This window comes from Malania oleifera, chromosome 8, assembly GCF_029873635.1.
Source record: "Malania oleifera isolate guangnan ecotype guangnan chromosome 8, ASM2987363v1, whole genome shotgun sequence".
In the NCBI taxonomy this organism is placed as follows: Eukaryota; Viridiplantae; Streptophyta; class Magnoliopsida; order Santalales; family Ximeniaceae; genus Malania; species Malania oleifera.
The window spans coordinates 100218576-100362754 of record NC_080424.1 but is presented as its reverse complement, the minus strand read 5'-3'; the positions used below and the strand labels follow the sequence as shown (position 1 = coordinate 100362754).

General features: G+C 36.3%; 2 protein-coding genes and 1 long non-coding RNA gene across 4 annotated transcripts; all 3 read right to left on the bottom strand.

Annotated features, from left to right (window-relative positions):
* Nucleotides 1–52369: 52369 nt before the first annotated feature.
* LOC131162906 (aldehyde oxidase GLOX-like) lies at nt 52370–54469 on the bottom strand. The gene has a single exon (XM_058119521.1). It carries the CDS (start codon nt 54401–54403, stop codon nt 52655–52657), a length of 1749 nt encoding a protein of 582 aa, XP_057975504.1. The 5' UTR covers nt 54404–54469; the 3' UTR covers nt 52370–52654.
* A 3210-nt stretch (nt 54470–57679) lies between these two features.
* LOC131162009 (uncharacterized) lies at nt 57680–59067 on the bottom strand. The gene is made up of 3 exons (XR_009138669.1): nt 58889–59067; nt 58747–58808; nt 57680–57904 (listed from the first exon to the last, which is right to left on the bottom strand). It is a non-coding gene; the product is annotated as an uncharacterized LOC131162009 (long non-coding RNA).
* A 4640-nt stretch (nt 59068–63707) lies between these two features.
* Nucleotides 63708–108283, bottom strand: LOC131162360 (protein DECREASED SIZE EXCLUSION LIMIT 1). 2 transcript variants are annotated; one of them, XM_058118739.1, is made up of 15 exons: nt 108155–108265; nt 107888–108016; nt 102221–102338; nt 102061–102123; nt 101865–101936; nt 101680–101736; nt 100647–100852; nt 78298–78356; nt 78103–78196; nt 71605–71671; nt 70661–70743; nt 70482–70573; nt 69313–69419; nt 67789–67852; nt 63708–64042 (listed from the first exon to the last, which is right to left on the bottom strand). In XM_058118739.1, exons 3-15 carry the CDS (start codon nt 102322–102324, stop codon nt 63944–63946), a joined length of 1167 nt encoding a protein of 388 aa, XP_057974722.1. In that variant the 5' UTR covers nt 102325–102338; nt 107888–108016; nt 108155–108265; the 3' UTR covers nt 63708–63943. The 2 variants fall into 2 exon arrangements, with proteins under 2 accessions (XP_057974722.1, XP_057974723.1); XM_058118740.1 differs by lacking the exon at nt 67789–67852 and having other exon boundaries at nt 107888–108283.
* Nucleotides 108284–144179: the final 35896 nt, after the last annotated feature.

Below are 144179 nucleotides of genomic sequence, written 5' to 3'. Positions count from 1 at the left end.
GTGTGATCTAACTATGTGTGGAATAACGTCAAGTCATCCAAATCAATCCCTTGGTAACTTCAGTACTTGTGTTTGAATCCTTTGCTATATCTTGTGAACCCTTGCTAGTATATTAAAATCCATCTTTGAATAACCCATTTGATCCATAGATTGCAATATTGGTACTTGCTAGTTAAAATCAATTGTATGAATATTAGTTTGCTAACATAAACTTTTATTCTTGAATCTTTGAAGTAACAACTTTTCAACATATAACTTGATTCCTTTGTGAAAGAACCAATTAAGACTTAATTGTTGGACAAGTCATACACCTTTTCAAAATCCTTGAACATGTGAAATAAAACATGATTTATTGTATTTATGTTCGGATAATTAAATTCTTAAGTTAATGTGTTTAAGTGTATGTGCTTGTGTGAGGGTTGAACCGTAGGACATAGGTCGACCATTCCCGTCCTACATCATCACTAGTCTCGGTCTCCACGTTAACTGACTTCTTCAATTCTGGGCTCGCTTCCACTGATTTTTCTTTGACCTCATCTATCTTAATTGTAATTCCAGGTGTCAGGACAACTGTTAGTCTGTCGATGAGTATCTCAGGTTGGGAAACTTCTTTTCGACTTCTTGACGTAATAATGGTCTCCGCTATCTCAAGAGAAACATTATGTATTTGTTGCTATTGGTGTTGGTATTCTTGAGGATTAGGCTGAGGTTTTACTGAAAATTTTCCTTTTTCTAAGATATTCAACTATGTGCTCATCTTATTAATGGTGTCTCGTAATTCATTTATGGTATGAGTATTAATCTGCATAAAATGATGAAAAGCATCATCAAGAGACTTCTTCGGTGGAGCAGGTGCTACATTAGATTGAAATCCTAAAGGTGCATAACTTTGAGAGATCTGTTGTGGCTGATACTGATGCTGAAAGGCAGCCTGATGATATAACGGCTGATAAGGGGGTGCATAGGACTGGGAAGGTTGATTCCAAAGTTGCTCTGTACTATTCTCCCTTTTCATCTCCATAGCCACTCTTCTGGTGAGTTCAGCCACACGTGCCTCAACAAAAAGATCATTTTTCAGTTCATACCACTCTCCACCATGTATTGCTCTCAATGGTTAAGCTGCCATTGGTCTTCTGTCAATCCTAGTGTTCTACTGTTGAGCATAGTTAGTTAAATAATCCAGAAAATCCAATGCCTCATTAGGCTCCTTATTGAAGAAATATCCTAAACACATAGTATGAACGAACTGTTTCAATTTAGGAGTCAACGCAGTGTAGAAATAGTTGACGAGGCGCCATGATTCAAATCCATGGTGGGGACACATGTTAACCAGATCTCTAAATCTCTCCCATCTTTCATGAAATGTCTCATCAACTCCTTACATGAATCGACTGATTTGTTCTTACAAAAATTGAGTTCTCTGTAAGGGAAAAAATTTATGCAGAAATTGTTTTGCACCCAACTAGAGATAGAATTAGGCCTAAGAGAATTTAACCACGTCTTAGCCTTGTCTTTCAATGAAAAAAGAAATAGACGCAATCTAATTGCTTGATTAGTATCAGCTCCATCTATGAATGTAACACATCTATGCTCAAAATCAGTTAAATGCTAATACGAATTTTCACATTCCATCCCATAAAATTGAGGTATCATAAATATCATTCCAGGATTAATGTTAAAGTTTTTGTGCATTCTAAGGAAATATGATGCAAGATGGTTGTGTGGTTCGTGTGGGCTGCAAAAAATCTATAAGCGTGCGTGGTGGAGGTGCAACCATATTTTCTTCAAAACTCATTTTTTTCCTTTTGTTTTTTTTTTTTTTTTATTTTTCATGAGAAAAATTAAAATAACAGGAAAAATACTAGTTTGAAACTAAAACTGACATTCCTCGATAACGACGCCAAAAACTTGACTCACTCGAAAAATGAGTAGTTCGGAAGTTATCCCAAGTATAGGAGTTCAGTCGTGTAATAATTAGCCCAAGGGTCAGATCATTTCCTCAGGGAATGCAATCTAATTGCAAATTTCATTTAATTCCAATAGAAAATAAGAAATTAAGATTTACTGAACACAGTTCAGATTCAGGTTTTTTGGGATGTTTGAGATTCCTTTTTTTGAAGAATTAAAAGAATATGAAAATTAAACTATGAATCCTAATCACGCACTGAAATAACGACTAAATTAACAATGAGAAACGATCCTAGTTTTGTCACGCCCCGAACCCGCAGATGGGTCCCATGTGTGAATATAGTAACCAAACCTATCTCTGTATCAATTCAAACAAATATGATACAATTTAATAAGAGGGTCCGACCCCGTGAGGTACACAGATGCCCTATACACATACACATATACATCCATACTCATCAGTTACACAGCGGAAAATGCTTCATTTATCTATATAACATACCATGCTAGAGTCTGTACAAAGCTAGGATATACATAGTAAGCTATACAATCCCATAAATACTATACACACTCCGGGTGTCTACAAAAACCATCACGACAACCCGGTAACAAAATATCGTACCTAATCAGGTACTAATAGCTGCTAATGACACCCCCGCTTCTGATTGCTAGGATACTAAATACGGCTACCTGATGGACCTGAAAACATTGTATGTACATTCGGGGTGAGACACCTCTCAGTAAGGAAGAAAGCATGTTATGTCAGTGTGTGGCATACCAGTGTTATTTTACGCAAAACATAACACTATACAATACAATACAGTTCGAAAATATTTCCATACAGTTCTAGTATTTTCACAAATTCATTCCAGTACATACGATACTCAAAACATACAGTCAGTGTCGTCACACTAATACGCAACTATGCTATGAAACTCGAAGCCTCACATCGATTACATTACCAATATGATGTAGCTCACACTAGTACTCAACTACTCCATGAATCTGAAGTTTCACATCGATTACATTGCCAACACGCAACTACTCCATGAATTTGAACTTCATAGTGATTACATTGCCAATACAGTGTAGCTCACACCCCTCAGTGACCAGCTGGGATATGTAGTGATATTTCACATGCTCAGATATAGAGCCAGACACTCTCGCCTACGGTTTTCACGCTGGTACATGGCGTAGTGTACGGTAATTAGCCGCTAGATAACTATTTCGGCGTACAGTAATTAGCCGCCACTAGCCGATTTCACAAAATCTAGAATCATTTTGGAGCTCACACTCCTCTACATGTCAGCATACGGTAATTAGCCATCACATAACTATTTTACAAAATACCTGGAACAATTATATACAACCATACATACCACACTTATTTGGTTTACGAAAAATCATATCGTTTTCCAATTCAAGTATACAGTTTATATAAATATGGATAACAGTAATTTCAATACTACAGTTTAAACAAAACAAACGGTTTTCCAAACAAAGCAGAGATGATACCCGAAATCCCCAAATTTTTTTGAAAATTGTAACCCGAAAATCTCGTATTCTACCCGATAAATTTTTCCAAATAAGTTACCAAAACATATATACGATCATAGCCTACAAGCTTACGGATCCCGATTTCAAAAATAAACTGACATAAATTGAGTCCCCTTACCTTAACTTGAATTCCAACTACGAACTCTATGGTCCCCAAAACTACGAACCGAGACTCCAAAAACTACAAATCACAGTACAAAACGTGCTTACAATTCGTACTACTACAGATATGCTAAATTAGAAACGAAAATCGAGCCTTACCTCGATTTTAGCCCGAAACCCGAAATCGCTCGAAACGAAATTCCGATCCGCTAGAAATGTAGAGAATCCTTCCCTGATCCTCGTAGTAATGTTAGGTTTATGAATCTGGCGACGAACGACGAAGAAATCAAGAGTGAGAGAGAGAGAGAGCTTCGAATTCTAGAGAGAGAGGGAGAGAAAATCAAGCTAACTTAACTTGGAAGCAACCCTTTTGGATATTTATAGCCTTTTGACTCGGGTGAATTTGCCGACGAATTGGCGTCCTCGTTGACGAGTTTGCCATTACCTTCGTCGACAAGACGATGACCTCGTCGGCGAGCCGAGGTTCTAGATTTTTCCAAAATCCCTCGAGATCTCCTCGTCGATGAGACATTGAATTTTATCACCGAGAATAGAAGGGACTTCGTCGACGAACTTTGGCTTCGTCGACGAAGCTTGCCCAAATTACCACTTTACCCTTTTTTCAAATATTAAATCCACATACTACGGTTCGGGTTCTTACAAGTTTAATCAATCATACAAGAATTAAATCCCACGTTCAAACTTCAGAAAAAAAAAAAACTTAAAGAAGATAACTTGACTACGTAGTTTAAGCATGCAATTCTAACAACCTCAATCAAACACAAACTCAAACAAAGACTAAAATTTAAAGCAATCAAAAACGCAAACCAAAATTAACTCTTTAAGAACTTAAGCAATAAACTAAAACACGATAAAAATTTAGACTTTAATAAACTAAACTTAAATTAAATAGAACCCAAAAAAATTTAATTCCTAAAGAAGATTTTTTTTTCCTTTTTTTTTTTTAAGAGATCAAATCGAACTTTAACGAAAAAATCACCCAAGCAAAAATTAACTCTAATGATAATATTGATTAAGAAGAGAAAGAAAATAAATAAACTTTAATAATAATACCCAAACAAGATTTAAAAATTAAAACTTTAAGTGAATTTCTACTGAAAATTAACAATACTCAATTAACTAATTAAAAGAAAGAATACAAAAAAGAGAGAGAAAAAAAGAAGTGTGGCTGTCCGTGTGAGATTGTAGCAACAGGAGACAAAACCACAAAGGGTTCTTGGGTTGGCCTCCTTTAGCAACACAGCAACGGCAACACAGTAGTGGGGAAGGGCTTCTCGGGTTAGGAAGAGCAGCACACAGCAAGGAGGCTTCTCGGCAAGGTGGTTCTTGGGCAGCAGCACGGCTGGTTCTCGGGGTTGTAGCAGCAGACACACAACAAAGCTTCTTGGACAGCACCTTGGAGCAGCAGCACAGAAGTGCAATGGCAGAGAGGGAGAGAGCAAACTGACGGAGAGGAAGAGAAAGGAAGAAAGGAGAGGGAGATAAAGAAGAACCTAAGAGTTGAGAGAGAAGAGAGGAGAGAATAAGGAGGTTGAGAGGGAGAGAGAAGAGAGGAGAGGGAAGAGGGAGTTGAGGAGAGAAAAGGAAAGAGAGGTGTTGAAAACAGAGGGAACCAAGAGGGAGAGTTAGAGAGAAGAGAAGAGCATGGCTAGAGAAGGGAAGAGAGACAAATAAGAGAGCTAGAGTTAGGCGTTCGAGAGTGAAATATTAAAGAATAAGATTTCCCCCAAGAGAACCCTACCCAGCAACGCAAGACACACTTGCATGGCCGGGTCACATCAAGACCCGACCCACTTTATTTTATTTTATTTTATTTTTTTGTTTCTTCTTTTTGTTTCTTTTTTTTTTTTTGTTTCCTAAGCCTATTAGTCATCATGACCCCCTTTTGTTTATGTGGCTGATTTCACTAACTTCTCAATCCTAAAGTCTAAAGAGGAGTTGTTGGGGTTTGTTTTGTTTGATACTCATTTTTCATTGACCTGCCAAACCTGTTTGAGCTTCACACCTTTCCTTTTAAATGGACAATCAAATTTAATGTGTCCTTTATTTTTACATAATACGTAGGTGGTGTGAGCATATGGACCGGAGGAGGTACTAGCATAGAATTTTGACGCTTTAACAGAATACCCCATGTATAGGTTCTTTCTTCTCCTATTTTCAATTCCATTGTAACCTATACCTTCTTTGTCTAAGGTCATCTTTTGAGAACCTAAGAGCTTATCAAAATTTTCTTTTCCCTTAGTAAATGTGTGGATGATCTTAGCTTGATCCTCTATCTTTATTTCTAGGTCTTGAATTTTTAAGTTCTTTAAGCCTTTGTAAATAGCTTGTAATTTTACCAATTCGTCAATCATTTTGTTTGCTTTTCATTCAAGTTCAGAAATTTTAAGATCTTTTGCATTATCACTTGAAATCTTGGATCTTAACTCTTTCAGCTCTTCTGCCATCATATCATTCTTGTTTTCTAATTTCATGACTTTGAAATCCTTTTCCTTTTCAACACTGATTTTTGATTCTAAATCTTTCAGTGCCTCATTCTTGGTTACTAATCTCTTAATTTCTAATTCCTTTTTAGTCTTTTCTTTTTCGCAAGAAGTATGAGACTCACGAAACTCTTCTAGCTATTTTGCTAAGTCTTTATTTTCACTTTCCAACATTATTTTCTTTTTGGACATCTTTGTTAACATTTTATAAGCCTTGGCAAATTCCTTTTGTAATTCCTCATAGGATGGCATGTTATCATTATCAAATTCATCATAAGAAAGAATGTCATTCTCATTTTTAGAATCACTAGAATAATAAGAAGATGATGAGAAGGATGATTGTACCTCAAGGTCATCATGTGCCATTAGACACAGATTGATAATCTCGCCATCATTGGATTTAGATTCTGAATTACTTGTGCTGTGCGTATCCCAACCGACTTTTAGCGTCTTCTTCTTTTTCTTGGAGGCTTTCATTAGTTTGCGAAACTCAGGCTTGATGTGTCCAACCTCTCTGCAGTTGTAGCATGTTGGTGGATCTTCCTTCTTTTTCTTTATGCTTGACTCTCCTCTTTTTGATTTTGAGTCCCAGAATTTCCTGTTGAACTTCTTATTCTTTTTCAAGAGCTTCCCAAACTTCTTTGTTAGCAAGGCCATGTCGTCATCTGATTTTGAATCACTTCCCTCACTGGAGCAGTGAGATGATGCCTTAAGCGCTGTGACTTTCTTTGCTTTGCTTTTCTCATTCTTCCTCTCATTTATTACAAGCTCATAGGTGATGAGCGATCCAATGAGTTCGTCAACAGATATATCCTTGAGATTTCTCCCTTCTGCTATTGCAGTAGCTTTAACTTCCCAAACTGGAGGTAGTCCCCTGAGTATTTTCCTGATCAACTCATAAGTAGGGTAAGTCTTTCCAAGTGCATTTAAAGAATTTGTGATGTGTGTGAATCTAGTGTACATGGATTGAATAGATTCATCAGCAGTCATCTTAAATGCTTCATATTCACTGGTGAGCATGTTTATCCTACTATCTTTTACTTCCTTAGTGCCTTCATATGCAACTTCTAATTTATCCTAAATTTCTTTAGCATAGTTACATGTCATTACCCTACTAAATTCATTTACATCTAATGCACAAAAAAGCAAGTTCATCGCAGTAACATTTATTTGCACTGATTTCCAGTCCTCTTCAGTATATTCATCTTCAATTTTAGGAATATTTACCTTATCAATTACTTTCATGGGAACATGATTTCCCTTAATGACTATTTTCCATAGCTTCTAATCTACATTTAATAGGTATATGCTCATCCTACATTTCCAATAGGTGTAATTTACACCACAGAAAATTGGTGGTCTAGTAGATAAGTGTCCCTCACCGAATAGAGTTACACTGATTTGTGCCATGTGATCTTTTTAAAAATGAACTATTAAGTTTACGTAAACCCGCTCTGATACCAAGGTTGATTTAGGTGTAATCCCAAGAGGGGGGAGGGGGTGAATTGGGTATTTTAAAATTCTTTGAAACTATTTACCACTTAATCCCTATTTGTATATTTAACAAATCAATTGCAGGGATTTAAAACTGAATTAAATTTATTTTATCAATGAGTTCTTTCTACCCAATTAAGTGCGTGTAGAGTTATTCAACATACACATGCAATACGATTAATGAAATGTAGTACGGAAAGTAAAGAGATAAGGGAAGAGAGAATGCAAACACGATTTTATGAGGTTCAGCCAAACCGGCTTACGTCCTCACCTTGAGCAACCCACTCAAGGATTCCACTATAATCCCTGCTCCTTAAATTGGGACGGAACTTCTCTTACATCCGCTGCTTATAAGAGGTATAACTTCCTCCTAATCCGCTGCTTACAAGAGATACAACTCTCTCCTCAAACCCACTTCACAACCTGAACCGTGATTACAATCAAATTTGTAAAACACTCAAAGTTGCTTCTAACAAAACTAGTGAGTACAATTGAAATTCCTAATACATAATCATTTGATGAAACTTGAAGCTCAGAATGTATGTAAAGATATAATCGTTATATGCAAAAATATGATTCACTAAATTTCTCTTTTATCAAATCTTCCAAAATATTTGTACGAGTAATAGTTTTGAAGACAAGATGCTTAAATATCAAATATAATCTTGTTAAAAAGTTTGCCTTGAATATTGTAAAGATCTAAATCAATAAGCTTTCTCCCAAATTTTCAACCACAATATGATCTTTGTAATATGCAAAATAATATATGTATATATATGATGTGATTGCCAAAGATCAAAAACTAACCTAGGATTTTTTAGAAAATATCCTTCAAATATATATATATATAGTTATGAACGTCTAATCAAATGGTTTTAAAGTATCCAAAATATCAAGTCTTTAACTAAGGACACACTTGAATGATAACCATTTAATCAATGACCAAAGAAAAACTTTCTCAATTAATGAACTTGTCAAAAACAATCTTTATATGTATATGAACACTCAAGATCAATCTCTCTAATGATATTCAATAATGAATGATGATACGAGAAACTCTTGAAAATAATAAATCAATTTACCAAACCTCAATACCAAGTTGAAATCAAGAAGTGTAAATAAATTCCCTTTGTTTTTCTGAGTTGATTTGCCGAAGCTTGATGAGTATGAGCTGGTGTGCAGGCAATCGTATAGCAATATGTTCAAGTTTCTCAAGTCTCTTTCAAAAAAATGTTCTCTTCTCTTCTCATTGATCTTAGCTTACGCACTAGGGTTTAGATGTTCAATATATAGGTATCTTGCCCTTAGAATAGATCTTAATCATTGGATCAAAAAAATATCTCGTGAGTTCTCTTATTAAAAATTAGATTTTAAAGTTTTCTCGCAAGTTTAGACGACTGAGGTCAAAGGCTCAGACGACTGAAGTTCCTTAGAGTTTCAAAAAATTAACCTGGACACAGGGTCAGATGACTGAGGTTAAAGGCTCAGATGACTGAAGTGTCGGGTTCAGACGACTGAAGTCTGAGTTCAGTCTTCTGAGGTGCTTCTGCCAAGTTCTGTGTTTCACCATTAATTCTTCAGATGATTGAACTTAATCTTCGGTATTTTGAAGAAATTCTTCAGATGACTGAGGTTAACTTCGGTCTTCTGAAGTTGTAACTTCAGGCGACTGACCGTTGACTTTGGTCTAGCGAAGTTCCCAATTCCTGAATTTTTTCTTTTTAGTTCAAAAATTTGTCTTACTTTCTTTCTTGGCTCTTTTATTAAAATATTTTTTGGGGTTTAAAAATATTTTTAAGTCCATGAGTGTCCCCTAATGATGTTCATGAGATGCATGAGTCCTAAGGTCATTCTAGATTATATTTGAGCCTCAAATTAAATCATATGAAAATGTAAATACATTGGCTCTAAGTACCCATTCCCATGACGTTCTTGAACTTGTTGCTTGCATCTTCATTCTTGTACTCTTTGAGTTCCATGGATTTGCCAAGTTGTGTATACTTTACTCTTCATGGCTTCCATGACTTGTTATCCTTCCGTGCATGTTTAATATAGTTCATGTTCACAATCTCAATGCATAGATCAAATACCAAGTGATTTTTCATTATCAAAACAAGATTGGACTCATAGAGTTAACATGGAGCAATATGAAAAGAGAGATTGCCCAGTTCATGGAATAGTGTTTGATGTGCTAGTAAGTAAAAACAGAGCATTAGAGGCCAGTGGGACCACTGCAACCACTTTGTATTCCTTAGTGGAAGTAGGCGCATATCTTTATGAACTTCATATCGGAGTTGCCTTCAGCAGTGTATGGACAAAATGCTATATGGGTAATAGTAGATCGTCTAGCTAAGACCGCGCACTTTGTTCCTATTAAAGTCAATTATTCCATGAATAAGTTGACAGGGCTTTACATGTAGGAAATAGTCCGACTTCATGGTGTCCTGATTTTCATTGTTTTAGATCTAGATCCATGGGTTACCTCTCAGTTCTAGAAGAGTTTGTAGGAAGCATTGGAATCTCAACTCACTTTCAGTATTGCATTTCACCCACATATGAATGGACAATCAAGAGGACCATTTATATTCTAGAGGATATGCTGTGAGTGTGTGTGCTGAATTTTGGGGATGGTTGGATTCGATATCTACCATTAGTTGAGTTTGCTTATAATAACTGTTATCAGCCCTGTATCAGGATGGCACCATATGAAACATTGTATGGTCGAAGGTGTCGATCTCCGTTGTATTGGGATGAGGTAGGTGAGCGGAAGATGTTGGGGCTGGAACTTGTTCAGCAATCCTTTGAGAAGGTCAAGCTCATCAGGGATGGAATTAAAATAGCACAGAGTCTGCAGAAAAGCTATTGGGATATGCGCTGGTGAGAGTTGAAGTTTGAGATAGGTCATGTGATATTTTTTAGGATTGTTCTGATGAAAGGGGTAATGAGATTTGGAAAGAGGGATAAGCTAAGCCCTAGATACATCGGGCCATTTGAGATTCTTGAAAGAATTGGCTTAGTTGCCTACCGAGTGGCATTACCCCCAGTTTTGTCTAGGGTTCATGATGTTTTTCACGTGTCGGTATTGTGGAAGTACGTCCTAGATCCTTCACATGTGATAAGTTATGAATTCTTGGAAGTCGGAGATACCCTATCCTATGAGGAGGTACCAATTCAGATTTTGGATCAGAAAATACAGGAACTGCGTACAAAGGAAATATCGTTAGTGAAGGTACTTTGGCGTAATCATGTGGTGGAAGAAGTTTCATGGTAATTAGAGATGGAAATACATCAAAATTACCCACAACTTTTCATAGAGGCTCAACGCTAGACAGGTTAGTATGATAGCACATGTAAATGTTTGGTTTTGTATACAAGTTGGGTAAAGTAGGTTTGTTTAGTTTTATCAGTTTGTTTACGGTTTTAGTATATGGATGGTCTTTGGGAGAGTTTTATATGGGTATTGTAATCTCCCAAGACATTGTGTGTAACCATGGTATTCCTCCACCATAAGTGAGTGTATTTAATAAACTTGGGACATGGTCACTATGTGCGTGACTACCGACTCTTCTGTAGAACTAGATCGTTATTTAAGGAAAAAGTTCATAGGGCGTGACTAGTAATAGTTAGCAAATTTCGAAGACGAAATTTTTATAAGGGGGGAGATTGTAGGGACTTGAACTCGGAAAATAAAAGAAAATAAATAAAAGAAAAGAGAAATAAGGAAAAAAGAATAGAAAAAGAGGAAATCGGTTTGGCAGGACCCCAAAGCATCGATAGTTTCACTGAGCTAGGAAAAAAAATTGTCGAAGGCTGCAAACAATCGAGAGCATTGAATTGCCAAATTATCGACGGTTTCAGGAACCCCAAGAAAACCGTCGACGATTTTCCTCTGGGCAAGCTTACTTAAGTAGTAAGCAATGTATTTTATTTCATAACTTAACATTTCCCTCTCTCTCTAAATTAGGTTTTTGAGACTCTCTCTCACTACTCTCACTCTCTCACATGGCTCTCTCTCTCTCTTTAAGATCACCTAGAGTCCTTCATCATTCCCCGATCATCTCTCTCTCTCTCTCTCTCTCTCTCTCTCTCTCTCTCTCTCTCTCTCTCTCTCTCTCTCTCGGCTTGCCGGTTCACTTTTGTCGGTGGGATTGAAAGCTAGGGTTTCCCATTTTTCAAATGTAATCGACTTATTTTCAGGAACAGGTAAGGGGATTAAGTTATGTCAGGTTTTTATTAAAATTGAACTGATTAAACTACATTATATGTATGTATATTCATGATTTCAGTTGGTGTTTCGAAATCCAATCGTATAAAACTGAGTTTGTAAATATGGAATTTTTATACGGTAATTTGTGAAGGATTTTGAACGGTTGAATTTGTAGGTTTTGTTATCATACACGTAAATTGGGAAACAAAACGGGTGAGAGGTGATCATCTACATTTTTATAAAACCTATAACTATGCATATATATGTTAAGTAAATTGAACCATGGAGATGATCATGTCCTAGTTTTCATCAAAGAAAACTAAGTCTGTTAAGAAATGTGTTCCGGTTGTTTATCTGATTATGTTTTAATACTAAAATCATGTGGCATGAGAATAATCTATATGGTTTATTTTATAACTGAACCTGATTATGGTTGCGAGAATATATCGTGAAATTGAGATCTATACTGCTTTATGGAAAATATGGGGTTATGATATGACAGCTGTATACCAGGAGTTTTATATAATGATTGAATACTATGTTGTGATATGACAGGTTTTGTACTGAGTAATGAAAATGAGATTTATATTATAGTTTTTATTACTTAAATTACATGATCCTTGAGGACCGATTATATTGAGAGCACGGTACCGTTGCTAATGAGTTGTTTGGTCAGGTGTAACCACACTGTAGTGGAAGTGTAGGGGGTCTTAGCCGGTTGACTTGTGAAGTGTTGTAGTACCTTCCCTGGAGTTCGAACTAGGAAGTGGTAAGGTAATCGGACCTGCAGCTGAGCTTGCAGATGCCCGCAGACTTACTTGCAGAGGGTTATTTTGACTTTGTGTCGGTTGATCACCTAGGTTAAGTCCAGCCTTTGCACCGCACAACCCGTCATGGGGGTTAATCATGTCGTTTGTCCCAGGGGGTGTTTTCTACGCATATATATGAATTTATGTAAATAGTGTTATCTATTAATCGAACTAGTTTATACTATGGGAATGAATGTGTATTTCCAACTATAGAGGTGTGAGTACAATTCTGCAAATGCTATTTTTGATTAAATGGAGAAATGGATATTTACTAATTTTACTAAAACTCATGTTGGCCACACCCTGATATTAACTTAATTCGTCTTATTAAGAGATGTCTCGCCTCAATGATCATTTGACTTTTCAGGAAACACCAGGGATCAAGCTTAACAAGTTAAGGGGTGGGGTTTGGTTATTTTAATTGTAGTAAGTGGCTTGTATGGACTGAGTTAGTTTTCTTTCATTGTGCTGGTTTGTAATATGGGTATTTGAAGACTTTTATGTATGATGGTAGTCTAGAACTCTAGTAATGTATTTGAGGATGTTTGAATTATTTTTACAGCTTTTATATGATGATTATGGTATTAGAGAATGCAGATATTACTAAAGTAGCACCCTGGGCCCCACTTCCGGGTTCGGGGCGTTACATTACCACTCTTACATGGGGGAAAGAGACCCTAAACTTGGAAGAGGTGATAAGTACTTTGTTGGGGTTTCAATGAAAATTCACACGGAGAAAGACTTGTGGTGAAAGGTAACATTGATCATGGGAAAGGAAAATTTAGAAATGGATCGAGTCAAAAATCCCAAACTCAATTCAAGAAAAAAAGGATATACGGTGTTACAATTGCAATAAAAAGGGGCACATTAAATTAGAGTGTCCGGATTGGAAAAAAGGAAATACTGAAAGCATGAAGGAACTTCAAAATCAGCAAATGTAGTTCAAGAAGAAAATTTATTTTGCAGTAATGGTGATGTACTTTCAGTTTCATAGGGATTGGATCGCTTCACGGACTCATGGATCCTAGACTCGAGATAATCTTACCATATGACTCCAAATAAGGAGTGGTTCAACACTTATAGGTTGCTAAATTCAGGTTTAGTTCTTATGGGCAATGATGTCTTTTGTAAAATCATTGGCATTGGAAGTGTTAGAATTAAAATGTTTGATGGTGCTGTAAGAATCTTGAATTATCCTTTACTGTAAAATTCTAGCTTTAGTTTAATAAAATTTTCAAATGCTTGGGCCTTTGATATCTGAGACCCAAGTAGTGTTGTTTTATCCTAATAATTTGGAATCATTTTTCCTTTTTTTTTTTTTCCTTTTTTTTTTTCTTGAAAGTTCATTAGGTCTGGTTCGACTAGGTTGCACAACAAGTAACATCAAATATTTCTCATTTTGTCACGCCTCGAACCCGCAGGTGGGTCCCAAGTGTGAGTTTAAGTAACCTAACCTGTCTTTGTATCAATTTAAACATACATGGTACAATACAAATAAGAGGGTCCGACCCCGTGGGGTACACGGTTGCCCTATATACATACTCATACCAATCCATACTCATCAGATACGCAGTGGAATACGATTTTTTATACATAAACAAGGTCATACCAGAGTCTATACAAACTATGACATACATTCCCATATTTACAACACGTACCCCAGGTGTCTACAAACTATCCTGACAACCTGGATACCAAAACTCATCCCTAAAAGGTACTAGTAGTAGCTACAACACCCCTTACTTCCGGACGCTAGGATGCTACTTACCACTACCTGAAGGACCTGAAAAACATTGTACGTACATTCGGGGTGAGACACCTCTCAGTAAGGAAGAAAATAGTTTATATCAGTGTGTGGCATACCAATGTCATTTTACATACTTCATAACACTATACTTACGATACAGTTTGAAACAATTCGTACATTTTCATACAATTCCATACAGTTCCAGTATTTTTAGAAAACCATTCCAGTTCATACGATACCTAAAACATACATACATACATACATACATACGGTCAGTGTCGTCACACTAGTTCGCAACTACACAAGGTCACCTCGTCTCACAGTGATTACATTGCTACACACGCAACTACGCTGCGACGATCAAGGCCCAATAATGATTACATTGCTCCACACGCAACTACACAAGGTTACCTAGTCTCACAACGATTACATTACTACACGCGCAACTACGAAGTGACGACTCAGGCCCAATAGTGAATCCATTGCTACATATGCAACTACACAAGGTCACCTAGTCTCACCACGATTACATTGCCACATGCAAAACTACGCTGCGACAACTCAGGCCCACAATGAATCCATTGCTTCATACGATGTAGCATATAGCTCACACCACTTCAGTAACCAACCGGAATTAGACTGGTGATATTTCACACCCTCGGATATAGAGCTGGACACTCTTGCCTACGGTAGTTAATCGATCCACGGCACAGCGTACGGTAATTAGCCGCCACATAGTTGTTTCGGCGTATGGTAATTAGCCGCCCCTAGCTGATTTCACAAAACCTGGAATTATTTTGGAACTCACGTCCATTTCAGCATACGGTAATTAGCCGCCACATAACTGTTTTACAAATACCTGGAACAAATACATACAACCATACATACCACACCTATTTGGTTTACGGCAAATCATATCATTTACAATTTCAAATATACAGTTTATGCAAATATGGATTACGATCACCTCAATAATATAGTTTCAACACAACCAACAGATTTCCAAACAAAATAGAGATGATACCCGAAATCTCCAATTTTCCCGAAAAACTGTAACCCAAAAATCCCGCATTTTACCCGATAGATTTCCCCAAATAAGTTACCAAAACATACATACGATCGCAGCCTACAAGCTTACCGATCCTGATTTCAAAAATGAACTGATATAAACAGAATCCCCTTACCTTAACCCAAAATCCAATTACGAACTCTACGGTCCTCAAAACTACGAACCGAGACTCCTAAACCTACAAACCACGGTACAATACATACTTACAATCCATACTTCTACACATGTACTGAATCAGAAACAAAAACCGAGCCTTACCTCGATTTTAGCCCGAAACTCGAAAACGCTCGAAACGAGATTCTAATCCGTAGAAGTTGTAGAGAATCCTTCCACGATCCTCGTGGTAACTTCTGTTTCCCGATTCTAGCAATGATCAGTGAAGAAATCTAGAGAGAAGGAGTAGGGAGAGGTTTAGAGAGAGAGAGAGAGAGCGATATATATATATATATATATATATATATAATTGAGATTTCTTAATGGTGAAATAATGAGAATTTCCTTTTATAGCCCTTTGACCCAGCCAATTTCGTCAACGAAATGGTACCTTCGTCGACGAATCTTTCACTGAATTTGTCGACGAATCGATGGCCTCGTCGATGAATCCTGATATTTCCCGATTTTTGAAACTCCTCAGCTTCTCCTTGTCAACGAGGCTCTGAATTTCATTGACGAGAAGAACAAAGGCTTCGTCGACGAACCTGCTCTTTTACCAAAATGTCCCTCTCTTTATATATATAAACCCATTATCACGGTTTGGGTTCTTATACATTTCATATTCTTTTCCATTTTTTTTAGGAACATTTGAAACTTGAAAAATATTAAAAAAAAAAAAAAAAGAAATGAAAATATGAAAGAATCTATATTTTCATGTTTGATTGTCAAGAAAAATTAGAAAGAAAATAAAAATATATCAACTCTTTGGATAAAATTTTAATTTTGCATATCATTAATACTTAGTTCTTCTTAATTTTAAGTCATATTAAAATAAATTTGAAACTTGAAAAATGTTAAGGAAAGGAAAAGAAAATACTTATATGTTTGATTATTAAGGAAAGTTAGAAAGAAAATGAAATACATAACAAAACAATAAAAAAAAATTTACTTTCACACGTAATTAATATTTATTTATTCAAAAATTTTAATTTTTAATAATATTTCATATGGAGAGAAAATATAGTGGAAAATGAATTTTTTTTCTTATTTTTCTTTTCTTTCTTTTTCCGAAACAAATCCTAGTTCCAAATATAGCCTTAAAGCTTGTTTGGATTAAAAATTTTATTTGGGGAAAGGAAAAACGAGAAAAAAGAAGAAGAAGAAGAAGAAGAAAAATCATTTTTCATTGATTTTTTATATATATTTTTTTCTTTTCACTTTCCTTAATAACTAAACGGGTCAAAGTGGATTACTTTATATTTTTATTTTCTTTTTCTTATATTTTTTAAATTTCAACGAGGCCTTTGTTTCCGAACTTGGGATGTTAAACTCTAAGGTCACACTTGGTTCGCGAAATGTCCATTCTTATGAATAAATTAGTTGTTTCAAATAAAATTATTTATCAAAAAATCAGGTCTTTCATATTTGTTGTCTTTAAAAATGGAGGCAAATGAATATTTTTAGTGAGATACATTTCTTAATTTACCAAACAAAAAAAACTCCTTATTCTAAAACTTTAAAACCAACAAACATAAACATTTGTGTGTACATTCATATTTTTTAATTTGACATTGTGAGTTAAAAAAATAGATCTTTTTGAGAGGACCACACTAGTCCTCTCTCTCGTTTAATGAAATCATTTGAAAGTCTAAATTTCATTTGGCTCTCACATAGTAGGACTTACATGTAGTTCGACAAATTCAATTATTTGGAGTGATTTCATAAAGTGAGAAAAGCTAGCAGAAAGCGGAACATATTAGGTACATTGAATGCATAGGGGAAAGAAAAAATTGTTCTTGGAAAGTAGGGGTGAGCATCCAGTTGGTACCGTTAATTTGGTTAATTAAAAAAAATTAACTGAAAATTTTCAATTAATGAATCTTGTTAATCGATTTAAAAAGAAATTCATATTAACCGAATCCAAAATCGACCAAACCGAAATTTGATTAAATCGGTTAACAGATTTTAACTGAAATTATTAATTTATACTTTTTTTCAGTTAATTCGGTTAACCAAACGTATTAAACTCAAAAACTGAATCGAAAATTAAAAATCGAATTCAATAAAAATAAAAACCAAACTGAATCAACCGATTTTACTTGATTAATTCAAGAGGATTAGTGGGGTCCTCTCATTAGGCCCTCCCATTCAATAAGCAATTCATACACTGGACCCATAAAATTAAATGTAGATCCTATCATGTAGGGTTCATTATTTTGATTGTTTTTTTATTGAATGGAAAAATCTTATGGAAAGACCACACTATCCTTCAGGGGAATCTATTTTTTTTTTTTTTTTCATATGTATGTATTAAATTTAACGTAATTTTACTATATGTAACAAAATTATATTTAATTAATTAAAATATATATGTACGTAATTAAATCATATTAAATTTAGTATATAAACTTAGCATATTTAATAATTTATCAATTAATAGAAAAAAACAATGAATACTACTGATCGGGAACATATAAAGTATTAATTGATTGGTTGAAAACGTGTAATAATTTAATAATTTTAAAAATACAAGAAAACCAAAAAAAAAAAAAACACACGCATCCGATCACCCCAAGAACTGGTTAGACCACGTCAAAAAACATGTCACGTGCTGTCAAAATTAATTATTATTATTATTATTATTATTATTATTATTATTATTATTTATTTTTTTTTTTTTTGTGAAAAAAAACATGTCACGTACCTGTCATGGATATGAATGGATTACCATATGGCTTGGCCTGACTAGCCTTTTTCACGTTGCTGGACCACCCATATATATTACACTACGTCCTCTTATAAGGTCCCCACTGTCTAATAAAATTACTTTTAGGTGTAACCCATTAAAATAAGTGTTCATAGGACGATAAGACTTAAGGAGAGAATCATATTGTTCCTTTTTATGTATTTAATTTTTCTCATAATATTGTGGATTTGTAATATTCACATAATAAGATCAATATAATCTCCCTATTACGTTTTTTCCATTTCATAAAAATATTTTTTTTCCAGCAGTGTAAACCCTACATTGATGTAATCAATAAATTTCCATTGGTGACAAAAGAGGGAAGGCCCTGTTTGGATACCCTCCAATTTCTGTGCTTCTTAGTTCTTATTTATTGAAGATGACAAAAACGGAGTCTGGGAACCCCAAACATCCCCACTAGCCAATATATATATATATATGTCAAGGGAGTCTAGCTAGCTGGATCACCCGTGAACCCTTGCATATATATGCATGCATGATCCTCATACGTATCACCCCGTGACACGCATTAACCACAATTGCAACCCTTGCAAGTATTGCCAAATGTAATTTAAGCGCTCTTCACATGCACATGAAGATCCACATGTGCTAGCTGTGTATTTTTGTCTTCAGCTGCTAATTTGGCCTATTTTTACACGCGTCATTAATGAACGCTCTCTACTGAAACCTGCAAATCTCTATCCCAAAGAAAAAAAATAAATTAAGGAGAGAAAATAAGAGAATTCTTATTCTTGGGTAGTAAAAATTAAGAATCCAATTTTTAATTACTTAATTCTTGTATGAATTTTACAAGCTCTTAATGATTAAATGTGCCAATTATATATGAATTTTATTAATTAGCCTTTTGAAAAATGATGTCCCAAAAGCATTCCGGGCATAGATAGACCTTAGATTAAATTCCATACTTGGATATTGATGGGTGGAGGGGACTTACTCAATTATTAGTTGTGATTGAACTCAATGAGGAATTGCACTCACTTGGAGACAACTCTTTCAATTTCAATAAAATCTAAAAATTACATAGAAGAATTCAAAATACAAAATCTCTGTACTCTCACTGGTTAATGTCCCTCTCTACATCACATATTACATTACACACACACACACACACATCTATTTATAGTAAGGTTAGAACAATATAATCAACAATGGTGGCTGAAGTTGGTGAGATTTTGGAGAGGTTGCTACCGACTCCAGCCCAAATTCAACAGAGGTGGGTTGCCGACCATCTCTAGTCAAGTTTAATTTTCAACATCCCCCCTTAAACTTGACTCTCTTGGTTTTGTCATTCCGAGCATTGTCTTCAGTCTTGCAAAAATATCATCCCTGAGTAGCTTCGTAAAAATGTCAGCAATCTGATCATACATTCTGTAAAATATCAGTTCCACTTCTTTCTTCTTGACATGCTCCCTGATAAAATGATACCAAGTATCAATATGTTTACTTCTTTCATGGTAAACTAGATTCTTCGTAAGTGCAATCGCTGATCGATTGTTGATGTACAATTCTGTGGGGTTCTTTTGAAGAAATTACAGATATTTCAGTACATTCCTGATCCATATACCATAACAAACAGTTGAGTTGGCAGCAACATACTCAGCTTCACATGATGACAGTGTTACAATGGATTGCTTCTTTAATGACCATGTAAACGTTGTATCTCCCATGAAGAATGTGAATCTAGTCGATCGTGCTTTTTCTTTCATCAAGATCTCTTCCCTAATCGCTATCCGAATAGCCGATAAGTTATCAATCCCCTCTTAATGAATAGAACATACCATCGGTGATAGTACCCTAGACATAACAGAGTAACCTCTTCACTGCATTCAAATGGGACCGGTCAGGAGTCTCCATGTACTTGCTAACATGTCCAACTCCATAGAGTATGTCTGGTCTGGTGCATGTCAAATACCTCAAGCTTCCAACCAAACTTTTGAAATATGTGGGGTCAACATTTCCATACTCATTTTTTCTTAACTCCAATCCCGTTTCAACCGGAGTTGTCACAGGATTGCATTTGTCCTTCCTAAACTTCTTCAGTACTTCTTTTGCATGGTGGCTCTGGGAGATGAAGATTCCCATGTTAGCTTGTACTTAAGTCAATTTTCTACCAAGGCTTGGCGCACTATAGTAGGATTCATCATACTTGCTAAGATACGTGAAAGTAAGTCGACATCATCCCTTTTCGCTCTATGTGAATCATTCCCACCCTCAGTCTCAGGATATTGGCATTCTCGCTTTGCATGACTTCTATGCCAAGAAAATGAGCCAGGTGGGCAATATCCGTCATTTCAAATTATTTGACCATGCTCCTTTTGAAAGTGGCAAACATCACTGGATTGCTACCGGTGAAAATTAGATCATCAACATATAGGCAGGCAATCAACATGCTTCCATCTGTCTCCATCTTCATGTATAGCACATGCTCATGGGGACACTTCTCAAATCCATTCTTCTGGAAATAGTCATCAATCCTTATATTCCACGCTTGAGATGCCTGGTTTAAAGCATAAAGTTCTTTCTTCAGTTTGTACACTCTATCTTCTTATCCCTTCTTCACATATCCAAGTGGTTGATCGATATAGTACTCTTCTTTTAGAAAACCGTTCAGAAATGTTGATTTCACGTCCAGCTGGTAAATCTTCCATCCATTTTGTATTGATAGTGAAATAAGTAATCTGATGGTTTTAAGCTTGGAAACCGAGGCAAAGATTTCTCCATAATCAATCCCTTCTTTTTGCTTGTAGCCCTTAGCGACAAGTCTTTCTTTGTTTCTCTGAACTTCTCCTTGAGTGTCCTTCTTGGTCTTGTAGATCCATTTCACACCAATAGTTTTGCGGCCCTTCGGGAGATTTGTCAACTCCCAAGTCTTGTTCTTCTCTATGGATTGATTCTCCTCATCCATCACTTTTCTCCATTTGTCTTCTTCGTTAGCCTCCTCAAAGCTAACTGGGTCATTGGTCAACAATAGACAATATAGTGTAACATACTCTTCTATTAGTTTTGTAGTTTCATACAGATCAGCTAGATTACGAGCTCCTCTAGGCCTCACATATGAGATTTCTCGCTCAATTGGTGATGGAGATTCATTCCTTTGTGGTGAACCATGTGGAGGTGTCTGCAGCTCGGGAACTTGTGACTTGATAGCCACTTCTCTTTTCTGTGTGGGTTCTTCTCCTTCAAGCGTCAATTCCACATCTTTGGAAGATTCAACCTAGTCCCGGGTTGAGTTGTGAGCCATTTGCATCAATGACTCTCCACTTGCATGTTCAGTTTCGGTAAGGTTAGCCTCCTCGCTAACCTTTTCTTGTTGTCACCCCAACACTCGTTGTTAGCCTAACAAGGCCTTCACCTCTTGTTTTGATGATAACAAATGAAGAAAAGGTTAATGACATTATGTGTTCAAGTAATGATGTTTTCAGGAATCTGAAAAAGCCAAACTCAACAAAAGCTTCAAAAGATCACCAACAAGCTTAAAGGTGTATGTTGTGTCATGAAGTGATCAAACCGAGAAGTACAAAGACATCTGAAGATAAAATGAACCTAAAGCTTCAAGATGATCATGAAGTTTCAAAGAACAAGAAATGTTCATAATGTTAGGAAATCTTCATTTAAGTACTTCAAAGTTTAAAAATGTCATTGTGAATGAAATGAAGCTCATTAGGAGATAAAGATGGACTTAGAGACTTTATTTTAAAACCCCAGAAAATGTTTTTCAAAAGTAAGAAAGCAAAGAAACCAAATATCTTTGAAAAAGAAAGAAGGAAAGTGATTTTGTACTGTCCAGGCGACTGAGGTTAAAACCTCAGGCAACCGAAGATTTTTGTTGAAGAAAATCAAATAGGCAGTGTATCTTCAGACGCCTGACCCTGTGTCTTCAGGCCCCTGAACCTACTTCAGGCTACTGAGGTTGCACTTCAGGCAACCAAAGTACGGCAGTGGGCAGATTTTTCAAACTTCTCATTTTCAAATCTAATTGACTTGCGCCCTAATATTTTTGGAAACTTTGGGGGCACTCCAAGTAAACTTGGGGAGCACAAATGAAAGTTTTTTTGAAGCCTATATATACATGGTTTATGAGAATCAAAACACACCAAGCATTGAAAAATCTTTCAAGATCTCTTTCACTCAAAGCTTCTTGCTATTTGTTTTAAAGCTTTGAATTGCTGCGAAATTTCTAAGAAATCTCTAAGCTTTTACAAATTTTCTAAAGTATATGATTTAAGTTCTTGATCCTCATCAAAGAAAAGTAAACCGGTGATATTTATATTGAGCTTCTTACTTCATTCTTTTGATATTTTGAATTTGAAGTATATTAGTTTCTAAAGTGTACTAATCAATTCTTTGTATGAGCATTATTTGTATGCATCTATTTGATTTGTATCTTGTAGATTGACGATTCCAAGGGTTGTTTGGATCGTTGGCTAAGCAAGGGGATATTGCTTAGAGAGGTGGGCTCTAGCCTAAAGGAGTGACCGAATGAGGGGACATCATTTGAAGAGGCGGGTTCTAGCCTAGTGAAGGAGTGTTTGAGCGTGGGGTATCACTTGTAAAGGTTTTGTTCCACCCATCAACAGAATAGGTTTAGTGAATCCTTTGGTGGTTTGCCAAAGGCGATGACGTAGGCTAGGTATAAGAAGAACCTCGTAAAAACCTCTGTCTCACTCTCTCTTTCTCTATTCTTTATTTTCAGTACATATTTAAATTGCATGGATGGTTTAAATTTAAAAATCATATAAACTACGTATATTTGGAAATCAAGTAAACCTTAAAGTTTGATTTTGATTTGGGTTGCGAAAACCGAAAGGGAGTACGTTGGTTGAACCATTCTTTGCGGAAACCATAAAGGAGTACTTGGCTAAACATCCCAAAGATAAATTAACTTAAGAGTTTATTTGAATTTTGAAGTTTGGAAAGAGTAATTGGATTTTATATTGAATATCATAATGAAGAAGAAATTTCATATATATATATGGCTTTGTTCAAAACTCGCATTCACCACAGGGCTGAAAACATCAAAAGCTGAAAGTTACATATATTATATTGATTGTGATTGGATGGTATAAGATTTGTTCTATATTCCAAGAGTATTAAATCTTGAATGATTTCATCAATCTAATAGTGTTGTAGTGAACTTATATTTGGTAAATAAAGTGTGGTTGAAGATTGAATGTTTAATTGTGTTTAATTGTGTTGTTGATTGATTGTTCAAAAGAAATCAAGTTCTTGTTTGATTGACAAAATAAATAAAACAGTCAAAGAATTAGTTAAATATTAAAAGAAGTTTAGGACTTTGAAAAGAACTAAGAAGAAAATTTTAAAAGTCAATTCACCCTCCCTCTTAGGAAGCTATTCCTAATCTCACTCGTTACAAGTGTCTGTACTTGCGGCAGCTGTAGCACTGAACGTTTCTTTTGTCTACGTTCGGGCGGTTATTGTACTCTCCTCTTCTTCCTTGTCCTATACCTCGTAAGACATAATTCTGTTGATTGCGTCCTCCTCTAGTGGGACCTCTTTTGCCTCTGTCGCTTTCTCTGGATTCAAAATTTCCAAAATTTCTTCCATGAGATCCTTGGCTTTGTCCTCTTCCTCGCTGTGAAGTCCCCCATTTGTCGTATCTATCTATAGTGAAGGACAATTTCGTTTGGAGGGCTTGCTACAGTGCTTTATCTTCACTCCTTCTGTTGACTTCTTGCTCATGGGCTTGGAGTGAGCCCACAAGTTCTTTTACAGACATGGTTTCTAGATCTTTTGTTTCTTCCATGGTCACATACTACAAGAAAATTGGTTTTTAGTGACGGAAGTATTAGTGACGAATTGAATTTCGTCACTAATAGTGCACTTTTAGTAAAGAATTTCAATTCGTCACTAATACTTCCGTCACTAAAACTCAGTTTCCCCACAAACCATCGTGGGAAACTACTTTTCGCGTGTAAACTATTCTAAAAAAATATTAGCGATGGTTCACGGGGTATTAGTGACGATTTCAATGCGTCACTAAAAGTCTCTTATTAGTGACGGTTAATAAACTGTCACTAATAGTATTGTACAATATAAATAGCTAGTATTAGTGACAGTTTGACAAATTTGTCACTAATAATAGGGTATTAGTGACGGTTCAAGAATTCGTCGCTAATAGTTTTTTTATTTAAAAATATAGAAATAATTTAGTTAAGAATATTAGTGACGGTTTGGCAAATTCGTCCCTAATAATAGAGTATTAATGACGATTCAAGGATTCGTCACTAATAGTTTTTTTATTTAAAAAATATAGAAATAATTTAGTTAAGAGTATTTGTAGTAACCTTAAAAAAAAAAAAAAAAAAAAGAGTAAGATTAATTATTAATTAATTATTATTAAATAAAATAAATAAATAAAAGAAATAGTGTGGAAAAAATTGAAATAAAGATATATATTAAGTTATATATGAATATATATATATAAAGTTATTATATAATATAAATTAAAGTAGATATATAAGTAAAGATATTAACTAAAGCTTCTTCAAGAATCTTTCCATATACAAATTCAATTTGGAATTGAAACCTGCATTTCCCAGTACTCTATCTCCGTCTCTCGCTCCATCTCTCTCCTCCGTTTCTCCTTCCCTCTCTCCTCAAATTTTTGGCAAATATTCGGTCGATTGAAAATCGAAAAATACCACTGAACTCCATTCTCCGAGAATTTGCCTGAGGTAAGGCAAATTCTCACTCTTACCTTAAATTTTCTCAAATCTGAAGTCAAATTAACGATCGGGAACCACCACAAGATTCCTAGAACAATTCTCTACAAATCTAGCAGAGCAAAATTTTGGTTTGGAGTTCCGAGGCATAACTCCAAAATCAGGGTAAGGTTGTATTTTTGGGTTTTAATGATTATTTGAGGGAAATAGGTTAAGGAATATTATTAGGAAGTGTTATGGGATTGAGATGATTGGTTTGGAGTTTATGGATACAGGGGATTTTGCACGGACACCGTAGGAGTGGTGTAGGGTCCTTATAGGTTTATTTTCGAGGGTCAGGTAAGGGGGAATAAAATTATATTAATATTTTATTAACATGAATTGGTTATTTACGAGCATATGAAACCTAATATTTATCTATATGATTTTCATAACAGCCTAAGTACTGGAAAATGATGATTTTGTTTAAGGTTTATATTTGAGATAATTGCATATGATATTAAAATCGTGTGACATGAGAATAATTTTTCCTAAAAAATTGAATATGAATTACTGTAGTATTTGGGCTTACATATGGGGATGTTTGTAATAATTACGACATGATGAATGAATTGCTATGTTTGAATTCCTGTGTGGAAATGCATTGTGATATTGGATTCCTGTATGGAAATGCATTGATGCGTTTGTTTAAATTACCTGGTGTGGTCATTTGTTTGCATCGCGATATAACGTTGGCATAAGGAGGTTGTTATATTGCCTAATCATAAATCACAATGTGGAAAAATCTTGCAATTTCAGTATCGACACTTGCTTATACAATTCTCTCCTCAGACCTCTTTGAAACTGTTGTACCTTTTTCGTCTCATCTGGAATAATGTACAAAGCGAAACGAGACAATTCAATAAGCCTCGCCTCGTACTGCTGCACTGTCTGTTATCCCTATTCAGATTCAGGAACTTCTCTATCTTAACTTCCCTAGATGAGGCTGGAAAATATCTATCGAAAAATATTTCTATAGGCACTTTCCTCTGCTGCTCTAGGAGCTTCATTGCCGTCCACCATCTCTAGGCCTCTCCAGTCAATTTATACGTAGCGAACAGCACCCTCTGCTCCTCAGTACACTGCAGCACTGCAAATACTTTTTCAATCTCCTGCATGCAGTTTTTAGTGACTTCAGGATCAGTTCCTCCTGAGAAAGCCGGATGATTCATCTTAATAAACATCTCAATCAAACTGTCATGGCGTACAAACGAATCACCCTTCTCTCTAGAGTTCCTGGAAATTTCAGCCATGACCTGTTGTGCCACGCTGTGCAGTACTGCATCTAAATCACTACCCGCAACGCCTGAGGGCCCAGCACCCTCATTACCACTGGCATGGGCACAACTACCTCCAGGGTCCATCCTGAAAAGACAATAAACTTAACTTAGGGCCCTATCACCATAACATATCATCTAACTAGTTTATTATATCCTTAACTAATTCATCATCCCTGATCTTAATTCAAGGTTCAATCCTACAACCTGGATACCCAACCCGACAATAGTTTACCATGACTTTCCTGAAATTGCCACCCCAAGAAAGACACAAAAACCATCATGGAAGTCCTGCATCCAGACTACAAATCAAATCTCAAATTCTCTTATCCTATACTCTGGTATTATCACTGCTGCATTCTAGAGTCTACAGAACCTAGAATCCTAAGCTCTGATACCAAACTGTAACGACCTACTTAACTTACTACATAATTAATCATGTTAAATACCCTGATACCATCAACTAACAATATGATAAAGTCAACCCAAAATTCGTGGGTAACGGGAATACACCTGTCATACACAACGGAAACCTAAGCAGCAGTAAATATAAATTTCATTTGTCAAACCAAGATACAATATATCAGAGTTACCACATACCATCATAGTACTGGATATATATTCATACAATCCCCAAAATCATCAAAAGATATATCTAGGATCTAAAATCAAAAACCTACTAACCCTAGTTCAAAACTTACTCTCCTAGCGGGTAGTAAAAATTGTCTCAACGGCGGGCTTGGTCCGCCAGTCTTTCTAGGTTCCCTGAAATGGTTTAAGCTGAGGGTGAGACACCTCTTAGTAAGGGAAATTAACTAAATACAGTTGTGTGACAACATGAATATTTGTGTGCTATAATAATTACATAATACATATCACATACTTAAAAAACTGATAATATCATAACTGACTAAACATATCATTTCGTAAATATACTAAATCATACTGCATTTCACTATTCATAAAATCATCTTATATAACTAGTAATTCTGAAATTTACTCAGGATGAATAACTAACTAATGTCATGTATTACCCCCCATGACGGGTTGTGCAGCCCAAAGGCGAAACCCGACAATTGTTGGCTGACCACTACCAAGTCAAAAATGTTTATAAGTACAATGGGCCTGCCACACCCTGGTCCGGACTGTCAGGTAGACGTCTACAACTCTATATTGAAAATTACATCGACTATCCATCTCCTACCCCCTCTACTAGCAGGGGTGATTAGCACAAGTCTGAACTGAACTCAACTGTATAGCTACGGTACCGTACTTCTGAAACTGATCTGAACTATCATCCAGGTTCTGATAACATAATACATGATAATATACTTTTTAATGTAAATAGATTGATAACATTTTCTGATTTCTGTAATAACATAAATAATTACTGCCTCGCACCGAATATATTCATAACTGCGGCCTTGTGCCGAAAACATGCATAATTCACAGCCTTGCGCCGAAAACATGCATAATCCACGGCCTTGCGCTGGCAATCACTCACGGCCTTGCGCCGAACATAACATACATACTGGTATGAGTAAATGTATTATTTATCATGTATTCTGAAATCATAATGTACTGCATTATCCTGTTATTCCTAAAAATCATTGAAACGTGCTTTAATTGTAAAATTGACTTAACATAATACGATATGCGTAAAATAATATTCATGTCATACAATGCTAAATAAAATCATACATTCTGTTCTGAAATCATATTTCCTGACATTTCATATTAAAATATACATTCCTGTATAACAGTAGTATTTTCCCAAATATACATTTTCTTAATAATACCCATATATGCTAATAAATAATAATAATTTTCATGAAAAATTACTATTTTCTGACTACTGAAAAGCCTCTCTAATGTCTAGTCCTACACCCGCAGGGTTCCCCGTTCAACACTCTGAAAACAACATCTACCTAAACAAAACTTTAGTATTTCTTCGAGTACTACATTTCTTGCAACTGTAAGAAAGTCAAATATTGAATAAAAAACCTTACCTTGAATTTGGGATGAAGTTCAAGTCAGCCCCACCAGCGATCCACTCCAACAGACTTGAAGAGAACTTCCCTAGGAGTGTCATGGTGGCCTCAGATAGTCGAACCGATGAGAATACGGCCCGAAATCTTAGAGAGAAGGGGGAAGGGATGAACAGGAGAGAGAGAGAGAGAGAGAGAGAGAGAGAGAGAGTTTATGCGCATAATTCTACTAAAAAATTTGAGTTCAGGCTATTTAGACACTTGCACTAGTCGACGAGCCACGTCACTTCGTCGACGAGGCCATGAAGGAAGTTCGTCGACGAATGGCTATTCCTCATTGAAGAAATTCAAAGTTGAAAAATAGTCTCTCGGTATCTTCTCATCAATGAAACACGTGTCCCTGTCGACGATTCCCTCAAGCGTGTTCGTCGACGAGCATGTTGCATTCATCGACGAGACCTCTATTACATTTCAAATTCAATTCCTTGTCTCTTCTCCTCCTATTATTAAATTACGATAATTATTCAAATCTCTACAAGACCAGTATGGGAACAGCCAATCTAACTTACAGACTGAAGAGGTTGTTACTGATTTAACTCTGGTGAGCCGACCAAGGTTAAGTTCAGCCTACGGGCCGCACAACCCGTCATGGGGGGGGGGGGGAAGCATAATAGTGATTATCCATCTGGTAGTGAGTTCTAAATGCATAATTGTTAATTTAACCAATGTATAACCTGAGAACAACATATGTGAATATCTGTGAATACTGAGTATAGACAGGAGATGGGAAATGTGAAATGAGTTTATGTTATGTGAAATACTGAGAAAAGTGAGAACTGAGAACATGAAAAGATGAGTATTACAGAGATATCAGATTCAGAGTAAAGAATAAATATATTATATATTGTAGTATTATATTTATTTGGGGCGAGGTAAACTTTTCACTCGAGAGCTTGCTCAGAAAGGCGAGTGCCCTGATAGGTATCAGATGTAGCCATATTGGGCTGCATAACATATTAGGGTAGAGGGAATCTATTTGTATGGCGGGTAATCTTCCCTATTTTCGGGAACCTTCTCTGATAAATAATTGTGTGAATACAAGACAAACTATCCACCTGAGGGCTTACTGAGTAAGGTAAGTGCCCTGATGAGTATCAGTTATAGCCATACCTGATTGCATAAGGTATCAAAGCAGATAGGTGTTACTTGTATGAGCGGGTAATCACCCCAATCCTTGAGAAACTCTCTTTAATAAAATGTGCTGCATGTGTGTGAGTAGGGACAAAGAATGATTTCATAAGTGTGTATTAATTTGTAAATAATGATTGTAATTTGTACACAAATCTCATGATAACCACACACTGGTATTAATCTATTCTGTCTTACTGAGATGTGTCCCACCCGATATAAATTTTATTTTTTTCAGGACCTCCGCGTGATCAAGCTTTGTGAGCTTGGGGCTAGTGTTGTGTTTTTTAGAGAAAGAGAGAGAGGGTATAGAATTTTGATGTATATTTATGGGTTTTGTTTAAGTTTTTCTGACTTGTATATTTGTGAATACTGGATGTTGGAGAATACTTATTTTGGGATATATATATACATACATACATATATATATATATATATATATATAGAACTTTAGTATGTTATAAAGGATATTAGTTTATTTTTTCGCTGCGTAATTGATGTTAGAGTACCAAATACAGGTAAATGAAACACGTGGCACCCGAGCCCCACTTGGCGGGTTCGAAGTGTCACAACCTAATAGGGCCCTCATTTGAATAGACTAGTTGTCGCAATTCTTCTTTGTCAACTTTGGAATAACCGCTTGTACAGTACCGTTAGCCATCAGATTTAATATATAAAAAAACAGAGTGATGGGGATAGATTTTGTCAAATCTGATACCACCAATGTGTTCAGAAGGTTGAAAAACTTGAGGAACCGATTTTGGGTTGCAAAGAATCGGTTTAAAAATCACTGAACTGGCTAAAAAAATTATGGACCGGTTTAACTAGGACGGTATGACTTAACGGAGATTAATGGCGTCAGTGATTACGGTTACACCACGTGGCGGAATTTGGGCATGTCGAGTGTCGGCGACTGGACACGGGTCGGTCAGTCGGATCGGGTCATGCTCGTGGGTCTGGATCCGAGTTGCTGGGCTAGGTTACGAATCAGGTTTTTGGGTCGGATCATGTTAGTCAGGCGAAGACGATGCGTGAAGGCGCGTGTGGAGCGTGAGGTCATCGGTCAGCTCTTTCACTAGCGCGTGAGGCATGTGTGGACAATGCTGTTTCATTTGTCAACGCGTGTGAGCGCGTGTAAAGACGCTTGGACTCCATTTGAGATGCGGTTTTCACCATTGACTCGTCTCAATGTGAATTGCACAATGGTATACTCAATGTTGGATTTTGAGCAACTTCAAATCTAGGAAAAAATTCGAATTTCCCCTATATCCGCCTCTGTTTGGCCAATTTCAGTGAACCTGGACGCTCTAATGCCACTGATGGGTGGAGGAGACTCACTCAATCACTGGTTGTGATTGAACTCAGTGAGGAATTGCACTAACTTTCAAACAACTCTTTCAATTTCAATAAAATTTGAAAATTACAAAGGAGAATTCAAAATACAAAATCTTTATACTCTCACTAGTTAATGTCCCTCTCTACACCACACATTACATTACACACACACATATCTATTTATAGTAAGGTTAGAACAATATAATCAACAATGTTGGCTGAAGTTGGTGAGATTTTGGTGAGGTTGCTGCCGAGTTCGGCCCAAATTCAATAAAGGTAGGCTACCGGCCATCTCTAGTCAAGTTTAATTTTCAACATACATGGGACCTAATAGGAACTTGTGTGTGTTTGAAATACTTTCAAAACACAATTTTTGAAAGGATTTAGTATTTTTCCATCATATAGTGTGCTAGTTTGTCATATGGGCTTCATGTAAGTTTCATTAGGAATCAGTCTATCATGTGTTTTGGCCAATATCTTATATTATAAATTATATATAATGTGTTTCTTTGAAGACATTTTAGTGGATGACGACTTTTTCATATTTGAGAGCTCATATTTTAATTCTTTAGAAGGCATGAAAGGGTACATAAAGAAGATGAGTTACTTTCATCCTATAATATAACCTAGCCTCAATACAAGCCTTTAATCTTTTCATTAAAAAAAAAAAGTGCAGACAAACTTAAAAGCGGGCGAAAGGCTTGAGCTAGCTCTTTATCTGTGAAACCTTCTTTAAAAGAAACATATTAGTGAAGTGTTGAGTCTATGCATAGGGTGATTGTACTATTGTTATATATGCACACACATACTTACAAGGCATCGTGTTTGTGTCCGACATATATTTGTATACCATTTTGTTTAGATCCGTACAAATTTAAATTCTAAATTCATATTTTCAAATACAATTTAATAAAATTTTACTAACAATATAGCGAATATTTTACATAAATAAAGTGACGATAACTATAGAAAATGCAGAACACTTTCATTGATGTGAAGATATCTTATATATAGGACTTGTACAAAATATGGTTGTTACAAATTCAATAGTATTTAAATACCAAATCGATCCAAAGATCCTAAACTATCAGATACAAACAAATATTCGAGTAATACAACTGAAAAATCTCAGGTCTTTGCAGGCTATCGGATATCAATTAATCTTGAGCTGCACAAGTTCTCGATAATTCAGCAACCAACAGAATCGTCAACAATTTGTTGAAATCGCCTACAGTTTTTTTTTCCTCAAAATCTTTTTGTTTGAAGTCGTCGATGGATATATAGAAACCATCGATAATTGAGTGGAAAAACTATACAATTTCTTTTATAGTAACATCCGGTGAAACTAGGTAAATTGTTTTTTTATTGCTTACTTTATTTTTCTTTAAATTTGTTGCATTTGTGCACATAGCGTTAGTTCATAATGCATCATGTACGTAGGTGTTAATTGTTTCATGCATACATAATTAATGTTGAACATAAATGTCCCCCAATTCCAAGGCATCCAGTACGTCCTATCTATTCAATTCTAATAATATATATATTTGAAAAATGTGAATTAAATTCTTATAATTAATGAATTGAATTAAGTTTCCAGGCCAGGGCGGTCCAGTAGTGTACCAACTCACATGCACAATTGCATTAATTCCCGTAGGCACCATTTTTCCACAACCATCGCCATCTCTGCATTCAAGCCTATTCATTGTCCACATGCCTCTCCCAAACACCCATTTCCTAATTATTGTTCCTCTTCAATTTTCTTACTTTTAAGGCAACGTTTGGCTTCTCGAAAATTGTGATTGTTGGATTTTCCAATGACAAGCAAATATTTTGCCATTTGCATATTGAAAAACATTTTAGTTTATTTTTGTACAATTAATTTTTATGTGTGTGTGTGTGTTTTTTTTTAATTATGTTGGGTTCCTCTCATCCCTATTACCACCAGCGGACTCTCATGCATTATGCATTATGTACGAGCGTATGAGTTTATTAACCATTTATATTCAATAATACATAAACATTTTAATTCTAAGCTCACATTAATACATGTGTGTCACAATATAATAGCTTTTAAAAAATGAAAAGTAGGAAGATAATAAAGCTTCCTTTCATGCATTATATTAGATATTAAGGAAAATTGATTCTGCCTTCAAAAGGACATCCCCTTCAATTGGTCGGGTTTCGCTGAAATTGTTATAACAAATAGGGGGTCAAGCTTGCTCGTTTTTTTAAATTGAGAGAAGCATTTGCGCGAGCAACAATGGACAAAGCCAAAGCGAGAATGTCGGCTTGAGTTGATGTCTTTATTGAAGTCATCGGGACTAACGGGGCTCAAACTCGCAGCTTCTGCATTGACAGAGCGGTGCTCTGATTGTTAGCTTTGGTATATTCCTAAAAGGGGGGTGAATTGAAATTTTAAATTTCTTCCTAGGTTTAACTAGATATTTGCAGTATTATACAACCTAGGGTCTGTCTACCCAAATGCGCAGATAACTATAATATGCGGAATTTAAATCATGTGCATCATTCACACTATAACATACACGTGTGGTAAATACAAAGTGCGGAAATATAAACAGACACACGATATGTTATCGGGGTTCGACCAATACTGCCTACATCCCCACCTTTGCTACACCAGCACAAGGATTCTACTATTGCTTACTTAACGGGTGGAGCGGCACCGGTTACAACCAGGTTAATTAACGGAGCTGACTTCAACCAACACGTCTTACCAGGATGGCGCACCTAACTTTCTTAATCAGGTCTAAGCTAGTCCGGGACTATTCAATAGAACTAGTCTTCCTCTTTAGGCCCACGTCTGGAATACAACATACGTAAAATTTTACGAATAAACAAACGCTTCTTACATAAGCATATATGTACCACTACACACAATATAATCAATGCACCTCAATGATGTAAGAACTACTAGTTCAGTGCTCTATGTGTGCAATCAACACTCAAGGTTATGTCTACAAACAATCAAGCACAAGAGTGTATCAAACAAACTATTCTTTGAAAATCAGATAAACTAAATCTCAATGTCAGATTAGGGTTTCAAAGATGTTAGCAATAATATTCAAACAAACTCAACAATATTTTCTTCAATGTAGCAAGCACAAGAGTTGTTTGAAAACAAACTTTGAAAATGATTTTTGCACCCAAAAATAGAGGTTTAGGTAACTTACAATAACAATGCAAGAACCACAACCTACCAAGTCTTCCCACACAATATTTATCAAGTTAAATCAGTGGAAGAACTTGATGCTTCTACTCTCAATAAAATTAAACAATCAATATAATCTAATGAGAGTATTAGCAAGTATGAATGAAGCACAAGCACACAAAATATACTCACAACACTTGCAAGATCAAGAAGGATGATGTGTATAAGTGTTTTGGAGTATTATAGGCTAAAGAAGGATTTTTGAATTTGAGAGAGTTTGACCCTAATCAATTTTGCTAATCCTTGCTAATTGTTACAAATGAATAGGTATTTATAGGTAAGAAAGGATTTTTGACCATTGGGGACCCAATGGTAATAATTAGAAAAGTTTAAAATAGGTTTAGAAAAAAATTAACCCCATTTACCTCTTAACAAAATAATTTTACCCGAGAGATTCGGGTGGCTGAACTTAAGTTTGGTCGCCTAAACAGACTTAGCCAGAAAATCATTTTAAAAGGTTCGGGTGCTCGATATTATGCTCGGGTGGCTGAACCAAAGTCAGTAACCAAATGTCCGAGGTTCGGGTGCCCTAAGCCAAGTTCAATTAACCGAACTGACCAATTCGGTAGCCCGAGCCCTTTTTAAACATGGTCATTCAGGCGCCCAAATAGTTGAAAAGTGTTCTAATACAGGTTCGAGTGCCCGAGGGAGATACGCTCAAAAGTGGTTCGGGTGCCCGAACACAAAGTCAACATGTTGACTTGTTGGGTCACCCGAGGTGTTTTACACGTCATGGTTCAGTCGCCGAACCTCTCTCATGATTTTGAATTAAGATCCAAATTTTGCCTACTTAATTTCCCCTGATATAAAGAGTGATATTGGGGACTTACTTAAGTGATTGTGCAAAACTTAGGGTCTTTTCTAAGATCGTTTTGAGATAGTCCCAAAAATTCGACGTCAGTCGATCGAAGGGTGATCCCTAAGGTCTCTAAGGTCTTGAGCTTTATAGTTCCTACATGCATGTAATGCTATGATTATTACATTCCTACTTAAATATTACAGACCCAATAATAGTGAAATGGATTATAACATGAGAATAGTCTTCAGGGGTTTTCAATCTTCAAATTTTCACGTGCCATCAAATGATCAAGAATTATTATTTTTAGCATCCAAAAAGATAATAAAATCATACAATGCACAATGAATGGCAAAGCATGAAGTATAGCAATTGAGTACACAAACTATACAACTAGCCATTTAGATGATTTAAATGACACGAAAACAAAGTTAGACCATAAGCATACATAAACCATTGCAATTGAAACATATCATGAGACCCGTGGAAAATTTGAGTTAAAAACACACGGCATGTGATACCAAATAGTAGGTTTGAGTATAAAAACGATCTAACAAGTTCGCATGCATTTTTATGTGAAGTTATCGAACCAGTTATGTAATTTAAAAACATATAGTATATAATAGTAACAAGGCAAGAGAGAAAAAATTTAGTTTTGAAATTAGTTCTTGTCATGAAGTATTACAATAAATATACATGTATATATATGAATATATATCCCCCTTGTGATATTTGCTAAAAGTATTGGGGGTTGCTTGCTGAAAAAGAAGTTTTAATTTAAAACAAGAAAGCATAAATTTTCTGGTTTGTCAATTAAATACATGCTAAAATATAACCAGAAAAATCAATCATAAAGATCCTAAAGATATCAAGCAATTCAAAACAAGGATCATATGGCTACACAGCTAACTGAGTCAAAACAACATATTTCAACTTAAAAATTTTCAATATAACCATTTTATTCAAGCATATGCCACATTTTATTCAACAACATATCTAAGTTAAAACGTTTGTGAGCATAATATGATAGGCATTTTAATTTTAGAAGCTCCCCCTATCAATTTGTATTCTAGGTTAGATGCAATAAATTGCTTATACTAAATAGAGAGTTATTTCATTATGCCTAGTAGTATAAGCAATCATTTGAAAACTTTTAACATAACTACACTGGATATTAATTGATTTATTTTAAACATGGAAACCAGTATGGTCTCCCTAGAGCCTTCAAAGTGCATCATAGAATATATATTAAGGCATGATATAAAACACATAACAGAGAACAATCAATATCAAAGCATAGAGCTTTAAAAACGGGATATGATGTTCAGGGTTCTTAAAAGAGCCTCAATATTCAAAAATCAAAGCATGATGCATATGAGTTCTTTATGCTCTTTCTGTCACGCCCCGAACCCGCAGATGAGTCTTAGGTGTGAAAATAGTAACCTAACATATCTCTGTATCAATTAAATATACATGATACAATATTGGAAGAGGGTCCGACCTTGTGGGGTATACGGAAGCCCTACAAAGCATACACATATACATCCATACTCATCAAATACACAGTAGAAACCGTTCAAACTATCCATGTAACATACCATACCAGAGTCTATACAACACTAGAATATACGTTCCCATAATTACAAGACATACTCCGGGTGTCTACAAAAACCATAACGACAACCCAGTTACAAAACTCATACCTATCCAAACACTACTATAGCTAAACGACACCCCCGCTTCCGAAAGTTAGAATGTCAGTTTCGGCTACCCGAAGGACTTGAAAACATTTGTATATACATTCAGGGTGAGACATCTCTCAGTAAGTAAGAAAGCTGGTTATATCAGTGTGTGGCATACCAGTGTTATTTTACGTAAAACATAACACTATACAATACGATACAGTTTTGAAATATTTCCATACAGTTCCATACAGTTCTATACAGTTCCAATATTTTCATAAATCTATTCCAGTACATAAAATACCCAAACATACAATCAGTGTCGTCACACTCAAGCAACCGATACCCTGTGATAACTGAAGCCTCACAGTGGTACATCGCCAATATGGTGTAGCTCACACCCTTCGTTGACTAGCTGGAATACATTGGTGATATTTCACACCCTCGGATATAGAGCCGGACACTCTCGCCCACAGTAATGAACTGGTACATGGCGCAGCGTACGGTAATTAGCTGCAATATAGCTATTTCAACGTACGGTAATTAGCCACCACTAGCTAATTTCACAAAACCTAGAATCATTTTGGAACTCACATTCTTATACTCATCAGCGTACGGTAATTAGCCGCCACTAACTATTTTACAAAATACTTGGAACAATTACATACAACCATACATTCCACACTTATTTGGTATATCGTAAATCATATCGTTTTCAAATTCAAGCATACAGTTTTATACAAATATGGATACGGTCACCTCAATAATACAGTTTAAACGCGACATACAGTTTTCCAATCAAAGTAGAGATGATACCCAAAAATCCCAATTTTTTTGAAAACTATAACTCGAAAATCCCGCATTTTTACCTAATAGATTTTCCCAAATAAGTAGTCAAAACATACATACGATCGTAACCTACAGGTTTACCAATCTCGATTTCGAAAATAAACTGATATAAATAGAATCTCCTTACCTTAACCCGAAATCAAGTCACGAACTCTACGGCTCTCAAAACTACGAATCAAGACACCAAAACCTAAACAACGCAAAACAATACTTCCTTACAATTCGTACTACTACACATATTTCAAAACAAAAATGGAAACCGAGTCTTACCTCGATTTTTTATCAAAACCTGAAATCGCTCGAAACAAGATTTTGATCTACTATTCACGAAGAGAATCTTGCCCTGATCTATGTGGTAATGTCGGATTTACGAATCAAGCAACGAATCGCGAAGAAATCTAGAGAGAGAATGATCTTTAAGTTCTAGAGAGAGAGGGAGAGGATATTTTGAGTTCTCTTAGTGATTAAGCAATGGAAACTAATATTTATAGCCTTTGACTCAGTCGTCCTCGTCGACGAATTGGCGTCCTCGTCGACGAGTCACTGAAGACACCTCGTCGACGAGATGGTGACCTCGTTGACGAGCCTAAGATCCCCGATTTCTAGAAATCCCTCGGCTTCTCCTCGTCGATGAGCAACACATAGACTTCGTCGACGAACTCTGCTCAATTACCAATTTACCCTTCTTTTATATAATTAACCCATATATCACGTTCGGGTTCTTACAACCTCCCCTCCTTACAAAAATTTCGTCCTCGAAATTTGCAATCTCTCATTACAAACTCATTTATACTACTGAATACATACACACGCTAAGAGAACCGGCAGCCATTTATACGTAGCCCCATCACAATACATACATACATACATTCCCTCACTTATGGTGGAAGAATACCATGTTTACATACATACACGGCCTCGGGAGCTCACAATACAACAGGACTCTCCAAGAGACCAACCACACAATACTAATACGATAACAGAGTACTACAAACATACATACATACCCATACCAACCCTGTTATCTAACTTCTACTCAAAACAACTGCGGATACTTCCAGCGTATTTCTGCTTCTAATTCCCAAGAAGCTTCTTTAACCACGTGATTCCACCACAAAACCTTCACTAACGGTATTTCCTTGGTATGCAGCTTCTAAATTTTTCGGTCCAAAATCTAAACTGGTACTTCCTCATACCCCAAAGCATCCCCAAGTTCCAAGGACTTGTAACTAATAACGTGCTACGGATCCAGCACGTACCTCCTCAACATAGATACGTGAAATACATCATAGATCCTCGAGAGCGCAGGAGGTAGTGCAATCCGATAGGCCACCGAACCCACTCGTTCTAGAATCTCGAATGGTCCGATATACCTCGGGCTCAGCTTGCCCTCCTTCCCGAATCTCATCACTCCTTTCATCAGAGTGATTCTTAGAAATACCTTACCCCCCACCTCGAACTCTAATTCACGGCGACGAACATCTGTGTAACTCTTCTGCCGACTCTGAGCCGATTTAATCCTATCCCGAATCAAACCCACCTTTTCAGACGCCTGCTGTACAAGTTCAAGTCCTAACACCTGACGTTCACCAACCCCATCCCAATACAAAGGAGATTGACACCTTAGACCATACAAAGCCTCGAACGGTGTCATCCCAATACTAGCTTGGAAGCTATTGTTATAGGCAAACTCCACTAGTGGCAGAAACTGAATCCAACTACCACCGAAGTCCAATACGCAAGCCCGTAACATATCCTCCAAGTTCTGTATTGTCCTCTCCGGCTGTCCATCAGTCTGGGGGTGGAACGCTGTACTGAAAGTAAGCTTCATCCCCATTGCTTCCTGCAATCTCTTCCAGAATCGAGAAGTAAACCTCAGGTCTCGATTTGAAACAATGGATACAGGTACCCCATGCATTCTTACTATCTCATGCACGTACAAGTCTGCTAGCCTACTCAAAGGGTAGCTAACCTTCATCGGTACAAAGTGAGCAGATTTCATCAACCTATCCACGATTACCCAAATAGCATTCTGCCCATGAAGCGCTGGTGGTAATACGACAACAAAGTTCATGGAAATGTGCTCCCATTTCCACACTAGAATAGCTAAGGGCTATAACGGCCCTTCCAGCCTCTGATGCTTAGCTTTCACCTGCTGACACGTCAGATACTACTCCACGAACTAGACAATATCCCTTTTCATACCACTCCACCAGAAGGACTTGCGCAAATCCCAATACATCTTAATGCTATCCAGATGTACCGTATACAAGGAACGATGCGCCTTCTCCAGAATCATCCCTCTGATTTCGTCGTCATTTGGAACACACAGCCTAGTCCTAAACTTCAACACACCTCCCTCAGAAATGTTAAAGTCCATAGCCAACCCATACTGTACTTTCTTTACAATCTCAACCAACTCCACATCTCTAGCCTGCGCGAATTTAATATGGCTTTGACTTCCGACTCAACGCGCCAGCTACCATATTAGCTTTCCCTGGGTGATAACTGATTGTGCAATCGTAGTCCTTGATCAACTCCAGCCACCGCCTCTACCTTATATTCAACTCCTTATGCGTGAAAAAGTACCAGAGGCTTTTGTAGTCAGTGAAAATCTCACACTGAACACTGTACAGGTACTGTCGCCAGATCATCAGTGCATAAACTACGGCGGCCAATTCCAAATCATGCGTAGAGTAATTCTTCTCGTATTCCTTAAGTTTCCAAGAAGCATAAGCAACTACCTTACCCTGTTACATAAGCACACATCCCAAACCTTTTAGAGACGCGTCGCTATAGATCACAAAACTATCATTCCCTGAAGGAATGGTCAAGATCAGAGCAGTAACCAATCGCCGTTTCAGCTCTTGGAAACACTGCTTGCAATCCTCAGTCCAATCAAACTTCACACCCTTCCTGGTTAATCATGTCAGAGGCCCAAACAACTTAGAGAATCCCTCCACGAACCGATGATAATAACCCTCCAGTCCCAGAAAACTTCGAACCTCGTGCACACTCTTCGGTCTCATCCAGTTAACCACAGCTTCAATCTTACTAGGATCAATTGAGATACCGCCCTTAAACACTATATGGCCTAAGAAAGCAACCTGATTCAACCAGAATTCACACTTCTTCAGCTTGGCAGACAGCTTCCTCTCTCACAGAATCTGTAGTACCAACCCCAGATGGTTTTCATGCTCTTCCGTACTCCTTGAGTATACCAGAATGTCATCGATAAATACCACTACGAACTGGTCTAGGTACTCATGGAAAACCCTATTCATCAGATCCATGAACACTGCTGGAGTATTCATCAGCCCAAAAGGCATGACTAAGAACTCGTAGTGACCATATCTGGTTCGGAAAGCAGTCTTCGCAACATCCATAGATTGAACCTTCACCTGATGACACCCTGACTGTAGGTCGATTTTTGAAAAAACCCGCATTCCCTGCAACTGGTCAGAAAGATCATCAATACGAACAACAGGTAACGGTTCTTCACAGTCACCATCTTAATCTCACGATAATCAATGCACATACGCATCGACCCATCCTTCTTCTTCACAAATAAAACTGGAGCTCCCCAGGGCGATAAACTAGGTCGGATAAAACCCTAGTCTAGTAGTCCCTATAACAGCTCCTTCAACTCCTGAAGTTCTACTGGAGCCATCCGGTACGGAGCTTTAGAGATCGGTGCCTTACCAAGCAGTAACTCTATTGCAAACTCCACCTCATGATCCGGAGGTAAATTGGGTAAATCTTTCAAAAACACATCCGGAAACTCGTTGACCACTCAAATATCCTCGAGCCTCAACTCCTCACCCAATGGTTTCTTCACGCAAGTTATGTACCCCTGATATCCGTCCAAGAGTAGCCTCCTCGCCTATAATGCCGATAGAATCTGTGGCGTCGAACGCACACACGATCCCACGAACTCATACTCCTGCTTCCTAGAAGGTCTGAGCACTACGACCTTCCTATGACAATCAATCATCGCATAACTAGAGAATAGCCAATCCATCCCCAGTATGACGTCGAAATCAGACATGTCATATACTAAAAGATTCACCGGTAGCAACCTTCCCTGAATTACCACTAGGCAATTTCCTAACATCTTACTACAGCTCGTTACACTCCTAGTCGACATAGCCACAGACAACCTCTCATCCATCACTTTGGTTTCAACCCCACACAACTTCACAAAACTAGCAGATATAAACGAATGGGTTGCTCCTGAATCAATTAAAATGACAGCTCTATTTGAAAGCAGTAACATGATACCTGTCACCACGTTCCCAACATGTTCCGCATCTACTGGAGTGAGTGAATATACCCTCGTCGGAGCCGTGGTTGCCTTGTAGTTTCCCCGAGGCATCTGATTACTCCCACGGTTCTGGCTCTGTTTAGACATATCTCTCCTTGGTGCCTGACAGCTTCGTGACATGTGGCTCAACAGTTGTAGCAGTTACCCCAAAACGGCTAACATTCTCCATCGTGCCATTTACGGCACTTGGCGCACGTGTAGAGGATGGATCCCCCTAAGAATTCCGCCGCTCGGTGTTCTGCCTATAACCTCAACTGTAATTCTTCTCCTTCTTCTACTGTCCTTGCCGAGGACTAGTCTAAGACCCAGAAGATACTAGCCTCTTCCTCTGTTCCTGAACCACCTCATCTCCCTAGAGCTCGGTCTTAACTATGGTGGCTTTATCCACCAAAACAGAGAACTCACGAATCTACAACATCCCCACAAGCCGACGGATGTCTTTCCTCAAACCCCTCTCAAACCTCCGAGCCTTCTCGTACTCGTTAAGGAACAAATACGGAACGAAACGAGATAACTCGATATATCTGGCTACATATCTCTACACCATCAGGGTACCCTGCATCAAGCCCGAGAATTCATTGGCCTTCGCATCGCAAGTAAAAGTCAGGAAGTATCTCTCAAAGAATACCTCCTTGAAGCGGCCCCACGTCATACCCGATGGACCAGCTCTTTTCTTCTCAAGCAAACTCACCGCAATCCACCAACGCCCGACCTCTCCAGACAGCTGGAAAGTAGTGAAAAGGATTCTCTGCCTATCCATGTAGTTGAGGACTTCCAAAATCCTCTCGGTCTTCGCGACCCGGTCCTCTACTATAATCAGATTGAGTCCTCCTACAAATGTCGGAGGGTGCATACGTGTGAACCTCTCGATGGTACACCCCGCATCAGTAGGAGAGCTCTCACGTCTCCTAACACTCCACCCGATCTCTCGCATCACTTGTCTCATCAAACCTCGTGGCACGGAAGGAGACTCATCACTCGCGGTCCCCTCAGAGCCACTATCCAAGTTGTTATCCTTGGGATCCATTTTGAAAATAGAATAGGAATCGGTTAGAATTCCTATATCGTACACAGTTAACACAATCATTAGCACTAATCATGTCAACTACCATTCTAATGGGTCAGGGTCTGTCCTATCACACTGACATGAATTCATCAATGGTTTGTCGTGATCTTTCTGAAATCGCCATTCCAGGAAGAACACAAAACACCGCCAACGAGTCCCTGTCTAGTAACAACACAATCCCCGACCTACTCTACCCATCTCTTACATCATAAACTCTGGTATGTACACATAATTACGCCTAACCAAGTCTATAAGACCTAACAACCTGGTTAGCTCTGATACCAAGTTGTCACACCCCGAACCCGTAGATGGGTCCCAGGTGTGAAAATAGTAACCTAACTTGTCTCTATATCAATTAAACATACATGATACAATACTGGAAGAGGGTCCGACCCCATGGGGTATACGGAAGCCCTACAAAGCATACACATATACATCCATACTCATCAACTACACAGTGGAACCGTTCAAACTATCCATATAACATACCATACCAGAGTCTATACAACACTAGGATATACGTTCCCATAATTACAAGACATACTCTAGGTGTCTACAAAAACCATCACGACAACCCAGTTACAAAACTCATACCTATCCAGGCACTACTGTAGCTAAACGACATCCCTGCTTCTAGAAGCTAGAACGTCAGTTTTGGCTACCCAAAGGACCTGAAAACATTTGTATATACATTCAGGGTGAGACATCTCTCAGTAAGGAAGAAAGCAGGTTATATCAATGTGTGACATACCAATGTTATTTTACGTAAAACATAACACTATACAATACGATACAGTTTTGAAACATTTCCATACAGTTCCATATAGTTCTATGCAGTTCCAGTATTTTCACAAATCTATTCCAGTAAATACGATACCCAAACATAAGGTCAGTGTCGTCAGACTCAAGCAACCGATACCCTGTGTAACCAAAGCCTCATAGTGGTACGTCGCCAATACAGTGTAGCTCACATCCTTCGATGACCAGCCGGAACACACTAGTGATATTTCACACTCTCGGATATAGAGCCAGACACTCTTGTATACGGTAATGAATCGGTACATGGCGCAGCGTACGGTAATTAGCCACCAAATAGCTGTTTCAGCATACGGTTATTAGCCGCCACTAGTTGTTTTACAAAATACCTGATACAACCATACATTCAACACTTATTTGGTATATCGTAAATCATATCGTTTTCAAATTCAAGCATACATTTTTATACAAATATAGATATGGTCACCTCAATAATACAGTTTAAACGCAACATACAGTTTTCCGATCAAAGTAGAGATGATACCCGAAAATACCGATTTTTTCAAAAACTGTAACCCGATAATCCTACATTTTTACCCAATAGATTTCCTAAATAAGTAGTCAAAACATACATACGATCGTAACCTACAGGTTTACCGATCATAATTTCAAAAATAAACTGATATAAACAGAATCCCCTTACCTTAACCCGAAATCAAGTCACGAACTCTACGGCTCTCAAAACTACAAATCAAGACACCAAAACCTAAACAACGCTGAACAATAATTCCGTACAATTCATACTACTACACATATTTCAAAACAGAAATGGAAACCGAGCCTTACCTCGATTTCTAATCAAAACCCAAAATCGCTTGAAACAAGATTCCGATCTACTATTCATGAAGAGAATCTCGCCCTAATCTTCTCGGAAACGTCGGATTTACGAATCAGGCGACAAACGATGAAGAAATCTAGAGAGAGAAAGTGATCTTCAAGTTCTAGAGAGAGAGGGAGAGGATATTTTGAGTTTTCTTAGTGATTAAGCAATGGAAACTAATATTTATAGCCCTTGACTCGACTGTCCTCATCGACGAATTGGCATCCTTGTCGACAAGTCACTGAAGACACCTCATCGACGAGACGATGACCTCGTCGACGAGCCTGAGATCCCCAGTTTCCCAAAATCCCTCGACTTCTCCTCGTCGACGAGCCTCTGAATTTCATCGACGAGCAGCACATAGACTTCGTCGACGAACTCTGCTCAATTACCAATCTACCCTTCTTTTATATAATTAACCCATATATCACGGTTTGGGTTCTTACACTTTCTCTAGAGATGGAGCTATGCTCCTTAAATACCTGATGATTATGTGATTATGAAACTTAATTATTCAATTGATTTTCACTCATTCTTTCAAAAATGTTTTATCATTTATTTTTAACATAATCATCTTTGTACAAGGTTTTACTTTGGGAAAATTCCTATCGAATCGGAAATTTTCCCATAAAACCTATACTTGATAGGTTCAATTCAGCAGTTTATAATTTAGTTCAAGGCACAAGATGTAACACCCCAACCCCGAGGGGCCTGGGATATTAACTTTTTACTACTAATTTACAGCAGAAGCAAAATAAACTCAATTTTTATTAAACTAGAGTGCTAATTATCCATATTACAATTATTTATAAATAAAAAAAAAATTTCACAACATAAATATCTGGCATCATACTAATATTTCTAATCAATCTTTATTTTTCTATCCCCACCCACGTGCTTGCTAAGCCTGATTTCCGATATGCTCTTCAGAGTCATCTGAAATAAAAATATGATTGGAGTGAGACGACGCTCAGTAAGTAAATAAGATTATTATTAATGTGTGGCCAAAATGAGCTTTAAAAAATTTCGTAAAATAATATTTAATACTATAACTTCAAAATTTCTTTTAGAATAAATATAAATTTAAAAATTTTTGTCTAAAACTTTTGTCATCAATTACAACAGTAAAATTTTATAATTATATATTATAACTGTTAAATTAAACTTTTAACTTTAAAACTGTAAAAATATTTAATGATAAACATACATATACTTTTCCTTATACGTTTTCCTTAGATCGTCATTTAAGCACCAAAATGATTCTTTTCACGTAAACTTACACTTTTCCTTCAAATCATCAGTAACTTTGTACACGTAATTAAATATGTATAAACATATATTATAAAAACCACCTTTATGCCTGTTTGCCGTAAGTCATGTTTACCCCCATGACTGGGTTGTGCGGTCCGAAGACTGGACTTAGCTGGCTGGCCGACCAAACTAAATCAACGTACGTAAACTTTAAAGGAGATTTTCCTTATTAAGTCCTGGTCCAGAACCAGGTGTGCACTCAGGAGAAATCCACTAACATAAATAATCACTCTGTAAACAGTGTGCATGCACTCTGATCCGTATAAACTTTAAGCTGCGGTACCGAGCATCTGTAACTTTGAACTTTCGTTGCCATAAAGGGTTTTAAAATCATCTTATTATAATTTATGCAATTTAAAATAATATCGTAAAAATCTCATTTTTACTCATATTTTCAAAAAAAAATGAACCGTAAAAATAAACTCATGCCACACAATTTTTGTATTAAAAATATATATAATTTTATTTTTGAATAGAAAGAAATGTTGAAAATTTACCCGAGGGGATTAGAACATTTCTTAACCCAAAAATATATGTAAGTATATTAAAGATAGAACTAGTATAATTAAATATGCGTAAAAATAAACTCATGAAAATTTTGTGGAACTAATTAACATAATTAAAATTTACTTATAAAATAAACTCGGGTATAAATTTTAAATAAAAAAAACTAACATAATCAAAATTTACTTACCTTCTTCCATACAAACACTGTAACTATCTCTAAGAAATGAGATCGAAAATAGTGGGTGATTGAGAACTTACTCAAAAATTCTCTCTCCACCACAATTTTTTTCACTCACTAATTCTTCTCTTCCTTGAAAAATTGGTGTGAAAAATGAAGGTTGAGAGCTCCCTATTTATAGGAAAATTTTGGGAAAGAAATGGAATTTATAAAAGTGTGGGGAGATGGGTGAAATTATAATTTTTTTTAAAATTAAAGAATGGGCAAGGGATGGGAAAGGTATGGGTTGAGTATGAAATGGGGATGGAGGCCATGTGGGAGTGCTTGCCACCATTCCCATTAAATAAATTCTTAATTAACTACTTACCTAATTAATTAATCAATTAGTTAATTAATTATTTTATTATTTTATTATTTTTCTTAATCATTATTTATCATTATTATTATCATTGTTATTACTTTTAAACTATTTTTAGTATTTATTTATTTTATTATTTATTTTTGAACAAGAATGAAATTTAAATTTTGAAAACTCATGTGGGCCCCACATGGTCTTGTGGGCCCCACACAACTTCGAGGCCTGAATGGATCCTACGTAATTCGAATAACTCCTATACGATTTTATGCATCTTACATAGCTTTGAGACTCATGTAAACCTCCATACGGTTTCGGAACTCATGTGGGTCCCACACAGTCTTGTGGGCCCCGCATAAAATACCTATATTATTATTATTTTATCATATATTTTTACAAATTATATCAGTGAAAATATTATTTTATATACTTATTTACGTATATAAACAGTGTCTTGTGGCTCCGGGACTCATGTGGACCCCACATAGTCTTGTGGGCCCTACATATGATACCTATATTATTATCATCTTATTATGTATTTTTACAAATTATGTCTGTCAAAACACTATTTTATGTATATATACTTATTTACATGTACAAATAGTGTCTATCCTGTTTATCCTATGAAATTCCATTTTGACCAGGCCGACCTCCAGGGAGCGACTGAACCGCAATGGTCTCTGAGCACTCGCTAAGACAAGGTCTTTCTTAGGCATCAAACATGGAATCAAGGATCCTACAGAAAAACACTTCTGTATTGATATTACTTAATGACCATTTTTATGATTTTATTAATATTGTACTTTAATATTATATATATATATATATATATATATATATATTAGGTCATCACACACGAGAACCTATATCCACTACCAGCATGCAATTCACATCAACTACATCCGTCATACAGGAGGCATTCTAGACTTCGCATGCAATCAGGTAACTCAATCAACAATACATATAAAATATATACCATCCATTAAGATAACATGAACAATAAATGACAATGGATAGTTAGCCACATTTCATATCTCATAAGGCATATAGACACAAAATATAATTACGAGAGCATTTAATTTGTTATGTCCATGAAAGTGAAATGCTCCCCCTGAGTTATGCGCTTATTCATTTTATGTCATTTTCTTATTTTTCAAATTCTTTAGCCAAGAGATTTAAGATTTTCAATGATTAAAACTTGGCTCTAGATGCATAGGCTAGAAAGGACTAAAAAGTCACAATTAGTATTTTTGAGAAACATAAGCCTACTTTGCCTCTTTTCTTATGGATCTCAATACATGTGAGAGGCCTAAGTTGGAATGGCTTTTAATGCTAATATCATGTGCATAGGTCTCCTTGAAATATATGCATTCATCTAGATTAAGACCTAGTGCAACCAACTTAGCTATTCAACTCATCTCTAAAAGAAGTAAAGAATAAATACTCTTAATAATTAAATTTCTATAAGTTCAGAAGAGTATTCATGAAGAAGCAGGACATAATTTAAAAATGTTTTCGTGCTAGTAAATATGTCCAACTCATCTTGCCAAAGAGCATTTAGGAGTATACAAATTTCATGAACAATGCCCTTTGAACGATGGAACGCATCCTTTAGACATGATTATAATTGTGAACAAGGATACGAACCAGGGGATAGGAAGAGTCGTTGCCGAATATGATCGTGAAAGGGCAAAGAATTCCTATGAAGGAGAGAGCTTCTATATAAATCAAAATTAGAGAACTTACATTTAAAGCTCAAAGGGATTTTATTATTATAATTCAATGAACAATTTGAATCCCTCCCAGGCTACCTCTAATTTGATTGAGAATGATGATTTTTAATAAGCACACTATAGATATGGACTTTTTATAAACAGTGCTTATACCAAGAGTTATGACTCCAACTTGTTCAAGACTTTTAAGTTCAAGGATGGGTTTAGGATTATGTGATATATAGTGTGAAATTCCCTAAACCACAAGCTTGTGCAATGGACAATATATTCTTAATTTAAGAATTGTACATTCAAGTATGGCTTAAGCATTTGAAATTAATTACCTAGCAAAGATGTCATGTCCATTTGGAAGTCGACTTTATTTCAGCAAAGACCACTTTCTAGCCTTTTGGTCATCACTACCCCTAAACCAAGAAACTAAGGATGGATTAAATGATTATGTAATATTACTTTAGATACATTTTTCCAAAGGTCTTACGGGGTTTGCTTTCATGATTATCCATTTCATTTTTTTTTTCTAAGCCTTCGGCACCTCCAGCTAAACAATTAAACCTGTTGTGCCCTTTTCTTTTATGTTGTAAGCAAGTTTTGAATTTTCGTGAAAGGCTACACTTACTAGTCTTATGTTTGCTCGATGAGGCATAAAAGTTTGTATGAGATATATTAAGTGATTTTAAACCCTTTTTTAAAAAAATTTATTTTTACGACCTGAGGGTTTATCATCTCCCATTTCTTCCTCCTGACATATTATTTTCAATATTTTCTTCATGCTTTTCTTCTCTAAGGTGGTATGAAAAGCTTTCAATTCTTTTAATTGTTTTACCACCTTTTTATTTTCATTTCTCAAGAAGATTCTATGTTTAGGTATCCTACCTATAAGCTTATACAGTTTAAATGAAGCCTTTTTCTAGTTTTCTATTTATGGGCATGCTTTCATCAATCAATTCAGCACAAAATCCATCACAAAATTTAATACAAGAATTTTTACTAGAATCAATGCATACATTATAATTAGCCAGTATATCACAAGATTTACCAGATGATTCATCACAAGTTATATCACAAAATTCTTCACAAGAATCATCACATGCATTAACAACAGAACTATCATTATTTTCAATAGATGATTCAACATAAAATGTATCACAGAATTCAGCAAATGAATCATCTATAGAGGTTAAGATAGGATCATATACCTTTTGTTCTGTTTGTGCAACTACCATGTCATTTACCACTTCCTAAGTGGTGATCTCATTCTCCCAGAATTCTCCGTATTTCCTTTCAAGTTCATCCTAGATTTCCTATACACTCTTACATGCCACAATCTTAACAAAAATATTAGAATCTAATGCAAGATATAGTAGCTCCATAGCATTAGAATTAATCATATTAAAATCATTTTCATTTATTTGTGCACATCTTCCTTTAGCAGTCACAAGTCAGACCCTCCAGTCCATAGATTTTAAAAATATGTTCATTCTAATTTTCCAATGAGTGTAATTTACACCACAAAACATTAGAGGACTGGTGACTGATCATCCCTCTCCAAATAGGGATACACCAATGTGAGTCATTGCGATCTTTTACAAAAACATTTAAGTCTAGTGCAACGAGGCTCTAATACCAATTGTTAGCTCTAGTATATTCGCAAGAGAGGGGGTGAATTGAAATTTTAAACTTCTTCCTAGGTTTAACCATACATTTGCAGTATTACACAACCTAGGGTCTGTCTACCCAAATGCACAGATAAGTATAATATGCGGAATTTAAATCATGCGCATCATTCACACTATAACATACACGTACGGTAAATATAAAGTGTGGACATATAAACAGACACACAATATGTTATCAGGGTTTGACCAATACTGCCTACGTCCCTACCTTGGCTACACCAACACAAGGATTCCACTACTACTCACTTAACAGGTGGAGCGGCACCGGTTACAACCAAGTCAATTAACAAGGCTAACTTCAACCAACACGCCTTACCAAGATGGCGCACCTAACTTTCCTAACCGAATCTAAACCAATCCGAAACTATTCAACAGGGCTAGTCTCCCTCTTTAGGCCCACATCTAGAATACAACAAATGTAAAATTTTACGTACAAACAAACGCTTCTTACATAAGCAGATATGTACCACTACGCACAATATAATCAATGCACCTTAATGATTTAAGAACTATAAGTTCGGTGCTCTATGTGTGCAATCAACACTCAAGGTTATGTCTATAAACAATCAAGCACAAAAGTGTATCAAACAAGCTATTCTTTGAAAACCAGATAAACTAAATCTCAATGTCAGATTAGGGTTTCAAAGATGTTAGCAATAATATTCAAACAAACTCAAAAATATTTTCTTCAATGTAGCAAGCACAAGAGTTGTTTGGAAACAAGCTTTGAAAATGATTTTTGAACATAAAAATATAGGCTTAAGTCACTTGCAATGATAATGCAAGAACCACAACCTTCCAAGTCTTCCCACACAAGATTTATCAAGTTAAATCAGTGGAAGAACTTGATGCTTCTACTCTCAATAAAATTAAACAATCAATATAATCTAATGAGAGTATTAGCAAGTATGAATGAAGCACAAACACACAAAATATACTCACAACACTTGCAAGATCAAGAAGGATGATGTATATAAGTGTTTTGGAGTATTATGGGCTAAAGAAGGATTTTTGAATTTGAGAGAGTTTGACCCTAATCAATTTTGTTAATCCTTGCTAACTATTGCAAATGAACAGGTATTTATAGGCAAAGAAGGATTTTTGACTGTTGGAGACCCAATGGGAATAATTAGAAAAGTTTAAAACAGGTTTAGAAAAAAATTAACCCATTTACCTCTTAACAAAATAATTTTACCCAAGAGATTCGGGAGGCTGAACTTAAGTTTGGTCGCCTGAACAGACTTAGCCAGAAAATCATTTTAAAAGGTTCGGGTGCCCGAAATTATGCTCGGGTGGCTGAACCAAAGCCAGTAGCCAAATGTCCGAGGTTCGGGTGCCCCAAGCCAAGTTCAGTTAACTGAACTGACAAATTCGGTCGCTCGAGCCCTTTTTGAACATGATCGTTCGGGCGTCCGGGTAGTTGAAAAGTGTTCTGACACAGGTTCGGGTACCCGAGGGAGATACGCTCAAAAGCAGTTCAGGTGCCCAAACACAAAGTCAACATGTTGACTTATTCGGTCGCCCGAAGTGTTTTACACGTCATGGTTCGGTTGCCCGATCTCTCTCATGATTTTCAATTAAGATCCAAATTTTGCCTACTTAATTTCCCCTAATATAGAAAGTGATATTGGAGACTTACTTAAGTGATTGTGCAAGACCTAGGGTCTTTTCTAAGGCTATTTTGAGATAGTCCCAAAAATTTGGCGTTGGTCGATCGAATGGTGATCCCTAAGGTCTCTAAGGTCTTGAGCTTTATAATTTCTACATGCATATAGTGTATTATAGACTCAATAATAGTGAAATGAATTACAACATGAAAATAGTCTTCAAGGTCTTCAATTTTCAAGTTTTCACGTGTCATCAAATAATCTTGTTATTATGAACTTGCACACAAACTTGACAGACGTTAAATACTAGAATATTTATTATTATCAAGATCGAAACACGACCAATAGGATCAACACTGACCGATGAAGATATTTTAAAATTTAGGTTTATTTTTATGTTAAATAACTTACAATTCTTTATTCGTATAATTCAAATTAAATAATGATATGTTAGGTCAAGAGAATTCTAAGAATGATGGGATTAAGGAAAATATTTTAATTGGGCAGATCTAATTTGATTTCTTCGCTCCATTTTAAATAATGATATTTAAAGAGCTGCCAACTAATACCATTTTACATCTCATTAATATCACCAATCAATGAAAAGGATTATTGAAAAGAAAAGTTCTATTTCACCAATCGTGTTAAGGATAATTAAAAAGAATAGCTGTATCACTATAAATTGAACATCCTGATTACTTCACACGCATATGTATGCATACGTATAATCATCCAATGTGTTTGTATAGCTAGAAAAAAAAAGAGAAAGACCCAGTCAACTTTTGTTCGACTGAGTTGAGCAGCGTGCGGATTGTGTAAAACTTTCCCAAGAAACAAACAAACAAATTAATAAATAAATGATATGTTCTTCAGCCTTGTCACCGAATATGGACCCAAATGCCCTCGCTAGGGACGCCTTGGTGGACCACGTATACCATATAATAACCCGACGGAGCTAGATCGCCCGAACCCGGCGTCACGACTCGCACCTTGAAAGTCGAATTCCCCATGCTCCTCGCCTTCCCCCCTCCGAGCACCAGCAGCCTCTGATTCATGGCAAACGAGTGCGTGGTAAAGGACGGCGCAATCATCGTGACGGACACCCCATTTTGAGACAATCCGCCCGAAATACAGAACTGGATTGACAGCGGTCGCCCGTACTCGATTATGGCCTGAGAAACGGGCGAAACTATTCTCGGGCGCAGACCCGAAAGTCCGGCATCCAAATATGGAGGAGAGAAGGCCTCTAGGCTCAGATCCGTGGGATAAAGCACGCCCGTGAAATTATAATAAATATGAGGGTTGCTTCCCCCGACGAGGACCCGCCCGTCGCGAACCAGAACTGCCGAGGAGTGGTACATCCGGGGAATGCAACTCGGGTTCTGGACCTCGAATCGAGACCCGTGGACGATATCGGGTCGGTAAATGACCGGCTTCAGAACCGGGTCGCGGCCGAATTCCCACCCGGCGGTGCCTGCCGCCGCGCCATTAATGATCAAAACGTCGCCGTTGGGGAGAAGGATCATGTCGCCCATGACCCGGGCCATAGGCATGGTTTCCATGACCCATTTCGGTGATGGGTCGGTGATCTTGATTCTCCCGCACGTGTTGAGTGCTGGTGCGAAAGTACCATTTTGGGCCTGGAAGTAGGCGCCCTTCGGAGCCCCGCCGCAGATTAGAACCTCAGCTTCGGTGGTGGCTCCGCCCCCTTTTACGAGCTTCAGCGGGAGGAGAGCCGACGACCCCGTACTCGGGTAGCTCCGCGGGTCGCCTCCGGGCATTATTGGGTACGTCCTCACGACGGTGCCGTTTTTGTAATTGAACAGAATGGCCCGATTGTTTGCGAAAATGAAGAGATTTCCGTCCACATTGAGGAACACAAATGGGTAGAGATTATTTTCTGCCTTTTTCTCGAAAGTCTCCACCAGAAACCTCAGGCTGTACGCGTTGATCGTCGACGCCGCTTTGGGGTAAAACTCGTAGTTGAATTGGCGGCGGCCGCCGAAGATGATCTGGGTGCCGTTCGGCAAAGCTTGGCTGGTGGCGTACCACCTTCTCACGGCGAGGCCATCGGGGATTTCGCGCCAGTCGCAACGGCTGTCATTGCAGGGCTGGAAGATCCTGACGACGCGTTCGCCGTCGTTGAAGCCGCCGGCCTGGACGAGGCTGCCGTCGGGGGCGAGGGCGCCTGAGGAGCACCATACGTCCGTCTGGACCATGAGGGGCCGGAAGGTGTTGGTGGGGACGTCGTACTCGACGGAGTGGGCGGAGCAGTCGACCTTGACGACCGCTTCGTAGGGGTCATGGCGGCATTTGCCGCCGGGCAGAGAGATGTTGGAGATGCCGAAGTCGGTGCGGTCGTACATGACCACGCGATCGTTGTAGAGGAGCTGCATGTGCATGGAGGTAATGCCGATGCTCTGGTGGAGGAGAGTCCACCTGCCGCCTGTGCCGGCGGCACAAAGAAGGTGGCAGAGGAGGAGGGAGAGAAAGAGATATCGGGTCATGAGGAGAGAGAGAGAGAGAGAGAGAGAGAGTGGTGGGCTGGTGGTGTTGGTGTTTGTCTGTGGGCAGTGTGCTATAAATCCTACTGGGTGAAGAGCTGGAGTTGTTTCCCCACACGCCATTGGACGCGTGGAGTTGCAATTGTGATATGTGAAAATAACTCATCATTATTATTATTATTATTTTAAAACAACTCCTTTTTTGATCTTTTTATTTTTTAAAGTTTTTAACGAGAGAGCGAACTAAGCATGCCAAAATGGGTGCTTGAACTTTTTATTTCCCTTAAAATTCCCTATTGGTTGTTTTTGTTAAATTAGATAAAAAGCAACCCCTTACTTTTAAAAAAAATGTTAAGTAATGCAAATATGTTATTACTTGCAATTAGTGTTCAGAGTTTTTATCATTGTAATATTCATATAAAATTAAGTAATTTTAAACTATTAAAGACTAAAACGAAATGAGATTTTTTATCATTTTTATGTAAATTAAATTTTAAAAAATTAAATTGATAAGATCCAATTAAGTTTTAGTAATAAAGAATAAAAACGTGGCAAATCATAATTAATATGGCTGATCAACATAATTAATGCCTATTCGTATTAAAAAATACAATTATTATTTTTTTATTTTTGAAAAAAATATAATTTAATAATCAATTATTTAAAATTTAAGAGTAAATCATATGAGTAAGTTTCACTATATGAGTAAAAACTTCTATGATTTTTAAAACTTTTGATGATTTAATTTGTTAATTATTATGCAATATATATTTACATATAGTTATAAATATATAATTTAAAACATGATATTAGAACTATCAATAGATATATTTTTATTATTTCTTTCATTTATTTAATTTAATTAATCAATATCTATAATGTTGATGCCCACTTGTCCTTCGACTATGACCACCTGAGGGGAACAAAATAAGAATGACTTGGAGGACTTAGGGTGTACTCTAAGGGATCACTTCGCTTAAGTTAGAGAATGAGAGGCACAGATTGTAACAGTAAATGAAGAGTAAGTGAGAATGAGATACTTACCTCCTCCTGAGATCCCATTTTTATAGTGGTGAAAGCTGACTCCCCTTCAACTTGACATTTACGAGCGTGTCATTACGCTTAGGGAGGTTATGGGTGACTCGTCATTATGCTTAGAGGGGTTATTGGTTACTCAAGACAATCACGAAGGATATCAATAATAGCTCTTGTAATCGTATTGAGGGTTATGGATAACCTGAAGGCAGTTATGCGAGATATCAAATATTGTCCAATATTGACTTTACAACTATCTGCCTGTATAGACATGCATGTCAATTTTGGGTGTATCATATATAAATAATTAAAGAAAAACTTATGAGACCCAAAAAAGTGCTCGAGTTGAATTTAGAACTTAGGTGTACAAAATTATCAGGGATGCTAGCAACAATACCATTACTAATAACATTTGTCAATCAATAGTGTGTACCTTAACTTTAAATTAAGAATACAAAATTAAAGAATCTATGTGAGAAATCTTTTAGATAAAATACAAAATTAATTTATAAATCCATCCATGCATTTTAATTAATGTATTTCTTTTTATAATAACCCAATAAACACGTTATTTCCAATTAGGTAGGCTATTATAATAAAAATGAATCTAAGATGTATGAGAAATGAATTAGGTAAATGTGTAATTTAATTTTTTGTGAGTCATTATAATAAATGTTTTTTGTTACCTTTTTTATTTAATTGAATAAAAAATTCTTGATTAATTCTTCTAATTTTATTTTATTGTTTAATTCAAAATCAAAGAAGTTACTCTAATAAATTTCAGTATCTAAATTTTAAGAAATAATGTGTAACCTAATGAAACTTCAAATACTTAGTATAATTTATCCAAAACTTAATTGTTTGTCTAGTTATTGATTTTGTAAAAACTCCATAACATTATTTTGTACAATTGTAAGTGAAAATTTGACTTTAAATTTGTTTTCTTTATAATTAGAATTTAGAATTTTCTTCCGTATAAAGGGTTTTAGAATTTATGACTCGTTTGATTCAATAGAATAGTTATTTATTAGTATAAGATGAAATATAGTTTAAATTATGAAAATCAAGAGAATAATTATTTCTTATATATTTCTAATTATTTCATTTGACATCTAATAAAAAAGAAATAGATATACCATGATGAAATTTGGAATAATTATTCCTTATTATTTTTATTATGAATTCATAAAATATTTTATATTATTATTTACTTTAGAATAACAATAATTTTTTTGTATAACTAATTGAAACTAGCCTACTAAATTAATCTATTCTTGAAAATAAACATTTCGTAATCAAACGTAACCTTAATCTTTCATTTAGTCCATTATAATGGTTATTGTAAATAACTAATTAATTTTTAAAAAAATAAAATATTTTTGATTTTTAACTTAATTATATAATAATTTATTTAAAATTTAGTTTGACTATGTAATGTATTAAATTCTTATGCATACTTTTGAGGTATGTTTGGTCCCAAATAAATAATGAATAGTAGAGGCATGTGTATCGTCGGTGTTACCAAACATGGTTCAACTAATAAACAATGAAATGTTTGGACCGCTTAATGATTGATTAATTATTAATTAATTAATAGATTAGCTCACGCACAGGTGCATGGCATTGAAAGTGTTTTTTCTTTTTTTAAACTCAACTAATTCACTAAATCGGTACACTCGCCACTCACGGTTCTTTTTTTTTCAAATTTAATTTTCTATTTTTTAAAAAAAAATTATAAAGATGAATATAGAGAATAATTTAATTGTGAAAAATAATTTTTTTTATCATTAGATATCTAAAGAATTATACGAGTAACTTTGTATGTCCCTAATTTTTCAAAAATATATATATAAGGAATTAGGAATTTAAAATATATATATATATATATATATCAATTTTCTAACGACTTTTTTGTTATTTAAAGGATTAAATTGAATGTAGAATTATTTTTACAAATAAATAGAGTCGAAGAAACTTTAACATTTTAAAATTTGTATATAAATTTTTATTTAGTGTTGGAAATTTATTTTTTATTTTTTTTAAAAAAAATTATAAAAAACTAATTATTTATTTTTAGAACGTTTGCATAGAATAAACCAACATTAATAAACGTTTTTGCTATTGTTTGTTTGTGAAGATAATTTATTTTTATTTTTATTTTTATTTTTATTTTTATTTTTAAATAATTAAAAGAATACAATCATATTTTCTGTCACGCCCCGAATCTGGAAATGGGACCCGAGGGTGAAAATATAATATAACATGTCCCTATATCATGCAAATCATCACAGATACAGTACAAAGGATGAGGGTCCGACCCCGTGAGGTTCCCAAGCACCCTAAACACATCCAATCATAATCATATACGCAACGGAAAAAGTCATTCTATATCAACATACGCAGTACCATACCAGAGTTTATACAAGAGCAGAACATAGCTCTAACAAAACGTACAAACTAGGTGCCCAAATACAACTCAAAATGGCAACCCAACAAAACTACAGTCCTAGCACTTACCTAAGTGCTAACACAGTACACCGGCCACTACGCTCCCTACACCAGGACACTAGTTCCGGTTACCCGAAGGACCTGTAAAAATGTAAGTACAGTAGGAGTGAGACACCTCTCAGTAAGGAAGAATACAGGTTATATCGATATGTGACATTTGAGTGTTATCATGATACAACATACACGTAGTTAAATGCATTCCAGTACTAATTTACACAGTGCATACACGCACACATGCGGCGGCCATTTATACGCTGCCCCGTCACAATACATATACATGATCAGTAATCCTCAGTGTCGTCACACTCTTCGGCCCGAAGCCGGCCCGCGACATACGGCGTTGGCCCGTAGCCAACCCGCGAACACGGCGCCACCGGCACATGGCTAGTCCCCAACTCCCATGGCATCGTACCGGCGCTAAACTGGTGTATCCACACCCTTCGGCCTGATCTGCAGGAATAGGCTCACGCCCTCGGATATAGAGCCGGACAATCTTGCCTACATGGCAGACGATAACACGCCCTCGGATATAGAGTCAGACACTCTCAATACCTGGGACAATTTCGGAACCGCGTTCCTACTAGCATTTCAACATATCACACACACATGCATGCTCATATAACCAAACAAATCACACTCATTTGGTAATCTAAATCATGGTTTTCCAAAGAAATACAGTTTAAACAAAGTCAAGGCACAGTCCTCCCAATATCACAGTATAAATCACACATATACTCGGTTTTCAACAAAACCCGGGATTCAGCCCGTCGCCCCCTTTTTCCCAAAATTGTAATAATGAAAAACCCATAGTTTTTCCTGTTAGATCTCCCCAAATGAGTAGCCAAAACACACACAGGACTATGGACCATAGTTCCACCGAGTCCGATTTCAAAAATAACCAATATAAATATAGTTCCCTTTACCTTAACTCCGTAAGCAAATCCCGAACTCCATGGTCCCTAAACAGCGAACTGAGTTCTAAAACCTACAAATCACAGTACAAAATATGTTCACAAGACAGTTACCTACAAATCTATCGGATCATAATTGAAAACCGAGCCTTACCTTGATTTTACGTCGAAACCCGAAAATCTCCGAAACGAGATTCCGATCCGTAAAAGTTGTAGAGAATCCTTCCACGATCCTCGTGGTAGCTTCCGTTTTCCGATTCCGTCAACGATTGGCGAAAAATTCTAGAGAGAAGGAGTAGGGAGAGGTTAGAGAGAGAGAGAGAGAGAGAGAGATATATATATATATATATATATATATATATATATATGTGAGATTTCTTAATGAGGAAGCAAAGGAAATTTCCTTTTATAGCCGTTTGACCCGGCAATTTCCAATTTTGCCCTTCTCTTAATATTTAAACCCATTTTTCATATTTCGAGTTCTTACATTTTCTATTTTTAAAATTTATATAGAAATTTTAAAAATATTATTTCATTATTTTTCTAAATTTCAAACATTTAGAAGTATGTATAATTTTTTTTTTGTAAATTTACACAAATTCAAATTGAAGTTTCAAAACTCATGATTCTAAATATAGTATGTTATATATATTTTGAAAATTTGAAAAAAAAAAAAAAAGTTATCTTTTTTTTGTGATTATCTGAAATCCAGAAATAAAAAATAAAAAATTATGTTGCAAATTTAAATAACCCCTTTTTAAAAATTTTAAAAATAAAATACAAATCTTTAAAAAAATTTTAAAAATTAATAATTTTTAAAAAATAAAAAAATTGCAACTAGTATTTTCTTTGTAATTTTTAGAAAACTAAAAATAAAGGATTAGAGTTCCCTTTTTAAGAAACTACAGTAATCTTCTTAAATATTTAAATGAGTTCCATTTATTGAAGCCACAACAACTGTAATTTTAAATGAGTTCCATTTATTGAAGATAAGTCAAACTTATATTTAACTTTACATCTGTAAAGATTATTGCGTTATCAGAAATTAATTCAAAAAAGAAAAATTGAATCTATACTTTTGCATTTACACTTTTTGAATAGAGATAATTTGAGTATGCAGATCAAAATAAGAGACTAGGTTTCCAAGTTTGCCTTGATTTTTTTATTTAATCAGGAGAAAATAATAATAAAATTCACTCTGTGGCTGATGCGAGAGAGAGAGAGAAAGAGAGAGAATGATTGGTTTTGTTTGGATGATGAGAAAATATCAGTATTGGGTTTATCTATGGGGATGTGATCCTTTCTAGGCAATGCAGCTCAAGCTGTACTGTACTGCTCAAATGATATCTTCTTAGTTCTCAGGACGCTCTTTCTTCCCTTTTTCTTAAAGCATGACAAAATCAATTTGTTTGTATTGTGGGGGGAAATTTTAGGGGGAGAAGAAAAGAATAAATTCATAAATATTTAATTAAACGTATTATTTTATTCATCATGAAGTAATGTGTGCTCTACGGATCTCAAATACTTTATTTTATTTATTTCATACAGTTATTATGCTTATTTCATAACCTATTATTTTATACTAATACTATAATTTTTTAAAAAATTAAATAATAACTATGAAAACGAAAATATATTTTATTTTAAAAAAAGGAGATTAAGATGTTTATTATAATCTTGATTTGGACACGTAATTTAGTTTCTCACATGCATATTAAAGGTACAAAATAGATTAGTATTCTCGATTATAAGTAGGGTTGGGTAAAAAAAAAGAAAAATTAAACCAAGCTATAAAATCGAGCCGAAAAATTGATTAACCTTTTTTTTTTCAGTTTCAATTTGAAATTTTTTATTTTTTATACTATTCATTCGGTTTTAGTTTAACCGACTAAATAACCACAATCAACCGAACCAAACCAATATATTATGAATACAGATAAAAAATATATTGTATATAATATTATATAACATTGTAGTAGTTTAAATTAAACAAAGTTGTTTTGCTCTGAGATTGATACTTAAGTTTTAATAATTAATGTTTTAAATTTACATGCTAAATATTATGAAAGAAAAAAATATTATTTGTAAGGACTTTAAATTTTTAAATTATATACAAAGGTTCGGTTAATCATTCGATATTGTCTAAAATTTGGTTAACTGAATCTCGATTAATCGTTTTAAATGGATCGAACCATGGTCACCCCTACTCAATAGTAACCATAGAAAAACATAATGGGGTGGTAATCCAATTAATACAATTTAGTCAACTTCACTTTTACAAAATCTTAAAACTACAGTCTTGTACAAATACATACTTTTTATCAATGAGGTGCAGAGCACTTTTTACCTGTTCACATCAATTGGAACAAAAGGTCAATAAGTAAGACAAATAGAATTATGTGAGACAAACAATTAGACCCACCGAATTTCAAATTGCTTCTTAGTTAAGATGTGAAATTGGAGTCTTAGATTTAAATTATGTAAAATTTTGTTCAATTACAAAAAGTTTTAAATTCAAAGACCTAATAATATAATTTAAAATCTCTTATAATTGTACGACCGAATAAATTGAGATGAGTTGTTTATGTTTTAGTTTAAATTGTTTAAATTATATATAGTATGAGTTTTTAATTATCGTTATTGAATGAATCGAATTCAAACTAAACCAATAATTGAAAATATTCAAAATTTCGAACTGAAATCGAAGTGAAAAAATGTTGAATGAATTTTTTTTACTTGTTCAATTTGATTGAATTTTGGGATTCGTTTGATTTTTCAATTTTTTGTACCCACCCTTTTTTATTGTTGTGGGTCCCACAAACTTTACGCGTGGGTTCATCAGAACATCAGATCATAAGATCCGACGGACCAAATTGATTCAAAATCCAATCGATTCACCAACTTAACTGCCAACTGCATGCCAGCCCCCAATCCCAATTTCCAACTGGGTGCCCCACTGCCCTGTCAGTTCTCAGGAGTAGAACTAAGAAGGCCAAATCACACCTCGTCAATCGTCATACCATAGCATGCAAGAATCACAAAACTTTCCCTCCTGCCAAACATGACCACATCATTGGACAGTTGAGGGATCCCATTTGAAAGTGAATTTCTCGAGTCAAGACTTTTCCCGATCCCACATTCAATTTTCTTTTCCTCGATCAGTTGGAGAAGGAATTAAATTCATTCCATGACGTGCGTGTGTGTGTGTGTGTGTGTGTGAGAGAGAGAGAGAGAACGACAGATTGCAGAGCACATGGGAGGGAATTCTGGCCAACACAGAAGATAACAGATGACAATAATTAGAAAGAGCGAAAAATGCATATTTTCCCAATGGCTCGGCTGTTTCTCAGAAACCAAACAAGGAAAGCAAGGTGGGTACGCCGCATAGCTTAAGGGTAGCCCTTCATCCCTATTAGGCTGCCACCAAACAAGGCTTCTCAAATGCATAGTTATTCTTGTCAAATTCTTAAAAGAATTGAAATTTTCAAAATTGGATGCGACTTCTTTTTGGAGTTCATTGATTTTAAAAATTAGGCGCATGTTGGATAGGACCCATATCCCAACCATGATATATATATCTCAAACTTCAACTGGAATTTTAAAAAATTATAATAATAATAATTATGCGGAGACAAAAAGACAGAGAGGAGGTGGTGGATCCAAGTTCAAGAAAAGGTCAATGGGAGAGGAAGTTTCTTCCAAACTTTGGTACATATAAAATTATTGAGGTGGGGAAATCTTGGATAGGGTTTGTGATAAGCTGGCATTCTTTTCCAATTAGGCTAAGCAACGAATTGCAGTGCAATCACACAGACTGGAAAAAACACAAGCCCCCAAAAAACCCTGAAAAAAAAATAATTCTTTCCAAAAAAAAAAAAATGGTTTTCATCAATTTACCCTTGTATATTATAAAAACAATTATTAAAAATGAGTTTCTTTTATTGACAACAATATTAACATCCCATTAAAAAAAGCATGAAACCTCATATTTTAAAATTTTTCACATCTCTTTCGATATTTAACAAAAAGATACCCCGTCCTTAAAATTTTAAAAATTTACAAACTTCCCTTCACATTTATATGCTATTGGGAGCATAAATTTCAAATCCTAAATTTGAATGTAGGTAAATCTGAATAAACTTCAATACAATTTTATATTATATCTTATTTAAATTCAATACAAATTCAAATTTAAAATGTCTCCAAACATAGATTTAATTTTTTTTAACACTCTTTCTCTTGCTAGATTTCTTTTTTACCAAAATGAAGAAGCATTTGTATCATTCAACAAAATTCCAGCGAAATAAACAGAAACTTTGCAACTACAAGAGTGATTCAACTTTCCTTTTTCTTTTTTTTTAATCAAATCTATATAATTTTTTAAGTGATTGGCTCTTTCTTGAACACGTTTCATTTGAAAGCTAGTTGTAGCTTTAGTTGAAGATTCAAAAGCCTCAACTCGCAGTTCTACTATGACTACCTAATATATTAATATAAAAGGAATCACGTAAGGAAGAGATGGAGCTAGAGACACTGCTGCTCAATTGTGCACGCATTGCCAATCCAAGGCAAGCCAAAACCAAAACCCAAAAGGCTTCATTGTCCCACAGTGACACACGGCTATACCACTAATTCAAGCAACTGCATCTCCCCCTAAGTCTCTGGGTTTCCATTTGCAAAAACCTCTTTAGGGTTTCTAAATGAAAAAAAGAAGTCTCCACAAACATCCAGTAGCGTCACTGTGTTTGGACGCAGCCAGCATGCTAAAATCCATCTATACCCATTTACCAAACCATAAATCTTAAGTCAATGGGTCAGGGTGGACCCTTCTACCTACATGGGTCAACCCATTAAGCTAATCTTGAATAGGCAATCAGCCCATTCTGAAATGAAAAAAAAAAACTGGTTATTTGACCCATTAAGACGGGGCCTAGAACCTATATAGGTTCGATTTTGGGCAGGTCTCAAGTATGTTTTGAGCAATGTGGAGTCATGATCAGATTGATTACCAGCTATACTTGAATTGAATCTAACAGCACTCTCAAACATGAAGACCTATTTCGTTTGCAGCAATTGAAGGCAGCAGTATAGCAATGTATAAGAAGGGGTCTTTGTACATACAACACAGCTTCAAGTTCTGGCCATGCCGTTGACTGAGAAATCTACAAAAGCCTTGCTCAGAACAAATAGGTACCGATGAAATTACCATTCAAGTTTGAGGGGGATAAATTTCCCACAGAGCAACTGTTGCATCCTCAGACGAAGATGCAATTAGCTTACAATCAGCTGAGAATGTGATGGCATTACACTGCAAAATGTAAAGCACATACATATTTGTGAGAAATAATAATAATAATAATAGCACAATCCAATACTTGTAAGGTCAGATGCAGCTGGGAAAATCAAAGACTATGATCACATTTTGATTCAAAGATTAAAGATCAATGCAACCAAGGAAAAACAGCTTAGGTTAGGCATCTATTGGGTGAGCCAAATCTAAATCCAAGGTCCGAAATTGATGCTCTCAATGCAGCATAAGCATAACTGTATGCGTTTGGTCAAGGCATGTGCTCTGATACAATTATTGACCATTGTATAGCTTGCATGCTATTCTACACTTGCATGATTCCTGCCATTCCTCACTCACATACTATAAAATCCAAAAATGGATATAATAATAAATTAAAAGTGAAAAAAGGAAAAGGTTACCAACTAAAGTAGTGCTTGTTTACCAACTACCAAGTACAGTAAAAAACTTAATTCCAATCAAATTTCCACTAAAAGCAACAAATAGTGCAATAGAAAGTTGTTGGGTTTATTAAGCCATAATTCCAAGGCATCAAATTGAACAAATTGGAAAGGACAATAAAAGTTATGAGAGAAACCTGAAGGAGATGGGTAATGAGATAAAATGATTCTAATATGATCATAGACTTTGCCATGTCATATGATCTTACTACAATGAATACATGTTCTAAGGGGAGAAAAGAACACTTAATAACCTTCAAGAGTAGACAAAATAAAAGTCAAATAATTTTTTTCTTAACTAGGAGGGCAGATCATTTATCATGTAAGGATTTGTAAAGTTATCCTAGGTGAAAGTTTAACTACATAACATAGAGTTTTAATGTTAGATATATTAATTAAAAAAATGAAATAAAAAGGGTAACATAAATTAATTCAAGAAAACTAAGTGGTGGAACCTAAAAGGAGAAAATATAACAAAATTTAAAGATAAAACGATCAAAGAGGGTGATTGGACAATAGGGGATAGTGTAAAATGAAAGCAAATGAGATTTTAAGTGAATCTGGAGGAAGATTATCGACTAGTAAAGAATGTTGGCGGTGAGACCAAGAAGTTCAAAAATCTATAGAGACAAAGAATTTAATATAAAACATGGCAAAAATACAGAATCACGTAGAACTTTGAAAAGTATAAAGAGGTAAGAAAAGATACAAAAAAAAGGAAGCTGTTAATAACAAAGAGCTGGATTAGATACAAAGAAACGGGCAAAGGCATGTTGAAACTTGCTAGAGCTAGAGAAAGAAAGAGCAAGAATTAGGGAGTGTAAAATGCATAAAAAAATGACAATGATAACTAAGGAGATATAAAAGAACAATGGAGAACTTACTTTAATAAACTATTTAATGAAAGCCAAGTAAAAGGCTTAAACTTAGAATTGAAAAATAAGGAAAATGTTCAGAAAAATTGAAATTTATTTGCAAAATTAGAGTTAATGAAGTTTAACTTGCATTTTTTAAAAGATGAAGAATGGAAAGCCATATGACATCCCAATTATAGTTTGGAAATGTCTAAATGATGATGGAATTACATGGCTAACTAATTATTAATACAATTGTTGACACTAAGAAAATGCTTGGTCAATGGAGGAAAAATAGTTTAACACCTATATACAAAATATATATATTCAAACTTGTAATAACTACTATTGAATGAAATTTATAAGTTATACAATGAAACTATAAGAAATGGTAATTTAGAAACAAGTTTCTTAGAAAATCAATTTGATTTTAAGTCTGGGAGATCGACAACAAAAGTTATATATCTTTTAAGAAGTTTAATGGAAAAGTTTAAGGAAAAGAAGAGAGGCTTGCATATGAGTTTTATTGGTTTTCTCAAGAAAATGTGGGTTTTAGGGAAAAAAATTAAAAATAAAAAAAATAAAAGGAAGTAAAGTAGGTATATTAATGTCATTAAAGATATGTATGATAGAGTAATGATTAGCATTAGGACTACAAGTGGAGAATCTAAGGAATTCCCAAACATCAAGGTTATGCTTGGAGCCCTTACCTTTTTGCATTAGTGATGGATGGATTTACTAGGAGTGTGAGAGTATCCAAAATCAGTTTCTATGTTGTTTGTTTGTAGATAATACCATCTTGATTGATGAAACAAGGAGTAGAGTAGAATTTAAGTTAGAATTATAGAGAGAAACTTTAAAATCTAAAGGTTTTAGGATAAGTAGAAATAGGACAAAATATATAAAATGCAATTTCAGTCTTGGTAAGAGAAATACTGAAGAAAAGATTAAACTTGATCATCAAGAAATTAATAGCACTATTAGATTTAGATAGTTTGATCTCTAATGCAAGTTGCAGGAGAAATAGAAGAATATGTTATACATAGAGATAATGTAGGGTGGGTAAAATGAAGAAATGCTTTGGGCATGTTGTGTGATAATAGGATTCAATTAAAATTAAAAGGAAAGTTTTATAGGATGGCTAAAAGACTTACTATGCAATATTGATTTGAATGTTGGGCAACTAAGAAACAACATATCCAAAAAGTTTAAGTTACCGAAATGAGAATACATAGGTTGATCTGTGGTGTAATATTAAAAGATAAGATATGGAATGAACGCTTTCGCAGTAAGTTAGGCATATCACTTGTTGAAGATGAGATAAGGGAAGGGCGGCTTAGATGGTTTGCATTTGCAACATTTTCCAAATAGTGTACCAGTGAAGATGAGTAAGCTAATTACTATAAATGGCAATTGAAGAGATAGCAATGAGACTAGAAATGAGGTTAGCTGCTCACAAGCGGTTCAGGAGCTCAGCTCAGTAAGATCTTTTTCAGATTCGTTTGTTATATAAATGAGTGATTCCCAAACCAAATTTCGGGGCTCATTTAATAAAGAAGTTGAACTTGAATATGAATGGGCTCAACTCATGAGTAACTTCTTACAAGCTTGGTTGGACTCATTTTATAGGCTTGAATTAGGCTTGTTTATAGCCTCATTTATAAGGTTGAATCAGACTCAATAAACTATAGTGGACTTAAAAGTATGGGTTGTCTGGGTGTAGGTTTGTATAGCCCAAACTCCATAACTTGAATTTAATGATACCCAAGGCCAATAGGCTAGATTGGGTGAGGCAAAGAAATCCCAAGGCAGTATTAGTAAGAGCCCCTAACATTTTGTCTAACAAAACCCTAAGTCTCTCTCGCTTCACAACAAAAGGGTCCAAAAGAACCAAACTATTCATGAATATCTAGGTAGTTCAGCTCAATAAGGGCTTGTAAGCGCGTTCAGGTACATAATGAACAAAATTGAGGGAGTATATTCAAGTCTCAATTTGAGCTCAAGCTCTATTAAAATAATAATAAAAAGCTTGAGCATGGTAAAGCTTAGCTCAACTTGTTCTAACTCGTTTGCAGCTTAGATAGGGATAAACTTAAAATAACTAAGAATGAGACAGAAAGTAAGAATTTAATAGCCTTTAAATTATCGGAGAAAATTGCCCACAATCACACAAATTGGCAAAAAAGGATTCATATGGTAGGCCCCTGCCTACTGGGACTTAAGGCTTGGTTTGTTGTTGTTCTTGTTCCAAGGCATTAGATCGCAGTCCCAAATAAAGAGATAAAAGAAACAAAAACATATAATTACTATGAAAAGACACTCCTAATCAGTGATAGCTGAACATTTTATTCTTTTCAGTGCGGAAATAGAGAACAAGGAATATAAGTAGACCCAAAATGTGACCATTAAAATTTTCCTTGGTTGAGCAAACAGAAAACAAGTAATGGTATACCGTGGCATGGTGATACTTCAATATTGCCAAAGCATTTCCCTTGCGGTAGTTATAGATCCTTACTCTACAAAGAGAAAAGGACAACTTAAAAGCAGAACTAATAGTGTAAAGACAACAGAAAATATTGTGATCAACAAAGGCATAGTTTGCATGTCAGAAACTGACTCATCCAAAATTTATTAGACTGCTGAAAAAGCCATGGCTGGAAAACAGCAATTTCATGCTTTCTGTAGTTTTGACTTAAAAACTCACCTCAAATAAGCCAACCTGTCACCACAAGGTTCAATTTTGTGGAAAAATTTTGAAAACACCTTATAGATGTCTCCATTTGTTCCCAAAACAAATGGAAGCACAAAGAGGCATGGACATGCACCTCGACAATACTAAACATATTGTTGAACCAGCTTCAAAACCTAGGGATCTCAAAACCAAAGTTTTTTCTTGGCTTCTTATTATCACTTAGAGCTTTGCCCTTCTCCAGCACTCAGCGCTCATCCAGCCCTTTGCTCTTCTCTAGCTGTCCGTTTTGCCACTCTTTGGTATCCCACCCATTCCGATGCACCTCCGTATTTTGATTCACTTTGATAATTCTCTCTCCCGACTTGCATTCCCCCATAGCTAACGGCTATGCACACCATGTGCTTTTTTATCTCAATCATTTTTTTAGGATGGATTAAATTGCTCATTTGAAAGAGCAGTATAACAATTTCTGTGCTTCATCTTTATTTCTTGTTTTCCCTTCTTTTTGTGTTTTGTTGGGGATCTAGCATGATGATCCTTTTCAACTTTAGCCTACTAGCTCAACTATGCTGAAGATTGTGCAATAACATAAAGGATGTAAGTTTGAATCCTATAAGGCTATTAAAGTGACAATGTTATGTTCAATCCTATATAACACAGAATAGGTATTTTATCCATTATTTGATTAGAAGTATTTAAGGGGAAAAAACACGTTGTTACAAAAATAAATACAAACTTGAGTCACATATTGTATTGCCTTCTACAGCAGAAGTGATGTAATAAAGGGTGTCTTTGGGCCACAAGGCTCCTCGCAAAGTAGTCACAGTGTTCACAGTCTTACCCTTACTTTTATGGTGAGTGCTAGTTTCCTTGGACATGAACCCGCGACCAATAGTTCACGAAGAGGCAACCTTATCGTCGATCCAATGCCTGCCCTCAGTAGTAGTAATGTAATATAGGCCAAAACAATTTTATCTAATCCATTATCTTTGAATTGTCATCATGTAATTATGTACACGGCAGACAACATTTTCTTTGCCAGAATATGAAGGGCAACCTGATGCGCGATGAGGTAATAAATTTTCAATAATGCTTTATTTTGAGCATTACTAAGCACATTCCCTGTATCTGTTTCTAATAAAAATTCAAAACAGACTACGTTACCAACATTTTCCCTGTTTCCAAAATTTTGGAAGCAAAACAAGTGAAAATGGAAATACTTGAAAAGGGGAAAACAAAAAAAAAAGGAAAAACATGAAATTGGTAACAATTCTTGTTACGAACCTGTGGTCCCAGCCAGCAGTTGCTGCAATTTTCCCATCAGGCCGTACTGACGTGCCTGCTATGCCAGGGCGCTCCAGACTAATTTCCTTCTTGACCACACAAGATCCCTATTAGCAAGGAACAGCAGAAACTAAAGAGCATCAACAAGTAATCTGCTGCCAGACTGCTGTCTAACAAAATAGAACGTGATTTCCAAGTATAAGCAAACATATTCAATTGGTGGTACAAACTTTTGCTGCCATAGATCAAGAATCATGGCAAACAAACTTACTAGCCCTTTGGTAAGGAATATTTAAGGAGAACCTATTATTTGGACAAATATACAAATAGTATTTGTTGGTAATCTCGATCCTCATGGGACGGGCGTCCTATTACCAGCCATAGGATTCCCAAGCATCTGATTCCCAGAAACCAAACACCTTGATAGCCGAAACCTTGTAATTCACTAATTTTTGTAGCATGTTGGATTTCTCACAACTCTGTTTACTCGCTGTTGTTCTCCTTGCCATTACTGCCATTTTTAGTTGTTCATTTGAAAAACAAAATAATACTTGCTTTTAAGGTGAAGTTGCACCGTCAGTGCAGCCAGCATAAAATCTACAGGTTAATAAATTACAACAATACCAAATTCTTCATTGTTTTGTCAAGCCTACAACTATAAAAATTGAATTTAGGAAGTTATAAATCCTTAATATGAGCATGTTTGCATGAGTGAATTCATCCCGAGACATTTAATCCAAGTTTCTTTTGCCATAAAAGACCATTTGATCAAACCTTCAATAATTCAAAGGATGTCCCAAGGAAAGAAAGAAGGCAGAGAGAGAGAGAGAGAGAGAGGCAAATTCCTCAAAACCAGCAACATATTTTGTTGGACAAGGATGCCAGAGAAAATTTCTGGCCAATGACGGAAGTAGATGAGACAAGTATCTCCACAGGATCATAATTCATAACACTAGTTTCAATAACTCTTTCCTCATAAATGCCCAGGATCATACAAGTGCCACATAAGCCATAGAAAGGGACAAAATATAATTTCACGTGGAAGCAGCAACTTTTCATCTGTCAAGTCCAACTTCAATATGCCACTGATCAAGCCTGATGTGATATTTCAGGTCATGGAATAGCATATTGACATATAAATGGTGACTTCGAGAATAAATATAAGTTACCATCTGATAATCCAGACTGAATAAGACAATTTTGTCATCTGCAGCTCCAGAGATACCCCCTCTGCATGACCCATCAATGCACAGGCTTAAAACTGCAGAAAGAACAGAATGAAAGATTTGAGAAACCAAAAGAAGAATTGGTTTGGAACCAACAGTCTTCCAAACAATCATTGACTTGCCTGGCTCTGAATGAAACTTCACAGATGACACCGGAACTCCTGGATTCCTTACATCCCACCAGAGCATGGTTCCATCCTCATAACTGCCATGTGTAGAAAAGATATGTGAAATTACTATGTATAAATGTAAATGTACTTTTAAATACAAGGGCTGAAAGATGAAGATTCTGTTCAGTGTTTCTGTTCTGACGAGGAAATGATCTAATATTGTTTGGATTGCAATATGCACTTCTGGCATAAAGTAGGTACAAAATTGTACCTTGGTGTTGTACCCCTATATGAAGCCTAATCCAATCATAGCAATGGATTTCAAAACTGAATTCTGAGCATATTTCCTGAGTCTGGGCAATGATAAATAAAATACACGTTTGCGTTTTGAAGAAAAGTAGTCATGCAGCAATTAATTAAAACTGGTAATACTGACAGTCACACAGAAATCAATGAGACAAGTTCAAGTGCAAGTGTGCATGTGTGTGTGTGTGTGTGTGTGTGTGTGTGTGAGAGAGAGAGAGAGAGAGAGAGAGAGAGAGAGAGAGAGAGAAAGAGAGAGAAAGAGAAAGAGAAGAAAAAAGGTTCTAAAAGTCCCAGTGGAGCAAATTTTTGTTTCGAAAAAAAAAAATATTAGATTGAAAGCCTTGGCATGGGAATGCCCAGATTTCTTATTCTGGACAAATTAAACCATGGACACCATGAAAAATGCTTTTAAGATTGATATTAAAATTCAGCCAAGCATACAAGATTAGGAGTTAGGACAACAATTCCACCCAGTGGATACCAACTATGGGACACATGATTGCCATACACCCCAGCAGACAGGGGGTGATAAAGTGAATTCTGAGCATAAATATTTATCAAAAAGCACAACCACTACATTAACAGGAGAAAGAAATGACTGAAAACTCATTCAAATAGTCGAGTGCAGAGTACAGTAGATCAGAACAAACCCAGACAAGACATTTAGAAATCCCTGTGACTCTGTTGGTATAAATGCTTGAACAGCCATGCACATTCCTGCCAATAAACAAGCACTTATGGGTGAAAGCAAAGGTTCCAAATGAATATTTTTTTAAGGATTCCATAAAGGCTACATAATGATTTCAACAAGTGCGAATGCATGCCTCTAGAAGATAGTTTAAAGACAATCATGCATAAGAAATAAACCAATTATGATCATAAATACAAAGGATCAAGTTATGCTTTTCTATGGAGATTACACACGCACACATATTAAGCCATTAAATCTCATGCTAAGAGGAGTCCCCGTGTATAGGTTTGTGAGAAAATAGTAAATCTGAAATTTGAGACCATATGCAGACAAACCAGATCTGCCCTCCCAGGTTTTGCCTAGTGGGATTGAGGTAACTGCCTTTAGTTCTTTTATGCTACACTTGATCTTCAAACCTTTTCGGAATCCTAGGCCAGCCTAGTCCAAACTGTAGAACTAGTCTACCCTCTCACACCAGGTAAATCCTCAACACTCCCCACTCTTATTAAGACTACAGAATGCTCTTGTGAATTATGGCCCATACCAGGTATATAAGCAGTGATTTCCAGAGGTTAATCATAAAAGACAGATAAATCACCTTTACTGCCACTCTACAGAACTGCACATTAGATTTTCACCTCATACAGCACCTCGTTCAATTCTTTCGAAGTCATGGGATCCCTTCCCTCATTCGAGAATCTCTTCCCTTCTTCCACTCTGACCTGAAGAGTAACTAGGACCATTCCCTATTTTTAAACTTAAGCAGTTGATGGTATTTAGTAACAGCTAATTTTTCTTTTTATTTTCTTAAGTTTACGCCTAATAGAGTGAACTCAAAAAATTGGGTCCCACCTATGCAATCATCATCCTTTCTATGTCCATGATTTTCATTACCATATGCACTTTCAATAATCAATGTACGATAAAATTTCAAGGAACTTAAGTTCTATAAGTTAGGTATCAATTTCTAGTCCTCATAACATTTTAAAGACCTACTCTTCACATTACAAGTTTATCTCACTCTTTTGGAACCCTTAACCGGCTGGTCTGGCCAGATTCAACTGAATTGGTCATTTGTCCCATCCAGTTGAGTTGTGAGAACTGGAAATGAGCAGACCTTGAACACAACCAGCCGACCAGCGCGAACTGGTGCAAACTGGTTTGGACCAGAGTCGATGTCTGATTATCCCACCCTTTACCTCTAGAAAAAATTGCGTGTGGTGGAGCAACAATGATTCAAAACCAGCACCCAAGGCAGATTGAACTTGTCTATTACCGCCATACCAATTGGATTTATTTAATTTGTTACTAGGTAACTAATAAATATAAAAATAGTTAATATGCAAACAAACTCACACACACCAACTAAATTATTCAAATTGAATCAAACACTGCTCTCTCTCATCTTCAATATTTGCTTCACTCCTAATAATATAATAATAAAAGTTCAAGACTATCTTTTAAAGAAAATACAAATTTTATCCAAAATGTGTAATTATTTCTTATTCTTATTGGATAAATTATTATGACCATTGTTTTTGTAATATTATCTCATATTGGTGTAAAGTTAAATATAATTGTTGATACATAAATATACACACACACAACAACAATAACAACAAGCCCTAAGTCCCAATAGGTGAGGTTAGCTACATTAATCCTTTTCCGCCAATTCACCCGATCGAGAGAGTTTTCCTCTATTAGATTAAGGACTATTAAATCTTTCCTCACTACCTCATTCCAAGTTATTTTAGGTCTACCCCAACCCCTTTTCATGCCAAAAAGAATGATTAACTCACTCCTCACAGGTGCTCTACTAGGTCTGCGTTTCAAATGCCCAAACCATCTAAGTCACCCCTCCCTTATCTTATTTTCAACTAGTATTATACCTGAATTATTGCATATATGCTCATTTCATATTTTATCTTTTAATGTTAAACCACTCATCCACTTTAACATTCACATTTCTGCAACTTTAACTCTTTGTACATGTTTCTTAGTTGCCCAACATTCTGAACCATAAAGCGTAGCTGACCTTATAACTGTCCTATAAATCTTTCCTTTTAATTGTAAGGGCATTCTACAATCACACAACACACATTACGCACTCCTTTATTTTATCCAACCTGTTTTAATTCTATATACTATATTTCCTTCAATTTCCCCTTCAACTTGCGTAATAGAATCCAAGATATCTAAATCTATTAGTGCTAATAATCTCTTAATTATCAAGTTTAATCTTCTCTCGATTGCTACACCTTACATTACTAAAATTAAATTTCATATATTCCATATTATTTCTACTTATCCTAAACCCTTTAAACTCTACTGTGGCTCTCAAAAGTTCTAACTTAGATTCCACCCTGCTCCTACTATCATCAATCAACACAATATCATATGCAAACAACATGCACCAAGGGATCTAATTCTGGATATTCTTTGTAAGTTCATCAATTACTAAAGCAAAAAGATAAGGACTAAAAGTAGAACCTTGATGTACACCTATGGTGATCAAAAAATCTCTACATTCCCATCCTACAATCCTAACGCTAGTCACTACTTTGTAATACATATCCTTAATGACCTTAGTATATTTATTGCAAACCCCCTTCTTTTCTAAGACCCACCAAAGGACTTCCTTAGCTACTCTATCATATGTTTTCTCTAGGTCAATAAAAACGATATGCAAATCCCTCTACTTTTCTAAACTTTTCCATTAAACTTCTTAAAAGATAAATAGTTTCGGTTGTTGATCTCCGAAGCATAAGACCAAATTGATTTTCTAAAATGTTCGTTTCTAGTCTTATTCTATGTTCGATTACCCTTTCCCATAATTTCATCATCATGACTCATAATTTTAATTCCATGATAGTTATTACAGTTTTGAATATCGTTTTTTTTTTTTTTATACAAAGGTACTAATGTACCTTTCCTCCATTCTTCTAACATTTTCTTGGTTTTTATAATAATGATGAATAGATTTATTAACCAAATATTTCCTTTATCCTCTAAACATTTCCAAACTTCAATTGGTATTTTATCCTATCCTATAGATTTCCCACTTTTCATCTTTTTTAATGTCATCTTAACTTCAAGATCTCTAATTTTGCAAATAAATCTCCAATTTTTAGTCTTCGACTCATTTGCCATTTCCAAGTTCAATATTTCATTTTAGTTTTCATTAAACAACTTATCAAAGCATCTTTTCCACCTTTCTTTCATGTCTTCTTCTCTAATTAAGACATTATTCTCATCCTTTATACATTTTACATCATCTAATTTTTTGCATTTTCTTTCTTTAGCTCTAGCAAGTTTACTAATGTCTTTTTCTTCTTCTTTTGTATCTAGTTTAGCATATAAAGTATCATAAGCTCTATGTTTAGCTTCACTAATTGTCTTTTTTGCATTTTTTCTCGCTTCTTCATATCTTTCAATATTTTCTATATTTCTACAACTTTGTCATATTTTATACAAGTTCTTTTTGTCTTACCAACTTTTTGGACTCCTTGATCCCATCACCAACTTTCTTTACTACCTGAGTATCTTCCTTTGGACTCACCTAAAACCTCTCTCTATCCTTACAATAGAATTAGTCATTTTATTCCAAATAACACTCTTTAATCATTTTATCTTTAAATTTTACAATATTATCTCCCTTCAAGTTCCACCATCTAGTCCTCTTGTATTGATTTATGTTACTCCTCTTCCATTTTTTAACATGTATATCTAATACTAAGACTCTAAATTGTGTAACCAAATTTTCACCAGGGATAACTTTACAGTCATTATCTTAATCGTCACAAGATAGACGATCATTGTTCCTAGTTAAGAAGAAATCTATTTGACTTTTATTATACTCACTCTTAAAGATATTCTCTTTTTATAAAGCAAGTATTCAATATAACCAAACCGTAAGACATAGCCAAATCTAAGATTGTATCACCAGTCTCATTTTTATCTCCATACCCATGGCCTTCATGTATCCTCTCATATCCTATATTATCCTTCCAATATGACCATTCAAATCAACTCATATAAATGTCTTTTCAGACGTTGGTATCCCTTTTATAATACTATCCATATCTTCCCAAAATTGTCTTCTAAGATTATTTGCTAAACCTATTTGGGGAGCATATATACTAATGACGTTCACCATCCCCAAGCCTAAAACTGTCCAGATTTTAATTATCCTATCTCCTATTCCTTTAACATCTATTATATTATCTTTTAGGTGTTTGTCTACAATAATTTTCACTCCATTTTTTTGTTTCTTTTTACCAGTGTACCAAAGTTTAAATCCTAATTTTTCAATTTCTCTAGCTCTCTCCTACCCATTTCCTCTCTTGAAGGTAGATTAAGTTAAATTTCCTTCTAAACATTACTTCCACTATTTCCATACTTTTACCTACAAGAATCCCTATATTCTAAGTTGCTAATCTAATCTTAGTTTCTTGTGCTAATTTATTAACCCCTTCCCTTTTATACTGACCCAATCTATTCCCTTCACCTAGGTGAATTTGGTAAGAATTCATGATAATAAAAGCTGACAAAGTTTTACGTTGGCTGTCAGCTGCCTAACACATCCTTGCTCCTTTATCCAGGCTTGGGACCGATTGTGTATACAAAGAATTTGTGCTATGCAGACGAAGTACACATTTGCTTTTTTTTTTTTTTTTTTTTTAAATAGACAATTTCCTAAATCACATCTTACAACTAGTAGAAACCACACACACAATACAATGCATTAAAAATAATAAATTTAAAGCATACAATTTTGGGTGTGAATCCAAGCTAGCCTACAATTAAAAAAAACCATCCAATAGTACTTTTGAAAATTTTTGTATATGCTAAAACTTGCAAGTGGAAAAAAACAAAAATGCATATACTAACCTACAAATCATAAACACAAAATCTCCACTACTAACCAATTATTGAAAAAATTAATAATACTAATAAGAAAAGAAATAACAAGAGAGGAGAAGATCTCACCGGTGACTGAAACTAAAAAGGTAATGACAACCGCTTGAAAAATACACCAGTAAGTACCCTTTGATGAAGGAAATTTGATGCTGCTAACGAGAATTAATAGAAGAACATTTAAGCAACGAGGGATTGCAAGAGTTCTTCAATCTAAATTTAAGATTCAATTCCAAGAATATTGAAGAAACACGATTCCTCAATATGAAAATCTTCTTGTTAGAATAGCAAATTATGATGAAGAGCTAAGGGTTGTGAGAGAGAGAAGATTAAGTGGAAGAGATTTCTAGGTTGAAGATTGAGCTTCAAAAATATGGGTCCTCAAAATTCAGTGATAATCTACAGGCATGAGAATCATCGAAGAAAGATGAGGCCAAGCAAGAATTGGAGGAAGAACAGGTAATGAGATTTTAGGAAAGAAGTGATCTAGATGTGATGGATCACAAGATTTAGATGCTAATGGAAGAGCTAAGAGTCACCAAAGAAAGGCTTCAAGAATCAGAGAAAGACATCACTAATCTACAAGGCCTGGTTGATTTGGCTGAAAAAGGTATTGCAAAGTGGCGACACAAGATTGATGTAGAGAAAAGAGAGGTTTCAAAGCCACAGGAAAGAATTGCGAGGTAGAAGAGAGTTTATTGGACAGTCAAAAAGAAATCACTAACTCAAACTGAATAAAATTATTAATAAAAGTAATAAAAAAAATTAACAAGAGAAGAGAAGATCTCATCGGTGATTGAAACTAAAAAGGAAATGACAACCGCTTGAAAAGTACTATAGTAAGTACCCTTTGCCACAGGAAATTTGATACTACTAATGAAAATCAATCAAAGAATATGTAAGCAACGAGGGGTTGCAAGAAATCTTCAATCTAAATTCAAGATTCAAATCTAAGAATAATGAAGAAACAAGATTCCTCAACCCATAAATTTTTATTGCTTCTTCATGATTTTAGGGTTGAAGAAACAAGAATACTTGAATTTTTGAGTCTTTGGAAGAAAAGAAAGGAAAATAAAGGAAAGAAAGGAAGTTTAGAGAGGGGATTTGTTTGGTTGGTGAGAAAACAAAACCAAAAAGAGAGAACATAATAAAGGAAAATTAAAGAAAAGAAAAGATTGGGCTAAATATATTACAGTAAATCAATTGGTTAAATAGCTGCACTTACATTGCTTGGGACATCTCATCAAATTCAATCTTGTCTTGAAATGGTTAAATAGCCCATGTAATCAATAATTCAACCACACCAACTGACCCAGTGCTTTTGCCAGGTTAGACACTGGTCCAGGTTTTAAAACCAATCTCAGACAAGCTATGTGCAATGAACATTACACTACGTGCTTTTATGCAACTACAAACTATTAGTTACCTATATGCTATATGCAACATTGCTAAGTGTATTTAACTATAACTTGCAAAAGGCTAGTTTAATGCATATCAACACTACATGCTCCTAAAAAAGACATTAACAACGATTACAAACCTCTAGCCTTTGTAGAATGTTTCAAGGACCCACCAGTGCTATGTTGAGGCAGCCGCACAAACCTTTCTGCATTATTGAGATCCCAAATCTCAACCTTTGCATATCAATCACATCATATTGCAAGTTAATAACAGTAGGAGGAAGAAAAAAGGAAGGGGGAAGAAAAAAAACATTTGCTGAAAATTTTGAATTGACCTCAGATGACTGCTCCCCTGCTAAGGCTATGTATTTTGGTCCTTCAGCATGCACTCTATCTAACAAAAAAAAAATGTACTTAAAGATTAAGAGAATGCATTTCAATATAACTGGCAACCCAATGTCACAGCATAAATTTCAAGGTGTTTTTCAAGTTTCAAAAATATAAATGCCTCAACGCAAAGTTTTGATACATACATGATCTCAAAAAAAAATTAACACAATATCCCAAAGGAAGCATAGCAATTGCTTTTGATAGAAGCATCAGCATCAAAAATCCTAAAATGTGCTTCTATCCCAAAAGCAAAATGTCAATGCCCAGAAAGAGCTTCCATCTAATTTTTAACAGCATGCATCATTTAATAAAGACCTCAACACCAATATAACATTCTTATTTTGGCATATAATTCAACCCTTGAGTGTGTCAGAATAAAGAGATAAGATAAAAGATAGGATAATTGGTTACTCAAAATATTTGAATAGGATGATTGGTTATTCAGAATATTTGAAAATATTTTATCTCTAAGTTGCCAGGTTAGGATAGGGATGGTATCCAGATGGCCTTATCTTTACAATCCTAAATATACATGATTGTACCTCTATATTCTTTGAGTTGAGTTATAGCTTATAGTCAACAGCCCTTTTCTCGTACATGTAGATCATATGGTCAAACAATGAAAATCTCGTGCCCTACCTTCTTCTTCCTATTATATATATTTTTTAATTTTATTTTCAAAATGGCATCAGAACTACAAGTCTCACCATAACATTTACCTGGCTTACTTATCATTTGCAATATGTATCATTTGCAATATTTAATCACCATTTCTGTTGTCATATCCAACACGTTCTCTCTCTCTCTCTCTCTCTCTCTCTCTCTCTCTCTCTCTTCTTTGTTGTGCAAGTTCTCTCATCAACTACCAACCTGTATCTCTTTAATATGCTTGCCGCTACATACACACCCCACTCCCACCCCCACCCCCAAAAAAAAGAGTTACCCAACTGTTAAAAAAAAAAGAATTAAAGTCCCAGCCATTCAGTTGGCTTTGGAATGATGGCCTCTCTCCCACTCAGTTTTTCAACCAAAGAAAAAAAATTAAAAATAAATAAATAAGTCGTCAAATTCCTATCTAGTGTTCTCAGTATTTGCAGCCAAAAAGTATTTTGCAGAAGGAAAAGAATGTTGTTTCTTATTGAGATTCAGTTCCCTCTGTTAGCTGAAGCTAGCCTTGTGAACTATGATAAGTCGAAGCACTCAAAAGGGCAAAATGCCAATGAAGTTATACATCTCATGCCATTGACCACACCATTCTTAATTCCTTATCAGTTTTGCATGAGGTTTATCTCCTCAAGATTGAGCTAGTTTCTTGATTCTTCATTCTATTGAAAAATTAAACCAAAAATAAATAAATATGAGCATTCTCCCTTATTCCTGCTAGGTTGAGAGATTAGGGCAGGAAGGGTAGCTAAAGGTGCATTTGTTTCAATGGCTAAGGTTTACAAGACTAAACTGGACTGGATTGGCTATGATCATTACCCCATCCCGTGTTTGGGCGAGACAGGATTGGCTACGATAATTATCCTATTGCATTTTTGGATTGCCATCTATAAGGGCATACTAACCATTTAAAAGAGAAAAATACCCTTAATAATATAACAAAAGAAAAGGTGGTATAGTCCCTTTATTAAATAGTCAAAACTAGCCCATTAAGAGGGACTAATACCATGTACATGGGCTAAGGTACTCTTTGCCCAATCCTATCCCACACCTTTGTTGGACCAAACATAGGCCAAGTGTGCTCATCCTAGCCTAGCCTAGCCTAGTGTCACGGTCCTACTATTTTCACACCCTTGTGAAGGGTCATGCGGCGCTAGCTAAAGCACTCTTGCTTAACTAGTCAGCCTATCGTTTATCAACATTCATCCACAAAACACTTGCATTAGCATTCATTCAAATAACAGCGGAAAGAGTAATCAATTCATGAAAACTGTGGCAAGCAAGCAGTAAACATTGAAGCAAACGTAATTCATTAACACCACCTCCGTTAACATTGTGTGCTTAGCGATGGAGGCAAGTAGGCTAAACATGTTGACAAAAGCTAGTGAGTTTTACCATGACTGATGAACACTCACCCTCCCCTAAAGAGCTTTCTAGGCTATTCTCACTCTGACACTAGGAAGCATCAAAGTGACCGAGGAGTCATACTATTTTATTTGGCATACAATGAAATAAATACTAGAAAATAACCCTACACTAGTATTTACATAACGGAAACCCATTCCAAACACATGAGGCAAGCGGTCACAGGCAAGCATAATGCACTGAACAAGCTTAGCTCGTGACATTCTCCCCCACTTATGCGGTTGATGTCCTCGTAGACTTAGATGCTAGGTACACTTCCACTTTGTCCACGAACGGTTGCATATCTTCCGCAAAAACCTAGCTAATTTCTTCATCACCAAGGCCTTTCCACTTCACTAAGAACTCCTGCCGCTTCTTCCTTGAGGATATGAACTCTCTGTCTGCAAATCTTCAACTTCGCGTCTGTCAGGTTGAACTGTACTCACTTCTGCTCTGGTTGACTGACTTCTGCTCGGATCATCGGTGTCAGCATTGTACGGTTTGAGGCAGCTGGCGTGAAACACAGGATGCACTTTCATCCAAGTTGGAGGGTCGATTTTGTAGGAGACCTTCCCAACTTTGGCCAAGATGGGGACTGGTCCTTCATATTTGCGAAGTAATCTCCTGTCTTGTCCTCATAGTGACCTGACCTATTCTGGATTGAGCTTAACAAACACCAAGTTACCTACGTTGAAGTGTTGCGCTCTTCTCCCCTAATCTACCCACTTCTTCATCCGCTTAGTAGCTTTCTCCAGGTAGGCTCGTGCAATCTCAGCATTTTGTTTCCATTCTCTGGTGAAGATGTACTCCCTGGGACTCTTTCCTCTATACGGTTCATTCACTGTGTGAGGTAACAGCAGCTGCTAGCTAGTAATAAGCTCAAAAGGGCTCTTGTTGGTTGTTGAGCTCTTTTGGGCATTGAAACAGAACTGCACCATATCAAGTAGTTGCACCTAATTCTTCTGGTTGGCGTTGATGACATGGTGCAAGTACTCTTCCAGTAGCTCATTGAATCTCTCCATCTATCCATCTGTCTGTGAGTGATAACTTGAAGAGATTTCAAGTTGTGAACCGAGGATTCTGAAAATTTCTGTCCAGAAGTTGCTAGTGAATCTCGAGTCTCGGTCACTAACAATGTCTTAAGGAACACCCCAATATTTCACAATATTCTTGAAAAACAACTGTGTTGTCTCCTCTGCCAAATAGTACTTTGGTGCGGCTATGAATGTACCATACTTCGAAAACCTATCTATAATAACAAGTATAGACCCTACATCTCCCACTCTAGGCAGGTTGGTAATGAAGTCCAATGAGACACTTTCCCACAGTTTGGACGGTACTAGTAGGGGCTCCAATAGCCCTGCAATTTTCCTCCGCTCCACCTTGTCTTGTTGGCAAGTGAGACAAGTTCGGGTATAATCAACCACATCATCACGCATGTGCGGCCAATAGTACCCCTGCTTTAGTAAGGCCAAAGTGCGCTGCCATCCTGGATGTCCGGCCCACATGGTATCATGACATTCCTTCAACAATGTCTTCCTCAAATCACCAGCTCGCGGCACAAAGAGCCAGTTACCATGGGTCATCAGCAATCCATCTTCCATCCAGAACTGTCGTGCCTTCCCTTCTTCAGTAAGCTTCATTAAATTCTGCGCAACTAGATCTTTGGCTAAGTTCTCCTTGATGCGCTCCCGCATCATTGTGGTAACAATACTCAAAGTCAAATGTGCTACCATTTATAAGGCCGCCAGCTTGGCCTTCCTACTCAGTGCATCTGTGACTTGGTTCAATCGCCCCGCCTTGTGCTAAAAGGAAAAATCAAATTTTGCCAAGAATTCCTACCATCGGCCCTGCTTAGGTGTCAACTTTGGCTGTGTGAAGGAATGGCTAACACCTGAGTTATTTGTTTTCACCACAAACCTTGACCCAAGTAAGTAATGCCTCCACACACGGAGACAATGTATCACCGCTAGCATCTCCTTCTCTTGAGCTGTGTACTTCCGCTCTGCTTCACTAAGCTTACGGCTTTCGTACGCAACAGGACACCCCTCCAGTAACAAGACTCCTCCAAGGGCGAAGCCTGATGCATCTATCTGTACCTCAAAGGGTTTCATAACATCCGGAAGAGCAAGTACCGGATCTCTCATCATGGCATCCTTCAAGTCATCATAGGCTCCCTGGCACTCCTCTGTCCAGTTCCACCCATGACCCTTCTTCAGTAGTTCTGTCATAGGAGTCGTTCTCCATGAATACCCCTCTACGAACTTCCTGTAGTAGTTGGCAAGGCCAAGAAAGGAACACAACTCCTTCACTGTCGTTGGAATCTTCCATTCTTGAATTGCCCTTACCTTCTCCATATCTATCCTTATATGACCTTGTTCAATCACATAACCAAGGAATTTGATGCTCCGTTGAGTGAAAGAGCACTTCTCTTTCTTCACATACAAACTGTTTCCCTTCAACCTGTCGAACACCTTCCGTAGATGCTCTTTATGTTCCTCCAGAGTGGACTGTAGACAACAATATCATCGAGGTACACCACGACAAACTTGTCAAGGTACTCACGTAAAACCTGGTTCATCAAGGTACAAACACAAGTAGTCTTCGGCTCATCCCCATCAGCAATCCTCACCTGATCGTAGCCTGACCTCAAGTCATGTTTAGTGAAGTACTTGGCATGACTCAACTGATCCAATAAATCAGCAATCAACGGAATAGGATACTTGTTGCACACTATCACCTTGTTGAGCGCGCGGTAGTCTACACACATCCGCAGGCTTCCATCATGTTTCTTTTGAAACAGCACCGGTGCTCCGAATGGTGCTTTGGAAGGGCGAACATATCCCGCTTCCAATAACTCATCAAGTTGCTTCCTCAATTCTGCTAACTCTAGAGGCGCCATCCGATATGGCCCTTTTGTAGGTGGTTTCACTCCTGCAAACAACTCGATCTCATGCTCCACACCCCGTAATGGAGGTAATTTGTGAGGCAACTTATCTGGCATCACCTCCTTGTACTCATCCAACACCACTTGGATGGTCATAGGCACCAACTCTTGGCCTACTTTCATCTACCACCATCGTGGCTAGATATGGCTGCTCTCCCTTTCTCAAACCCTTCTTGAGTTGCATGGCTGAAAGGAACTTCCCATCGTCTCCTTTCGTTGCAGCAGCTTGCACCATGCACGGGTGATCTCCCATCAGACATAGGAAACTAGCCGAAGGCATCAACACTGCCTTCGTCCCCCTTAGGAACTCCATTCCTAAAATGACTGGAAAGTTATCCAATGGCACCGCTGTGAAATTCAAATGACCTTCCCACTACCCAAGCTTCACAGTAACTTGCTTGGCTACTCCCAGAGTAGGCTGGGCTACAGAATTAATTGCTTTCATGCGTCCTGTATCCTTCTCTAAGGATAAGTTGAGTCTCCAAGCTTCGAGTTGCGAAACACAATTATGGGTAGCCCCGGTATCCACCATAGCGCGGGTACTCATACCATTGATTCTCAAGTCCACAAACATTAGCCCTCTGGCTCGTGTAACATTTGGGGCTTTAGCCTACTTTTCCAATGCGCTCACTTGTCGCATTGCACCCATCCTCAGGGTATCATCCTCTTCCCCATCATCTTCCACTGCCTACTCTGCAATGGAAGCCTGTAAAGCATTAAGTGTTGCTGTGTGAGGGCACTCAAAAACTCCATGAGGACCTCGACACAAGTAATACTCAAGTTTACCCTTTCCCTTGGGTGTGTTGAACCCTCGAGACGACGAAGCTTCCTTTGAGGTAGATGCTTTATAGTCGGCTCCCCTACTCTTAGGTTTGCTTTTCTTGAAAGACTTTCCATTATTTCCCTCTCCGCCAAACCCTTTGGACGAAGCAGTATTCTCCCCAGCATAGTTAGTCAAGCATTCTGCAGCAGCTTGTGCAGTAGACAAGTCTTGAACTCTTTGTCTATGAAGTTCAATTCTTGCCTACGGTTTCATCCCCTCTAGAAAATAGAACAACTTGTCCTTCTCCGAAATATCCCCGATATCCAACATCAAAACTAGAAAATTGTTTCACGTATTCCCTGATCGACCCAGTATGCTTGAGGTCTCTCAACTTTTTCCTTGCATTATACTCAACATTCTCAGGAAAGAATTGGGCCTTGAGCTCTCTTTTCAAGTCTGCCCAACTATCAATTACATAGCTTCCATTTTCAATGTCATTGTACTTAGCACGCCACCACAGTTTGGCATCACCAACCAAGTACATGGTCGCAGTATCCACTTTCACCTGTTCTGAGGCCATCCTCATAGCACGAAAATACTGTTCCATATCAAACAAGAAGTTCTCTAACTCCTTGGCATCACGGGCACCCCCATACATCCTGGGTTCCGATACCTTGGTCTTGCTAACTCTAGAGTGTTGGAGGTCCCCACAGCAAGAACCATCAGATTCACCTTTGCATCTAGATCAGCCATCCGAACCTGCAAAGTTTCCACAGTGTGGTGAAAGTCCTCTGACATTTCACTTGTCAAACTTGCTTGATGCTGGTGTGATCCCATCACTTCATCAACAAGTCCCCTCAGTTGGGCCATCTCGTTGGCCATATTGTTGGTTGTTTCTTCAACATGTGCTTCTAGTGCACTGATTCTTTCAGCATTGTTTGGTGTCATGGTCACTTACCAAAGCTTCCCAAATCCGACAATGAAGGTAACTAAATTCTCGTAGCAACTGAGCCTTGACTCTGATTCCAAGTGTCACGGTCTGACTATTTTCACACCCTTGTGAAGGGTCATGCGGCACTAGCTAAAGCACTTTTGCTTAACTAGTCAGCCTATCGTTTACCAACATTCATCCACAAAAAACTTTCATTAGCATTCATTCAAATAGCAGCGGAAACAGTAATCAATTCATGAAAGTTGTGGCAAGCAAGCAATAAACATTGAAGCAAACGTAAACAACACCTCCGTTGACATTGTGTGCTTAGTGAGGGAAACAAGTAGGCTAAAGACATTGACAAAAGCTAGTAAGTTTTACAATGACTGATGAACACTCACCTTCCCCTAAAGAGCTTTCTAGGCTATTTTCACTCTGGCACTAGGAAACATCAAAGTGACTGAGGAGTCATACTGCCTTATTTGGCATACAATGAAATAAATACTGTAAAATAACCCTACACTAGATTTACATGATGGAAACCCATCCCAAACACACGAGGCAAGCAGTCACAGCAAGCATAATGCCCTGAACAAGCTTAGCTCGTGACACCTAGCTTAGTCAAGCCACCAAAACAAACACAAACAACCTAAACTTTGCAGTCCTATATATGCATGATTGTACCTCTATATTTTTTAAGTTGAGTTATAGTGCTATTAACTTTTTTTCTGTTGGATGTAGAGTGTTGAATTGTTGTGCAATAAAGGACCTAATCACAAAAATAGGTCTTTACCTTTATTTAAAATATAGCCAAGTACATCATAATGACCATAATACCCTTACAAACTCTTAGTTACTAACATAGTTATAATACCAAATAACCAAAATGCCCCCCCCCCCCCCCCCACCAAAAAAATCAAGCTGGAGTATAGAGATCATATGCTCCTAGCTTGTTACAAATCAATTTAACCAAAGCACCCTAAACCTTTAGCAGAAAGATCAACAAGTTGGCATTTGAACTTTACATGAATGGTTCCATAAGCTGTTTAACAAATTTCTTCCAAACAAAATGCCAATCAACTCCAATATGCTTCACTCTCATGGAAGATTGGCTTGAAGGCAATGTGAATTGCTTCCTGATTATCACACATCAATTCCACAGGCCAAGAGTGTGGAAACTCAGGTTCCTAATCATGGGAATAGATCTTCGCCTCTATTTAAAATAAATCCAAATACATCATAATGACCATATTACCCTTACTGAATCTTAGTTACTAACATAGTTATAATACCAAATAACCAATAACACTCCCCGCATCAAGTTGGAGCATAGAGTTCATATGCTCCTAGCTTGTGACAAATCAACTTAACCAAAGCACCTCAACCCCCCCCCCCCCCCCCCACAAGCTTTAGTGAACAGATCAACAAGTCGGCATTCAAACTTCACATGAGTGGTTTCAATAAGCTACTTAACAAGTTTCTCTCGAACAAAATGCTGGTCAACTTCAATATGCTTCATTCTCTCATGGAAGATTGGACTAGAGACAATGTGAATGGCTTCTTGATATTACACATCAATTCCATAGGCCAAGAGTGAGGAAACTCAGGTTCTTTCAACATGTTCTTCTAACCAAACCAATTCATATGTGTACTTATATTCTAGCTAAGGATTCAATCAAGCCACAATAGTTTGTTTCTTACTCTTCCAGAATACTAGGTTACTACCAACAAACACACAAACCCTAGATGTGTATAATCCACAATACTAGGTGTCATAGGGTCTAAGTTCACAACACACAAACTTGACACTGCGTGGCACCAAGTGACACACTTGATTAAGCCAATGCACAAACACAATCGTTGGCCAAGTCCTCCAAGTGTATACACTCAAATAAGCATTCACAAAGCAACAAACTTTATAGGAACAACACTTCCCAACCTTTCTCTTATTCAAAGACAAGGAAAATACACTCTAACATGTGCAGGAAACACACAACACATCCATCCTCTATGCCCTATGCCACCCATATGTTAAATTGATACACAGTTGACACTCCCAAGTACCTAGGGTCTGCAGTTGACAACCACAACTCCCTAGGTTGTGCTCGATGCAACCAACAACTACCAACAAGGCTAAAACAAGTAATGCTTAAAAGTAAATGGCTAAAAATTTGCCCAGATGTCCATCCACAAGTTTACCCACTAACCAAGTCTGTCTACCAACCATGCAAGGATAAATTGCCACTAACTACCCTATCTCATCAACATGTCAACAGTGAAAAAAATTGACATTGACACTGTATACTCCCAGTCAACACTTGTGTCTAGCATCGTTTCCCCTTAACCATGACTAGTTCTACGTCCCACCAACAACAAATGTCACTAAGGCACTTAATGTAACAAAGTTAACCATCCCCATGTTAACTGATACCAGCCACTATAAGTAACCTTGTCAAGAACCCTGGCCCCAACCATGTTCACCTCTAACCATGTCAAATATGCAACTTCGCTTCTATGTGCTCCCCCTTTAGCAACATAGTTTAACCAAACAACATGTATCAAGATAATCCATGACAAGCCATCTCAAGCTAATGCCTTGGCACATAGTCTGCCCACGCCATGTGCCTTGGCAATGTCAAGCAACTCAAGGGTCTGGCAAGCCACCTCTACCAGAAGAAACCAACGTCCTTATTGGGAGGCTATCAACATAATTCCTAATTTTTTTCTCAAACTGCCACGAAGTCACATCCCGTTCCCATATAGCTTCAACTTTTGATAAATCTTTTCCACTCTACCAGGTAATGGGTTTCTTCGATTCTTCTTACTTTGTCCCTCAGTTCTATGATCAAGGATTCTGTCAACATCCCTATTGAATTGTTTTCTTATCACTAATGGAGCTCTTTTCGCTTGACTCCTATTCTTGTTTAAGAGATCTACATGGAAAGGCTTTAGGAAGCTCACATGGAAGGTTGGGTGAACCTTCAATTTGTCAAGCAACTCCAATCTGTAAGCAACATTTCCTACCTTCTTCTGAATTTCAAATGGGCCATCATACTTGGGGATCAATGCCCTATGTACTGTCATGCTGCTGATCTTTTTCCATATCAAAGGTGTTAGTTTCAGAAAAACCAAGTCTCCTTCTTGAAATTGAATATCTCTTCTCTTCTTGTCTGCGTATTTTTCATCCTTCGGGCTGCTTTAGACAAGCTATCACTTGCCTCTTCAAGCATCACCTGTTTACGATGAGCTAGTCGATATACAGTAGGACACTTCCCACCGGCATGTTGTACAGGCACCTCATGTTGAGTAAGTGGCTGAAACCCCAAAACCAACTCAAACAGACTCATTGCTATGGAAGAATATTTATGTAAGTTATAGCAAAAGTGGGCAACATCAAGCAAGTCAACCCACAATGAAATCTATGGATACATTTCTTAATCTAAGAACTTGCACTTTAATTGTGTAAGGGTTGTGACATATACCTCCACTTCTTTCCAACTCAAAGCATTAGCCAACTGATTCTGCCTTCCTGGTTTGTGCACTCATTCAAAATCAAACTCGGCTAAAAACTCTAGCCACCGAGCCTACTTTGGTGAGAGTTTCTTCTGAGTGTTAAAGTAAGTGTTGGCCACATTATCAGTCACCACAATGAACCAAGTTCCCAACAAATAATGCATCCAAGTCTCCAAACAATGCACTACTGTAGTCATTTATTTTTCATGAGTGGAGTACAAGATCTCAGCTTCTTTCAATTTCCTACTCTCAAAGGCCACAAGATGTCCTTCTAGCATAAGTACTCCTCCAATGGCTCTGTCCAAAGCATTTGTATGTACGTCAAGAGGTAGATCAAATATAGGTAAATGCAGCATCCATTCTAATGACATTGCTAGCTTCAGGCCATCGAAGACATTTTGGCACTCATCTGTCCATGCCCATTTGTTGTCTTTCTACAATAAATTTGTCAATTAGGAAACTCTTTTTGAGTACCCCTGAATGATCTTCCGATAGTAATTAGCCAAACGTAGAAATGAACATAACGCGGACACCTTTGATGATGCAAGCCACTTAAGGATGGTTTTTTATCTTCCATTCACCCATGCAAACGTGCCCTTTGCTAATCCAATGTCCAAGAACAATACTTCTTGACGACAAAATTCACACTTTTCCTTCTTAACATACAACTACTTTTCCCTCAACTTAGTGGACACTTTTCTCAAGTGTTGCACAAGTTCTTTCAAAGAATTGTTGTAAACAACAATGTCATCCAAATAGATAACAACAAACCGATCTATAAATTCATAAAAAATATTATTCATTAAATTACAGAAAGTTGCAGGGGCATTAGTCAAACCAAATGGAATCACTAGAAACTCGTAAGGGCCATATTGAGTCACGCAAGCTGTCTTTGACTCATCCCCCTCTACAATCCTCACTTGTCAATAGCCTAACTACGAGTCTAGCTTTGTGAAGAATGATGTTTTTTTCCAACCGACTGAACTGTAACTCAACTTTGGGGATCGCATATTTGTTCTTTATCGCAACCTTGTTCAAGGCCTGATAATGTACACACATCTATAGTCAATCGTCCTACTTCTTTTGGAACGAAACCGGAGCACCATAGGGAGCTTTGGAGGGTTGAACGAGTCTTGCACTTAGCGACTCATCCAATTGCTTTCTCAACTTTGCCAACTCAAAAGACCCATTTTGTAAAGAGCTTGTGTAGGTCTAGCACCAAGCATCAATTCTATTTGATGGTTAGTTGCACGTCTAGGTGAGAGAGTTTTTGGGAGTTTTACAGGCATCACATCAAAGAATTCTCCCAAAAACTCTCCAATCACATCAAAACCTTCCACCATCTGGTCTAGTTTGATCTCCATTAGTGTTGCTAAGAATGTGGAATCCCCTTTCCTTAATCCATCATTCAATTGCATGGCTGAGAATGCACCCGTCTTCCTCTTACCACATTTCTTGCTTGGATCCTTATACACTACAGGAACAAAGCAATATGCCTTCTCATTCGAAATTAGGATTCTAGCAATGCGAGGCATTAGCATCACTTTAGCATTCTCCATGCCAAGTATGACATCAAAGTCATCTAATGACACCATCATTAGACTGCATTTTCCTTCCTAAACCTCATTGTTAGGCCAGTGGTGACCATTCCCTATATGGGCTTAGCTTCTAAATTTACAGCCATGATCCGACTTGAATGTTGACAACATCTGAGGCCAAACATTGTCACCTCCTTCCCTTTAACAAAGTTGTGCGTGGCCCCGGAATCCACCATAGCATCAACTTCAACACCATTGATCTTCACATGAACATACAATAGACCTTTTTTAGAGAAGGGAACAACTGCAGTGGGTTGACATGCAAAGGCCCCTCTTCATCTATATCACCATATTTCAAATCTAAGGCTACCAATGCATTCAACTTCTCCTACTTAGTACAACCACAAGCACGGTGAGAACCATTACAGATAAAACAACCAAATTTCTAGGAATATTGGGAAGCATCCTCCTTTTGGTCTAGTTGTGGCCTTCACCTTTAGACTTATCCCGTTTGTCCTTCTTCTCCTTCTCTTCCTTGGCCATAGCGTTAGCCTTGTCTTTCTTTGTCTTAGACTAGGGACCCTTGGTCTTAGCGTTAATTGAAAAATCAACCAAGCAATCTTTTGCTGCAATGGCTGCTAGGAGATCTTTCACTCTTTGCCTACATAGTTCCATCTATGCCCACGATTGTAACCCAGAAAGAAAGTTGAACAACTTGTCTTCCTCTGACATGTTCTTTATGTCCCACATCAAGGAATTGAATTCCTTAACATACTCCCTCACGATTCCGGTCTGCTTCAATTGTTTAAGTGCATCCCATGCAGCCGAAGTTATGTAGCAAGGAAGGAATTGATCTTTCAACTCCTTCTTCAAGGTCTCCCACGTCTTAATTTGAGGTCTACCTGCATTTGCGTCATCCTCTATCTACGTACGCCACCATAATTTAGCATCACTCGACAGATACATTGATGTTATAACAACCTTCTCATTCTCTAGAACATAAGCAACCTTGAAGTATTGTTCCATATCCAACCAAAAATTCTCAAGGTTCTTCACACTGCGCCTTCCCTCAAAGGATTTCGATTCAGGGATCCGAATTTTGTGAGAGGTCTTGCCCCCACTAGAACTTGAGGAGATGGCTCTCTTCACAACAGTGTTTTCACCATCTATCGATCCAAGTCTACCATTCAAGGTTTTTGTAAGGGTCATTATGTCGCTCAACGGCGTTGACATCTTGGCTTCCATAACAACCACGAAAGCAACATGTTGTTGCAATTCAGCCAACTTCTTGGTTAAACACGTTAAACTGCCAATGGGACTACATTGTCAGTCAATAAAAAACCAAGAAAGTTCTCCAACTAATCCAATCGACCCCGCCTGAGTTCGCCATCACTAAACCAGGCTCTTATACCAATTGTCACAGGGTCTAAGTTCACAGCACACAAACTTGACACTATGTAGCACCTAGTGACACACTTGGTTAAGCCAACAACAATCACAATCGTTGGTTTAATTACTGCAAGTGTATATATTCAAACAAGCATTCACAAGGCAACAAACTTTACAAGAGCAACGCCTTCAAACCTTTCTCTTATTCAATGACAAAGAAAATACACTCTAACATATGTAGGAAACACACAACACATCCATCCCCTATGCCCCATGCTACCTATATGTTAATTCAATACACAGTTAACACCCCCAACTGCTTAGGGTCTACAGTTGACAACCTCAATTGTCTAGGTTGTGCTAGATGCAACAAGTCATTTCAAACAAAGCTAAAACAAAATATGCTTAATTAAATGGCTAAAAACATGTCCAAATGTCGACCCACAACCTTACCCACTAACCAAGCATGTCTACCAACCATGCAAGGATAAAGTGCCAAGTAGCTGCCTTGTCTGGTCAAGATCTCAACACTGAAAGCAATTAACAAAAACATTGTAGAATCCCACAAGTCAACACTTGTGTCTAGCATGGTTTCCTAACCATGACTTGTTCTACGTCACAACAGTAGTAAATGTCACTGAGGAACTTGTTGTAACCAATTTAACCATCCAACCATGTTAATCGAAACCAACCACCATAAGCAACCTTGTCAAGGATCCTAGCCCCAACCATGTCCATCCCTAATCATGTCAAGAGTGCAACTTCGCTTTTATGTGCTCCCCCTTTAGCAACATAGTTTAACCAACCAAAAAATATCAAGACAACCCATGACAGACCATCTCAAGCTACTGCCTTAGCACATGGTTTTCCCACGCCATGTGCCTTGGCAATGTCAAGCAACTCAAGGGTCTAACACTAGGCTACTACCAGCACACACACTGTCAAAGGTCAACCCAATCCAATTTCCTAAATATGAGTGTAATACTAATCCTCATACAAGAGGACTTTTCTCGGTGCACATTTGAGGAATTGCAAGAAACGAATGATAGCATCCTAATGGCTTATTCGCGGACAATCTAGGAACTAGCTCACAACATTGTTGCAAAACAGATACATCTAGTCACGTGACATAAGTAATTTAACTTCCAAACAACTCTCCAATATCGTCTAAAGTTAGCCAACAAATTACTCTCATCTATTAGTAATTAACTAGTCAAGTTTGGATCCCAATAACCTTGTCTCATTTAAAAAATCCAAAACATACTTCCTGATGTAGGACAAGAAGCAAGAGCTTGGGAAGATCCTTGTTAGAGAATACTTAAGAAGAATTGGATCAAGGATTGTTGGGTTTAGTTAATAGTTAATTGTGTGTTTAGTTTAATTAATATAGGATTATGTGCATATGGGGGCTTATTTGTAGTATTTGTGTATTCTAGTTGTATCTTTGTAATGTAATGTAGTTTTAGAGGTTTATGAGTAATTTCATATGAAGAGGCTTTCTTATAAAATAGTGTGTGAAAGCCATGTTGTCGCAATTATAGTTGAATTTGAAATTGAAGTGAGCATATGAGTTCCCCCTTGTATCTCCTCTCTCCTCCCTTCCCCTTCCTTCCTCTCTTCAATTTATTCTAATCTCTCCCATGGCTGCAGATCCTTGATGCTGCTCATGCAGCCTGCATCACTTCCTCTGCAACGAAATGGTCCCTATACAAGATTTCAATGCTTCCACAGTTAAGATATATTTTAACAAACCCAAATCTTTATTTTGAAACTTTCTCTAGCGAAACATCTTCAAACCCTAAATATCCTAGTCACTATTACTAGTAATCACAATGTCATCTACATATACAATCAGCAAAATCCTACAAGTGGCAGTATCATGATAGAATATATAATGATCTACCACACATTCCTAAAGATCAAACTCAAGCACAATAGCACTGAACCAACCAAACCATGCTCTGGGAGATTGCTTCAAAACATATAAGTATTTCTTAACACACTAAAGGTTTGACTCTCCTTGAACAACAAACTAAGGTGGTTGCTCCATATAGACCTCTAGATGACTATCATGTAGGAAGACATTCTTCACATGATGCAAAGACTAATGACATGTGGTGATTAAGGAGATGAACAATTTGGTGATTGGGGAGAATGTGTCAAGAGTAATCCAAATCATACACCCTGAGTATATCCTTTAGCAACAAACGTACCTTCAAAGTCACAAAACCATCAAGATTGAACTTCACGACATACACCTAGCAACACCCAACCACAAACTTATTAGGAGGAAGAGGTACCAATTCACAAGTGTGATTATCCTAACACACACATCTCTTTAACCATTGCAATCCTCCAAATAAAATAGGTTAAGGTTTCACAAATAGATTTAGGAAGAGCAACATTGAATAGAGTACTAATAAGACAATGATACAAGGGTGGGAAGAAGTCATAGCAAACAAAATTAGAGATTGGACGTTGGGTCCAAGTAGACATGTTAAATGGGTGGGTATGGGTCAAAATGGATAGGGTTATTTATGACCCATTGACCCATTTATATAAAATATTTGACCCAATTCTAACCCATATTCATTTAGACATGGGTCAATAAATACCCATTTAATTTTAAAGCATACAAAATCAATTGTTGAATACCGACTAAAACTTAGAACTATCTTCAAACATTATCATGTCACAACTTACCGCCATCTTGGCAGGTTATTCGATCCATTACTCGATTTAAAAATATCTATGTAATTACACAAATTATGTACATGCATACCTTGATATTAATTGGTTTGCATAACCGAATCGATTCAATTGAATATGCTCATTGTTCATAATCACATAATTACATACATATTTGAAACGATGTGTCAATAATTACAAAATTATGTAAAGATTTACGAGTTATAGTATTAATTACATAATAAATTATATAGTTTAATTTCAAATGATAATTATAGCAAATACTACAATTACAGGTCAATACAATTATAGACATACCTTAATCAATGAGTTACGTAATTACATACATGCATGCATGTATATTAATTGGTTTGCATAACCGAACTCGACCAATTACTTACACTCATAATTGCATAATTACGTACATATATACTTAAACCAATGTATCCACAATTACAAAATTATGAATATAGATTTCCGAATTATAATATTGATTTCATAATCAATTATATAGTTTAATTTTAAGAGGTAGTTGTAACCAATAATAATGATTACGCACATAATTATAAATCATGGATATATCTTAATCAATCAATTATGTAATTACGTACATATATGCATGCATATCAATTGGTTTGCATAAACAAATCCAACCAATTGTATATACTCATAATTGCACAATTACGTACACTCATATTTAAAATATACCAATTATGTACATATAATTACGTAAGTACTTGCATATTTGAACCAAACTATTAACAGATTACAAAATTATGCACACAAATATACAAATTATAGAATTCATTACAAAGTTATGAATTTTAATTTCAAATGATATGCAGAACTAATACTATAATTACATATTTATATAATCACGGAGATATCTAAATCGAATCAATTACTTAATTACATACATACATGCATATTAATTGATTTGGAAAACAAAACCAAATCAAATCAAATATGTACATACATAATTGCGTCATTACGTACATATTCAAATGGAATTATCCATGATAATAAACTTGTGTTCATACATTTTCAAATTTAATTATATAATTACATAATTATGAACATATTTAAATTGAACCAAAAATGTATACATATGAACCAAACCAATTGTATACATTCATAATTGCCCATAATTACAAAATTATGTACATAGATTTTTGAGTAACGGTATTAATTATATAATTATGTAATTTAATTTCAAATAATAAGTATAGTCAATAATTAATATAATTACATACCAATAAAATTACAGACATATCTAAATTGAACCAATTATGCAAACTACGTACATGCATGCATATTAATTGGTTTGAAAAATCAAAGTAAATAAAATTACTTGCAGATACATAATTGTATAATTACGTACATATTGTAACTAAATTGTCCATAATTATAAAATTATGCATGTCGATTTCTTAATTATAATATTAATTACATAATTATATAGTTTAATTACAAATAATGAGTATAGACAATACTATAATCACATACCAACATAATTACGGACATGTATAAGCCGAACCAATTATGCAATTACGAACATGCATGAATATTAATTAGTTTGAAAATCAAGTCAAATTATGTACATAGTTATATAAATATTTAAATATATGTACGATGGAGTAATGACTAGTGTAAAGACTATAGATGGAGAAACTAGAGAATTTCCAATTACCATAGGTGTACATCAAGGATCTGCTTTGTGTCCTTATCTTTTTGCTTTAGTGATGGACCAATTGACTAAGAGTATTCAAAAGGAGGTTCCATGGTGTATGTTGTTTGCAGATGATATTATATTAATTGACGAAACTAGGGATGGAGTAGAGGCTGAGTTAGAATTATGGAGAGAAGCTTTGGAATCTAGAGGCTTTAAGATAAGTAGAAATAAAACAGAATATATGAAATGTAATTTTAGTAATGATAGGAGGAATTTTGGAGACAAAGTTAAACTTGATGATGAAGAAATAAATAGCACTTGCAGATTTCGATACCTTGGATCTATTATGCAAGCTGAACTAGAAATTGAAGATGATATAATGCATAGAGTTGAAGCAGGTTGGGTAAAATGGAGAAGTTCTTCAAGTGTTCTATGTGATCGTAGAATACCCTTAAAATTGAAAGGGAAGTTTTATAGGACAGCTATAAGACCAGCTATGCTATATGGATCAGAATGTTGGGCGACGAAGAAACATAATATCCAAAAAGTAAAAGTTGCCGAGATGAGGATGCTTAGATGGATGAGTGGTATAACATTGAAAGATAAATTAAGGAATGAACATATTCGTGGTAAGTTAGGTGTAGCTCCTATAGAAGATAAGATAAGGGAAGGACGACTCAGATGGTATGGACACTTGCAACGTAGGCCTTATAGTGCACCTGTGAGGAAGAGTGACTTAGTTACTGTGGGGGGCAGTAGAAGGGGTAGGGGTAGACCTAAAATAACTTGGGAGGAGATAGTGAGTAAGGATTTAATATCTTTGAATCTATCAAAAGAAATGGTCCATGATCGCATAAATTGGCGGAAAAGGATTCATATAGCCGACCCCACTTAGTGGGACTAAGGCTTGGTTTTGTTTTGTTTTTTATGTAGGAATTCAAATTATAATATTAGTTATTTACTTGTAGTATTTTTTAAATGAGATAAATTAAATAGATTAATCAAGGTTGGAAATTTAAATGGGTTGATGGGTTAAGCAGGTACACCCATTTAACCCATTTAATAAATGGGTCAAAATGTGTCACCCATTTATGACCCATACAATTATATATGTGTACCCTAACCCTTTTATTTATCATGGGTATGGGTGGGTTAATGGGTATGGACAATAACTGCCACCACTAGGTCCAAGTGTGTTTACGTTTCCAGATAATTGTAGGAAGATCAACATCTTGGGAAACTAGATAATTCGACAAAGAACCTTCAAATTAGGATGATCCAGGCAACTAGAAGGGTTCAAACTAGATGAAGATGTAGGATGATGATCATGGTAGGTTGGGTAGAGGAAGGGACTCATTAAGATGAGTAGGAATCAAGGAAACAATAGTATGGTGTAGACTCAAAGGTAGGAAAATAGCAATGATATCCCTTTTGAGTACACAATGTCCCAGAAAATACATTTGATAGCACGATGAACCAACTTATGCACTCTAGAAGATAATTAATAGAAAAAGGACACACTCAAATATACGGGGAGGTAACGACAATAAAGAATTGAATATAACAAAGTATGGTATTTTACCACTAAGAACAAGGGATGGCATTTTGTCAATAAGAGAGCAAAGAATGAACATAGCATCACTCCAAAACACTTAAGACACATTACCTAATTCAATAGGGTATAAGTGACTTCAAGGATAAGTCTACTTTCCCTCTTTGCAACTCTATTTTGTTGTGGAATGTGGGCACAAGATGGCTCATGATTCATACTAGACTTAGTCATATAAGTAATAAATTGGGTAATGAAGTAATGCTTTGACATTATCATTACAAAGAATTCAAACTGATAAATCAAATTAAGTATATCTCTGAAGAAAAGAGAAATAACTCAGAATGATCCTTTATTAAATATAACCAAGTCATATTGGAGTAGTCATCTACAAAAGTGACAAAGTACCAGAAAAACCTCACTTTGACACAACTTGACTAGGACTCCTAACATCAAAATGGAAAAACATGAAAGGACTTACTACCCGTTTATTGATTCAAAAAGCAAATGGAACACAATGATGCTTCCCTTAAAAAGACTCACATTTAAGACAAGACTGAAAACTCAAATAAGAACCAACTATTTTAACTTTTCCAACAAAGGGTGACCAACTTGATAATGAATTTGAAGTAGTGCATTGGTAGCAATATAGGTAGTAAAAGGAGATAGCGACTCAAAGTAGTAAGATCCACTGGCCTTATGGCCTCTACGAAGTGTATTCCTTTCCTTCAAATCTTGAATGAAAACAATAGTGTGGAAAGAATGTCATAGAACAATTAAAATAGATTTTGTAATTTGCTAACTAACATGGGATTAAAGGGAAACTTAGGAATATACAAAGCAAAAGAAAGAGATAAGGAGTTGGATTTACTATCTTTATTCCCTTAACGGTAGTTATGGATCCATTAACAAGGATAACAAGTAAGACCTTAAAATACTCGAAGCTAGAAAAAGATATTGGTTACAAGTCATATGGTTAGTAGCTAGTGAATCTATAACCCAAGTACTAGCAGGAAAAGCAATAGACAACGAGAAAGTTGAGGTTACCTATATAGGTAAGAGATGCAATGGGAAGAGAAGTTTGGGATACCAGATACTGCAAGTACTTTGAATACTCTTCCTATGATACAGATACATTAAGTTCCACACTTGCGGAAACAGGTAAAGTGGAATGTGTTATGACCGCATTCGCATGCATGGGAATTTACCATGAAGATCCCAAAACTAATTAATTGTATGGCCTCCTTGTTCACAATGAATACACCTACTTAGGGGGCCTCCGCCACATCCTTGCCTTCGCCACAACTACTCAAACTACCTAGAGAACTTTGTGAATGTTGAAACCCATAACCAACTAGTGTAACAAAAATACTCTTCTCAAAGTGATGTCGAAACATCAAAGCAAGGAGTGAGGAATGAGTGTTGGGGGAAGCACAAAAGATATAAGAATAAACATTAGCAAATGATGGCAACTCTGCAGTACCAAGCACCTGGGATTGGACTGCTTCAAACTCAGGTCCCAAACCCACTAGGGCTCCAAGAACTATCATCAATTGCCTCTGTTTTTGCATCCCATGGACATTGGATGTTATTGGTTGCACGATGTTGAGTTCCTCATGGATGTCTTTCATCTCTATGAATCATTTTGTTACACTCTTTGTCTCCTTGTTGTAGCTGCAAGTACTCCATGGAGAGATCGTGTATACAAGTAATAGTACTTGAACACAAAAGCTTGATATAATCCCAAATCTCCTTGCATACATGTAGATTCATGCACATTTGTGCAATTTGGGGTTACATCAAGTTACAAAATAGGGAGACAATCAATGCATCTTCCGAAGCCCATATTTCTTTCCTTTTGTTGTCATTGGGCTCATATTGTGACAAGCGTTTAGATTTGCCTAAGCCTTTAAAATATATCTTGATAGCCTTATACCACTGCACATAATTATTTCCATTGAACTTCTCAGTCGCTATCTGCAGCAGTGATGAAGGAACATACTTTCCCAGATGTGGGGACTCCATCCCAACACTCATAAACAACTGAAATAAGACCACCTGACCAACAAGGGACAAGGTCAACAACTGGAACAACCACAAACAATGTGAACAACTGGAACAACCACAAACAAGGTGAACAACTGAACACAAGTGGGTCGCAAACAAACTAGCATGACACTGTCACAGCATTGAGGAATTCAGCTACCACTAACGCACAACTCCAACAGCACTAAACAACCATTAACAAAGTGCCATGAGCGAACAACAAAAAAAGTTTAGAACTTTGAGCAAAAGACATTCCCACAACTTCATATTATGGATACAAGTCAAGTGGGAACAAACCGAGGCAAAAACAAGGCTTATGAAGCCTCACACACTGACGCATGGACTTGGAGCAGTTGACCTTTGACCACGCATGGGGCCACGTGGATGGTCCATTGGCAAAGAAATTTTAGGTGGTTCTATATCAGCAAGGTCTGTGAGTAACTGCAAGGTTGGTTTTGCAAAATCTAAAGGGATTCTTATGGTTTTGATTTGGCAGTGGCATCCAGCATTTTCAGCAACTGTTGTGTTTTTCCAGAAAAGGGATTTGGTGGTGTAGAGGATTCTCCTACAGTGGCAAGCATACATAGGGTTATGAGGTTTAGGGCTTGGTTGGGCGGTGGCTGACCACTTAGGGTTTAGGTCTCGAGATCATGCTCTCATATCATGTTAAAAGTGTTGCGTAAAATGGAAGACCTAATCCCAACAATAGGGTTCCTCTTCTATACATAATATGGCCAAGTACATCATAATGACCATAATACCCTCACTAAAACTTAATCACTAAAATTGTTATAATACTAAATAACCAATAACATCATATAATCAAATATCAATCTCATCTCTCCTTCCCCTTTCATGTTATTCAATATTTAATAAGTCAAACATAATTGTTATATGTTACTAAAAGCTCACGGTAAATATACAAAACTCAACAGTCTCTGAAAAGCAAACCTAAGTCTCTGAAAAGCAAACCTAAGTACCTACCAAATTTGAACAGGATAACCATACAAATTTTCACTTGAACTATTAATCTGAATGGACCTTTGATACATAAAATATTACAGATTTATATGTAAAAGCCTAAATATTGGAAACTCAACACATTGTCTGATAAGCAAGACTAGAACACCTACATAGGATAACAGCATGTACATAGACTGCTTTTTACCAGAAATATTTACTTCAACAAACCTTCAGTAGTGCAGGAATTGGTTGCTAAACTTTCTATAGATTCCCCTCCACTGTCATCCAGAATGCCTGTATCCAAAGTTCCACTTGCCTTGATATCATAGCAGCGATTACATCCTTCGTCCTGCTGCTCAGAGGAAGAAGACTGCTTCACTAAAGAAAGCTTGCAAAAGTGGTAAGAATTTGTCTTGATCGTAACAGAAGGTGTCCTGTAGAGGATAAAAGCCTGAATATAAAAACTTCTCCCGTGATAAAACCTAACTCTTACCAAGAGAAAAGACATGAGACAAGTTGCAAAAATATTCATGAAGCATTGTTTAATCGAATCTCAAAACTGGGCAACTCTGAATAAAAAGCAAGATAAAGCCACTAAGTTATATTCAGATTAAATAAAATTAAATTTGGTTTAATGGAATTCCCAAATTAAATAACTCCGTATAAAAAGCAAGAGAAGGCCATTGAGTTTATATTTTAATTAAACAAAATGAAACATTTTTTTCCCTAGCTCCCTGGAACCTTACATATGAAATTATGAATGCCTTCTCCATAACGAAGGATCGCTGCAGCTCTGTATTGTCTCTTCAAATTATAGCAACTCCCTAAACATCTTAAATGGGCATATTAATCAGAGCATCAAAATTTTTAGCTAAGCTATTAATCCTCTCATCGATCAAGCGCATGCATAAAATATTACCAAAACAGTTATGATAAAAATGAAGTTGTGTTTGGAAGTATGAATTTCAAGCCTTGGATTTTTATTTTTATTTTTTTGAACAATTTTCTATTGCATTTTCTCTAAGTCCACATAAATCCAAATTCAAGCTCCCAAACATGAGGTGAGCATATTTACATGCTGTAGGAGTTGCTATTTGAAACTAGCTAATAGGCTCAAGAAGCACTCTCTTGAAGCATCTAAACAGGCCCAGCAGTCCTCACAGTAACACAAAAGCAGCAGACACCATGTCAGCACAAAATGCCACATATGAATAATCCTACTACTTGTCATTATCATGTGAGGTAAGCAAAATGGTTTTACCTGGCCAAACTTCCATCTTCAATATCCCAACACTTCACAGTTCCATCCCTACCCTGGCTAAATGCATTGCAACATATACAGTTAAAAACACACAAGGATTTTTTTTCCAACTCATGGTGTAGAATGAATAGAATCTTGCTATGCAGGTTCATAACTCATGAAATATTAAAGTAACAAGAGAACACCTGACAAATTTGTTATTTCCAATTGAAGGACTAGCAGCAACACAAATAATCCCATGTGCAGCACTGTGCACCCTGTTGTCAAATGCACATGATGAAAAAGGATCATAATAGGCATGAGGACCCCAAACGCAATTCAATCCATGTCAATTGAAAGAATGATATATTTTTTGCAGAATAAAAATGTTGAGGTGCCTACCAAGCTGATGATACTGTCCGATGTTTGACCATGTCCCAAATACGCAGCTCACCATCTGCTGCGCTGCAAATCAGATCATCATATGAATAAAATCAAACAAATGAAAATTCTGACTGTATTTCTTAGGGGGGGAAAAAAGATCTATATGCTGAATTTCTACCCAGTAAATAGAAAGGGTTTGGATGGATGGAAACAAACGTCCATGACAGAAGCACGGTGGCCTCTTAGAACTGCCACAGGATCAGGCGGCGGCCTCTTGCTCATTCTTAATTAGAATTCTGTCATAATAGCACAATTGTCAGCAACCAAACAAAACACAGCCTATTGACTTGCTCATATTTGTCTCTCTATTTATACTGAATTATACATGCTGCTACATCTCTGGGCTGCCAAACGCCAAATATAATATATTTCAAACAACAGATGTGTATGATAAAAATAATACCTTAAGGAGTGTTAATCTTAGTAGCAGAAAAGTAACAGCAGCAGAATAAAAAGCTGGAGTTGGCAGTAACAGCAAGCAGTTAGATGTTTGTTTGTTTTGGCTGTTACAGTTATTTTAGTTATCAAGATGTTAGTTTAGTTATTAGATTGTTGAGTTTTCTATTGTAAGTTGGCTGTATATATATCTTTGTAAGTTCTCGATTATACAATAATAATAAGTGAGCAATACACTGTAATGCAGTACAAGAAAATTTTACATGGTATCAGAGAATTGAAGAATTCTTGATTTCGAGCTTCTTCAAGATTTTCAATGGCGTCCGCTACTGGTTCATCGCAGACAACATCTACTTCTAATTCTTCGCAATCTGTGCCCAATTCAAGCACAGCAGTGGCAGATGAATATGCTAATAATCCTTACTTTCTTCCTGCGAATGAGAATCCAGGTTTTGTTCTTACCTCTCAACCTCTTACAGGTTCAGAAAATTATATGAGTTGGGCTAGATCAGTGTTCTTGGCCTTGAGTTCCAGGAACAAGTTTGGATTCGTGAATGGCTCAATCACAGAACCAGATCCTTCTTCTCCATTATTCAATTCTTGGAGTCGCTGCAATACTACAGTTCTTTCTTGGCTAACCAATTCTCTAAGTATGGAATTCAAAGCTAGTGTGATGTATATCAATAATGCAAAGGATTTGTTTTTTGATATTAAGGATAGACTTTCACAAGGTAATACACCACAATTGTTTGAACTTGAGAAAGAAATCTCTCATCTTTCACAAGGTTCACTCTCGGTAAGTTCTTATTTTATAAAGTTCAAGACTTTATGGGATGAGTTTGTCAGCTATCAGCCATTTACCATCTGTTCTTGTGCTTGTATTTGTGGATCCAAGGCTTCTCAATTGGATGCCCAGCACATGGAACATGTTTTCAGGTTCGAGATGGGCTTAAATGATAGTTATAGCAATCTTATTGGTCAAATACTGTTAATAGAACCATTTCCTTCATTGAGCAAAGTTTGCTCTTTGGTTCTGCAAGAAGAAAAGAGGAGAAACATTGGTCATGGTATCACAGGTTATAATCTTGAAGCAACTGCTGCTGCGATGTTTGTTAACCACAACAAAGGACAATTTCAGCATTTTAATGGTAGTAAAGGAGGAGGGCATTCTAAGAAAGAAAGACCAATTTGTACCTATTGTGGTTTAACAGGTCATATAGCTGATAAATGCTATAAGCTTCATGGTTATCCTCCAGGGTACAAACTTAAAGGAGGAAACAAAATTATGGCTAACCATGTAACTGGTTCGTTGCCTCAAATTGGTCTTCAATCAGAAATCATGCCTCGGGCACAACAGCCTTCATCAAATAATTTTGGTGGTTCTTTGCAGTCAAATTTTTCACAACAGCAGCCTTCCTTGGCACAATGTCCAATTACTCAGGCTCAATGTGAGCAGTTGCTTGCCTTTTTGAAAATTCATTCAACAACTGGATCAGGATTTGGTACTTAAGCTTCTCATTAGGCTACATCTGTCTCGGCACCTATTGCATCTTCTCAATCCTCTTTCAATGCTTGTAGCAGTTCTACTCCTTATTCATCTAATTTTTCAGGTAACTCCTTTTGGTTTCAACCAAATCTATCTCATATTTTCTGCTCAATCTGTTCATACGCATGACTCTAAATCCAATGATTCGATCATTGATACTGGAGCCACTGACCATATGGTCCATTTTGTCTCTCAGCTGACTTCTGTTACTTCCATTGTACAAACTTATGTCTATTTGCCAAATGGGGAAAAAGGCCTTAGTCACACAGATAGGCACAGTACAACTTTCTTCTACTCTCATCCTCACCGATGTTCTATGTGTTCCTACCTTCAGTTTCAATTTGATTTCAGTTAGTAAACTTACCAAAAATCTTTATTGTGGCCTTACATTTATTGGTAATTGCTGTTTCATTCAGGACCTCGCTCTATGGAGCACGATTGGACTGGGTAAAGAACACAATGGGCTGTATTTGTTGCAAGATTCTGCTATGCTTACTGCTTTTGCTGTCAATAATACTCATGCTGGTCATTCTTCTTCAGCGTTGTGGCATAATAGGCTAGGTCATCCTTCTTATTCCAAGTTTTCTTTGCTTAAAGATGTTCTTGATGTAAATATTTCCAATAAACCAGAATTTGTGATGTTTGTCATTTCTCTAAACAGAAAAATTACCTTTTGCTTGTAGTAGTAATGTTTCAAATAAACCTTTTGAGCTAATACATTGTGATCTATGGGGTCCTTTTCCTACTTGTACTCTTGAAGGTTTTAGATATTTTTTATCGATTGTGGATGATTTCACTAGGTGTACTTGGGTTTATCTTGTTAAGCAAAAATCTGATACTCAGTAGTTTCTTCTTCCTCAATTTGCTCTTTGGTTAAAACACAATTTAATGCCACAATTCAGACCATCAGGAGTTACAATGGCACTGAATTTATTCTTAAAAATTTCTTTCATACAAATGGAATTTTGCATCAGTTAAGTTGCGTTGATACTCCTCAACAAAATGCAATTGTTGAGAGGAAGCATCAACATATACTCAATGTTGCAAGAGCATTGTTATTTCAATCTAAAGTGCCATTGAGCTACTGCGGTGATTGCATATTGACTGCTGTTTATTTACTCAACAGGATTCCTTCCAAATCTTTAGGTAATAAGAGTCCTTTTGAGCTTCTTTTCAGCAAGCCTCCTTCTTACTCTCATTTAAAATGTTTTGGTTGTTTATGTTTTGCTTCTACTCTCTCTCACAATAGGCACAAGTTTGCTCCTAGGGCTAGAAAGTGTGTGTTTCTAGGCCACCCTCATGGTATTAAAGGATATAAGCTTTTGGATATTGAAACTAATTCTGTTTTCATATCCAGAGATGCTCAATTTTATGAACATATCTTTCCTTTTGAAAAATCTGTTAACCCTTCTATTTCTTATTTGGATAATTTTGTTTTCCCTCATTCTACATTTGGTTCTTCTAATCTTAATTCTGTTCTTGTTTCTCCTTCTATTTCTTCACAATCTACTGTTTCTCACTCCACTTTACCTACAGATTCTGAAAACCATAGTTCTTCCATTGAACATAATTCTTCTAACCTTGATTCAGAAAATCCTAATTCTTTAGCAAATATTCCTTTTAACCTTGATTCTATAGATACTTCATCCTCTCCTTCTATTCTTCCTATTCCTTCTTTACGAAGGTCTGTTAGATCTCATCATCCTCCTTCTTACTCATCAGATTATTCTTGTAAGCTTGTAAGTAACAAACTTGCTGCTGGTTTACCATATGATATTTCTACTGGTCTAAGCTACTCTCACCTTGGCCCCCCTTTTCATTCTTTTGTCATGGCTGTTAATTCTACACCCTCAGAACCTGCTTCCTTTCATCAAGCAGTTCAGTTTTCTGAGTGGAGAGAAGCCATGGACAAAGAGATTGCTGCTTTGGAACTTAATAACACATGGACTCTTACTACATTACCTCCTGGTAAATATCCCATTGGTTACAAATGGGTGTACAGAATTAATTATCATCCCGATGGTTCCATTGAAAGGTATAAGGCTCATTTGGTTGCCAAGGGTTTCACTCAAAAACTTGGCTTAGATTACTCAGACACCTTTTCCCCTGTTGCCAAGTCGGTTTCAGTAAGGATAGTGCTTGCTTTAGCTGCTATGAAAAGGTGGTATTTACATCAACTTGATGTTAATAATGCTTTTCTTCATGGGGAGTTAATTGAGGATGTATACATGTCTCTTCCACTAGGCTTTCACAGCAAGGGGGAGCATCTTGTTTGCAAATTAAATAAAAGTCTTTATGGACTTAAGCAAGCTTCAAGGCAGTGGTTTGAGAAATTTTCTACCACAATTTTGCAGATGGGATTTGTTCAATCAAAGTCTGATTATTCATTGTTCACTCACACATCTGGTTGTTCTTTCACAGTGCTACTGGTTTATGTAGATGATATTTTGATTACCCGTAACAATCCTACTTGTGTTGATTATTTGAAGCATGCTCTTGATGCCAAATTTGGTTTGAAAGATCTGGGATCACTACGATATTTTCTAGGCCTTGAAGTAGCCAAAACTGATGAAGGAATTAGCTTAAATCAGAGAAAAAATGCATTGAAAATTCTGAATGCTACAGGTTTTATTGGCAGCAAACCTGTTAGATTTCCTATGGAACAAAACTTGCGATTGTCCAAGTATGAAGGTAAACTACTTGCTGATCCAGCTCAATATAGAAGGTTAATTGGTAGATTGTTATACTTAACTCTAACCAGACCAAACATTACCTATGCTGTGCATAGGTTAAGCCAATTTGTATCTCAACCTAGGGAACCTCATCAGCTTGCAGCCAACAGAGTACTTCAGTATATTAAAGGTTCACGAAGCAAAGGAATTTTCTTTCCAAGCAATTCAGAGCTGCATATTAAGTCTTTTTGTGATGCAGATTGGGCCGGTTGCCTAGACACACGAAGATCTTTAACTGGCTATGCTGTTTACTTAGGTGAGTCATTGATATCTTGGAAATCAAAGAAGCAAGGAGTGGTTTCAAGATCCTCAGACGAAGCTGAGTACAGAGCTGTGGCAAGTGCAGCTTGTGAGATTACTTGGGTGTTACAATTGCTTAAGGATTTAAAAATTGAACATCCAAAGCCAGCTATGTTATTTTGTGATAATCCTGTATTTCACGAAAGAACAAAACATATTTAAGTGGATTGTCACTTAGTGAGAAACAAGATTGTGGAAAGCATAATAAAAACTCTTCATATTGCAACAAATTCTCAGGTAGCTGATATATTCACCAAGGCTTTAGGCTTCTCTTCCTTTTCAAGGCTATCAGAAAGGTTGGGATTGAAGGATATTTTTGCTCCAAGACAAAGTAAGTCAGCTTCTTCAATGCAAGTCACAAAGATTACAAATTGTGACTTGAGGGGGAGTGTTAATCTTAGTAGCAGAAAAGTAACAGCAGCATAATAAAAAGCTGGAGTTGGCAGTAACAGCAAGCAGTTAGCTGTTTGTTTGTTTTGGTTGTTACAGTTATTTTAGTTATCAAGACGTTAGTTTACTTACTAGATTGTTGAGTTTTTTATTGTAAGTTTGCTGTACATATATATCTTTGTAAGTTTTCGATTATACAATAATAATAAGTGAGAAATACACTGTAATGCAGTACAAGAAAATTTTACAAGGAGAAAGGATGCCATAACCTGAATTGCAGCACTTAAGGATGACTTATAATGATCGAATTGCACTTTCTTAAACCATTATTTAAGAACAAACACTCCAATGATGAAAAGTGACGATCCAATTAACTAATTTCATGCTAATTTATGTTTCCACCTCGAGGAAAACAACTTACAGATTGCTGCAACCAGACCCCAAAATTGTTGCAACTCTGCTTGGAAGTTGGAACGTTGGGTTTTGCTATCGCTCGTTGGAAGGTCTAAAAGCACGGATGAATGCCTCTTACGAACCCAATTCTGTACTCCTATCCCAACCACGCAGTTCAAGAAATCATAACAGAAGTTGAATCTTTCCACTCAGCTCTCTCGAAAACAAAAAGGAAAGATCAATAATCTACAAACGCATAAGACGCCTAAATCTCCTCAAAGGAAAGAGGACAAACTTCCAATAGACCCTCCAAACGTCGTGCCAGCGCCGCTGTTCTTCCGGCGGATGCAACTTTGGGAGTTCAATGGCGCGAACCGGGGCGTTTTCGTTTGGGGTTTAACCAGCTTCCCACAGGTTGCAATAAATATTTGATTTAGGTAGCATTTGGTTCTTAAGAGTTTAATTTATTGATAATGACATTATAAAATAAAAAACTTATTCAATTAATTTAATATTAAATAATAACATTATAAATATGTGTATATTTTTTATTTTTGAATACATTAAGCTTCATATAAACTAAAGGGGAACTATACAAACACAAATCCAAAGCTTTACAACACTATTACTCTACCATATATCTTCCAATCTTTACAATAGTCTCATTAATCAAATTATCTAAACCCTCGTTACTTCTAAATACTACATCATTACTAAGTTTCCACATAAAATATACGGTGGCTACCCATATTGTGTTAACTTTTTGTCTCAAACTACCATGCATCCCTTCAATAAAATTTAAAATATCCTCCCAATTGTGGCTTCTAGTAGTCAAGGTGATGTCCTCCAAAAAATTTTCTCAAACAGTCCTCATTATACATTGGAATAATAAATGATCTTTAGTCTTTATGTGATTCTTACATAGAATACTATTATTGAAGTTACATTTCATATATTTTGTCTTATTTCTATTTATCCTAAAGCCTTTATGTTGTAAAGTTTCTCTCTATAATTCTAATCCAGGTTCTACTTCACTCCTAATTTCATCAATCAATACAATATCATCTGCAAATAACATACACAATGGAACCTCATTTTAGATACTCTTACTCAGATGATCCATTACTAAAACAAAAAGATAACGGCTCAAAACAAATCCTTGATGTGCATTTATTGTGATTGGAAATTCTTTAGTCTTTCCACATATAGTCCTTACACTAGTCATTACTCCATTGTACATGTTAAGTTGTGACTTATATTTAGAGGATATACACTTAAAGGTTGTTACAAGTTTGAGTCATGGTGCAATACAACTATATATCATATGAGGGTACGATACGATGTGTTAGAGTCATGGTACAATATAATTGTATATCATACGGGGGTATGATACAATATGTTAAAGTCATGGTACAATACAATTGTATATTAAATGAAGGTATTTTGAGTTTTCATATGGGGCTATGCACACATTGTAGCCGAGGATGAAAACAACTCAGAGAAAGGCAGCTTTTCATTGATAATGAAACTTGCGTAGGGACTTTATGGATGTAGGCATATTATCGAACCACATATTCATATTCTTCTTCTCCCTTTGATTTTTCTTTAATTTTCATATTTTCTGTGTGTGCACTCGCATAATCTTAAGGCGTAATTTCTCAATAATTGGTTTCAAAGCCAACAGTTCAAATTGGGCTCAAGTGTTCATGCATGTGTTCCCGTGGATGTTAATCTCGTAGAAGATGAGTGTGGATCCTATGGATACTAATCTCATAGATGAGTGGACTCCTGTGGTTTCATATTCTTTCCCATGATTAAGTAGTAGCTCCTAGTTGATTACATGGCATAGGCTTAAACTTTTTTATCAAGTTGGCGCTCACCCATGTGTATAAGCTCACTTATGGACTTCTCGGTTTCTCAACAATTGGTATTAAAGCACTAGGTTCATGTTTATTTTTATTTTTTTTTTAAATATTTGAGTATAAATCACAACAAGGATGAAAGTGAGAGAGATGAAGAGGGATAGAGAGTTAGGGTTTGAATTTGCAAGGAATTGTTGATCAATCATCAAAAATCGATCTTCTATATGATGCCTCGATTTTCATACCATTTTTTTTATATCCAATAAATAATAACTATTAATAAAGCATCGGCCACATCAAAAACTCTGATATCATTTAAACATAACCCGACCCGAAGTGCATACCGAGTAAACGGTAAATTTCATATACACAAACCTTACAGCGAAAGTCAATATATACAAACCATTCATAATACAAATAACCAGAGTTCTAACCATCCATATATATATATATATATATACATATCCAACACATCCCAAAAAATCAACCTAAAACTCTAGGAGAAATTTTGGAATTGGTGTATTCCCAAGAGGGGGGTGAATTGGGCATTTAAAAATTTATACCTACATTCAACTAGATTCCAGCAGCAGTATAACCACAACCTAGGGTCTATCTAAATAATCGTAAACCCAATCAACACATGTGAAGCATATAATGAATCAGGCATACAACATACATGTACTGAAAATGAAAGTGTAGAAAATAAATTGCGAAAATATAAAGTACACATACGATATGTTATCGGGATTCGACCAATACTGCCTACGTCCCCACCTTGGCTCACAAGCATAAAGATTCCAATAAGGCTCACTTTACAGGTAGAGTGACACCGATTACAACACCTTACCAGGATGGTGCACCTAACTTTCCTAACTGGGTCAAAGTCAATCCGAGACTATTCACAGGGCTAGTCTCCCTCTTCCGACCAACACGCCGGGAATACAACAAATGTTCAATATAATTTTTTTGTGTACAAGGAAATGTGCTTCTAAACAAACAGATTATGTACCAATACGCACAAGCAATAATTAATGCACCTCAACCAGATAGGAACTATATCCTTAGTGCAAAAATGTGTATAATAATACTCAAGTTAATGTCACTAAGCAATCAAGTGTAAGAGTGTATTTATAAATCGATCTTTAAAACAATATATATATCAATCACAAATAGGGTTTCAAAAATTTCCAAGAGAATGACCAAATATCTCAAAAAGATTTTCAAAAACTTTAAGCACAAGAGATATCAGAAAACCAAGCTTGTCAAAAATGATTTTTACCATAACACAAAACAAACTCAAGAGTCTTGCAATCAATATGCAAAGACACACAAACTAGCAAGATTTTCCCCACACAATAAATTTATAAGCTAAATCTATGGGGAAAATTTATAGCTTACTCTCATTAACAAAATCAACACTTAATCAAAACCAAAAGAGTAGTAAAGGGAATATAGGTGTAACGCCTCGAACCCACCAAGTGGGGCCTAGAGGCTACGTGTTTAATTCACCTGTTCCTGATACCGTATACCACAATTCATGCAATGGAAATAAATATACAACCTCAATATAAATACCAGAGTCTATCTATAAACCCCGAAATGCAACTGCATCCATCTGTTTATATTACATCATAGTATTTAAAACATAACTATACATAAATTGTTATCATAAACACTCCAAAGTTTACCAAAAATACTACCCTGCCTAGAGAACTAAGCTCGATCGCCTGATGGACTTGAAAATATAATCATCCACTAGGGTGAGACACATCTTAGTAAGGAAGAATAAATCATAACAGTGTGTGGTGGAGTGTTTAAATAATACAGAACATATATTCATTTGTATTTCACTGTCAACAGCAGCAGAGAAAATGCATCATTAATAACAATACTGGCCTCTGATATCAAAGTCACATTCATAATTATTTTTAATAATAATACCTGAGAATAGGGAAGATTACCCGCCATACAAGTAGCTTCCCTCTGCTCTAATGCTAATATCAGGGCATTCACCTTACTCAGTAAGCCCTCGGACTATGTATATAGGCAAAGTCTTCAAGAATAGGGAAGATTACCCGCCCATACAAGAAGCTTCCCGCTGCTCTGGTACTCAACTGAAAATAACTAGGGCATTCGCCTTTCTCAGCAAGATCTTGGCAGAAAGTTTTACTTTACCATAAATATACATACGATTAAATTCATATACCATTTATCTTACCAGATCACATTCCACATAAGTTGTCCACGCTGAAGAACACTGTTCACACAAGACTCACATCCATACAGAATACATGGTCCACACAAGAATCACATCCACACAGGATACATGGTCCACACAGGACTCACACCCACACAGGATGCACGGTCCACACAGGACAGGTCCATACAGGACATCACACAAAATATAACGTGGCCCACACAGGCACCACTAACCACCAGTACCAATTTTCATGACCTATCCGTAGTATATTAGTAGAACAACCTCCTCAGGTCTGCCAATGCTCTGCCCCAATATATAATGACAATATACGAACTCTTCAGACCTGCCAACGTATATCATGATTACATCTAGGCAATATAACGAACTCCTCAAGCCTGCCAACGTTATATTATAATACACACGAATAACCACACAAAATGACTCATACACATGCATCACATTGTTCATCACACAGTAATCTCAAGCAACCAGTATTCACAAGAAAACTATACTCACAACTAGCCAATGTTTACAATCCAATAGTATATTTCATCATTTGGTACTCACAATAGCCAATTAAATTATGAAAGTCGTATACCTACCACATAATTTTATCTCATATATATATATATAACAAAAGTCATAATTTTTCCAAATGCCTAGTCGTTCAGATAAATCATACCTAAATATATATAATTTGTATACTCGAAATAACATGTTTATAGTAAATAAAAATCTACTATAATTAATTCCCCTTACCTGGTTTCCTAAATTTACGCCAACAAAAACCCCGAAACTATGCCTACGGCACTCACCCGAACCCTAATTCAAGAACCCAATTTTATCAACTCAAATCTCAATAAAACGCTATTTTATCATTCTCTAGGCCCTATATACTTCATATTAATCATTAAACTAATGTTTGATACCCTTACCTCAGTTTTGGGATGGTGCCTCAGAACCCCAAACTAGAAATTTGCTCCGCGTAGGTTGTAGAGAATCTTCCCAAGAATCCCGTGGTAGTTCCTGATCATCAATCCGACCTTTATTGGAGTGAAAATCAAAGAAAATGGAGCAAAGGCCATAGGGTTTTTGGTGAGAGAGAGTGTGTAATGCCTCAAACCCCGAAAGTGGGACCCAGAGTGTGATCTAAGAACCTAACCTATATTTGTATCATACAAACATTCATGATACCAATAAATATGAGGGTCCAACCTGATAAGGCTCTCGGATACCTTACTCACAACCACTATTCACATGAATAACGCAACGAAACTGTAACGCCCCGACCCTCTACGTGGGCCCGAAGTGTTACTAATCCATTCATTTACCTAATAATCTACATTCTAATATCATGTACGTAGCAACATAATTATAATCTTCCAACAAATATAATACTAGAGTTTACTATTCCTATTTACCAGTCATAATAAATTAATCATCCACTTGTAATCAACATATATAAATATCCCCAAAAACATCCAGTATTCACAACACTAATATGTTTCACAACCATTCATAAAATCTAGAAGACTTAAAATATAAAACATAAAATGTCTACATTCCCAAAAACATCATTAAAATGTTTATACCATTTTTCTTATATCTCCCAAAAATGCTATAAAACCTCAAGTTCTCTAAACTCGATCTTGAGGAAATCTTGAAAAAAATAAATTCATATTCGGGTGAGACACATCTCAGTAAAGGAAGAAACCATATATTAAAACAGTGTGTGACCAACATGAGTCTATATAACAACATAATATTTAACATTTGAAAAACATTAACATAATTTCTGAAATCATTCTCTGATCCTAACAAAACACATGCAAAAGATTTAACCCTCGAAATTACTCAAGGATAGGGGTGATTACCCGCCCTTACAAGTAGCACCCCTCTGCTCTAATATTTAGGCAACCCGAAGGTCACAATTGAAGGATACCAGGGCACTCACCTTACTCAGTAAGCCCTCAAGTATTAAATTGATCTCGTACTCACACAGTTCAAACAAAGGTTTACCAACGAGGGCCCCACTCATACAAGTAGTTTCCCTCTACTCTAGTACGTTATGCAGCCTACTACTACACTTGATACTTACCAATGCACTCGCCTTTCTTAGCAAGCCCTCGGGCGAAGAGTTTGCCCCACCCAAACATAACATGTTCTACTAGGATAAATACTGATAATATCATAATACATTATTTTATCGATCATTATTCTGTAATTCTCATATGTTCGTGTTCTCAGCTTGATATTAAGTAGCGTTTCACTTTACGCGGCTCTTTCCCATTTTACATTATTCACATTTCACATTTCATACCATTTCATTCATTTTCATTTCATACTTATTTTTCATTTCTTTTCATTTCATAACCAGCATCTTTTCAACTGTTGTTAATTAATCTCGGCATCTTTCTAGTCGTGGTTGGTTAGCTTCGACATCCTTTCAGCCGTGGTCGGCATCTTTTTAGTCGTGGTTGGTTAGCTTTGGCATCCTTTTAGTCGTGGTCGGCATCTTTTTAACCGTAGTTGGTTAGCTTCAGCATCCTTTCAGCAGTGATCGACATCTTTTTAGCTTGGTTGGTTAGCTTCGGCATCCTTTCAGCCGTGGTTGGTATCTTTTAAGCCGTAATTGGTTCCATGATTGCATTAACACTCACATGTAGTATATTTCATATATCATTTTCATACTCAGTACATTTTCTGTATATCTTGCATATCATATATGTAACATAATTCCACACAAAATTTTATTTTACTGATGTCACACAATTTAGCAATAATATTCATACATATATTTCCTATAAAATAAGTCAACTCACACTTAACATTTATATGCTAAAAATATACCTTTCATTTCTTACATAATTATCCTGAAAATATCTTTCACTTTCATCAGTTTATTTTTGCATATACGTATTTAATAAATAGCCCTAAACTCGAAAAAACATAATTTAAATGATTGACATTTTAAACCCATACCAAAACATATACATGTATATATAACACAATTCATTTTCCATTAAATTCATAAAAATTATAGTTTAATATATATTTTTCCCCTTACCTGGTTTCTTGAACTACGCCAATAGGGACCCCGAAAAATACCTACAGCGCTCACCCGAACCCCAAACCAAAAATCCTAATTCCATCAAATTAATCTTAAATAAAATATTATTTTAATACTTCCTATGCCCTTAAATACCAAATAAACAATTATACCCTCAAATATAAACAATTTGCCAAATTTCTCAATTCCCACTCTCGCAGTGGGGCCTAGAAAACCCCAATTGAAAATTTACACGTCAAAATGACGACGATCATAACTAGGACCCCGTGGTGGTGCATGATCGTTGATTTAACAAGAAATTGAGAAATTAGGGGAAAGTTGCCTTACCCCAGGAATGGGGCCTATGTCGCTCTCACGACAAATCTGCTACAGTAGAAATGTTGGTGGTGGAGTTAGGAGTCCAACAACACCTTCTGTTTTCCGATCGACGCTAGTTAGGCCGACAAAACTGAGGAGAGAGAGAGAGAGAGAGGCGGAGACGGAGACGGCGAGAGAGAGGAGAGAGTATAGAGAGGCTAAGATAGATGCTTCCTTCTCAGGTAAGTTTTCTTCCTTTCCTCTTTTTTTTTTTTACCTTTATTTACTTAATCATATATAATAATATTATATTATATATATATATATCATATTATTTATTTAACCAATCAAATTTAACAATACTTAATTAATTAATTGATTAATTGATTAATAATAAATAATTTTAATAATTTTTTTATTCCTTTTATTTGTTTATTTAATTAATTGATTTAATAATGTTTAATTAATTAACAAAGTAATAATTACTCTTAATTTTAATTTTTAAATTAATTATTTTTTTTTAATATTTTTTTTCCCGAGTTATTACAGGAACATATTTCAACCTATTACATTCATTCATACCAGAATACTAAGTCTGTCATAATACAAAACATCAACCCAAGGTATCCAACATAATCCAAAATGACATCCCGGCTACAATTCAATACTCACAACAGTACTTACAAAAACTAACAAAATATTACACTCCAAAACCCTCTAGAACGCTAGGTCCGACTACCTGAAGGACCTGAAACAGATTTGTATGATTAGGGTGAGACACTTCTCAGTAAGGGAGAATCAGGTTATATTAGTGTGTGGGTACATGAGTGTTATTCCAATAAGAAACAAAGCATTTCATATTTCTAGTATTTTCACAAACAGTTCCAACATATTTCACAATCATCGGTATAATTCGGCAAACCGACATGTCATTATTGACCCACTGTATTGAACTGGCATTCCATAACCCTCGATATTATCCAGCAATTCGGCATGTCATTATTGACCCCATGGTATTGAACCGGCATTTTAGTAACCATAATCCAGTAAACCGGCATGTTATTATTGACCCACGGTATTGAACTGACATTTTAGAAACCATAATCCAGCAAACCGACATATCATTATTGACCCACGGTATTGAACCGACGTTTTAGTAACCATAATCCAACAAACTGGCATGTCATTATTGATCCATGATATTGAACCGACACAAATTTAGTGTTTTCACACTCTTCAGCATAAACCAAAAATTTACGACCATCGATATTAACCTGACATGTCTTACGACCCCACGGTATTAATCCAGAATGTCTCGATCCCATGGAATCAAACCGGAATGTCATTATTGACCCCACGGTAATGAAACCAACATGTCAGTAAGCACCATTCCTAAAAACAGTTTGGAATATATTTCATTTCAAACACATCACAACTCAATCATCACAAAATATCCTCTTCTGCCACACCTATTTGGATAATTAAGCAATCATATGATAATTGATTCAGAAATACATTTTAGCATAAAATAAAAGTACGGTCATCTCTATACTTTAGTTTTATTCAAATAAACGATTTTCCAAAAGAAACAGAGACGATATCTGAAACCCTAATTTTCCCAAAAAATCGTACACCTGAAACATCGGGCAATCTCACCCGGTGAAATCTTCCAAACAAGTAACCAAAACATCCGTATAAACATAACCTACAGTTCTGTCGAATTAGATTTTAAAAATAACTGATATAATCAAATCCCCTTACCTATTCCCAAATACCAAAACACGACTCCAAATGGCTCGAAACAACCACACGGATTCCCAAACAAGTAACCAAAACATCCGTATAAACATAACCTACAGTTCTATCGAATTAGATTTTAAAAATAACTGATATAATCAAATCCCCTTACCTATTCCCAAATATAGAAACACGACTCCAAATGGCTCGAAACAGCCACACGGATTCCCAAATCCTAAAATCGAAAGACCATATGTCAATATCACCTTATTCAGTATAAATCTACAAGTCACTAGGCTCGTTTCGACCATTACTTCAACTTCGAGGTAAAAACCCAAAAATCCTCAAATCGAGATTCTACTCCATAGGACTTGTAGAGATTCACCCGCTGATCCACGTAGTAACGTTGGATCGTTAATTTGGGCAACGAGCCGCCCGAGATCTTAGAGAGAGAGAGAGAGAGAGAGAAAGAGAGAGAGAGAGAGAGTTATATAATAAACATAACTTAACTCTTAAGTAATTTAAAGATATCTCCTCCAAGATATTTATTTATAAATATTTAAAAATATCTCCTCCAAGATATTTTTTTTGTTCGGGTTACTACAGAGAGAGCGTTTATTTTTTTATGTTTACAATTGAACTCTCAGTTTTCTTTTATAACTTTTAGTACTGCTGAGATAATTGTCCCCAGTTTTCTCTATCTTTCAGAAAACTGTTGTTGGTTTCCTATTTAACCGGCTAAGATTTACTGTTTACCCATTATTGACCCGCGGTAAAACCCTAAAACCATCACCGTTTTTCTATTCCCTCCAGAAAATCGTCGTTGATTTTTCTATTAACCGGCTTCCTTTCCAAAATCGTCACCGATTTTCTGTTTCCTCCAAAAAACCGTCACCGGTTTTCTCCCCTTCCAGCTAAAAACTTCTTTTCTAAATTATTATTTTTTATTATTTAATTTTTTCGGGCCTCTATATTCTCTCCTCCTTATAAAATTTTGTCCTCAAAATTCGTTAATCTGTCATTTTTCACATTTTAAAAGCTAATTAACCACGTTTATACAGTTCAAATTTATTCTAACATGTAAACCATCAAATCACTTAAAATCAATCAAGACTATCACTTATGCAATCATAAATATATTACCTACACCTCTAGCGTTGTCCCCCTCAGTCATTCCAAGCATAAAAACACGTGCCAGGCCGCTGTTGCCATGGGGCACTGGGTTGGTCCTCCTATTTTGTTCAGGAGCGGGTGCACTACTTGGCGGAGTACGAAAATCACGAGCTATGTGGCCATGTCTGTCACACCTATAGCATACAGTATTCCCACCTCGACATTCCCTCTAATGCCTCCGATTACATTTGGCACAAAGGGGGTGAGATGGATTCTCCCGATAGTTTCGATCAATCTTATCTGACCTCTGACCCCCAGCATCTCGATCTCCCCTCCAAGAATCCTATCAGACATCGGTATGTGAGCTGGAAGGTATGGATCTCTTCTTCTATTTCGCTTCTGCCTCACTCTCCTATATACTGGCCTCAACTGCCATGGCCCTGTCCACTAGCTCATAAAAACTCTGAGTCAACAATGCCATCACCTGAGCGCGTATCCCCCGCCTCAATCCTCTCTTAAACATCCGGGATTTTAACGGCTCATCCAGGACCATGTTTGGAGCGAAACGTGATAACTCCACAAACTTGGCCACATATTGTTGCACCGTCATGGACCCTAGGTCAAATGTAGAAACTCCTTTGCTTTCGCCTCTCGGGTGGCAACCGGGGAGTATTTGCCGAAGAAGACCTCCTTGAAACGGCTCCAGGTAATAGATGTATACCCTGGTCATTGCTCCTCCACCAGCTTTGCCAACCTCCACCACCTCTTGGCCTCCCCAACCAATTTAAAGGTGGCATATTGTACCTTCTGCTCCTCAGTACAGTGTAGAACAGTCTGGAGTTCTTTCATATCTTGAATCCAATTCTCAGCTACAATCGGGTTCGCGCCTCCTTTAAAAGCCAACGGACTCGTCCAGGTAAACTACTGAAAAGTGCAGCCCCCATCTGCCAGTGGTTGACCCTGCTCTCTCCGAGCTTCCTTCGTAGCATGATGTGCTATGCTACGTAGCATTGCCAAGACATCAAGGTTATCCTCACTGGAGGTATCCACGTGTATATCTCCCCTGGTATCAACATCCTTCCCCCTAGGATCCATCCTGAAGATATAATAGAAACGGGTTTAGAATCTCCTCATTTATCATAACTGAAACAAGTTTAACATGAAAAGTTACTATAACATATAAATTCTAATCCACAATTCATTCATATCGTCTTACTACAAAATCGTAACACCAACACGACAATGTGCTCAACCAACCTATCGTTTCGACTTACGTGCCCAAGTTCCAATCTTTCAACTCAGAAACGAAACCATTAATGGATTTACCGTAGTTTTCCAGAAATCGTCACCCTTAGAAAAATACAGAAGACCATCAAAGGATTTCCGCTTTCAAGTTTCTAGACCACTATTCCACCTAACCTACCCACTCTTATCCTTATCCTAACTCGAACCTATACTTTGGTATTAATCATTCCTTAAAGTCTGCAGAACCATTATACTCTTATACCAATTGTAATGCCCGAACCCACCAAGTGGGACCCAGAGGCTACGTGTTTAATTCACCTATTCCTGATACCGTATACCACAATTCATGGAGCGAAAATAAATATACAACCTTAATATAAATACCAGAGTCTATTTATAAACCTCGAAATACAACTGCATCCATCTGTTTATATTACATCACAATACTTAAAACATAACTATACATTAACTGTTATCACAAACACTCCAAAGTTTACATAAAATACTACCCTGCCCGGAGCTCTAAGCTCGATCGCCTAATGGACCTAAAAATATAATCATCCACTAGGGTGAGACACATCTTAGTAAGGAAGAATAAATCATAACAGTGTGTGGTAGAGTGTTTAAATAATACAAAACATATATTCATTTGTATTTCACTATCAACAGCAGCTGAGAAAATGCATCATTAATAACAACACTAACTCTCATATCAAACTCACATTCATAATTATTTTTAATAATAATACCCGAGAATAGGGAAGATTACCTGCTCATACAAGTAGTTTTCCTCTGCTCTAATGCTAATATTAGGACACTCATGTAGTGATACAAAAAATAAATAAATAAATAAATAAATAAATAATAAAAAATAAATAAATAAATAAATAATTAATTAATTAAAATTAAAATTAAAAATTAATTAATTGTTATTATTATTAATTAAATTATATAATATAATATATTATATGATTAATCAAAAGCATCCTGAAGCTTCAAAAGAAGCTTCAAGCAATTGGAATTGAGAAAAAAAAGTTGAGAAGTCCTGTGCAAGTCTCTATTTCTCTTTTTTTCAGTGTCCCTCTGTCACCCTCACTCCTCTGTCTCCCTCTCTCTCTCTCCTTATTTTCTCAACGGATATTTGGCTGATCGGGAAACGGAAGGTACCGCTAGGTTCCTAGCTCTGCCACCGACATTTCTACTGGAACAGAGTTGTCGTGGGAGCAGCGTAGGCACCATTCCTAAGGTAAGACAATCTTCCTCAATTTTCTTAATTTCTCCGTAAATATGCCGCTAAATCGAAGATCGGGTACCACCACGGGGTCCTAGTCGTGATCGTCGTCATTTTGGCTGAAGTAAATTTTCAATTTTGGTTTCCTAGGCCCCACTCCAAAACGAGAGTGAGATTTGAGGAATTAAGTAAATTGGTTATATTTGAGGGTATAATTATTTATTTAGAATTTATGAGTCTAGGAAATATTAAAATAGTATTTTATTTAGAGTTGATTTAATGGAATTAGGATTTTTATTTCCTGTAGATATCTTTTTATGGTCCCTGTTGGTGTAGTTCAAGAAACCGGGTAAAGGAAAAAATATATATTAAACCATAATTTTTATGAATTTAATGGAAAATTAATTGTGTTATATATACATGTATATGTTTCGATATGAGTTTAAAATGCCAACCATTTAAATTATGTTTTTTGAGCTTAAGACAGTTTATTAGATACATATATGCGAAAATGAACTGATGGAAGTGAAAGATATTTCAGGATAATTATGTAAGATAAGAAAGGTATATTTTGAGTATATGAATGTTAAATGTAGGTTGGCTTATTTTATGGGGAATATATATATATGAATTTTACTACTAAATAGTTTGGCATGAGTAAATTAAACCTTGTATGGGACTATGTTATATGTATGAGATGCATGTTATGAAGGAAATGCGCTGAAATGAAATGTTATATGGAATATGTTGCATGTGTTTGTTAATGCAATCATGTTTATGAGAGCCAAAAGGGAGATGTGGATCACGCTTATGACGGCCAAAAGGGTGCTGTGGATTATGCTTATGACGGCCAAAAGGATGTTGTGGATTATGCTCATAACAGCCAAAAGGGAGCTATAGATCACGTTAATGACAGTCAAAAGGAAGCTGTAAAAATAACAGCCAAAATGGAGCTGTTGTTATTAAAATACAATGAGAATGATAAGGAAATATGAAATGCGAACAATGTGAAACGAAATGAGCCACGTAAAGTGAACTACTATGAAATGGTTAAGCTAAGAACATGAACAGTTAAGAATTACAGGATAACGACAGGCAGAATAATATATTATGGTATTATGAGTATGTATGCTAGTAGAACGTGTTACGTTTGGGCGGGGCAAACTCTTCGCCCGAGGGCTTGCTGAGAAAGGCTAGTGCCCTAGTAAGTATCAGATGTGGCACTAGGCTGCATAACGTGCTAAGGCAGAGGGAAACTATTTGTATGGACGGGTAGATTTCATTATTCTTGGGGCCTTTGCTGGTAAATCTTTGTATCAATTGTGTTAGTACAAGATTACATCACTACCTAGGGGCTTACTGAGTAAGGTGAGTACTCTGGTATGCTTCAGTTGTGACCTTTGGGTTACCTAAAGTATCAGAGCAGATGGGTGCTACTTGTATGGGCGTGTAATCACCCCTATCCTTGGGTAATCTCATGGGTAAAATATATTGCATGTGTTTAATTAGGAACATGAAATGATTTTAGAAATTATGCTAATGATTTGTAAATGATGAAAATGTATACTTATGTTGTTTACAAACCTTATGTTAGCCACACACTGTTTTAATATATTGTTTCTTCCCTTACTAAGATATGTCTTACTTGAGTATGAACTTATCTCTTTCAGGACCTCCACGAGATCGAGCTTAGAGAGCTCAAGGTATTTGTAGCATTTTTCAGATATAGAATAGAAAGGGTATATACTTAGCTGTTATTTTGGGTTGTACGTAAGTTATGTTTTATGTTTTATGTTTTAATTCTTCTAGGATATGGATGGTTATGAAACATATTAGTGTTTATGAATACTGAATGTTTTTGGAGATATGTGTATATATGAGAATATAAGTGATGAATGGTTATTTTGGATTATAGATAGAAATAGTAAACTCTGGTATTATATTGGTGGAGATTATATTTATGTTTTCCGCTGCATACATGATATTAGAATGTGGATTATCAAGTAAATGAATGGATTAGTAGCACTCTGGGCCCATGTAAAGGGTCGGGGTGTTACAACTCACTTTACTCAGCAAGCCCTCGGGCTATGTATATAGGCAAAGTCTCAAAGAATAGGGAAGATTACCCGCCCATACAAGTAGCTTCTCTCTGCTCTGGTATTAAACTAAAAATAATCAGGGCACTCACCTTTCTCAGCAAACTTTTGACAGAATGTTTTACTTTGCCATAAATATACATACAATTAAATTCATATACCATTTATCTTACCATATCACATTCCACATAAGTTATCCACGCTAAATAATACCGTGCACACAGGACTCACATCCATACAGAATACACGGTCCACACAAGACTCACATCCACACAGGATACACGGTCCACACGGGACTCACACCCACATAGGATACACTGTCCACAAAAGACTATCACGCATAATATAACGTGGCCTACACAGGCACCACTAACCACCAGTACCAATCCCCATGACCTACCCGTAATATATCAGTAGAGCAATCTCCTCAGGCCTGCCAATGCTCTACCCCAACATATAATGAGATTATACGAACTCCTCAGGCCTGCGAACGTATATTGTGATTACATCTAGGCAATATAACGAACTCCTCAGGCCTACCAATGTTATATTGTGATACACTCGAATAACCACACAAAATGACTCATACACACACATCACATTGTTCATCACACAGTAATCTCAAGCAGCCAGTATTCACAACCAATCTTTATTCACAAGTAAACTATATTCACAGCTAGCCAATGTTTACAATCCAACAGTATATTTCATTATTCGGTATTCACAACAGCCAATTAAATTATGAAAGTTGTATACCTGCCACACAATTTTATCCCAAATATATATATATATATATATATATGTTAATTCCCCTTACCTGGTTTCCTAAATTTACGCCAATGGAAACCATTAAACGACGCCTAAGGCACTCACCCGAACTCTAATTCAAAAACCCTAGTTTATCAACTCAAATCTCAATAAAACTTTATTTTTATCATTCCCTAGGCCCTATATACTCCATATTAACCATTAAACTAATGTTTAATACCCTTACCTTAGTTTTGGGATGGTGCTCCAGAACCCCAAACTAGAAATCTGCTCTGTGTAGGTTGCAAAAAATCTTCCCAAGAATCCCGTGGTGGTTCCTGATCTTCAATCCAACCTTTATCGAAGTGAAAATCGAAGAAAAAATGGAGCAAGGGCCGTAGGGTTTTTGGGGAGAGAGAGTGTGTGTTTATTTTTTTATTTTTACAATTGAACTCTCGGTTTCCTTTTATAACTATCAGTATTGCTCAGAAAACCGTTGTTGATTTTCTCCCTCTCTCAGAAAACCGTCGCCAATTTTCTATTTAACCGGCCAAGATTTACTGCTTACCCGTTACTGACCTGCGGTAAAACCCCAAAACCGTCACCGGATTTCTATTCCCTCTAGAAAATCGTCGCCTATTTTTCTATTAACCGACTTCCTTTCCAAAACCGTCGCCCATTTTTTGTTCCCTCTAGAAAACCACCGCCGATTTTCTCCCTTTCTAACCAAAAACTTGTTTTCTAAATTATTATTTTTATCATTTAATTTTTTTGGGTCTCTACATTGATCTCAATATGCTCTCACTCAATAAGATTTTTCAAAGGAATGAGCAAAGGATAAGAATTATGGCTTGTATGTGAATAAAAGGGCTCTAAAAAATCCAGAGGATATTTCCTTAATCAAATCCTTAATATTGGCTTAAGTTTTGCAAATGAACTCATAGTTATAGACATGAGAACAATTATGACCGTTGGGGAGACCAAGGGAATTATTAAAATTGTTTTAAAAGAGTTTAAGAAAATTAACCCTATTTTAACCCCAAATAATCTCAGTAAAAATTGTGCAACCCGAGAGGTTCAGTCGACCATTTTTAAGGTTCGGCCGACCAGGTTGCTCAGTTCGGTTGATTAGGGTGTTTTTGAACTGAAGTGATGGTCAACTAGTCTTGAGGCGATTTTAGAACCACTGAGGTTTGGTCGACTTAACCAAATTCGGTTGATCAAATTAGGATGTTTGGTCGACGAGACCATTTTTCTTCTACAAGTTTGGTCGACCAGAGCATTGGGGTTTCCCCACGTGCCCAATCAATCGACCAGGGCGTTGCAGTTCATTTTAGAAGTGGTCGACCAACTGGTCAACTTTTGAACCCTATAGAGGTTCGGTCGACCGAAGGTCTTAGTATGTTTTGGTTCAATCGACCAAATGGTCAACTATTGACTTGGGAAGGTTCAATCGACCGAAAGTCTCTGTAGGTTTAAGTTCGGTCGACCGACCATATAAGATTTGTGCATTTAAGTCCTATTTTTATTTGAAGTCACCCTATTCACATGATTATTACTTCTAAGATATATAGGGGTTTTTTCATGCAATATATTGGGACCTATGATCAATCTAAGGTCTTTGAGAGCCGACTGAAGAAATCCGACGTCGGTCGATCGAAAAGTGATCCCTAAGGTCCATCTACGGTCTTGAACTTCTAAGTTCCTACATGCATGATATGCATATTATTACAGACCTATAATTAATTATTATAGACCCAATGAATTGAATGTGAATTACAAAGAAATTGGACACTTTGGGTCTTCTTTTTCTTCAAGCTATTGTATGTCACCATATGATTTTTCCAATTTGATATTGCACACAAACTTGACAAACATTAAATACCTTGTTTTTTTCATTATAAAAAACGAGTAGGACTCAAAAAGTCAACAGGAAACATACCTCCCTAGCTCAAAACACTCACCCTATCTATCAGGGTACCAGCTCCTCTCTATCTCGGAACTCTATCTCCTGGTCTTTCACGGTTTCCTGAAATATTTAGATATTTGGGTGAGACACATCTCAGTAAGACGAAATAAATTATTTACAGTGTGGCAGTATGAATTTCGTTATATCGTAATATACTCATTTCAGTGATAATACCATCTGAGAAAAATATACCAATTATACTTATAATCATATAGATATAAAACACAAGCTTTTATAAGCTTTAATTCCATTTTTAGAACTCATTCACCTACAACCCATATTTATCAAGGAAAGTTCTCGAGGATAGGGGAGATTATACACTTATACATGTAGCTCCCCTCTGTTCTGATATCGTTTGTAACCTTACCCGAATAGCGCAGGTGTGGCTACAACTGATACTTATCAAGACACTCACCTTACTCAGTAAGCCCTCAGGAGGAGAGTTTTACTTTACCCTAATTATTTATGTTATTAAACTCATGCTCTTTAATTTCTAATTTCCATTTCACATCTAGCTCATGAGTGTCATTGGTAACCAATCCATGTGCCGTCTATAACTCATGGCTGCCCCGAGGATATTCTCCACGCCATGCTTCCCCCCATGGTCAAGGTTGTGTGGCCCGAAGACTGGATCTAAACCGCGGTTGGCCTACCTGGTTAGATCAAAATAAGAACTCTACATGTCCTTTTGTAGTACGATTGGCCTACTGTAGCCTGGTCCGTACCCAAGGGGCAATCAACATCTCTTCAAAGGCCCAATCGACTGTTATGCCACACTCTCCACGAGACCATGTGGTTGCACTAACACCTCACTAGCAATGATACCGTGCTCTTTATCAACAACCGTCCATCAGGGTTCTCATTTCCACATTTCATATTCACATTGCAGTATTCTCATTACAATATTCACATTTCCAGTATTCACATTTCATCATCCACATTGCAGTATTCACATTGTAATATTCATATTTCATATTCACATTCCAGTATTCATAACTCATCTCATAATGGTATATCTCACATTTCAATATTCTTATCATTTTTTGTTTCTTTCTCATTTTTCAGTATGTATTCCATTCCCAATAAAACATATCATCATTTTATATTTCCCTATTTATCATAGAAAACATTTCTGTATTCATATTTCATATTCCATCACTTCCCAATAAACTATACTTTGGTATAACATAATTCATCATTTCATACATTCAACTCCCAAAACTTCACAATTCAGTGTTACTCATATGCCACACAATTTTATCTAATATTCGTATCATAATAATTTAAGACAAAATATCATATTCTCAATTTACATATTAATTCAACTAGTAATTCTCAAAATATTGTTATAATTTATTTCCCTTACCTGACTTACTAAAAGACCCGTTAAAAGCCCAAATCCTACCTGTTATAATTTATTCCCCTTACCTGACTTACTAAGAGGCCCGTTAAAAGCCCAAATCCTACGTCCGTGACGTCTGAAACTCAAAACCCTAAAAATCACATTTTTTCCCAATTCAATAAACTCATCTTCCAAAATAATTCTCATTTAACACTTCCTAAGCCCTATATACTCCAAATAAATACTTAAATCCTAAAATACCTTACTTGCCCTAATTTTGGAGTGGTGCCTAAGAACTCCAAATCAACAATCCGCTTCGGTTAAGTTGTAGAGAATCTCCACACAAACCTCGTGGTGATTTCTGATCATCAAAACAGGCTTTAATGGAGTGAAAATCGAAGAGAGAGAGAGAGAGTGTTGGAACCATAGGGTAGAGAGAGAAAATGAGAGGAGAGAGAAATTCTCGTTGGAAAATGACGGTTAGCTTATTTATAGGCCAGGCCTTGTCAACGAGTTAAAGTGATTCGTTGACGAGCCTATGAAGGCACTTTGTCGACGAACCTGAAATTCTCTGAAATTCCCTGTCTCTGGGTATCTTCTTGTCGACGAGACACATGTATTTGTCGACGAGACCAAGAAGGACTGTAATACCCCAACCTCGAAGGATCTAAGATATTTACTTTTTACCATTAATTTATAGCAGAAGTAAATAAATTCAATTATTATTAAACCAGAGCGCTAATTAACCGTTTTATAATAATTTATTTTCAAAAAAGAAAAATTACACAATAGATAATCATCTAACATCATACTAATATTTATAATAAATCCTTATTTTTCTATTCCCACCCGCATGCTTGTTATGCCTGATTTCCGATATGCCATTCAGAATCATCTGAAATGTAAAATATAATTAGGGTGAGATGATGCTGAGTAAGTAAATAAGATTATTATTAGTGTGTGGCCAAAATGAGCTTTTAAAATTTTGTAAAACAATATTTAATACTATAAATTCAAAATTGTTTCTAAAATAAATGTAAATTTAAAAAAAAAATCTGCATAAAACTTCTACCATCAACTATAACAGTAAAATTTAATAACCATTTACTGTGACTTTTAACTTTAAAACTGTAAAAATATTTAATTATATATACATATACACTTTTCCTTGTACGTTTCCTTTAGATCGTCATTTAGGCACAAAAATGACCATTTTCATATAAACATATATTTTTCCTTCAAAACATGAATAACTCTTTACATGTAATTAAATATGTAGAAACATATATTGTAAAAACCACCCTTAGGCCTGTTTGCCGTAAGTCATGTTTACCCCCATGACTGGGTTGTGCGGTCCGAAGACTAAACTTAACTGGCTAGCTGACCAAACTAAATCAACGTACGTAAACATTAAGTGAGATTTTCCTTATTAAGTCCGGGTCCAGAACCAGGTGTGTACTCAGGAGAAATCCACTAACATAAATAACTACTCTGTAAATAGTGTGGGTGCACTCTCATCCATTTAAAATTTAAACTGTGGTACCGAACATCTGTAACTTTGAACTTCCTTTGCCATAAGGGGTTTTAAAACCATCTTATTATAATTTATGCAATTTAAAATGATCTCGTGAAAATCTCATATTTACTCATATTTTCCTAAAAAATGCAACGTAGAAATAAACTCATGTCACACAATTTTTGTGTTATAAATATATATAATTTTTTTAATAGAAATAAATGCTGAAAATTTACCCAAGGGGATTAGAACATTTCTTAACCCAAAAATAAATGCAAGTGTATTAAAGATAAAACTGGTATAATTAAATATGTATAAAAAATAAATTCATGAAAATTTTATGGAACTAACTAACATAATTGAAATTTACTTTTAAAATAAAATCAGGTATGAATTTTAAATAAAAAAAAGCTAACATAATCAAATTTACTTCTCTCTTTTATTACCTTGTGCTACGAACACAATGACTATCTCTAAGAAATGAGATCGGAAGGAGTGGGTGAGTGAGAACTTACTCAAAAATTCTCTCGCCACCACTAATTCTTTCACTTACTAATCCTTGTCTTCCTTTGAAAATTTTTGTGAAAAATGAAGGTTGAGAGCTTCCTATTTATAGGAAAATTTTGGGGAAGAAATGGAATTTGTATAAGTTTGGGAGAGGGGTGAAATTATAATTTTTTTAAAATTAAAGAATGGGTTAGGTATGGGTTGAGTATGGGATAGGGATAGAGGTCATGTGGTAGTGTTTGCCACCACTCCCATTTAATTTTTAATTAATTACTTACTTAATTAATTAATTAATTATTTATTTATTTATTTATTTTATTTTTTTAAAATTATTATTATTATTATTATTTTTAAGCCATGTTTTAGTTTTTTTTTTAATAATTAAATTCAAATTTCGAAAACTCATGTGGGCCCCACATGGTCTTGTGGACCCCACACAACTTCGAGACCCAAGTGGGTCCTACGTAACTCTCATAATCTTCATACGGTTTTATTCGAGACTCATGTGGACCCTCACACGGCTTTAGGACTCATGTGGGCCCTACACGATCTTGGGGGCCCCGCATAGAATACCTATATTATTATCATATATTTTTACAAATTATGTCAGTCAAAACATTATTTTATGTACTTATTTACGTATACAAACAGTGTCTATCCTGTTTTATCCTATGAAATTCCATTTTGACCAGACCGACTGAGTCGCAATGGTCTCTGAGCACTCGCTTAGACAAGGTCTTTCTTAGGCATCAAACATGGAATCAAGGATCCTAATAGAGAAACACTTTCATTTTGATACTAACTAAATGACCATTATTATTATTCTACTTTTTTTTTTTGGGTTATTACATCCTCCCCTCCTTATAAAAATTTTGTCCTCGAAATTTACAAAAATTTAAATGAGTACCTTGTATAATGTTGTGCTTTTATCCGATCCTGCTATCGTCGAAAAAATGTGGGTATTTCTGCTTCTAGTTCCCATGATGCTTCCTCAATGTCATGGTTGTGCAGAGCACTTTTACCAATAAAATCTTCTTTGTGCGCAACTCCTTATCCTTCTTATCTAAAATCTGGATTGGTACTTCTTCATATGATAGAGTGTCACTAACTTCAAACAACTCATAACTTATCACATGAAAAGGGTCTGGAACGTACTTCTTTAACATTGAGACATGAAATTCATCATGAATTCTCGATAGTGCAGGAGGTAGGGCAATTCTGTAAGCGACTGGACCAATCTTCTCCAATACCTCAAATGGTCTAATATACCTGGGGCTTAGTTTACCCTTTTTCCCAAACCTCATGATTGTTTTCATTGGAGCCACTTTTAAAAATATATTATCCCCCACTTCAAACTCCAACTCATGCCGACGGGTATTTGCATAGCTCCTTTGCCGACTTTGAGTGGTTTTTATTTTGTCCCAAATGAACTTAATTTTCTCTGAGGTCCTTTGTATAATATCGGGACCTAAAATTCATCGTTCGCCAACCTCATCCCAATATAATAAGGATTGGCACTTTTGACCATATAACGCTTCATACGGTGTCATCTCTATGTTGGACTGATAACTGTTGTTATAGGCGAACTCAACTAACGGCAGATACTGAATCCAACTTCCTTTGAAATCTAGTACACAAGCTCTCAACATATCCTCCAATATCTGAATGGTTCTCTCCGATTGTCCATCAGTTTGAAGATGAAATGTCGTGCTGAAAGTAAGTCGTGATCCCAAGGCCCTTTGCAAACTCTTCCAGAATTGTGATGTGAATCGTGGATCTTGATATGATACGATAGACACGGGCACGCCATGTAGTCTAACTATCTCTTGAACATATAACTCTGCAAGTTTGGTCATAGAGTAGTTAACTTTGATTGGAATAAAGTGAGCGGTCTTCGTTAGACGATCAACAACCACCCAGATGGCCTTCTGTCCGTGGAGTGCTAGAGGTAGCCCAATTACAAAATCCATGGAGATGTTCTCCCATTTCCACTCGGGAATGTGAAGTGGTTGCAGTGGTCCTACTGGTCTTTGATGCTCAACTTTTACTTGCTGACAAGTAAGACACTGTTCCACAAATTGTGCAATTTCCCTCTTTATGTTATTCCACAAAAAAGACTCTCTCAAGTCTCGATACATCTTCGTGCTTCCCGGATGCACTGTATAAAGACATCGATGAGCTTCTTCCAATATTGTTCTTTTGATATCTTTGTCATTGGGCACACACAATCTGGTTTGGAATCTCAAAACTCCATCGTCAGAGATGTTAAAGTCTTCCTTCAGTCCACTCTGTACCTTACCCATAATCTTCACTAACTCTGCATCTTCCATCTGTGCGGCCTTAATCTTTTCCGATAAGGTCTGTTGGATTACCATAATAGCAATGAGAGCTTGATGATTTCCTTTCACTATTTCCACACCAAATCTTCCTAGGTCCATCATATCATAATTTGATGTTGGGTTACCATTGCTGAGACTGACGCATTCATTAACTTTCGACTTAATGCATCTGCTACCACGTTGGCTTTTCCCGGGTGATAGTTGATGGTGCAATCATAATCTTTGATTAATTCTAACCATCTTCTTTGTCTCATGTTTAATTCCTTTTGCATGAAAAAGTATTTGAGACTTTTATGGTCTGTGAAAATCTCACACCTTTCACCGTAGAGATAGTGTCTCTAGATCTTTAGTGCGAATACCACAACTGCCAGTTCCAAATCGTGTGTTGGATAATTCTTCTCGTACTCCTTGAATTTTCGAGAAGCATATACAATGACCTTCCCCTATTGCATTAATACACACCCGAGCCCTTTCCGAGATGCATCACTATAGATCACAAAACCATCTTCTCCTGATGGAATTGTCAGCATCGGGGCAGTGATGAGTCATTGCTTTAATTCTTGAAAGCTTTGCTTACTTCACATTCTTTCTTGTCAATCTCGTCAGAGGACCAGATGTTTTAGAAAACCCTTCCACAAATTGACAATAATACCCTACTAGACCTAAGAAACTCCCGATCTCATGAATATTCTTCTATCTCGCCCAATCCATTACTGCCTCTATTTTACTAAGGTCCACAAAAATAGCATATTTAGATATTACGTGCCCTAAGAATGCAACTCTTTCCAGCTAGAACTCACATTTTGTAAGTTTGGCATAGAGTTTCTTTTCTCTTAGTACTTTGAGTACTAGGCTTAAATGGTTCTCATGTTCCTGAGGGCATTTTGAATAAATCAAAATATCATCAATGAAGACCACCACAAATTGATCTAGATATTTACGAAAGACCTTATTCATAAGGTCCATAAAGGTAGCAAGAGCATTGGTCAGTCCAAATGGCATGACTAAGAATTCATAGTGACCATATCTCGTTCGAAATGCAGTCTTTGGAATATCTTCTGATTTGATTTTCACTTAATGGTACCCTGATCGGAGGTCAATTTTAGAGAAGACTTGTGTTCCTTGGAGTTGATCAAACAAGTCATCTATGCGAGGTATTGGGTACTTGTTCTTAATGGTCACTTTATTTATTTCCCGATAATCAATACACATTCTCATTGATCCATATTTCTTTTTAACGAATAGTACTGCTGCTCCCCATGGTGACACGCTTGGTCTGATGAATCCTTTGTCCAGCAACTCTTGTAATTGTTTCTTCAGTTCTTTCAATTCTACTGGTGCCATTCTGCATGGAGCTTTAGATATCGGTGTCGCCCCTAGTAGTAGGTCGATAACAAACTCGATTTCACGGTCAGGGGGTAGCCCAGGTAAATCCTCAGGGAATACATTTGAGAATTCCCTTACTATTGGGACATCCTCAAGCTTTAATTCTTCCCTTGGTGCCTCCACCACGCATGCTAGGTACCCCTGACATTCATTCAAGAGTAATCTCTTTGCCTGGATAGCCGACAATATTTGTGGTGAAGGGCATACACGAGATTGAACTTGTATCCTTGCTCTCCAGGAGGTCTAAACACCACCTCCTTATTATAGAAATTTATACTAGCATAGCTAGAAGCTAGCTAGTCCATCCCAAGAATTACATCAAACCTGTGCATACTAAATACTACCAAGTTAGTTGGTAGTATTCTTTCCCCAACACAAATTGGGTAACTGAAATTAGGAATAGCTTCCCAAGAAGGGGGTGAATTGGATTCTTTTTAATTTTAATATTTTTTAAGATTTGCTTATGAAACCAAGAAAAATACAATAAATAACTAATAATCACACTTAAAAATAATGAAATTTAAATTCACAAGCTAATCAATTAAACTTAAACAATTCAACCACTCAAGCAAGAATCTTAGTACTTTTATCAATTTCCGTGTAGATGTTCACAACTTTCTTTAGATAACCTCTTCGTATGCACTTCTCTTGATCAAGATTTCTGCAGATTAACCAACGTACTCCCTTTTGGGTTTCCGCAAACGGTCAATTAAAACGTACTTTCTAAATATCAAGAGTATTTCTTTATTTCTAACTCTAGAACCCGCAACCTGCACTTTAAATCATACAACAACAACTTGTACAGAAAATAGGAAGTAAAGAAGAAAGAAATACACAAGGTTTTTACGAGGTTCGGCTTCAACACAGCCTACGTCCTCGCCCTTGGCAAAATACCGAAGGGTTCCACCATAGCAGTTCCTTTACCGGGCGGAATAACACCTGTTTACAATCACTCCTTTGCTAAGACTAGAGCCCGCCTTCTCCAAACAATATACCCTCGTTTGGTCAACGATCCAACAACCTGTAATTGTCCAAAATCTACAAGAGAAATAACAAGAAGCTGGTGTACAAGAGATGCTCACACAAATAATAGATAAGTACAAATTGAAACTATGTACTTCAAAAGATAAATATCAAGAAAGAAATATACTTTTGAAGCTTAACAAGGATTTCACCAAATTCCTTTTCTCTAGATGAGAAATCAGCAATCTAACTTCAGGAATTAATGAGCAAGAATCTCAGAATCACAGTACTTTAAGTTTGCAAGAGATGATCAAGGTGAGATTTTGAGAGCAAGAGAGCTTATGAGAGATTTTCAATGCTTGGTGTATTTTGATTTACAAAAACCATGTATTTATGGGCTTTCAAACAAGTTTCCTTGTTGCAAAAGTTTCCTTAGAGAGTTTCCTAAGTCGTTAGAAAATTTGGAGCCCAAACAGCTATTATCTAAAATATTAGATTTTAAAAAAATTTGCCCGTTGAACAGTGTTCAGATGACTGAAGAGTCAAGTTAAGTCATCTAAAGTTCCTGAGACCTTTTAAAAAATGAACTGGACACACGGTCAGATGACTGAAGTAGGGTTTAGACGACCGAAGAGTCGGGTTTAGATGACCGAAGATACAAGTTCAGTTATCTGAACAGCTACTGCCTGTTCCTGTTTCTTCCTAGAAAATCTTCAGACGTAAAAGCTTATTCTTTAGACATCTGAACATGAAGTTCAGTCATCTGAAGTTACCACTTCAATCATTTGAACTAAAAGTTCAGTCATCTGAACATACAAAAACTGCTGAAATGATTTTCGTCATTTTAAAAACTGATTTGCACTCTTAGTTTGATTTTTATAAAACTTGTTTCAATAATCCTAAATAGGTTTTGAGGTCCTTATAATCTCTTGTAAAAGCTTCAAAACATATTTCCAACGATATTTAACTTGGAAATACTTACAATGTGTTTCCAAAGACTTTATATGCCATGCTTGATATCATTCTCAATCTTTTTGCTTTTGAAGTTCTTTGGATATTTGCTTAAGCTAGCATTATCAGCCAATGCCTTTGTTTCTCTTTGAATCACTTGTTACTTTAACTTCCATGATGATCCACACTTGATCCATTCTTGAACTTTACTTGATCCATACTTGATCCTTATTTCCTGAAACACAAAAACTCAACCTTTCCAAGTTAAATTGTCCTTTGTTTGTTATCACCAAAACTGATTGAAAGACCTTGTTAGGCCAAAAGTAACCTTTAAGTATTTTTCTACATACTACCAAGGTTCCCATTGGTGTAGCCACAGATAACTCAGTTTCTAATGGCTGAGTCTCTACCCCACATATTTTAACATAAGCTGTAGATTGAAAGGAGTGTGTGGCTCCAGAATCAAATAATACTACTGTTTTCTTGGAGAATATGGGAATAATACTTGTCACCACATCATTAGCATTTTCTGCATCTCCTGGAGTGAGGGCATAGACACACGCCTGAGCGGTGTTATGTTGATTGTTGTTTCGAGGTGCCTAGTTGCCTCCTCTTTGTTGATTTGGGTTGTAGGAGTTGTTTTGTGGGCATTCTCGTTGCATATGACCAGGTTTACTGCACCGATAACAGACCCCTATTCCGGCCCGACACTCACCCCCATGTAGTATGTTGCATTTTAGACAAGGGGTGCTTTGTGCATTATTTGGATTTCTCACTGCTTGCCCTTGCCCCACATTATTGTTTTTGTTGTTGTCGTTGTTGCTCTTTTTCCAAGATCCTTGATTTCTACCAGAGTGAAACCCTTGTGGCATGGGCCTCTTTCTCTGGTTAGATATGTAGTGACTCGAAGAATAACAACATTTTAATAATAAGAGGGAGAGAAAATAGATACAGAAACAGAAGGAGGCTGTAGACTTCGTCGACGACATTGCATTTTGGAGAATAAAAGAAATTCAAGAAATTATAAGGACTCGTCGATGAATACAGGGATTCGTCGACGAGAAAATACTGAGAGGAGTTCTGAGGTAGCCTGAATTTCGTCGATGAATATAGGGTCTCATCGACGAAATTTGTGAAGGACTTGTCGACGAACACAGGGTCTCGTCGACGAAATCCCCTGGTTTATATATATACGGAATCCGGGAATTATTTCATTTTAAAGAAGTCTCTCTCTCACCTCTCTCTCTCCCTCTACGACTTTCTCTCCCTTCTCTCTTCGTTTCCGGCTCAACTAGTCGCCGGATAGACGATCCGAAGCTACCACGACGCTCCTGGTGGAGTTCTCCACAAATCTACCGGAGTGGATAGTCGAGAAAACGAAGTTGGATTTCATCCCAAATTCTAGATAAGGTTTTTTATTGAGTTTTTGATTTTCTGGCAGTTATAGAAAATGATGTAGACTAAGAAATACTGAAGTTTTGTTCTGGGACATTGTGTTTTCAGGATGTTGGGTTAGGAATCCTGCGGGTATACAGCCAGATTTTTATAAGGGCTTTTCAAAGTTGAGGTAAGGGAAATATGCTATGCTATGAGTTTTAATAGAGTTAATAGAGATTTTATAAGCCTATTTTCATGTCAATTTATTATACAATTTTTATAGAAAATGAGCATAAATGTTGTGTGGCCTAAGTAGACTTTCATGTGAAGAATGAATTTATACAGTTGTTATGGAACATCATTCTATACTAAATACAAAGATATAGATAGTATATACATTTGATATAGTTTTTCTAGCATATGAGATTATACAGATATAGATTTATGTTCGCAGAGAAATGTACATGCATATATAGTTTTTATATGAATGGTTTCATGAAACAGATATATACATATATCCATATACATGTATACATATATTCAGAATAATATATATATATATATACAGTGTTATAGCATGCCATGTTTTTCCTATTACCATAACATACAGAACACACAGCCAGAGAATATATACAGAACACACAGATAGATATACAGAGATAGCATCAAGATGCTACAGATACAGTATTTACAGTACAGAAAGATAGAGTTATGGTAATTTTGGAAACACGATGAAAATAGTAAAAGAGTATATATATGTATATATGTATATAGTATCAGATCCCTGAGGAAATTTACACAGACAGATACAGATTATAGAGCACGGTACCGTTGCTAGATACAGATAGAGTGCAACCACATATCTTAGATAGTATGTGGGTACCGTCATGCCGTGCTCGGAGAGTATACAGCTCCCTAGTACACTGGGTTGAGGGGGCCGGTTTGACGAGGTAGTAGCCAGTCCCGAGCTTAGGAGAGGATGCAGTTTGGCCGGACTGAGGTAGTGTAGAGTATGATGACTCATCTGGAGGGCCGACCAGATAGAGTCCTGCCTACGGGCCGCATAACCTTGTCATGAGGGGTCAAATCATGACGTACAGAGTCTCAGGGATAAAAGCACAGTTATATATATATTCACAGTTTTACAGTATATGATGAGTATAGTATGATATATTATCAGTATAAAAAGTAGAAAAATTACAGATGATACAGTGTACTTTAAATTGAGAAAGAAAGATGTGTTTGAAAGATATGATTTACAGATTGTTTATTGCATTACAGATCAATTATTATTTTATAAGCATACTTAACTTAGTTGTCACACACTAGTAATAGCATATTTCCACTTACTGAGCGTCGACTCACCCCATTACATTACCATTTTTCAGGTGAGGTAGCTGGGCGAGCAGATCAGGCTCGCAGATATGGGGTATTTAGATCACCCTAGGCTTTGGGTGAGTTTTTGACGAGTTTGTATTTTTGAGAAAGATGAGCATAGAGGGGTTTACTTTGTATGGATATAATCTGTGTATATTGGATTCTGGTATTGTATAGCTATGTTGTAATGATGATATGCTTTATGTTTCCGCTACGTAGGAATGTTTATTGTATATATATATAAAATGATAAGAATTTTGAGGTCGTTACAAGATATTTCCGCACTTCTTTGTAGACTTTCTTCTGCCTTCGTTGCTTTGTTCACTAATTGGGAGAAGTCTTCGAGCTCGAATACTGTTACCATTTCATAAATCCTTGAGTTCAAGCCTTCTTCAAATTTTCGAGCTTTCTTTGATTTGTCCGGAACCAAATATGATGCAAAATGGGATAATTCAATGAATTTTGCTACATATTGTTGTACGCTTATATTTCCCTATTTCAACTCCAAAAATTCCCTGGCCTTAGCATCTTTGGTGGTTTTGGGGGAAAATATTTCAAAGAAGACTTCCTTAAAACGCTCCCACGTAAGGATTGTTGGATTTGATCCTTCCTCAAGGAGTAACTTTTTTTAGTTCCACCAGTATTTGGCCTCACTAGTCATTTTATAGGTAGCATATAACATCTTTTGTTCATCCGTGCAATGAAGGACTCGTAGTATTTCTTCCATTGATTGCATCCAATCTTCTCTAGCAATTGGATCAGCTTTCCCCTCAAAAGTCGGAGGGTGCATTCGATTGAACCGTTCCACTATACAACCTTCATGGGTTGGTGGACCATTCCGTTCCTTGAAGTTCCACCATAACTTGTGCCATATCACGAAATACTGTAGTAGCATTGATTTCTTCTCCATTACAAGTCCCTATATTATTCTCGTTTCTTTCAACACTCACGTTGTTTCTCAGGTCCATTTTGAAGGAAAGGACTAAAGTTATTTTAATATCATAACCTTATCTTTAAAGTTTAATCAAAGTTATAGGCAAAAAAAAAACACCCTAATTTACCTGATCTTACCCACATCACGGTTTATGCTTATGCTCTGGTAAAATTATTTCTTAAAGTCTACAGAACCTATAACCTATTGCTCTGATACCAAATGTAATACCCCAACCCCGAAGGATCTAGGATATTTACTTTTTACCATTGATTTACAGCGGAAGTAAATAAATTCAATTATTATTAAACTATAGCGCTAATTAACCGTTTCACAATAAATTATTTTCAAAAAATAAAAATTACACAATAGATAATCAGCTGACATCATACTAATATTTCTAATAAATCCTTATTTTTCTATCCCCACCCGCATGCTTGCTATACCTGATTTCCGATATGCCCTTCAGAATCATCTGAAATGTAAAATATAATTAGGATGAAACAACGCTCAGTAAGTAAATAAGATTATTATTAGTGTGTAACCAAAATGAGCTTTTAAAATTTCGTAAAACAATATTTAATACTATAACTTCAAATCTGTTTCTAAAATAAATGTAAATTTAAAAAAAAAAATTTGCATAAAACTTTTACCATCAACTATAACAGTAAAGTTTAATAACCATATATTGTGACTATTAACTTTAAAACTGAAAAAATATTTAACTTTATATACATATATACTTTTCCTGATACGTTTCCTTTAGATCGTCATTTAGGCACAAAAATGGTCATTTTCATATAAACATATATTTTTCCTTCAAATCATCAATAACTATGTACACGTAATTAAATATGTGTAAATATATATTGTAAAAACCACCCTTAGGTCTGTTTGCCGTAAGTTATGTTTACCCCCATGATTGAGTTGTGCAGTCCAAGGACTGGACTTAACTGGCTGGCCGACCAAACTAAATCAACGTACGTAAACATTAAGTGAGATTTTCTTTATTAAGTCCTAGTCCGGAACCAGGTGTGCACTTAGGAGAAATCCACTAACATAAATAACCACTCTGTAAACAGTGTAAGTGCACTCTCATCCGTTTAAACTTTAAACTGCAGTACTGAGCATCTGTAACTTTGAACTTCCTTTGTCATAAGGGGTTTTAAAACCATCTTATTATAATTTATGCAATTTAAAATAATCTCGTGAAAATCTCATATTTACTCATATTTTCATTAAAATATGCAACGTAGAAATAAACTCATATCACATAATTTTTGTGTTAAAAATATATATAATTTTTTTTAATAGAAAGAAATGCTGAAAATTTACCCGAGGGGATTTGAACATTTCTTAACCCAAAAATAAATATAAGTATATTAAAGATAGAACTGGTATAATTAAATATGCATAAAAAATAAACTCATGAAAATTTTATGGAACTAACTAACATAATTGAAATTTACTTATAAAATAAAATCATGTATGAATTTTAAATAAAAAAAAACTAACATAATTAAATTTACTTTCCTCTTCTTTTACCTTGTGCTATGAAAACAATGATTATCTCTAAGAAATGAGATCGGAAGGAGTGGTGAGTGAGAACTTACTCAAAAATTCTCTCTCCATCACTAATTCTTTCACTCACTAATCCTTCTCTTCCTTTGAAAATATTTATGAAAAATGAAGGTTGAGAGTTTCCTATTTATAGGAAAATTTTGGGGAAGAAATGGGATTTGTAGAAGTGTGGGGAGAGAGGTGAAATTATAATTTTTTTTAAATTAAAGAATGGGCAAGGGATATGCTAGGTATGGGTTGAGTATGGGATAAGGATGGAGGTCACGTGGGAGTGTTTGCCACCACTCCCATTTAATTTTTAATTAATTACTTAATTAATTAATTAATTAATTATTTATTTATTTTTATTTTTTTAAATTATTATTATTATTATTATTATTATTATTATTATTATTATTATTTTTAAGCCATGTTTTAATTTTTTTTTTAAGAATTAAATTTGAATTTCGAAAACTCATGTGAGCCCCACACAACTTCGAGACCCAAGTGGGTCCTACATAACTTTCATAGTCTTCATACGGTTTTATTCGAGACTCATGTGGACCCCCACACGGCTTCAAGACTCATGTGGGCCCCACACGGTCTTGGGGGCCCCGCATAGAATACCTATATTATTATCATATATTTTTACAAATTATGTCAGTCAAAAAATTATTTTATGTACTTATTTACGTATACAAACAGTGTCTATCTTGTTTTATCCTATAAAATTCCATTTTGACTAGACCGATCTCTAAGGAGCGATTGAGCCGCAATGGTCTCTGAGCACTCGCTTAGACAAGGTATTTCTTATGCATCAAACATGGAATCAATGATCCTAACAGAGAAACACTTTCATTTTGATACTAACTAAATGACCATTATTATTATTCTATTTTTTTTTTTTTGGTTATTACAAGGACGTTCATCGATGAAAACTCTGGGTTCGTCGACGAACCCTTGCTGATGTTCCTTTTTAAGTTTCTTTTCCTTTCTCTTTTTCATTCACTATTATTATTTTTCATGAATAGATTTTCCAGGTCTCTACATTCTCCCCTCCTTATAAAATTTCGTCCTCGAAATTGTTATTCATTACATTTTCATCCTTATAGAAAACATCCCAATTTTATTAATTACCCTCACTTATGGTGGAGGAATACCGTGGTTACATTTACGATCTTGGGAGATTACAATAACACAAACATAACTCTCCCAAAACCATTCTTAACCTAAAACCAAAAACACTATCTATCTACATTACACTATACAAAACAACATACATACCTTGATATTTACTTTTACTCTGACTTGCTCAGCTCTAAACTCCACTAAAGAGATGTGGATATTTCTGGCACATATGTTCCTCCAATTCCCAGGAAACTTCCTTTACTGCATGACTGCGCCATAACACGTTTACCAATGGAATCCTCTTTGTACGCAGCTCCTATTCCTTCCAATCTAAAATCTACATGGGCATCTCTTCATAAGATAAGACATCATCAAGCTCCAGTGCCTCATTCCTTAACATGGAGACGGGAAATACGTCGTGGATTCTAGACAAAACTGGTGGTAATGCCAACCTGTAGGCTACTGAACCCACTATTTCAAGAATTTCAAATTATCCAATATACCTTGGGCTCAATTTACTCTTCCTCCCAAATCTCATTACTCCTTTCATTGGTGCGACTTTCAGAAATACATGATCTCCTGCGTCAAACTCCAACTCTCGCTAGTGAGTATCTGCATAACTCTTCTGCCAATTCTGTGTTGTTCTATTCCTATCTCTGATGAGCCTGACTTTATCATAAGTCTGTTGTATCGGCTCTGTCCCCAAAATCTGTCTCTCCCCAATCTCATCCCAATGTAATGGAGATCGGCACCTCCTGTCATATAACACCTCATATGGTATCATCCCAATGTTGGTCTGATAGCTATTATTCTAAGCAAGCTTGACCAATGGCATGAATTGTATCCAACTGCCCCCGAAATCCAACACACAAGCTCGTAGCATATCCTCCAGTATCTGTATCATCCTCTCCGCCAAGCCATCTGTCTGAGGATGAAATGTTGTGCTGAATATCAACTGAGAACCCATGGCCTTCTAAAAACTCCTCCAAAACTGAGACGTAAACCGTGGGTCTCGGTCCGATACTATAGACACTGGCATGCCATGCAGTTTAATTATCTTCTGTATATACAACTTTTCCAAGCTACTCATGGAGTAGTTAACTCTGTTAGGAAAGAAATGGGCAGTCTTTATCAGTTGATCTACGACTACCCAAATGGCGTCCTATCCATGTCGTGCCGCCGGTAATCCTGTGACAAAATCCATCGTTATATGTTCCCATTTCCATTCAGGGATGTGAAGTTGTAGCAATGTTCTTGCCGGTCTCTGACGCTCAACTTTCACCCATTGGCATGTCAAGCACTGCGCTATAAACTTATCGATCTCTCTTTTCATATTGCTCCACCAAAAAGACTCCCAAAGATCCCTATACATTTTAGTGTTACTAGGGTGTACAATATATAGGGATCGATGTGCTTCCTCTAGAATGACTTGCTTAATCTCAAGGTCAACAGGTACACACAGCCTGGTACGGAACCTCTAGGCTCCATCATCTGAGATACTGAAATCTGCCTCCTGACCATCTTGTACTTTATCTATAAGCTCTACTAACTCTGCGTCGCTCCTTTGAGCCGCTTTAATTCTTTCCTACAGGGTCGGCTATAATACCAGATTGGCAATAAATGCTTAGTGATTGCCCTCTACGAGTTCCATGCCAAATCTTTCCAAATCCATCTGAATTGGATAGTGAATCATCCCTGCTGACACTGCTGCTCCCACTGATTTCCGGCTTGAAGCATTAGCTACCACATTAGCCTTTCCCGGGTGATAACTGATGGTGCAGTCATAATATTTTATCAGTTTCAGCCATCTCCTCTGCTGCATATTTAATTCTTTATGTGTTAAGAAGTATTTTAAACTCTTATGATCAGTGAAAATATCACACCTACCCCTATACAGATATTGTCTCCAAATTTTCAGCGCATAAACCACTGCTGCTAACTCCAAATCATGGGTAGGCTAATTCTTCTCATATTCTTTCAACTATCGAGAGGCATATGCTACCACTCTCCTCTGCTGCATCAACACACATCTGAGCCCTTTATGTGACACATCACTATAAATTACGAAACCCTCTTCTCCTTAAGAAATCGTCAACATCGGTGCAGTGATAAGCTGCTGCTTTAAATCCTGAAAGCTTCGTTCATAATCATCGGTCCACTCGAATTTCATACCTTTCTTGGTCAATCTCATCAAAGGACCCCACAATTTAGAGAAACTCTCAACAAACCTATGGTAGTACCCAGCCAAACCCAAGAAGCTTCTAATTTCCTACACATTCTTCGGTTATATCCAGTCCACCACCGCCTCAATCTTTCTCGGATCCACTGAAATACCACCCTTGGATACCACATGTCCAAGGAAGGTAACTTGCCTCAGCCAGAACTCGTACTTCTTAAATTTCGCATACAATTTTCTTTCTCTCAGCACCTGAAGCACTATCCTCAGATGTTCCTCGTGCTCCTCTGGGCTCTTTGAATACACCAATATGTCGTCAATAAATACCACCACAAACTGATCTAGATACTGGTAGAAGACCATGTTCATCAAATTCATAAATACTGCAGGAGCATTTGTCAGTCTAAACGGCATAATAAAAAATTCGTAGTGGTCATACCGAGCCCTAAATGCTGTATTTAGAACATCTTCTGCTTTGACCTTTACCTGATGGTACCCAAACCATAAATCTATCTTCGAGAAAGTGTGTGTCCCCTGTAGCTGGTCAAATAAATCATCAATGCGGGGAAGTGGGTACTTATTTTTCCTCGTCACTTTATTAATTTTTTTGTAGTTGATGCACATTCTCATCGACCCATCCTTCTTTCTCACAAAAAAAACCAGTGCACCCCAGGGTGACATGCTGGGCTGAATAAACCCCTCGTCTAATAGTTCCTGCAATTATCCCTTCAATTCTGTCGGTGCAATTTTGTACGATGCTTTCGATATCGGAGTTATCCCTGAAACTAGATCAATAGTAAACTCTATCTCACGATCAGGAGGTAGTCCCAGCAAATCTTCAGGAAAAACATCAGGAAAATCCCTCACTACCGGGATATCTTATAACCTCAACTCCCCTTCTGGTACTTCCTTCACATAAGCCAAATATCCCTGGCAATCCTCTAACAACAACCTCCTCGCCTGCCTAAATGGCCGTTAACAACTGTGGTGGAGTGCGCACACATGACCCCACAAATCTATACTCCTGTCCTCTTGGAAGTCTGACACTACTTCTCTCTAATGGCAGTTAATAATGGCATAGTGGGCAGGTAACCAGTCCATCCCCAGAATCACCTCGAACCCATGCATCTTTAAAACCACCAAATTAACTAGTAAAGACCTTCCCTAAATATATATTGGACAGATCCTAAGTACCTTCCT

What these genes read in the sequence shown, in the direction of transcription:
- LOC131162906 (XM_058119521.1), bottom strand. Translation starts at nt 54,403, where the DNA reads ATGGCGTGTGGGGAAACAACTCCAGCTCTTCACCCAGTAGGATTTATA.
- LOC131162360 (XM_058118739.1), bottom strand. Translation starts at nt 102,324, where the DNA reads ATGAGCAAGAGGCCGCCGCCTGATCCTGTGGCAGTTCTAAGAGGCCAC. An exon ending in CGGACAGTATCATCAGCTTG is followed by an intron (nt 101,937 to 102,060) that starts GTAGGCACCTCA and finishes ATTTGACAACAG; the next exon opens with GGTGCACAGTGCTGCACATG. An exon ending in TTTCTAAATGTCTTGTCTGG is followed by an intron (nt 70,744 to 71,604) that starts GTTTGTTCTGAT and finishes TACACATGGCAG; the next exon opens with TTATGAGGATGGAACCATGC.